General features: G+C 38.2%; 1 long non-coding RNA gene across 2 annotated transcripts; it reads left to right on the plus strand.

The window, feature by feature from the left end:
* The first annotated feature begins 11310 nt into the window (after window positions 1-11310).
* LOC129639089 (uncharacterized) lies at window positions 11311-121536 on the plus strand. Of its 2 annotated transcripts, XR_008708158.1 has the most exons (7): window positions 11311-11381; window positions 22403-22601; window positions 23272-23372; window positions 115819-115971; window positions 117805-117972; window positions 118073-118121; window positions 120937-121536. It is a non-coding gene; the product is annotated as an uncharacterized LOC129639089 (long non-coding RNA). The 2 variants fall into 2 exon arrangements; XR_008708157.1 differs by lacking the exons at window positions 11311-11381; window positions 22403-22601; window positions 23272-23372 and adding exons at window positions 29746-29880; window positions 50257-50431.
* Window positions 121537-121896: the final 360 nt, after the last annotated feature.

Raw genomic sequence — 121896 nt, forward strand, 5'->3', positions numbered from 1 at the left:
ACTCTGCAAATCTGTTGTTCTTTATTTTATTTTTTAAAGCCTTTAATTTCTAATATGTAATATAAAAGTTTTACAGGTTCACGTGGAAAATATACAAGATCACCACTGAGGGTGCAGAGAACCTAAACAGTTCACTCTCTTTTAGCTGGTATATAAACTGACACTCATTGACCGTGACAGCTGTTGTTATAGGATGTTTTACAGTTTTAGATATTTCAATTTTTTTGAAGTATAATTTTAAAATATGTAAAATATTTACATAGTTCCAAGTCAAACTAGGAAAAAGTCACTGAATTCTTGTTTCTTTTCCTGATCTATTAATCCTTCCCCCCTACTCTCTGCATAAGCAAAATTTTATTATTTTTTGTTGTATATTTACATGGCATGTATTTTGAAAATTTAATAAAATACATACATGTGTATATGTACATATACAACACCCTTTTTCTTATACACATAGTATCAGTCTATAAATAGTATTCAGTACTTTTTTCACTTAAAATGTATTCTAGAGTCATCTATCACGATATAGACATCTATCTCATTATTCTTTAAAGATGCATACTACTGCTTTGAGTGAGTGTATAATAGACTATTTAACTAGTTCCCTATTGATAGATCTTTAATGCCACAACTAATAGCCTTGCTTATAGTATATTTTGTATATTTGCCAGAATCTACAGATGTGATCCAAAAATCAAAGGCTAATATCAATATGTAGATAAATATTTTTAAATTATCCTACATAAGAATGCATCATTTTGAGTTACTGTAAATGAATGAGAGCATTTGTTTTCTAAGAACTGTCTCTATGGAGCATTTTCTCAATCTTTTAGATTTTTACCAGTTGTATGTTAAACATGGTATTTCACTACAGGTTGACAATGTCTGTTTTTTAATTGATTGTATTTATACCTTTCATATTTAAAGTCATTATTGATATAGTTGGGTTAATATCTATTGTGTAATTGCTTTTATTGATTTCCTCTTTTTTTTGGTTCATCTTTTTTTTCTGGTTTTAATTTATTATTTCATATGATTGTATTTTATCTCCACTCTTAACATACCAATTATACTTACTTGTTTAAATGTTAGCAGTTTTTCTAGAGTTTGCAATATATATTTTTAACTGATATAAACCCACCTTCAAATAACACTATAATGCTTCAGTTGTAGTGTAGGTACACTGTAACTGAGAATTCCCAATTCTTCCTTCACATCACCCCTTATGATATTGCTGTCATTCAGTTCACCTATCCAGTTACTAGTAGTAATTTATGCAGCATCATATTTTAGTTCCATAAAGAATTGAAAATTATAGCATTTTATTTTCCTTCATTTATTCCTTCTATGAAATATTTCCTTAATTTTGATCCAAGTTTCTAATTTACATAATTTCCCTTCTCCCTGAAGAACTTGTTAAAATATTTCTTGCAAGGCAAGTCAGCTGATGATGAATTCTCTCAATTACTGTTTGTATGAGAAAGTATTTCTCTTTCATTTTTGAAGGATAATTTTGCTGGATATAGAATTCTGGGTTGGTGTTTTATTCTTTCAGCGCTTTAGATATTTTTTTCTGCTCTTCTCTTATGTGCATGGTTTCTGATAAGATGCATACTGTAATTCTTATCCTTGTTTCTCTGTAGATAAAATATTTTTCCCCTGTGGTTTCTTTCAAATTTTCTTTGTCTTGGCTTTCTGCAGTTTAAATATAATATAAATAGATGTGGTATTTTGGGTATTCATTTGCTTGATGTTCTCTGAGCTTCCTGGATCTGTGGTTTGGTTTCTGTTGTCAATTTTTGATAATTCTTGGTTTTCTTACTTGACATGTTTATTCTGCTCTGTTCTCTCTTCTCCTTTTGGTTTTCTTATTACACGTATGTTATACTTTTTGAAATTGTCCCACAGTTTTTGGATATTCTGTTTTCACTAGGGAAGTGTCTATGGACCTGTCTTCAAGTTCATTGATTCTCTACTCAGCCTTGACAAAGACATTTAATTTCCATTAGAGTGCTTTAAAATTTTTTCTAGTATTTTTGTTCTTTCCAAGCATTTCTATCTCTCTGCTTACATTACCCATGTTCCTGCATGTTATCTACTCTTTTCATTAAACCTTTACAGTATCATAATTATTTTAAATTCCCTGTTTGATAGTTCCAACATTTATGTCATTTCTGAATGTAGTTCTGATACTTGCCTAGTCTTTTCAGAACATTTTCTTTTTTTGCCTTTTAGAATGGCTTTTTAATTTTTTTGTTGAAAGCAGGACATCATTTACCAAGTAATGGAAACTGAGGGAAATAGGCCTTTAGTATGATACTTTATGCTCATCTGTTTAGGAGTTGCACTGTGTTTAATGTTTCCTGCAGCAATAGAGGCCAGAAATTTCAAATTCCTCTTGTGTCCTTGTCTTTGTCTCTCCTCTAGACTTTACTTCCCTAAATACTCCTTCTCAGAATCTGTCTTATAGCTCATTTGGGTGACTCACTGCTGTTACACTGGATTCCTGTTTGGTGTGGTGATAGGGGTGGGGGAGGGAAAGCATGCTATAACCTTATGATTAAATCTCAGTCTTCTATTGGACCTGTGTCCCTAGGTTGTGATCTCCACAGGTGTTCCTTAGTTTGCCCTCCTTGGGTGAGACAGAAAGGCTAAAGATACCTTGAATGAGAGAATTTCTGTTCCTCTTGTGGGACAAGGCCTTTGTTATAGAGAACACGGTATATTTCAAAATGGTTGTATTTCTCCTCCCCCTGCCAGTGCATTGAAGGCATTTTTCTCGGCATTTAACACTGGTGATATTTTTGGAGGTAAATTCCATGAAAGTGCGGGAGGTCCCCAAAGACTCTAGGATTTACCTATGCTCAGGCTAGCCCATACTCAAGCTGAAGCACTTAATGAAGATTACCATGAGAGTGTTCCTACTAGTTAATGATCCAGTGGCTTCTGATCCAGGTGAGCAAATCTTGCCGGTGACTCTCTGCACTCACCGGTCCCCCCAGATTTTGGAATGGCAGTTTGCTGTGTGGCCTTGTTTTCTAATGCATCCTTTAAAAGTAATTGACTTTTAGTTTGCTCAGCTGAAAGGGTAAGAGTTATAAGGACAGAAATGACAGCTTCTAAGATCTTTACATCTGGGGCCCGAAACTGGAATTCCTTGCAGAGTTTTTCTGTAAAGGGCCATATAATAAATATTTTCAGCTTTGCAGGCCATATGGTCACTGTTGTAACTAATCACCTCTTTTGTTGCAGCTTCAAAGCAACCAGACAATATGTAAATGAATGAGTTTAGTGATAGCAGTGTTCCACAAAAACTTAATTTACCAAAACAAGAAATTGGATGGATTTGTCCTGCAGGCCATAGTTTGCTGACTCCTATTTAAAGAATACACGGGAAATCCTCAATGCTGGAATTAGTTGACTGTCTAATTTGTTGAGCAGATCAATAAGCGAATGATTCTGTCTGCATGTTAAAATGTCTTTAAGAGATTTGATGATGCCAATCATGTGCTTCTCTGTTAAAAGTGTCAATTAGCAGAATTTTAATAACGTATGCACTCCTGCTGTTGGAGCCTTAATCATTGGAGTTACTATGTATTAGTATCTGAAGTTCAGATGAAAAGGGGAAAAAGTCACTTAGTTTGCTCTTGAAATTTCTTTTATTCTCTGCTGCTGCTAAGTCGCTTCAGTCATGTCCGACTCTGTGCGACCCCATAGATGGCAGCCCACCAGGCTCCCCCGTCCCTGGGATTCTCCAGGCAAGAACACTGGAGTAGGTTGCCATTTCCTTCTCCAATGCATGAAAGTGAAAAGTGAAAGTGAAGTCACTCAGTTGTGTCCGACTCTTCGCGACCCCATGGACTGCAGCCCACCAGGCTCCTCTGTCCATGGGACTCTCCAGGCAAGAGTACTGGAGTGGGGTGCCATTGCCTTCTCCATTTTATTCTCTACCTGGCCAAAATAATAATAATAATAATATTTGAATCTAAATAATACATGGCAAACAATGAGCCATTTCCACTTAATTACCATTTGAAAATGATAATTTTCCAATCTCTTCAGTAAGAAATGTATTATAATAAAATCTAAAGCACCCAGGATTAAAGAAACTGTATTCCTCAAGAAATTATCATCTTAAAAAAAATAAGAGGTCTTCACAGGGTTAAAGAGTTAAAGGTTCACAGGATAAGAGAAAAACAGTACTACCTAGCCTCACAAATTTAAACTATTTGAAGAGGAAGAGTTATGTGAATGAAAAGCATATAAATTTTAGCAGAACAAAGTAATATAATAGGTTTAAAGAATGGGATTTAAATAATAGGTTTTAAAAAATAGGGTAATCCCAATTTAGGATTTTTATTACCTAAAATAAAATGCTCTAATAGCTATGGTAAAAATATAGTATTTTGGGAAATCATTCATAGAATAAATATTCTAAAAACCTGTAAGATGAAGATGCTTCCCTGTGAAAATATATAAACCATTATCCCCAAACATTTCCCTTTCTGAATCTACAAAATTTTCCTCATATTGCAAATCTGGAAAAGACAGAACCTCAGATGAGTAGTATTTAACTAAAATATTTTATGTATGCGATGAATTTGGTCTCTGCCAACTTCTTAGACATGGATGCCACTTTGATTTATCGTTCTCTGGCTTCTGGCAGCTAATCTATCTTTCTTGAAATGGCCTAAGTCCTCTCTTACTCATTCATTACCTGAACAATTAGTGTAAGTTGCTAACATATGTAAAGGCAGGTAAGGAGCGTAAGTCAGCAAATGAATATCCACTGTCTGTCTCATTGAAACTAGGTGGTTCACTTCAATGACTACTCTTACTTTTTGTCCAAGTTGGTATAAAAGAGAGAGGCTTAAAGGATGACAATAACTGAGTTTCAAAAGTCAACTTCTGGAAAGCCCAATTAATATATTTTGTTCAAGATCAATGGCTTCTCATTTAAATTTTCTTTTACTTTGGCTGTGTCAGATCTTAGGTGAGGCACGTGGGATCTTCCAGCTTTGTTGCAGCATGTGGGATCTTTAGTTTTGGCATGTGAACTCTTAGTTGAGGCATGTGGGAACTAGTTCCCTGACCAGGGATCAAACCCTGGTCCCCAGCATTGGAAGTTCAGCCTTTCCCACTGTACTACCAGGGAAGTCCCAGTTTTTCATTTAAATTTTAAAATGTTTAGTCTTGCGTATTCTTGTTAATTCCTGTATCCAGTAATTCCTGTACCAACTCAATAGACAAGAATTTGAGTAGACTCCAGGAGGTAGTGGAGGACAGAGGAGGCTGACACGCTGCAGTCCATGGGATCACAAAGAGTCAGACTTGATTTAGTGACTAAACAACAACATTCTTGTTAAGAATAATATATTTATTTAAATTGTCTTTTTATTATTTAAATGGGCTGGACTTTTCCATTACATGTTTTAATTATTCATTGCTGGTATGTAGGTAAGTCTTCTAATGTTTATTCAGAATTACCTTATCAGTATTAAACTTTTATGTTAATTATATTTGGTTTTCTCAATAGACAATCATTATCAGTATCAGCAGAGCAGGAACTGGATGCTGAAAGTGACAGGAGAAGAAGTAAGAGATGTTAGGTCCATAGCAGTCATGTTTTGATAAGTGATTCCATCACCCTGGCCACAGTTGACTGAACCATGTATAGGTACTTGTTCCAAGAGTCACTTACTCTCTTTTCCCTGGAATTTAGAATTAGGATTTACAAAAATGCAAAATATTCTCTGCAGGTGCATACAACTATAATATGTAAAGTAAAAAAAAGCTTTGAGGCAGTCATATAAAAAGAATATTGCGCATAGTAGAAACATCTATCCAGATCCTCAAAGAGAAGAAAGGACAAATAGAGAATTTGGGCTGCTTTCCAGATCCTTCCTCAAACTGGCTGCATTCCTGCCCTTGAGTTTCATGAGACAGCTCTGTATCCTTTGTAACACATGCCTCTCTTTTGCAAAAGCTAGTTTGATTTGCTTTCTGTTACTTGTGACCAAACAACCTAAGATAATGTGTCTTACCATTATCACAGCACCTTTACCAAATTCTACTGTAATTATTTACCTCCCCATTGAGATTCTCAAAGTAAGTGGCTAAAATGTGTTTTTTTTCATATCCCCAGCACTGAGTCAGCACTCAATAAATATCTGCAAAGTGATGAAAGAGAAAAGCTTGACTGGGTGGGAGACACAGCATGATGAAGCCTGCTATAACAGCTTTTCCTTCTCATATGGAAATGTCTCTTCATGGACTATTTTTTTAAACCCTTAGAAGAGCTTTTCACAAATTGCATTCAGTGGCTACCCACTGGCTCAAGATGGGAATAAGTGTTCAGTGCAGAATGATTCCACAGTAGTTATGTATGGAAAATACTGTGTTATGCAGAGTTAGCAACTTTCTTTACTGTAGTAATTCTCAGAGCCTTTAACATGATACAGGTTTACTGCAATCTTTCAGAAGGTGATAAAACAATCAGGGTTTCCATACTCTTTGACCATGAGGTCCTTTACCACAAAATTTCACAGATAACAGCAATAACAACAGAAAACCTGACTTAAAAACATACAAAGGGCTAGAATAAACATTTCTCCCAAGAGGACATTTAAAAAACCAACAAGCATATAAAAAGATGCTCAGCATCATTAATAATTAGTTGAATGCCAATTAAAACCACAAGGAAATACCACTTCACAACCATTGGGATGGTTACTATTTAAAAAAAGAGTAAATAACAAATACTGATAAGGATGTAGAGGAAGTGGTAGGATCATTGGTAGGAATGCAAAATGGTACAGTCATTATGGAAAACAGATGTGCAGTTTCTCAAAAAATTAAAAATAAAATTACAATATATCCAGAAATTCCACTTCTGAGTATATATCCAAAATAATTGAAAGCAGAGTTTCAAAAAGATATTTGTATAGTCCTGTTCATAGCAGTATTTATTATTCACAGTAGCCAAAAGGTGGGAGCAAGCCAACTGTCCATCTGTGAATGAATGTATAAACAAAATGTCGTATAAACATACAATAGACTATTATAAAGCCTTAACAAGGAAGGAAATTCTGACATATATTACAGCATGAATGAAACTTGATGACATTATGCTAAGTGAAATAAGAGTCACCAAAAAAAATACTGTATGAGTCTATTTACATGAGGTATCTAGAATAACCAAATTCATTGTCCTGGTTGTTTAGTTGCTCGGTCATGTCCAACGCTTTGTGATCCCATGGACTGTAGCCCACCAGGCTCCTCTGACCATGAGATTCTCCAGGCAAGAATACTGAAATGGGTTGCCATACCTTCCTCCAGGGGATCTTTCCAACCCAGGGATCGAACTCACGTCTCCTGCATAGGCAGGCAATTTTTTTTTTTTTTTTTTTTTATTGCTGAGCCAGCAAGGAAACTCAGTCAAAAAATAGCATGGTGGTTGTCAGGCCCTGGGAGGAGACAGGAATGGGAGGTTGTATTTTAATGAACATAGAGTTCCGGTTTTATAAGATGAGTTCTGGAGATTGGTTGCAGAGCAATGTAAATTTACCTGACACCAATGAACTGTTAAAATGGTTAACATAGTAAATTTTATGTGTATTTTACCACAGTGAAAAATTTTTAACTCCACAGAACAGTATTATCAGTAATTAGCCTCCAATTAAAATAAATAAATTTAAATTAAAAAAAATATTTTTAGAAACAATGCCAAAACAATTTCATGATATGTTGCTCCCAAAGGCACGTACATGGGAGCAAAGCCATTCTTATAGGAAGAAATGGTGATGGCTAACTTTCCTTTTCTGTGAAATTTCCAGCATAGTAATTCTTAAGATAATCAATGTAATGGAACACCCACTCATTTCCTCTTAATTGAGAGTGGGTGAAAATCACAGTTACATTTTGTTTCCTGATAGGTAACTCCTAATATATTATTATGTTGGTCTCTTCTCTCCATCTTTAAATATATGGTGTCAGGGAATGAAGACATGGAGAGAAGGTTCGGGGCTGATCAAGAGCAACCGTCTCCTCTACCTAACTGCTAATTTAGTAACCACAACGCAGTGCCCTGAGGAGGGGTCTAAGGGCCAGTGTAGATTTCTAAGGATCTAACCATACTGGGTAAAGTTCTAGCTACCAAAGTTTGAGGGTATCTATCTAACCTGAGCAAAATCTTCTGAATCTCCAAAACTTCTCTTTCACTTCTGACCACATATTCTAAGAGACAATAAACACTCAGTTATAATCATACTGCTGCCACTTGCAAGCTTCTAAACCATCACATAATCCCTCAGTGGCAGCTGTCATCTTCTCTGAAACCTGGGGCCAGTACCGGAACAACCTGCTTGCATCTACCCTGAAGAGTAATGAATAGAAATGAGTTATAAATATAAAATGATGTATAAATCTTTCAGCACCAGAGACTTGGGATGTTTTAAGTACACAAAGGACAGACTAATAAGACTATCAATCCTGTCTCCAATGTATAGACATTTGGAAACTGGGATCTCATCCACCCCTGGCTCTAAGAGTCTTCATTAAAAAAAATCTACCATTTCTATCAATGTAGAGAAATGTGCCCTTTTGCCTTTCTTTCTGGAGCTAATTTAATGAATTTTCCTGTAAATGCTAAGTCTATGTGAGATGAGGTTACGTTGTATCTGCTATTTAGCTAGACTCATTATGGACAGTTTTCTTAATACAGAGAGTGTTCGGTTCTACGGAGATACTGCTCTGCCAGCATCAGGCTATACTGCAGGCCTCAGATGAGTGAATATTAATGATAACATTGTTTTTATATTATATACTGAAAGAAAAACAACTCATATTGAAAAGGATCAAGAATGACAGTTTAAAACCTTAATGGGGTACTATTTTCAACCATGTTGAGTTTTAATACTGAAAAACTTGGTCTTCATTAAGGGCCCAATACTTGAAATTACATTTCTCTGTGAGTTCTGAAAGTATGATAAAAGTTGGTTATTGATTATTTATTTAAAAAGTGATTATTTTTCTGTTGTTCACATAGCGTGCAACTCTCAAATGTGCCAAATGGCAATTGTAAAACTTTTTCATAACAATCTGTAGGCTTGAAGTGAAAGTGAAAGTCGCTTAGTCGCATCTGACTCTTTGCAACCCCATGGACTATAAAATCCATGGAATTCTCCAGGCCAGAATACTGGAGTGGGGAGCCATTCCCTTCTCCAGGGGATCTTCCCAACCCAAGAATCAAATCCAGGTCTCCCACATTGCAGGTAGATTCTTTACCAGCTGAGCCACCAGGGAGGTCCTGGTGACTTCCCTACCCAAATACATACCCAAATTTTACTTATAAGAAGGAATCTATGTAAAAGAAGCATGTGTGCCTATGTGGGACTAACTTAAGGGTCCTTGCATAGAACCTTCTGGCATAGAACCTTCTGGCATAGAGGTAATAGAAAACCATTTAACTGGTTGTCCTGAAACTAAAAGTACCTGCCTAGTCTGTAAGAAGAAATATATATTGACCCAGTCAGCTGAATCATTACCATGCTGATAGAGTACACCAGAAATTTGTCTTTAACATCCAACACTCTATTTTTTGAGGATTAAAGGAGAGGAGATACACATCCCTGCAGGTCTAGCCCTGTAGTAAGGTTGCCGGTATCCCTTCCAAATACATCTTCCTCTCGAATTCACATTTGTATGCTGGTCTGGAATCCTAGAGAAAATGTTTCAGCTGTTGAGGAAAATGAGATAGAAATAGAGAGACACTTTTTCTTCTTTTTTCCTTTATGAGCCTGAGAAGCAATGTTCATATAGCCTTCTTAAGTGTAAAAGAAATAATGAAGTAGATTAGCCACTTTTTTTAAGCTATAAATCAGGGTTCAGCAGGAAAAAAAAAAAACTTTCTAGAAGAAAGCACTGAAATACTCCTCATTTCCATTTTTCTTTCTTCCTCCTTTTCAGGGTCTCCCTCTTCTTTCTGACTAGCTTATTCACCAGCAGATAGGTGTAAAGGTAAATAGTATAGACATAACCCTGGCTATAATTGAGGAAAGGACCTCAGAGAAGCCATCATTTTATAGATAAGCTCACTTTTTCTCAGTTACCTGGTGACTTCTCCAAGGCCAGGTTGAGCCACTTCAATTGAGTCAGATCCATGTTGGCATGTTCTCAGAAGCTGACTCAAATCAAAGCCACAACAAAAATTTCAGAATAAAACCCTTGTGAAATTTCACTGGACCACCAGAAGGACAGGTGTTTACTTTGTTGAACATTATCAGAGGCCATTTGGAATGAAATATATCTCCTGTTCTTGCCCCATTTCAGTATTACCATCCAGATAAACGAAGCCTACCTAATCCCCAATAAATCATCAGTGACTCTTCTTCTTTAAAAGGATGAGTCTTCTTATCATTTCAAATCAAAGAGCCTACTAAAAGTATGAGGTACTTTCCTAGGGAATACTAGCAGGTGAACTCTGACCTCAACTGAAAGAAGAGTTTCAGTGATGACTATAAAAATTATTTTCCATTACTTACTGAGAAGAAGCCCTCCATTTGTATTTGTGAGTCATCACTGTCACTTCTGGTTAAGATGTTCTTCTCTCTAGTGATCCTTGACTGGAAAGGGTCAATAGAAACACTTAGACACATACAGTCGCAAGAAACCTTACTTCTGAGCCCATATATATTCTAAAGACTTTTCTGGATAGTTGTGAAGACAAAAATATTATTTTTAAAAGGCAAGAATCATCTTCAAAAACCAATTTTCAGATTATAAAGGGTTAATTCCTTCTCTTCTGACCTGATTAAAACTATGGAGGCCCAGCTCCAGCAAGAGACTTACCATCTTCCATTTAGCATGGACCAGCCTTCTGTGAGTACAGCTTTAAAATGTTTTCTAGGCTTTATACACTTATCCAGGAAAGAGCAATTTGGGTAATAATAATAATGTATCATTCAAAAAAAACCTTTCACCTCCTACATTCAAATCTTTGTGGCTTCTCACAGAAATCTGGCTCTTTCCCACATTTTGTGGTCAGGGCAAAATCAGTGTCAACAGTAGCAACATAAACTTTATTTTTCAATGACCTGGGCATAGAGATGGTTCTCTCTAGTTTCAAGGAGGGAAGAATGCCAGGACCACAAGCACTCCCAAGTGAAAGGCTGTGCTTGACACACTTGTCAGGGGAGTTGGATGATATTTCAGGGCACAGATGCCAGGAGTTTTTCTCTTAATTTCATCATACTTTTAAAACCATCTTTCTTTCCACAGGTCCTTTTAATGCCTTTGAAAAGATGCATTGTCCTGAGTCATCCAAGAGGATGAACAGTGTGAGCTTGGAGCTAGACTGAAGACTCTCCGTCCTCTGCCTGGTAAGGGGAAGCGGTTTTCTAAGTGCCTTATATGTTCAACCTTCAGTTAATTCCACTCACCCTCTACCCGCACTGGTTATAAAGACAAATAGCACTGCAGTCTTCGGGTACAGCCTCCATGTTTACTTCTGGTTACAGACAAGGATCTACTGCTCAGACTCTGGAAACTATGAAAGTCATTTTGGAGAAGAAATTTTGGACTCTACCTCTTTCTTTTCGTCACAGAGGAGGAAAACCGTAGTAGTGGTTAAGAAAGCTGAAACAAGGAGGGGAAGGTACACACAATTCTGAATTCCCCCTTAATCTGACTTTGGCCATTCCATCATCCAGAGTGAATTGCAACTGTTACTCATCAAGTATGGCAGATCTGCCCATCACTGCCACCACGCTCATATCCGCTCAGCTCTTCCCATTTCAGTTCCCTGCCAACCGCCAGCATCTGCCTGTCTTTGGGCTTTCTCTGAACTTAAACTCCTCAGCACTTCTACTCTGCCATAGAAAAATGTGGCCAGAAATGCCAAGAAATAAATGCCTCCCTATAAGAATAACCTTTGACCAGCAACTAACTGAAGTTGGTGCATAAATATCTCAGTGCCCTTGTCCCTCAGATGGGATTATCTCTGAGGTGTTTCCTACTCTGGGTCCCAGAGTCCCCCAGTGAGGTTAAGTTCCAGTTGCCCACAGTCATAATAATACAACATTTTATTGTCTGGATTCCATTCTTTTCATTTCCCCGCTCCTCTACTGTGTCTCCTGAGATTATACCTTAAATAAACTACTTGCACTGGAATTTGTGTCTATGGGCTGGCTTCAAAGACATGGTTTTGGCATGTGGACTCTAAAAGCAGAAGATGAGCTGCTTTGTCACATAAGGTTCATATTCATTCAGTCCAATCTCTTTTATATACCTCCACCAATGGCTATTAGCATCTTATGTCAGCTTTTCCCCTTATGATTAAATTTTACTTGATTTCATTTGGATATAAATGGGGAACTGGCTCCTGTCTCATATGTCAGCATCTGCTTAGTCTCTGCCTTTTGCACAATCACGGATCTTCTTATAATGAACCCTAACCTACTCCTAGATTAACTTCTGTCAACTTCTGAGTCCTCATAGAGGTTTTCCAACACACATACACAGATTATTAGCATTTTTATGCTATAAAATCCTTGACATCCTGTGGACACATATCAGGATGTTTTTAAATTCATAGAATTAAGTATTGGGTTAGCCAAGAAGTTTGTTCACATTTTTCTGTACCATGTTATGGAAAAACCTGAATAAACTTTTTGGCCAACCCAGTATATTGGATTACAGATGAAAAGAAAGTTACAATGAAATATTATTTGTAACCTGGACTCTAGATAAGAATATATTCTTATGTACATCTAAGCCTAAGGAACTGTGGGCCTTATCATTTCTCTTCATTTCCCTCATAAAGCTTTGGGACTTATTAAACCATGGTTTCACACAGTTGCTGACTTTCAGGACTCTTCAGGCTCACCTGTGCCAAGATCGGAGGACTGTAAAGACTTTGTGCCTCCAGGAGAGAAGTTCTGCTTTACCCATGTTGCTCCTGATTAAATGTCTCACCTCTGCCTTTTTTTCCCACTTGTAGGCAGACCCACTTATTAGTCCCACCTTTGTGGATTGCTCATTCAACTGAGTAACTTTCTTCTCTTAAGTGTAATTGTTGCCTGCTTTAAATCCCTACTTGGTCCTTGTGGCTTCATATCTTTCAATATTTTGTCAGTATACTTCCTCATTATATCTCTAGCTTCCCTGACTTAGGCCCTCTTGGTTAGGAAAAGAGATACCATTTGCAATATCTGTAACTTTCTTTAAAATACTTCAACATAGACTGCTTGATACAAATGTATCACTTTTAATCTAGCCTTAGGAGCAATCAATGATCCTAATCAAGGATCTATATCCTAGGAAATATGAGGTAACAGTGACTATGAAAAGCCATTCCAGGGATGGCTAATACAAATGACTTTGCTGAAAGTTTTGCTGCTTAGCATAATCAATGGTAGAACTATATTTTCTTCAGTGAAATTTATAGCTTGCTTATTTGATTAAAGAATGTTAGAAATGGGTTATCATAGGTACAATTGGTGGTATTTGAGATGTATTTATTAGCTAAATACTTTAAAGACACAACCTGTCTTTGAGTAAATAGGTATGGAGTTTTGCAGGGGCTTCCCTGATGGTTCAGATAGTAAAGAATTTACCTGCCGTGCAGGAAACCCAGGTTCGATTCCTGGGTAAGGAAGATCTACTGGAGAAGGGAATGGCTACCCACTCCAGTATTCTTGCTTGGATAATTCCACGGACAGAAGAGCCTGGCAGGCTACAGTCCATGGGGTCACAAAACAAGCTTTTTACATTGATCATTAGTTTCGGCACATGCTTAACCCAAAACCCAGAACCTCGTTATTGTTCTGGACTGTTCCTGATCATCCTTTTAGAGTGGATGCTTATACCCACTGCTACAATAATATTCTATTTGTCTCAGGTGAACATTTTATGCATATTACTTATGGACCACCAGAAAGGAGAGAATCTAGGATTTCTTTAGTTTGGGAGTATATGGCTCTTTTTGCATGCTTGTTAATAAATGTCTGTGTGTGTACTAGGATTTGGTCTGAGTCTTTCTTTTATTACCAAGCTGTAGTAGAGACACCAGTCCTTACCTACCCTCTAAGATTTGGTGATTTCTGAGAATTTCCAAAATGAGTGTAAAATTGTGATGATTACCCCCTTACTCTACTCCTTAATCACAGAATAGGATAGATTTCCCAATAGTATAGACTTCCCATTAAGACCATCTTGTTGAATACCCTGCTGCCAACCATTTTCCACAGTGAGGATTGGGATTGTTTTACCCCATTGGGCTGTCCTCTTTGGTCCAACTCTGGGTTTGAGTGTCCTCCTTCATCTTCATCTTGTTCTGGATGTTAGGTTTCAGTCCTCTTATGTCTAAGTCCTTACCATTACTGGTGTCAGATTCATTCACTTATTCATTCAGCAACTATTAATTGAGCACCTTCCATTTACTATACAGTGTTCTAGACCCAAGGGATATTTCAGTCAATAAGACAGATAAGATCATGTGGTTAAAGATCAATAAAAAGTGAACACGTTGATAAAATAATTTCAGATAGCAATAAGTGCTGTACAAAAATAAAATTAAGCATATGGGATGTGACATTAGAGCAGGAGATTTTTTTTGCAAAGGATGATCAAAGAAAGCCCCTCTAAAGGTTAATGAGTACATTAAGCAGAGATCTAATAATTCTTTCCATCTGAACCATCCAGAATTATAATATTAGAAATTAGTGTGGTTTGCAATACACAGTGGCACTGTGAGCTCTAAAAGGTTCATTTTTAACCTTTTAGGGATAACCAGATCCTCCTCCATGCCTGCACATCCCTCTAGGTTTAACCAAAGTGTGAAGAATCCCTTAAAGAACCAAGATCCATTTAGCTTTCTTAGGGACAATATAATGCACAATTAGCAGTTTGACTTTTTTCATTGAACTGATCAGTTTGTATAAACTGATTGGTTTAGCATTTTGTGGTCCACAAATAGACAATGAAAATCAGTGGAAACCAAGCTTAACTTAATATTGATGGAGCCCTAAGAAATAAAATTTGAGATTTACAGGGCCTTTAGAAATCAGTGTACTCAGGAAGAAAATGAGTTCCAGAAAATTAACCCCAAAATGTTCAAATTGTACACCAAAAGCACTTGTGTTTATATGGCTACTTACACATAGACATTTTTCAAGATTATTGACATTTATATCTTACTTACTGTAAAACAATTTATCATGAACTGTTTCAAAATTTTTTAAACTGAAAACATTAAAGTTAAAAATAGGAGAATAAACTACCCATCAATCTACTGCTATTGGTTTTAGATTTATCAGTCACATTTGGTGCGTTCAAATATTCACATTATTTTAATCACAAAGTGCATAAAATTTAACATCATACTTTTAAACCCAGCATTATATGCCTTTTCCATATTGCTATATAGTATCTATGTTTTGTTTAATACCTATAAAATATTCCATTGAGCAGTTATACACTAATTTAATTAACAAGTCTCCTATTTTAGCTATTTGGGCTGTTTTTAATTTTCATTGTTATTTGAAAACTATATTAATGCAAGACTGTTCCAGAGTTTGGATTATTTCCTTAGGCTAAAGTCCCAGAAGGAAAATTGCTATATTAAAGGATTTGAGTAATTTTATAGTTCTTAAAAAGCTAAAGCTGTTACATTGAATAAAGTGTAGGCTAATATTCAGGGTAGGAGTAATATAGAAGGATATCAGATTTTAGTAATTAAGTAGGTGAAAATGTGACCTGCTTTTAATTGGACATTTATTTGTTGAATTTTCTCTTTTGTGAATTATCTGTTCACATGCTTTTCCTGTTTATTTGCTTGAACTTAGGGTTGATCCATTTTTTGGATCCTTTAGAGATGTTCACCCTCAGGTATTTCTTTTGCAAATATGTTTCCCAGATGCCATTATTTCTTTTATACAGAATATATGGACTTATTTGTCCATCTTTTACTTTGTGACTGTTTCTCTTGTATGCTTAGAAATTCAGCATACTCTGCAGTTCTTGATAAATGATCAGTACAATTCAATTTCTTTCCATTTTATGTTTGTTAGATTTTATTCCTTTATTTATATTAGAAGTTTATTTATATATAACTTTTTATTCATATTTAGTGTGAGGTATATTCATTTTATTGTCCATTTGATGAGTTATTCCAATTTTATATATTGCCTACCTTTGCCTAGCCTTCTTTTCCTGTTCTTAAAGATATGAAATGACTTTATATTTAAATATATATACAATATGTTCTATATATTTTAGTAGCTTTACTGAGGTATACTTACACATAATACATGTCGCATACATGAAATATACCACCATCATAATCAAAATAATGAATATTTTCATTACCCCCAGTTTTCTCTTGCCTTATTTTATGCTCTCCCTCTTTCCCCACCTGCCCTTCATAGTCTCTACCAACCTCAGGCAACTACCAGCCACTATAGATTAGATCTCATTTTTTAGAATTCTATATACATTGCACCATACGGAACCTACCCTTTTGTCCTGGCTCATTTCACTTAACGTAAATATTTTGAGATTCATCCATATTATAGTGTGTTTCAATAGTTCATTCAGTTTACTGCTGAGTAGCATTCCATTAGATGGATATACCCTAGATGGTTTATCCATTCTTCTGTTGATGTACATTGCAGCTGCTAAGTCGCTTCAGTTGTGTCCGACTCTGCGACCCCATTAGGTTCATTTCATTTTTTTTTCTATTAAAGATAAAACTGTTATGGTCATTGGTGTTCTAGTCTTTGTGTGGGCATATGCTTTCATTTCTCTCAGATAAATATTTAAGAGTGGAATGGCTGAATCATATTGTCAGTGTATGTCTAACTTTTTAAGAAACTGTCAAACCATTTTCCAAATCAGTTGTTTCATATTATATTCCCACCAGCCATGTATGAAACTTTCAGTTCTTTCATAGCTTCACTAATATGTGATATGATTAGTCTTTTTAATTTTAGTCATTATTAGTGGGTGTATAACAGTATCTCATTGTGGCTTTAATTTGCATTTCCCTAATAATTAATAATGTTGAGCATCCTTTCATGTGCTTATTTGCCATCTGTGTACAAAAGTTTAGAATAATAATGTTCTCTTGATGAATTGACCCTGTTCTTATTATTAAATAATCATCTCTTTCCTTTGTAATATTATTTCCTTTGAAATCTTTGATAGTAACATAGCCACTCAAGTTTTGAGTAGTGTTAGCATGGTATACTTTCTCATTCCCTTACTGTTAACATCTGTCTTTATATGTATAGTATATTTCTTATAGACTTTTGAATTTTTATCCACTGTAACAATCTCTAACTTTTATTTGGAACAATTAGAACTTTATATTTTACATAATTATTGATCCAGTTAGGTTGAAACCTTTTATCTTACTTCTTGTTTTCTATTTGTCAAAACTATTCTTTGTCCTCTTTTCCCTCATTTTCTTCTTTCTTTTGGATTAATTGAATATTTTTATTCTATTTTATCTCCTTTGTTATGTCCCCTGGTGGCTCAGATGGTAAGGAATCTACCTGAAATGCAGGAGACTCAGGTTCAATCCCTGGGTCAGGAGGATTCCTTGGAGAAGGAAATGGCTACCCACTCCTCTATTCTTGCTTGGGTAATCCCATGAACAGAGGAGCCTGATGGGCTATAGGCCATGGGGTTGCAGAGAGTCAGACATGATGACCGACTAACACTTTGTTAGATTATTAGCTTATAACTCTGTTTTCTTATTTTAGTAATTACTTTTTTTGTGGTTTTGGAGAAGACTCTTGAGAGTCCCTTGAACAGCAAAAGAGATCCAACCAGTGCATCCTAAAGGAAATCAACCCTGAATATTCATTGGAAAGACTGATGGTGAAGCTCCAATACTTTGGCCACCTGATGCAAAGAACTGACTCATTTGAAAAGACCAGGATGCTGGGAAAGATTGAAGGCAGGAAGAGAAGGGGATGACGGAGGGTGAGATGGTTGGATGGCATCACTGACTCAATGGACATCAGTTTGAGTAAACTCCGGGAGTTGGTGATGGACAGGGAGGCCTGGCATGCTGCAGTCCATGGGGTCGCAAAGAGTCGGATGTGACTGAGCGACTGAACTGAACTGAACTTAGAGTTTATAATATAGATCTTTAACTTACCTCTGTTAAATTTCAACTGTATACTACTTGTGTAACTGTGCAAAACCTCACACATAGAATATAAAAACCTTACCATACTATACTTACATTTTCCCCCTCCAGATCTGTGTGTGTTTCCATAATATGTTGTTATCTTTAAAACAATACTCTTTTTATTGTAGAAAATATGTGTAACATCAAATTAACTCCCTTAACCATTTTTTAAAATGTATTAATTTTGTATGTTTATTTTTGGCTGCACTGGATCTTTGTTGCCACGCAGACTTTCTCTACTTGTGCTGGGTAGGAGCTACTCTCTACTTGTGGACAGGCTTCTTATTGTGGTGGCTTCTCCTGTTGCAGAGCACAGGCTCTGGGATGCATGGGCTTCAGTAGTTGAGGCACAGGGGCTCTAGAGTGTGGGCTCAATAGTTGTAGAGCATGAGCTTTGTTGCCCCAAGGCATGTGGAATCTTCCCAGAGCAGCGATAGAACCCATATCCCTTGCATTGGCAGGCAAGTTCTTAACCCCTGGACCACCAGAGAAATCCTTTCTTAACCATTTTAAGTGCACATTTCAGTGGCATTAAGTGCATTCATATTGTTGTGCAATACTCACCACTATCCATATCCAGAGCTTTTTAAAATATCATCCCAAACTGAAACTCAATACCTGTTAAGTAATAACTTCCCATTCCTTAAATTCTCAGACCCTGGTAACCACTATTCTATTTTTTGTCTATGAATTTGACTACCCTAGAGTCCTCATGTAAATGCAATCATACAATACTTGTCCTTTTTGTGTCTGGCTTATGTCACTGACATTATCATACTCTTGTCAAGGTTCATCCACATTGTAGCATGTACCAGAATTTCCTTCCTTTCTAAGGCTGAGTAATATCCCACTGTTTGTATATATCAAATGGTGTTTACCCACTCACTTAACAATGGGCATTTGGGTTGTTTCTTTCAGCTATCATGAATAATGCTGCTCTGAACATTGGTATATAAATACCTGTTTGAGTTCCTGCTTTCAATATCTTTGGGTATATACCTAGAAGTAGAGTTGTTGGATTACATGGAAATTCTATGAAAAACAGTTAATCTTTTGAAAATATTTAAATAAAAATTTAAATTATGATTTAAATTTTAAAATCTTCTATATTCACCTATACAGTTAACATTTCTAGAGCTCTTTGTCCCTTTGTGAGGATTCCTATTTCCAAGTGTATATTTACAAATGTTAGCTATTTGTTCTCATGGTGGAACTATAGAATATAATTTTCAGCTCCCAGAAAAAAAATCATTTAAGATTAAAAATTGAATTCCAGGTCATCTAAAATGTAACTAGGAGAGAACAATGAGAAAGTACTCAGTCTTTCCATCTGATAATATGTTACAATTTGCCATTTTTCAGGTCCTCTTTTCAATGTACAAATAAAATTTTGCATTTTTATTTAGTCAACTTCGATACATTTTATGTTTATTTCTTCTGCTTTTAGGGCATTATATTTCTATAAATGGACCTTCTTAAAATTATGTTTTAGTTTTCTTTTTTATAAAGGTACAGAGTACTACTGACTTCTGAGTATGTATCAGATACTGTTACCCTGATTAAACATTCGTTAATACTAGAGATCATTATTTTTAGCTGAATGCCTTGGACTTCTAAGAATATAATCAAGTCAACTAAAAAATAATAATTTTATGTATTATTTTCTTTTACTCCAATTTCTTTGACACTACTTGCTGCATTGCTGAAATTTTCCAAAATGCTACTATATAAACAGTTAACATAGATGTTTGTTATCATTGTTCCTAAGTCTACAGGGACTTTCTCTAAGACTTCTGCTATTGACTATAATGATGACAAGTTTATGATAAGAACTATTAATTATATATATATTAGTGGAAAAACCTTCCATTCCTTTTTTGAAACTACCTTCAAGTGTTCAATTTTCATACATGCCTTCCTGCCACTATTGTATTATCAACATAATTATAGTAATGCATGTCCTTACATTTTATCATTCCTGCATTTGTGAGATAAGCCCTGCTTTACTGTAGTGAGTTATTCTCGTATTATATTATTGCAGTCCCTGTGTTCATATCATCTTTAAGGTGTTAGTTAATGTGTACTATTCATTTCAGGTATTCTCAGCAAAGAAGCATAGAGCCTCCCACTACTCCCAGGTATTCTCAGCAAAGAAGCATAGAGCTTCCCACTACTCCAGAGCTGGTGTTCAGTAGGGGGAAATCCATAAGAAAAAAAAATGTATGGTGACCTTATTAAACAGGAAAATACAAAGGGTTTTTTTGGCAGCATCTTTCTTACCATAGGCTTGTGTGCGTGCTTCAGTTCAGTTCAGTCGCTCAGCCGTGTCCGACTCTTTGCGACCCCATGAATCACAGCACGCCAGGCCTCCCTGTCCATCACCAACTCCCGGAGTTCACTCAGCCTCATGTCCATCGAGTCAGTGATGCCATCCTGCCATCTCATCCTCTGTCGTCCCCTTCTCCTCCTGCCCCCAATCCCTCCCAGCATCAGAGTCTTTTCCAATGACTCATGCAAAGCATCAGAGTCTTTTCCAATGACTCATGGTGACCAAAGTACTGGAGTTTCAGCTTTAGCATCATTCCTTCCAAAGAACACCCAGGACTGATTTCCTTTAGGATGGACTGGTTGGATCTCCTTGCAGTCCAAGGGACTCTCAAGAGTCTTCTCCAACACCACAGCTGAAAAGCATCAATTCTTCGGCACTCAGCTTTCTTCACAGTCCAACTCTCACATCCATACATGACCACTTGAAAAACCATAGCCTTGACTAGACGGACCTTTGTTGGCAAAGTAATGTCTCTGATTTTGAATATGCTATCTAGGTTGGTCATAACTTTCCTTCCAAGGAGTAAGGGTCTTTTAATTTCATGGCTGCACTCACCATCTGCAGTGATTTTGGAGCCCAGAAAAATAAAGTCTGACACTGTTTCCACTGTTTCCCCATCTATTTCCCATGAATTGATGGGACCAGATGCCATGATCTTAGTTTTCTAAATGTTGAGCTTTAAGCCAACTTTTTCACTCTCCTCTTTCACTTTCATCAAGAGGCTTTTTAGTTCCTCTTCACTTTCTGCCATAAGCATGGTGTCATCTGCATATCTGAGGTTATTGCCTGTCCTACTCTTTGTGACCCCCCCTGGTCTGTAGCCTGCCAGGCTCCTCTGTCCATGCGATTTCTCATGCAAGAACATTGGAACAGGATGCCATTTCCTACTCCAGGGGATTTTGCCAACCCAGGGATGAAACCTGCATTTCTTACTGGGAAGCCCACCATAGGTTTAAGAAGTTAAATTCCCTAAGTTTTTGGTGATTAACATAATTATGGTTGGAAAATAAAAAGTGTAGCTTAGAAAATAGGAAACAGGTAAAAATCATAGAAAATAGGTTTCTGCCTATCTTCTTGATGTCCTTACAGCCAAAACAAACAAACAAAAACCATTAAATCCATTTTTAGGCCAGTTACAGACTCCCCTGTGCAATACCAATATCAATCTATCCATACAATCTTGTGAGGTGGGAAGCAGTGGTAAGAAATTGTTTTAAAGTTTATTTTTTTTTTAATTTTATTTTATTTTTAAACCTCAAACACTGTATTAGTTAGAATACATGTGTTAAAATGACTCTATGTGACTCCATGGACTGTAGCCTGCCATGCTACTCTGTCCATGGAATTCTCCAGACAAGAATATTGAGGGAGTTGCCATACCCTCCTCCAAGAGATCTTGCAGACCCAGGAATTGAACCTGGGTTTCCTTCATTACAGGCAGATTCTTTACAATCTGAGCCACCAGGGAAGCCCACCTCAAAACTAAGGTTCATAAAAACAATGTTATTGAGAAATTTCCCTCAAAGTGAAAAGCTAAGCAATCCCATCTCTTAATTCACTGTTGTCTTCCATGCTGTCCTATTCTTGGTAGCAGTTTATTGGAAACAAGAATTGTAGTATTGAGTTTGTTTTTGTCTTCATATATGCAGAAGTGGTAGCTACTGAAAATCAACAAAATGGGAATTGAAACAGTATGGCAGCAAGTGAAGCAATGGAGAACAATCTTTCTTTGTCCTGTAAAATGAAATCAAGTGGGGAAAACATTATTTTTGTGCTGTACCTTTAACCAACTTTAACATTGAGTCAATGTTCATTTTCTTATACTGATAATTCAGGAATGTCTTTTGTGAGTTTTGTTTTCTTTCATTTTTTAGAATCCACATGCAGTCCCTTTGGCAATTGAAGTTACAAGGATAACATCTCTTTTGTTGACATAAAACATGGGAACTTCAGTGGCAGGATCTCATTATCTGATTACAGATGTGACTTTGAATTAATCTCTCTGAATGAGCATTTTTGGAAGAGTTGTTGCTCCCAGGCCAAGCCCAAGGTTGTGGAAGAGGATTTGCAAAGGTATTCCTTCTGGCTTTTTCCTGCTGTATTCCATTAGTGCTTCATCTAGTTTCTCATCAAGCCAGAAACTACAGTGAGATTGATTTTAGTTCTATACACAAAGGACACTTAGCTAATATTGCTTTACCAAGTGGTCAGTGGGAGAGCAGCAGCAGATTGTACTGTGCAAAGTTCCACAGGGATCACTGACACAGTGTGGCGCTCAAGCTTATGAAACCTCTTGAGAAGAATTTTCAAAATGACCTTGAGAAAATCGTCATGTTTCACCCACATCTTTGAAAATGTATAAGACTGGAATTGTACAAGACATGTAGCAGAATCATGCAATATGTGATCTTTTGTGTCTGGTTTCTTTCACTTAGCATAAAGTTTTCAAGGTTTATCCATGCTGTAGCATATTGTCAGTATTTCATTCCTTTTGATGGCTGAATAATATTCATTCATTTTGCTCACCCATTCATTAGTTTTCATTTGGATTGTTTCCATTTTTGCCTATAGTGAGTAATGTTATTATGAATATTTGTACAAATTTTTGTGTGGACATGTTTTCAGTTCTCTTGGGTATATACCTAGGAGTAGAATTAGTGAGTCATATGGTAACTTTATGATTAACTTTTAATGGCCAAACTGTTTTCAATGGTTGTGGCTGTACCATTTTACCTTCCCCCAGGGCATCAGAAAAGATGACTGAAAGGATTCTCCATTCCCAAGCAAGAGGGAACCCTGAGGGCCAGAAGGAACATAGGAACCACAGCGCATGGCACAGAATGGGTAAGAAAACTGAAACATCACCAGAGCACCACTGTAGCTAAAGGAAAGTGACCCACAGTACCTTTGGTCCCCTAGCAAGCAGGAAGACAGGTGGCCTGAGGACCACCAGAACCATAGCATTGAACAGGTAGGCGTTTAGAGGGTCCCTCCAGGCACCATCAGGAGGAAATGATGTAAACAAAAGGAGCTGCAGTTGCCCAGCATGAAGGATCCCAGGAGTCCCAGGGGGCAGGCAGGCTAGTGACCAGATGGCCCCCCAGGACCTCAGGGAAGGTGACCTAAAGTTCTCCTGGTTCTGCAGCAAAGGGGAAGGCCAGACCTGTAGCAGGTCCACAGGCTGATACAGGGAAGTCCTCCCCAAAGGCACCAGCGTGAAGACACAACTACAGGCAGAATGAACTAGTTTTACTGATGTTGCTTTAATATATCACATAGGCAGGCTTGTGACCAAAAGTATCCAGAAAACCCAGAGGGCAGGCAGGATAATGACGAGACGGGCACTCAGGACAGCTGTGCCCTGCGGGTAGTGAAAGTTGCTTATACAGTCCATGGAATTGTCCAGGCCAGAATACTGGAGTGGGTAGCCTTTCCCTTCTCCAGGGCATCTTCCCAACCCAGGGATTGAACCCAGGTCTCCCGCATTGCAGGCAGATTCTTTACCAGCTGAGCCACAAGGGAGGCAGCTGCAAATGATCTCTGTTTACCAGTGACCAGGAAGGCCGATGGCTAGAAGGACAACTGGGAACATGGCACAAGGGCAGGCTGGTAGTCCAGTGGTTCTCCAGAGAGACCAAGGCAAGGTAAGACTCTGCATGAAAGGAACCACAGTTCCCCTGTATGCAGACAGATCTGCAGCTCAAGAAATTCCAGGAGGGAAGACTAGTGACTAGATAACCCGTCCACACCAAGCATCACTGCACTGTAGGGCAGGTGGCCAAAAATCACACCCATTTCTCTAGCAAGGGAGAAGGCTGCTAAGTGTCAGAACTAAAGGTACCCTAGCACACCTGCAAACACTGGTTCTCTGGAGACACCAGTGTGAGGGCAGGCCAGTGGCTGATAGGAGTCGGGTTTTCCCAGTATGTAGGGAGGCTTGAGGTCATAGGGATTTCTGAAACCTCAGGTAGTAGGTAGGTGGATAATAGGATGTCCCTGCTCCCACCACCCCCACAGGAAATCAGCGCACTGCAGGGAAAGAAGCCCCAAATGATCTCAATTCTTCAGCAACAGGACAAGCTGGTGGCCTGAAAGACATAGGAACCATAGCACGTTTGCAGGCTGGTTCCCCAAGGTTCCCCCAGGGCACCATCGCCCCAAAAGGTGTAACCTTAGGTAATCACAGTTTCCCAGTAAACAGGCAGGCATATAGCCCAAAAGATCTCAGAAATCGCAGGGTATGGGCAGATTAGTAACCACAGAAGCCCTTGGAGAATCAGTGTGGTGTAGAGAAAGGGGCTGAATATTTGCCCCTTTCCCCAGCAAGGGCAAGGAAGATGAGCTTAAAAGCCATTAGGACCTAAGCACGAGGACAAAATGGTACCCGGATTGTTCTTCAGAAGCACCAGTAAGAGGATACTATGGTAGCCTACAGCAGCCATAGTCCCGCAACTCGCAGGCGAACTTGAGGCTTAAAGGGTCGCAGAAACCTCAAAGGGAAAGTAGGCTGGTAACTAAACAGGCACTCTGGGGAATCAGTGCACCACAAGGAAGGGGAATGAAAGTGCTCTAAGTTCCCCAGAAAAATCAGACTGCCAGACTAGTGTAGCCGGAACCTTAGTGTTAGGGTTAGTTTATACCAAGACAGTCACAGAAAGTACCAACATCAAGGTATTACGGTAAGTAAATAGAACCAAGTTTCTCCCAGAATACTATGGCCTAAAGTATCCTGAGAAACCCACTGTGTGGTTAGACACTGGGGAGAAAGTGGATAAAATTCTCCATTTCCCCAGCCAGCAGGGGCAGAGGGAAGGGAGCGGAGGAGTGAAGGGTAGAAGGACCATATGAACATCAGCATAAGTGCCCAGAAGGTACCATTTGTTAACCACCTTAGTTCAGTTCAGTCACTCAGTCGTGTATGACTCTTTGCGACCCCATGGACTGTAGCACCCCAGGCCTCCCTGTCCATCACAAACTCTTGGAGCTTGCTCAAACTCACATGCATTGAGTCAGTGATGCCATCCAACAATCTCATCCTTTGTCGTCCCCTTCTCTTTCTACCTTCAATCTTTCCCAGCATCAGATTCTTTTCTAATGAGTCAGTTCTTCACATCAGGTGGCCAAAGTATTGAAGCTTCACCATCAGTCCTTCCAATGAATATTCAGGGTTGATTTCCTTTAGGATTGACTGGTTGGATCTCCTTGCAGGCCAAGGGACTCTCAAGAGTCTTCTCCAACACCACAGTTCAAAAGCACCAATTCTTTGGTGCTCAGCTTTCTTTATAGTCCGACTCTCAAATCCATACATTACTATTGGAAAAGCCATAGCTTTACTAGATGGATGTTTGTCAGCAAAGTAATATCTCTGCTTTTTAATATGCTATCTAGGTTGGTCATAGCTTTTCTTCCAAGGAGCAAGTGTCTTTTAATTCCATGGCTGCAGTCACAATCTGCAGTGTTTTTGGAGCCCCCCAAAATAATGTCTGTCACTGTTTCCATTGTTTCCACATCAATTTGCAATGAAGTAATGGGGCCAGATGCCATGATCTTCGTTTTTTGAATGTTGAGTGTTAAGCCAGCTTTTTCACTCTCCCCTTTCACTTTCTTCAAGAGGCTCTTTAGTTCTTCTTTGCTTTCTGCCATAAAGGTGGTGTCATCTGCATATCTGAGGTTACTGATATTTCTCCCGCCAATCTTGATTCTAGCTTGTGCTTCATCCAGCCCAGCATTTCTGATAATGTACTCTGCATATAAGTTTAAAAAGCCAACTGAAAATATACAGCCTTGACATACTCCTTTCCCAATTTGGAACCAGTCTGTAGTTTCATGTCCAGTTCTAACTGTTGCTTCTTGACCTGCATACAGGTTTCTCAAGAGGCAGGTACAGTGATCTAGTATTCCCATCTCTTGAAGAATTTTCCATAGTTTATTGTGATCCACATAGTCAAAGGCTTTGGCATAGTCAATGATGCAGAAGTAGATGTTTTTCTGGAATTCTCTTGCTTTTCCGATGATCCAGTAGATGTTGGCAATGTGATCTCTGGTTCCTCTGCCTTTTCTAAATCCAGCTTGAAATCTGGAAGTTCTCAGTTCACGTACTGTTGAAGCCAGCTTGGAGAATTTTGAGCATTACTTTGCTAGTGTGTGAGATGAGCGCAATTGTGTGGTAGTTTGAACATTCTTTGTCATTGCCTTTCTTTGAAATTGGAATGAAAATTGACCTTTTCCAGTCCTGTAGTTACTGCTGAGTTTTCCAAATTCACTGGCATATTGAGAGCAGCACTTTCACAGCATCATCTTTTAGGATTTGAAATAGCTCAACTGGAACTCCATCACCTCCACAAGCTATGTTCATATAGTGATGCTTCCTAAAGCACCACCTGAAGGAAACTACAATGAGCAAAAATAGTTCCCTAGGATGAAGGCAAGCATATGGAGTGAAAAATCACAAAAAGGTAGGCAAGATAGTAACCGAATAAGCCTCTGGTGAGACAGTGCTCTGCATGGGAAGTTGCCTGACATACTTTCCATTCCACAGTGAACGGAAAGCCTGTGAAGGCCAGAAGAACAATTAAAACCACAGTATACATGTATATATAGTATAGATCCGGTGCCCAGATGCTTTCTCCAGGTGGACCAGGGAGATAACATGGTAAACAAAAAGAACCACTCTTCCCTAGCATGTGAGCATGTTTGTGGTCCATAGGATCCTAGGGGAAGGCAAGCTAGTGACTGATGGGTTCCTGAAGCACCAGTACCATTGAGTGTAGGTGGCTAAAAGTTCACTCTGTTATCATGCAAGCCAGAATGCTGGTGGCCCAAAGGAGTCTGGAACTCAGGTGCTATAGTAAATGGGTCCCTAGAAAGCACCCAGAGGAACCCTTGGGACACCGAGTACAAGGCACTGATGGTGACCAAACAGAATTGGGATTTCCTGGGCTCTCAGGCCCATACATGCAGATCCCCAAGTTGCCTTCGTGAGCATACAGGTAGAGTTCCACATGAGACCTTGTAGCTGAGGCAGGATGGTGGCAAAGACATCCAGGACCTTGAAAGGACAGATGGCATGTGGACAGAAGATTCCATGGGTCCACAGTGTGAGAGTCATATAGTGGCGAAAGGACTCTGGTTTCCCTAGGCTGGAGCCTATCTAATAATCTGGAGGAGTCCATAACCAAGTGTCAGTCAGTCAGTCAGTTCAGTCAGTCAGTCGTGTTTGACTCTTTGTGACATGGACAGCAGCACGCCAGGCTTCCCTGTCCATCACCAACACCTGGAGTTCACCCAGACTCACGTCCATAGAGTCAGTGATGCCATCCAACCATCTCATCCTCTGTTGTCCCCTTCTCCTGCCTTCAGTCTTTCCCAGCAGCAGGGTCTTTTCCAGTGAGTCAGTTCTTCACATCAGGTGGCCAAAGTATTGGAGTTTCAGCTTCAGCATCAGTCCTTCCAATGAATATTCAGGACTGATTTCCTTTAGGATTGCCTGTTTGGATCTCCTTGCAGTCCAAAGGACTCTCAAGAGTCTTCTCCAACACCACAGTTCAAAAACATCAATTTTTCAGCACTCAGCTTTCTTGAAAGCAGGAAGCTTTCAAGCCTTCTTGCTTGCTGGGGAACCCATGGCACTTTTGGTCATCCTCCCTTTCAATGTGGCCAAGCCCTGCGAACCCTTCAGGCCACTTACCTGTGTGCATGCTTTGTTATCTTTTTTTCTCTCTCTCTCAAACAAAGCTGAGTGCTGACTAAAGGAAAAAAAAAAAAAAGATAACCAAGCACACAGATAAGTGGCCTGAAGGGGTTCTCAGGGCTTGGCCACATTGAAAGGGAGGATGACCAGAAGTGCCATGGGTTCCCCAGCAAGCAGGAAGGCTTATATCCAGAAGGAGCCCCAGACAGATCGTTTAAGTACCTTCTATTCAACAAAGCATTATTTAACTATCCAAAAAAAAGCTTTTTCCTTCTCTCCAGGAGCCGGTATTATGAAATGATACAAACTATTAATTTTTTTTAAAGCCATGTGGTTGCTAACTAATGCTCTAGGAGTGTTTGTCATGCTTTAAAGTGCAGATGAATCAGCTGGACAGCTTGTTTGAAATTCTACTTTAGCAGGTCTGAGGCAGGTCCTGAGATTCAACATAGGTAATGACAAAAGCTGATCAGGTGATGCTAATGCTGATTGACCACTTGAATAGCAGAGACCTAGAGCTAGAGATCCATTCACCACATATGGCAAGTTAATATAATTATATTTAAATTTAAAATCTAGTTCTTCACTCTCACTAGGCACATTTCAAGTTCTTAGTAGACAGTTGTGGCTAGTGGCTACCATATTGGACAGCAAAGATATAGACTGCTTTCATCTTATGTGCATAGTTCTCCAAGGAATAAATGACCATATATTGCTGGGCAATTCAATGAAGTCTCTGCGAATTTTGTCTGGACCTGGAAATGTAAGTAGGATTGCAATGGAAGAAACAGTCAGTGTGGAAATAAAATACTAGAAGGCAACTTTGTACTTTGGAAATACAGGGGGCTCTGCATTGAAAGATGCTTGGCATTGAAACTTGCCTGTGACATTTACAAACTTTGTAATTCTGGGAGAGTTACCTTAACTTTCTCAGCCTTAGTTTGATCAGTGTAAAAATGTCTATGTTACAAAGTACACATGAGATATATGTGCAAAAAACATCTGTAGTGTCCATCCCAGAAGGTTCCCCAAACTTCCAGTCTGCCTTTACCTTCTCACAGCTGGGCTCGCTTGATCCCTACCTGTGATCTCATCCCTGCCCTTGATTCCTGAGGTCAGAGTTAATATTTACTAAACTTCCCTTTGTAGGCTTTTGAAATCCTGGAATTGATATGGAGGACCTTGAATGCCAAGGCTGACTGATAAATTTCCATTCGGTAGCCAGTAAGGAAATTTTAGCGTATTCCTGTGAAGGGTGAGCTGTCCTTTTGGAAGACTAACGTAGCATTCAGCATAAACAAGATGTGATTAACATCTCAAGAGAAGGCAGGGGGTGAGAATAGAGAAGTTGATGGGACCAATGCAGTGGAGAGCCTTGCCTATCTTGTTAAGGAGACTATACTTGAGCCCATTGGCCATGGGAACTTGCTGAGAAGTTCTAATCAAGGACATATTCATAGGCAGACCATCTGGTTGAAGTGGGAGGAGATATTTGAAGAGAATGTCTGTGAAGAAGTGAAAGGGGTGATGAAAGAGAACTCTCTAGTGAGAGATGATTATGGAGCCCTTCTGAGTGATGGCAAGAGTTGTGTGGCTGTCTGGGAACTAAAAAGGAATAAGATTAATTTAAATATAAGCCGAGACACCCCATTATTTGAGAAGGTGAGTGAAATGGCCATATTTCATTTCAGAAGTAGTCAAAGACTGTCGCCAAGGCAATTTCTTATATTAAGCTTGAACTGCATGAATTTCAAGCACTGGATTTTTCTGAAATTAACCAGTGACCCATCATTTGTTCTGTGTCCATGCTACCTAACCATTATTATGATGAAAATCTTTCTTAGAATTAAATTGTTCATAGTGATAGAAGATCACATTTCAGGGGAGGAGTTGCGGGAAGTACTCCATGAATGATACAGGAGCATATAGCAAAACAAGTTGACCTTTATTTTTGCATGGATTATCTGCCACTGAGGGAAATGACAGCAGATATCTAATTCCTGTTGATCATTTCCCTGCTCTCTGAGCTGTTTGGTTTTCTCCAGTATCACCCTCAAGTTTCCCCTCCTCCATGTACTTGAGTAGTCCTCCATGGTAATATGGGCTTCCCTGGTAACTCAGTTGGTAAAGAATCGCCTGCAATGCAGAAGACCCCCGTTGGATTCCTGGGTTGGGAAGATCCCCTGGAAAAGGGATAGGCTCCCCACTCCAGTATTCTTGGGCTTCCCTGAGGCTCAGTTAGTAAAGAATCTGCCTGCAATGCAGGAGACCTGGGTTTGATCCCTGGGTTGGGAAGATGCTTGGGAGAAGGGAACAGCTACCCACTCCAGTATTCTGGCAAGGAGAATTCCATGGGCTGTATAGTCCACGACATCACAGAGTCAGACACCAACCGACTTTCACTCTCACTTTCCATGGTAATATTGGCCTGAAAGAAGTACCACTGAAAAGAAGACATAAAACTGTAAACAGCCTGCATTGTACTTCCAGTCATTAGCTGGAATTATCTACCTCACCTCTCTGCTACTGTTGAAAACTGGCTGGGCATTTCTTTCTGGCCAACTTTGTCTTTTTTGTGATCCTTCCTTTCTCCCTTATTTCTGGGTGAAATCGTATCATATTGTAAGACACTAGACAGCTTAAAACAACAGGAAGAAATACAGTCCTCACTGTCAGGCAGGTTTTGGTTTTTTGGTTTTGTTTTGTTGTTAGTAATATAAAAACAAATGACTAATATTTTAGGGATTATTTGTTGTCTCAGCTTTAAAATAAAGAGCTACACTATTTCTCTATCTCAAGTTCTTATATTTGGGGCATATTCCAGTTTTATATCCAGGGCTATCATTTGGATTTGAGCAGAAAAATGGAGGCAGTAGAATTTGATTTTTTTTTATTTTATTGAAATATAGTTGATTTACAATGTTGTGTTAATTTCTGCTGTTGAGCAAAGTGATTCAGTTATGCACGTGTGTGTGTGTGTGTGTGTGTGTATATATATATATATATATATATATATATATATATATATTCTTTTTGCTATTCTTTTCCATTATGGCTTATCACAGTATATTGAATACAGTTCCCTGTGCTATGCAGTATGACCTTGTTGTTTATCCAGCAGTTCATCCTGAACTCCCAATCCTTCCCTTCCCACCCCTCTCCCTCTTGGCAACCGCAAGTCTGTTCTCTATGTCTGTGAGTCTGTTTCTGTTCATTTGTGTCATATTTTAGATTCTACATATAAGTGATATCATATTATGCTTGTCTTTTTCTGACTTCATTAAGTATGATAATCTCTGGGTCCATCCATGTTGCTGCATATGGTATTATTTCATTCTTTTTATGGCTGAGTAATATTCCATTTTCTATATGTACCACATCTTCTTTATCTATTCATCTGTTAATGGGCATTTATTAATAGGTTGTTTCCATGTCTTGGCTATTGTAACAATGCTGCTGTGAACATAAGAGTGCATGTATCTTTCCAAACTACAGTTTTATCTGGGTATATGAGTGGGATTGGTGGATCATATGGAAACTCTAATTTTACTCTTTTGAGGAGCATCCATACTGTTTTACATAGGGCTGCACCAACTTACATTCCTACCAGCTGTGTAAGAGGATTCCCTTTTCTCCACACTGTCTCTCACATTATTATTTGTAGACTTTTTAATGATGATCATTCTGACTGGTATAAGGTGGCACCTCATTGTAATTTTGATTTTCATTTCTCTAATAATTAGCAGTGATGAGTATCTTTTTATGTACATATTGGCCATCTGCATGTCCTCTTTGGAGAAATGTCTATTTAGGTGTTTTGCCAGTTTTTCATTTGGGTTTTTTATTGTTGTTATTATATGAGACATTTAGTTTATTTTAGAAATTAAGCCCTGTCGTTCCCATCACTTGCAAATATTTTCTCCCAGTTCACAGGTTTTTTGTTTTGTTTATGGTTTTCTTTGCTAAGCAAAAGCTTATGAGTTTAACTAGGTCCCATTTATTTATTTTTGTTTTTTATTTCTATTGCCTTGGGAGACTGACCTAAGAAAATATTGGTACAATTTATGTCAGAGAATGTTTTGCCTATGATTTCTTCTAGGAGTTTTATGGTGCTATGTTTTATATTTAAGTCTTTAAGCCATTTTGAGTTTATTTTTGTGTATGGTCCAAAGGTGTGTTCTAACTTCACTGATTTACACGCAGTTGTCCAACTTTGCCAACACCACTTGCTGAAGAGACTCATTGTATATTCTTGTCTCCTTTTCAAAGATTAATTGACTGTAGGTGTATGGGTTTTGGCTTAGTGGTAAAGGTGGTGGTACTAGTGGTAAAGAACCCACCTGCCAGTGCAGGAGACATAAGAGATGCAGGTTCAATCCCTGGGTTGGAAAGATCCCCTGGAGGAGGGCACTGCAACCCATTTCAGTAATCTTGCCTAGAGAATCCCATGAACAGAGGAACCTGGAGAGCTATAGTCCATGCAGTTGCAAAGAGTTGGACACAACTCAGCAATTAACACTACTACTGTGTGGGTTTATTCCTGGGTTCTCTATTCTGTTCCACTGATCCATATATCTGTTTTTGTGCTAATAGCATGCTGTTTTGATTACTATAGCTTTGTAGCATTGTCTGAAATCTGGAAGGATTATGGGAGGCATTAGAATTAAAAAAAAAAAAAAGATTTTGGACCCCAAGGTGAAACTATGTGCTGATTTATATGAATTTTTAAATGGCCAAGGAAATTTTTCAAAACTCTAGCTTCCAGCTTTTATACTTTCAAAGTTTATTTTCAGTCTCTCTCAAACATTAATGTGAGACATGCATTTCCATGAATATTGTTGTATTTCCTACATGGTGCTGAGGTTCCTAGTTCACTTGTGTTCCACTGTAAAGGAAGAAAAAAATGTAAAAACTGCCTTTCTTCTCTGTGTTTCCCATACAACAGTCACTGCTTTTTGGAGGTTACCATCTGTAAGCTAATTCTGAAGTTGTTAATGGCAAGAATCAGAGCAGTTGGCATGTGTTTTAAAATACACAGTTGAAGGTTTGAGATGATCTCTCCCACTCATTTGTGAGAGCTGTGTGACATAGCAGTGTGTTCTTTCTAGGGGGTGCCAGCAAAGTCTCGTATTTCAGTTGCTTTAACTGGATTTGGAACATTTTTAGAGTGTGTAGATTAACTCCCAAACACAAAGCAAATCTGTGCTACTTGATTTGTCATAAAATCATAACACATTTTCCATTGATTTCCAGACTAGCCACAAACATTCTTCACACTTCACCTCATTCCTGAGCTTGAAAAAACGAATAAAAAAACAGTTGTGATGCCCATCTTTTCCAGAAATTCTGATTCCAAGTACCCATGGAAGAAACGACAAGGAAAGAGTTTGTGTTTCTAGAATAATACACCTCTAGAAAAGGTACAGATATTCTCAAAGAATCCTGTACCGACTTTGCAACAATCTGTTAATTGGCAAATATTTCCCATAGCCTATAAAATATCCTGAAAGAACATTTATACCCTTAATCATGTCCCAAGTAAAACACGACAAATGACTGTGAAAAGCCAAGAACTAAAATATTATTGTATACCAAGGGTTTTCATTTCTTTTTTAAATTAAAATTTTACCTTTCTGTAATCCAAGTTCCTTAGTATTTATTCCTACTTTTGTTTCAAGCCCCAGATAATCTGTGCAATTTTTTTTTAGCTGTTTTGCAAAGGAAAAAAAAAATCTCACTAACACTGGGTAAATTAGTGGTAGCAGCACACACACACAAAAAAAAAACAGGTTATTTATTTTACTTCTTCAGTCTGTCTGCCCTCCTTAAAGCAGGTTGCAGGGATCTTAAGTAGGAGTGCTCCCAAGATGACATATCAGGATTTTTACACATCAGGATTTCAAAGAACAGAACAGGCAAACATTTAAAGCTAAAGATGCCACACGGAAAGAAGATGATGTGTTCCAACAGAGCTTTGTCATTGTTGAGTCCTAGATTTGACAGTCATTAATTTGCTATTAATAAATGTTATTGTAAGGTAGACTCACTTCACCTGCCTCAGAAAGTTTGTTCTTAGACACGCATTGCTTTAAGCAGCCTGTCAAACTGATTCCAGCATTCAAGGTAAGAAAGAGATGTCGTTAAATCTTTTCAATAGACTGGCTAGGCGTTCATCTGCTACCACTGATAGATACAGTTGGGGAATTGCTGTGGCTTCTCTCCCCTCTCCCTTAATACATTTTGTAATAATCTTTAACTCTTTAAATGCCCATCAGCCCATGGTAGAATTGGTGTTATTTGGAAATGAAAGACACTTCTCAGTTTAGATGAATAAAGAAAATTCATCTCAATAAACTAGCCCAAGAGTTTTTCCTAACACTAATAGTGTATGGCATATAGGACATATATAGGTTGGTATATATATTATTGCCTAACATTTGAGGTTGATATACAATGGAAATGGCAAAGACTAGATTATCTGTCAAAGTAAGTAACTATAGATTGTCTTCCCTTGACTTTTTGGTCAGGCATTGAAGATTAAGTGGAAATAGAAACTTCAGTTCAGATTTGGGGATAGTGGTAGGAACTCGCACAGTATGACACCAACTCAGTGCTCTGTCTCCAGCTCTGTGTTTAGATCCTCTACCTTCTGGACCCTACAGGGCTCACCTGTGTGCAAATGCCACCTCTTCTCACTAGCTCCCCTGTTTCTCTTTCTCTCAACACGTCCTCAGTTTCCTTTAGCTCTCTCATACATCCTTGACCTTCCCACCTCAGGGAAGACAGAATAAATTCCAGGACTGTGTGTCTTACTATAAATGTGTGGGAAAGGCTGGACTGAGCACAAGCAAAGGTCACCTTGCGGCTGCCCTGCTTGATCTGTGCCCTTTTGTGAAGAGTAATAGTAAATATATCAGCTCTTAGCCTTGAGGTAGCTCTAAATACCAGATTCATAGAGAAATCCAATGGGAAAACACTCTCTCTGTAAAGGGTTTCTCAGGCCTTGTCCTACTAAAATCAGCTCTTTTGCCTTGGGGAAAATGGCCTTTTCATTTACGTGTGAAAGTTGTTCTCCCATAAATGGAAAAGGGTTCTAAAATGCTGGCAGTGCCCCCATATGAAGGGTTCTCCATCAGCTCAGTTCTTCTGACTATCCTGTTGAGTTGCTTAGCCTCTGTGCTTCTAAAACATACTGTGAGATAGCTGCTGAAATGCAGCGTTTGTTGTGGAGAGCTGTCAGTGGTACAGTAAAGACTTACTCCAGCGTGCAGTACAAGGAGAACCCTGGCTTCTGACACTAGAATATACTGAGTAGTTACAGTGGTGTGCCTTTTGGGGGTGGGGAGCACCAAAAAAGGTAAAAACAAGTATCAAACTGTACTAGTGTCTTCCAGTCTGGCAGGAAGGCAAAATATATACAAATGGGAAAACAGCAAAGATTTGCAAAGCACCAAATAGAATACCATATGTAATAACCGTTGTATCAGTGAGCTAGTGATACTAACCACCACAGAATCTCAGTGACTTACAATTAAGAATTAATGTCTCAGTGATTCAGCTGCAGTTGGGTGGATGTAGGCTGAACTCAGCCAGCTGGCCTTGGTTCCAGGCCTTGAATTTGATTCAGACTTGGTCCACTTGTATGGCATACTTGTTCCAAAGGGCTAACTGGACGTGTTCTTTTTCAGATGGAGGACGCCAGACCTCCCAGAGAAGAGAGCAAAGCAAGCAGCACCTCTTAAGTCATACTCTTGAAGTAACACACAGTCAGATGTGCCAGCTTAACACTGGGTGAAGCAATGGTGGGACATGGAAGTGTACTTCTCTTATAAAGTAGGAAGAAAAGCGTGTGAATAATTACTGAAGAAATAACCCTAATCTAACACAACTATGGGTTTTTCAGTGCAGAAGTAACATGAAAGACTAGAGGAATCTATACAGTAGGTGCATTACAGCAGGCTTTTGAGAAATCTAGGAATTAAATATGACTTCTTGGCAGATATGGTAATAATCTGTGACTCATGGCCTATCTATAAACTGTCTATAAAATTTTTTCATGGTTCATTCAGCTAGAAGATAACTTACAGTTTTCTAATCTTAAATGAAAAGAGGGGAAATGCACTGAGTTCTCTAAACCAGAACATATTAGAAAAAGAAAACTTATTCTTCCATCATAAAATTAGTGCTTATTTTTTCAGTGGTATTTTTATGGAGACTTCTGCTGACATTTCAAGCTACTCATGAACACCTCCTTCAGAAGAGGTTGATAATTGTTGAAACCAGCCCGCAAATTGCACTTCTCTTAGATTAAAATTTGTGTCGTGGCTCACCACCACTCAGACCCTCTAAGTTGGTCCTCTCTGAAGTTTATTTTCAGTTGACACAGTCCTAATAGCATATCCAGGGATGATTACATAGGGGAACATTTCTGTTATTGTCACATGTTTAGCTTGTCTCCACTTACACCTTTCAGGGGTATATGCCTTATGAGTCCAAAGCATTTGTAATTCACAGTAAGCATGCATGAAAGAAGGTTGTGGAACATAGCTTTCACTCTTCTCTTTAAATTGCTGTAATAGGACTAATTCATCTGATAACAGTTAAAATGCATTACTTAGAAGAGAACATTTGAATATACAATTGGAACACCAGTATGTGAAATTTTATAGTAAAGAATTATATCTCTAATGAGCTATGCGAACTTCAGAAAGCCACATTCTCTAGGGTACAATTTTCTCCCAGTTTTTTGGTGTGCGTGAAAAAAGGATTGGAATAGATGGGCTTTAGAATTTTAGTGCTGGTTCTTTCAAGCTGGAGCAGTAACAAGTCTTAAATTCTATGATCAGGTTAATGTAAAATAAATATAGGGAGAAAAATAATTATAGGAAGCATAGCATCTAAGTTGACATAGGAGGGAAAAAAAAGGAACATAATTAGGAGTCTACCATTGAGAAGAGAAGTACAAGACCCAGAGTAAGGGAGTTCAAGATGCAGAGTCAGACATACAGAACCAAAGTTTCAAGGTGAGCCACTTGGCCCACCCTGACCGCCAGCCTGGGCATCACTGGTCTGCTGCTAGAGCTCTAGGTTGCTCCTAGAAGGGCATTTACCTTCAAGCACCATGGACAAGAAGATGTTGAAAAGTAGGGCTTTGTAGATGATGAAGTTATGTACCTCACAAATTGGTAGTTCAGAGATGATGTTTTAAGTCCCTGGCTGTACATATCATAGACAATGTTCTTTTTTATCTGTTAGAACAGCTTTTCTTTCTCATCGTAAAATTTGACTAGTTTCTATCTTGGAGTCTCCCCAGAGTTATGATTTCTAAAAGAAAGAAGACATCAGTTCCATTGAATCCTTTGAAGTACGTTGTGAAGTATTTCCCACTGGGGACTCCTTACTTTGATTTTCAGTATAAACCACAGCATTTGGGTTCCTTTAATGATTATAATGACTACATTTTTAAAAAGAAAAGTCTTAAGAATATTCTGAAGTTGCTACTGTTTTCCTGCAGGGAAATCCAGGTTATATGATAGACGGAATGGTATCAGTTTTGCAAACTGTATGATGTTAATGAATCACTATTAATTTTGATACTGTACAGTTGTGAGGGTAATGTTCAAGGTAGTTTATAGGACCTTTATCCATTACCTCACAAATTCTAGGATGTTTTATGCAGTGTTAGGAAAAAAGTAATGACCAAAGACTTATGAAACATAGGTACTTAGTAGATTCTCTGAATGGAATTCTCTCTTTTTTTTTCATTTGAAACATGTCTTTAAGACACCCTTCATGTTAAGGTCAGTGACCATTAATTTAGAAAATGTGGGTGTTAATTAAAGGCATGGTTTCAGAAGAAACCTTTTAAACATTTGGCTCATGCTGGTTAATTAGAAGGACAAAAATTACTCCATTGTGTAAATATAGGGAGAGTTTCTTCTTCCCAGTAATGTGCATACTTGTTTGTTTGTGTTGTATGAAAAGAGAGGAAATCATTGCTGCTGCTGCTGCTAAGTCACTTCAGTCGTGTCCGACTCTGTGTGACCCCAGAGACGGAAGCCCACCAGGCTCCCCCGTCCCTGGGATTCTCCAGGCAAGAACACTGGAGTGGGTTGCCATTTCCTTCTCCAATGCATGAAAGTGAAAAGTGAAAGTGAAGTTGCTCAGTCGTGTCCGACCCTCAGCGACCCCATGGACTGCAGCCTTCCAGGCTCCTCCGTCCATGGGATTTTCCAGGCAAGAGTACTGGAGTGGGGTGCCATTGCCTTCTCCGAGGAAATCATTAGGCAAGTGAAATAGGTAAGGTGACACTGATTTTGAGGTTTTAAATTATTTCCAGCATTAGGCTTTATCGAGCTATACCAGTATACAATAGAGGATCAGATGGTTGGATGGCATCACCAACTCGATGGACATGAGTTTGACCAAGCTCCAAGAGTTGGTAATGGACAGGGAAGCCTGGCATGCTGCAGTCCATGGAGTCACAAAAGAGTTGGAACCAACTGAGCGACTGAACTGAACTGAACTGAGCAGTATACCTGGTCCTTAGCGACAGAGACGACAGCTAAATTTACAAAGCTATAAAAAAGGTAGAACTATATACCATGGTTTTTTATTTGTAAGTAAATGTGGACCCAGTGAAAAAAATATTTGAGGATTTCTCCTGCTATAACTTTTGATCTGACTAATCAATGATGTACTTTGTAGAACACCACAGCTGGTCATGTCTTGAAAGTGTCTATTACTCAAATGAAGCTATTTATTTTTATTGTTGGTTTGACCAAACTTATAATTAGTTTTTCTAAACTACTCTGGCTTCCCTTTCATATACCCTAGAATGTGAGACATCTATGGAGAGCTAGGATTTTGTGTAAAATCTTCAAACCTTCTGCAAATCTTTGTCACGAGGTAGAGGCAACCTAAGGAAAAGGCAATGGCACCCCACTCCAGTACTCTTGCCTGGAAAATCCCATGGACGGAGGAGCCTGGTAGGCTGCAGTCCATGGGGTCGAGAAGAGTTGGACACTACTGAGCGACTTCACTTTCACTTTTCACTTTCATGCATTGGAGAAGGAAATGGCAACCCACTCCAGTGTTCTTGCCTGGAGAATCCCAGGGACAGGGGAGCCTGGTGGGCTTCCGTCTCTGGGGTCACACAGAGTCGGACACGACTGAAGCGACTTAGCAACAGCAGCAGCAGAGGCAACCTAAGTAACCAAGGGAAACTGTATCAGGTTGAGAAATTTGCAACATGCTAAATTACTGCTGTGTGTATGTGTGTGTTCATGCAAAGTGAATTACACTCATAGGATTCATTACACTCACCTGTGAGACCCCTGGGGCCCTTCCTAGGAAAGCATAACATATCACAGTGATTCAGTGTGTTCCCTGCTCACCACTCCATCCTAAAGAGGTAAAAATCTGTTCAAATTAGCACTGAGGGCAATAGTGACAAGGATAAGGCTGAAGCAATCATGGCTATAGCGCTCCGGTAATGACTATCAGGGTGTGGTTGTGAACTGATGAATCGTACTGTCTTACAGTGGTGCCTACTTCTTTTCTGTTCTCATCTGTACACCCCCTATCCTGAGTCCTCAGGACACTCTGAATGCCTGGTTTCCAAAGGAAACCCTGTTAAAATTATCTGACTGTCCCAATTTGTCATGATTTAGAGATAATGACTAAAAACCAATTTCCCTTCTAGCCTGTGTTTTTTGTTTTACTTCACAACTATCTTTAATATATGGAGAAGGCAATGGCACCCCACTCCAGTACTCTTGCCTGGAAAATCCCATGGATGGAGAAGCCTGGAAGGCTTCAGTCCATGGGGTCGCTGGGAGTTGGACACGACTGAGCGACTTCACTTTCACTTTTCACTTTCATGCATTGGAGAAGGAAATGGCAACCCACTCCAGTGTTCTTGCCTGGAGAATCCCAGGGACGGGGGAGCCTGGTGGGCTGCCGTCTCTGGGGTCGCACGGAGTCGGACACAACTGAAGCGACTTAGCAGCATCTTTAATATATACAACCACTGAGTAGAAGTTATATAGCCTACCCATTTTTATTTGGAATATCTCGTTCTGATAAGTTGAGCATGAAATCTCAGTCTCATGATTTTTGAGTGAATTATATTTAAGTCTATATACTGACTGTTTAAAGTTTTAACAAATTTTTTGTAATACACATTATGTATTTTAGAGGATATATTGCAAAAACTAAAATATACTTTAAAACTGTATTTTAAAGCATACCCATTAAATCATATATATTTTTGTGTGTATTTTAAAAACTCACCAGATCCTAGAAAAAAATTCCATATATTTTTTTCCTTCAGTAATATCATTAAAAATGGTTGTGCTATGAGAAGGGAAAAATTTAAAAATTAAGCTTTTTTTTTTTCATTGTGATTCTCATCCTCTATAATTCTATTAATATTTGACAGGAATTAAGATGAACTTGGTCTGGAGGAGGGCATGGCAACCCACTCCAGTATTCTTGCCTGGAGATCCCTTAGAGAGAGGAGCCTGGCAGGCTATAGTCCACAGAGCGGCAAAGAGTCATGCATGACTCAGCAAGTAAGCCACCACCACCAGATGAATTTGATGTTGGTAATAATTGAATTGTTATTTGTATAAATTCATATAATGAATCAACTCAGTTTTGTTCATAATTCAGCTAGAAAATGATTATTATGGAAATATAACAAAATATGTACAAATTTTAAAGAATGGACTAAATTTCTTAATCATTTTGATAAAAGAGTAGAGTTTGTTGGTTGTGTTCTGATATGGAACCAAATGTTTTTTTTCCTGTTGAGTTCTGTTATGTAGGGTCCCAGGCTAAATACATCATGGTGGGTTGTGAGTTAAGGGGAGTCTTCCCATCCTATGAGTCAGATGTGGAAGCACCAGGGTAGTCCTTGGTTAATTAAGAGGTTCTAATATTATACCCTTGAGACCATTCTGCATTCATGCATAGTCATCTGCATATCTAAATTATTTTTTGACATGTAAACAGTGCTATATGTAATGTTTTTGTGTTTATTTATTTATTTTTGACTGCACTGGGTTTTCCTTGCTGCATGCACGCTTTCTCTAGTTGCAAGAGTGGGGTCTACTCTCTAGTTGCAGTGAGTGGGTTTCTCATTGCTGTGGCTTCCCTTGTTAAGGAGCATGGGCTATGGAGCATGGGCTCATAGTTCTGGTGTCCAGGCCCAGCTTCTCCACGGCATGTGGAATGCTCCCAAACCAGGGGTCGAACTTGTGTCCCCTGCATTGGCAGGCAGATTCTTATCCACTGCACCACCAGGGAATTTACCTAGATTATTTTTAATGAATCATCCAGGTAAGCAATTTGAGGTGCAATGGGGGGTAATGGGCTGTAGAAAAGGAGCATTTCAGTGAATATACTGAAAGCTTGCGCTTTCACAATATTTATTTCATAATATTAATGCATCATAAAAAGATTCTAAGAACATATGTGAATTCATAAAACTTGTCAGGGGAGATGTATGCTCATAAAAAAGCAGTTGCAATTATTGCTGAGTGTTTGTGGTATTTCATGAGTAATGGAAAGATAACTACAAATATTAATGTGGCCAAATGTAACTCAATTTGAGCAGAGCAAGAAACCATGGCAACTCATCTTTTTCACCCTGAAATCACAGAAAGATTGTTTCCCGACAATGGTCTCAAAACAACATATTCTTGCTCAAGTATTATTTGATTTTTTTTATCATATATGCTCAGTAGAATCCTTCAATCACAGTCTATATTTTCTAAATGTTTCTCTTCTTGGAATTTTATGGAAAAAAGGAAAGATCCGTGGTTTATTTTTATTACTTTTGATAGGAAAGCACATATTTTAGTATTAATACTTTTCCCCCCAGGAATGCCAAAATTTCTATGTAATGAAAAATTGGAAAAAGACAATTTTATATAAGACACCAGGAAATAAAGGTCCTCTCCAAAAGCTAAGTCATATCTGACTCTTTGAGACCCCATGGACTGTAGCCTGCCAGGCTCCTCTGTTCATAGGATTTCCCAGGCAAGAAAACTGGAGTGGATTGCCATTTCCTCCTCCAGGGGATTTTCCTAACCCAGGGATCAAACACACATCTCCTGCTTTGGCAGGCAGATTCTTTATCACTGAGCCACCAGAGAAGCCCAGGAAATAAAGATGGCAAGACATAATTTGGGGCTTTTAAAACCCACATGGAGAAGTCAATATAGATTCTCAAGTTATGTCAGAAAGGGATAGTATTTAATATAATCCACAGAGCCTGTTACAAATGCTTATTTAGCTCATATAAACACCCCAAACTTCACATTTTCCCTTGCAAATATATCTCCGAGAGCAAGCTTGTGCTGCCTTTGGGCCAGGAAAATGGTCCTGATTACCAGGGCAAGGATTGTCCTCTTCATTGGCACAGCATTCCCTATTGGTCTTTCGGGCAGTTTCTTCTCCCACCACTTCCTCAATTAAAACAGCTCAGAATCTTCGTACAACCTTTCCTAGTCAATTCTGCTTTAAATAAAGCATTCTAACCAAAAATATGTGAAACTTATGAACCAATTAATGGCTAGCAGCTCATTCCTTTCTTTCCCCCAGAACTCCTTCTTTGAAAGTACTAATAGATATATTTTTATGAAACATTATATAAAGGCACCCTTTCATTTACTTTAATTTCAGGGTTGAAGTATAAATATTTTCAGAGGAAAATTGGAATATAAATTAAAATCTGAAGGGCTAGAGATATTTTTATTACCTCAAATATAAGTTAGCTTAGAAAAGCTGATTTACTCCTTTCTGCATGATGGGTATATATGGGTTGGGGAGGTAATTTGTCTCTTCAGCCTTCCTATATATTCATATAAATATTTCAAGACCAAGTATAGCATGACTATAAAAAAGTAGGTTCTGGTTATATTATACATAGAAATGAAGCGTTAATATGCCATATGCTCTATAACTTTAAATTATAATTATTGCTTAGTTTTTTTTCTAATTTGGATTATTTTGGCAGTGTCATTTTTTTCAGCTGAGTCACGTTTTAGTGTTTGTTTTCTTTTTTTTATATTTTTATTGGAATGTGATGCTTTACAATATGGTATTAGTTTCTGCTGGACAACGTCATGAGCTCTATAACTTTTAATAAGATTTATACTTTTCAAATGCTTGCCCTATTCTGTTAAGAAAATGGCATTCAGTGTGGAGAGAATGACAAAAGACACAAATGGTAAGAAAGCATAAAACTTGAGTGTTCATGAGTATGCTTGTGTGTCGAGGGCAGAGGATTTGCATGAGGAAACAGTAAGCTAGTAGACTGGAAAGAGAGTTGAGAGACAACATGTGAAATCAGTGTCTTTCTACATTAGAAAAATCTGAAAGATCATTTATTTATACCTTTTCTCGGATGCACAAACTCCCTCTCCAGCAGCACTAATATGCAATCATCCAGTCAGTTATATTCCCATGTCAGCAAACGCCTGACTTCAAAGCCTTCATTGTTTGACAGCTGCAGTGACTAAAACTTCTTCCTTGTGTCAGAACTGAAACTTCTACCATTGGTCTTAGTTTTGCCTCTGGAATGCAAAAGAATCCTTTTTCTAAGTCAATTCTTTTGAAGGTTTAAAGTCTTTAAAAGGAATACTCCAGTACACTTCCTTTGTGATTTATAGCAGTCATATTTCATAACCTATGACAATTTGCTCTTCACCCAGAAGACAAGTATACAAGCTTAATATTAACACTAACAAATGCATATTTCTTATTATGTGTTGCTGCTGCTGCTGCTGCTAAGTTGCTTCAGTCATGTCTGACTCTGTGCGACCCCATAGACAGCAGCCCACCAGGCTCCCCCGTCCCTGGGATACTCCAGGCAAGAACACTGGAGTGGGTTGCTATTTCCTTCTCTAGTGGGTTGCCATTTCACGACCCGTGCATTGAATCTGGGTCTCCTGCATTGCAGGCGGGTTCTTTACTAACTGAGCCAGCAGGGACCATGAAGCAGTAACAAACTAGAATTGGTGAATAAACACCTTCTTTGCTGCTCAGGCAGGGTGATGCTGAGGCATGTTCTATACTGTCTCCCAGAGGTCCTCAGTAAGATTGAACCCCCAGTTTCCCATAGTGGTTGTCACTCATGAACACATCCTGTATTGGCTGCTTTCAATTTTCTTTCCCACTCCTCTACTTGCTGCTGGTAATCACCTCCTAAATGTGTGCTAAAACCTTTGTCTGAGGGTCTTAAGTTAATGGGGAATCCAGACATATATTATTTTCACACATGGAAGCTCTATATAGGTAAAGATGTCTAGAGAGAGAGACCAACCCCCTTGAACACAATGCAGTCTCAGCTTTTCTTGCTGGCACTTGGCATCTGTATTTGTGACTATGAGTATTATCTTTATAGATGAATCTTCTCTCTTGCCATCATTTGTCATTATCATCCAAATTTTGCTTTGTTTCCTTATTTTTTTTAAATCTTCTTCTATTGTATGACAAATCACAAGAACACTTTGCTTGGCAGACCTCGATTCTGGACATAATTAGTATGTCAGATAGGCATTAACCCTTGTTCTCTTTATCTTTCCTATTACAGTCAACTCAGCCCCTAAAACTGGCCCTTCCCTCATCACTTTTACAGTTAAATTATATCAGTTAAGCCACACAAGTATATCCTAAACAATTCAATCTCCTGCACTCACATACTCCCAACTTTAGACTTCATCATTCCTGGAAAACCTCAGTGCCGACGCCAGCCCTTCAAATCTCCCTGTGCCCTCACTTTCTCCATTTTGGTCCATCATCTACCCTGCCAGAGTATTTTTATATATTGTAAATTTGTGTTACATTTTTGTCCTAGAACCCTTCAGTGGTTCCATATTACCTCGATAACTACCCTTACTCTTTAGCATGGAACCCAGCATTCTTCAGTATCAGGCTCCCAATCACCTCTGCAGACATGCCGCTGCCCACACTTAGCATCCACTCTGCTATCCAGGCATGGTCAGCCATTGGAAGTTCCCTGAACACATGGTGACCTTTCCAAGGGCCTTCCAAGAATGCCCGAGTCTAAAGTCTGTTCTGTTTGCCCCATACCATGATGCTTTCCATGCACTATTTCCCAAATGCACCTTTAAGCAAAAATTTCCTGGGATTGAGAATGAGAAGGAAGGGAATATTATTTCAAACCCTTTACAAAATAACTGTAGGTACTTCATTTGGGAATTTCTAAGTGCAACAGAAATCTGGGTGAGTAGGTAAAATAGCTACATAAATAAAATGAACCCCTTTTAGGTCACATCAGGAGATTACCTTGAGGTTTAAATGGCTGAGATCATCTTCACATTCCTCACAACTAGCCATCTATAATTAAACAGCGGCACCAGTCGGCACACATTCATCATCTCCAAAGAAAAGGAAAGTCACCTCCATAAATCTCAAAAATGAGATATTAGAATTTTGTTTTTATAATAGCTGACACACAGTAATTTGTGCTAACATCTGCTTAACCTGAATCCATGTCCCAAGATTCAGGATTTACTCATGTAAGAAAGAAAACCTGCTAGTTTTTTCTTTGCTTAAAGCAAAGAAAAATAAACTCTAATAATTTAAATGATTTTTTTTAATTTAAGTTTGGAATTTGATTGGCATTACGAAATTTACTTTGTATTATAAAAGGTACCAGTCAGCTTATGACAAACATTTCTCAATGTGCCATCCCAGTTCATATCTTGCTATTGTAGTTCAGTCACTAAGTCGTGTCTCTGAGTCTTTGTGACCCCATGAACTTCAGCATGCCAGGCTTCCCTGTCCTCCACTGTCTTACCAGAGTTTACCCCATACCTTTACCTCATGCAGTTCTACCTCTCATTCCCTTAATTGATTGTAGAATAACTCTACTAAATATAATTCACCTTCTGAAGTTTCTGTCGTTCAGTTGCCAAGTTGTGTCCAACCCTTTGCAATTCCATGACTGCAGCATTCCAAGCTCCTCTGTCCTTCACCATCTCCCAGAGTTTACTCAAAGTCATGTCCATTGAGTGGTGATGCCATACAACCATCTCATCCTCTGTCGCCCTCTTATCCTTCTGCCTTCAATCTTTCCCAGCATCGGGGTCTTTTCCAATGAGTCAGCTCTTTGCATCAGATGGCCAAAGTATTGGAGTTTCACCTTCAGCATCAGTCCTTCCAATGAATATTCAGAATTGATTTCCTTTAGGATGGACTGGTTTGATCTCCTTGCTGTCCAAGGGACTCTCAAGAGTCTTCTCCAGCACCACAGTTCAAAAGGATCGATTCTTTGGCCTTTCTGAAGGGCTCCGTGTAATTTTGCCAGATTCTCTTACAGTTCCCTCTTTATACTTCCTGTTATTTGGTTGGCCAAAATGTTCATTCAGGTTTTTATGTAATATATTATGTAAAAACTTGAATAAACATTCGGGCCAAACCAATTCCTTAAGTACCTAAAAAAAAACCCTCTTTCTCTCTGAAATAGTAACAGCTCGTGAAGTGTCAGATCCATAGAAAGAAACAGGACAGCCCACTCTCCATTGCTTGTTCCTTAATTACTTTTCAGGGAATGACACTATCTGTGATTACTCAGGTCTGGAGTTGGCAAACTTCTGTAAAAGGCCAGATAGTAAATATTTTAGGCTTTGAAGGCCATACAGTCTTCTGTTAAAACTGCCCAGCTCTATCATTGTAGTAGAAAACCAGGCATAGATAACACATAAAAGACTGTGTGTTCCAATAAAACTTTATTAACAAACAGGTGCCAAGCATTTTTGGCCCATAGGTCATAGCTTGCTAATCTCTGATCAACCCCTTAAATCCTCTCTGACATCCTCTAGCAAAGGATGATATGAAGGGGGATATGTTAGTTCACTCAATTTGGAAGAGTAGAACAAGTATGAGATCAGATCCCAAGGCTGGATTCTTTACGTTATCAATGGCCACCAGAGTTTGAATAAGTTATAATATCTCTCAGACATCTATGTTTTTATCTCTAAAATTCAGATAATACTTACCCTGATATCTTTCTCAAGGCTGTTGAAAAATTGTACATGTGAAAACCCTCTGCAGGAAGTAATTTTAAGGTATGAGTGTTCACTTTAAAAACTCAAAGTGTGGAGGAATCTATAGATCTGATGATTCTTTTGAAGAATTTTCTTTGACTCCAATATGCTGTGGAAGCCCCTTGATCATTTTAGTTGCCACTCTTGAACTCCTCCAACTTTTTTTTTTAAGTATTCCTCTAGGAACAGTGCACAGAACTCAAACATAATACAAACAGAATTTTCTTTCAAAATAGAAGGATCTTTTAGGAATTACCAGCTTTTAAAGGTGTGCCCAAAGTCAATTTGCAATCATTCTTGCTAAATAAGAAGAAAGGGATGGGGTTACTTTAAAGCTACTGCCAAGACAGCTGTTTCTGCACGAAGGAATAAGAGAGGGGAAAGACTATGAAATCATCCTCGCTGTCTTCATCCACTGTCATTTTAAACCTTGTTAGCCAAAACTAATTTATTTAGCTGTAGAAAGGTCAGTTTCTGCTACGTAATGGTTGTTTAAAAGAAAGTTACATGAAGGTCTGAAGGTACAGATGATACCTGATCATTGAATATCTATGCTAAGATTAGTTGACAAACAAGGCCAGAGTGTAAAATCGTATCTTGGAGAGCTGGGGCAAGAAGGAAAACTAGACAGCAGTGTTTTGCCTCAACTTCTTGTCAAGCACATTTGGCCACACCAGACCCCACAGGTTTTGGCCAGTGCTTTCATCTGACACAGACAAGATCTGTGACTCAACCAAACTAGACAGTGAAGATGGTGAAGCCAGGGCTTGAACCAAGCTAGGTTGACTGAAATCCTGATTAATTCAGCCATTCATTCATGCCTCACAACATGTACCATGGTAAAACCTGAAGTAAATATTTCAGCAAATTAGTCTATTTTTTTAAAATCCTGAGTGCCTCTGTTCATTACACAGTCTGAGTAATTATCTCGGCATATCATTAAAGACATCACATTTAAGGGTCTCTTGAAATTTTTTTTTGATTCACCTAATTTCTGGTTCACTCACACCTGCAACCAATTCTGAGCTTCCATGTTCCTCATGTGAAGAAATCTTTTAAAAAGGAAGAAAAAAAACAAACAAACATTTTGTTGTTGTTGTTGAGTTTTTCTCTCACCAGTGATACTTGAACAAGTGGAGAAATTTCATTTAATAATTCCTCAGCTCAAAATAGGATTCTGTTGTCACACTCTTACACCTATAAGTAGACAGTCTCTTTTATTATAAGATGCAGAACTAAAATATAAAATGAAGGGAGATGGTGTCCTAGAAATGCTTCAGTATGGCCCTGCTACTGCTAAGTCACGTCAGTCGTGTCCGACTCTGTGAGACCCCATAGACAGCAGCCCACCAGGCTCCCCCGTCCCTGGGATTCTCCAGGCAAGAACACTGGAGTCGGTTGCCATTTCATTCTCCAATGTATTAAAGTGGAAAGTGAAAGGGAAGTCGCTCAGTCATGTCCAACTCCTAGAGACCCCATGGACTGCAGCCTACCAGGCTCCTCCGTCCATGGGATGTTCCAGGCAAGAGTACTGGAGTGGGGTGCCATTGCCTGCTCTGCAGTATGGCCCTAGGGTCATCTATATCTAGAAAAGGCAAGTTCAGTAAATAATAATGGAAGACTACTAAGGTTCCTTTAATAAAACACTGTTTAGACTTATATGAATTATTTCTCCCTCTTGTTTAACCATGTACATTAGTAGCATATGTAAAAAAGTGCTAGGCAATCTTGACTCTGGCATGTGATAAACAGATCAAAATAGAACACGCATGAACCTAGAGAGCCTCGTATTGAGTGAAGTCAGTCAGAGAAAGACATATGATATTGCTTATATGTATAATCCAAAAAAGGGCTATAAATGAAAACTGAAATAGAGTTATAGATGTAGAAAATAAACTTATGGCTACTGACGGATAAGGATGGTAGGGATAAATTGGGAGATTGGGATTGACATGTATACACTACCATATATAAAATAGATAACTAATAAGGACCTACTGTATAGCACAGGAAACTCTACTCAATACTCTGTATGTCCTACATGGGAAAAAAATCTAAAAAAGAGTGGATTTATGTATTTGTATTACAGATTTGGTTTCCTGCACACCTTAAACTAACACTTTGTATATCAATTGTACCCCAATAAATTTTTTTAAAAAATAAAAACAAATTAAAATAGAAATACTTTACATTTGCCTATCCTCATGTTATATTAAAAGGCAAATCCATCTTAAATTCTATTTAATGGGTTTAACAACTGAAGTACCAAAATGACATAACTACCAACAATACCATGTATGAAGCTGTAGTTTGAGATCTAAAGAAAGAGATATCCTGAATTCCAGTATCTTATAGTCAGTATAAAGAAAGCCATAAAGCAAGCTGAGCACCGAAGAATTGATGCTTTTGAACTATGGTGTTGAAGAAGACTCTTGAGAGTCCCTTGGACTGCAAGGAGATCCAACCAGTCCATCCTAAAGGAAATCAATTCTGAATATTCATTGGAAGGACTGATGCTGAAGCTCCAATACTTTGGCCAAACTAATGCAAAGAACTGACTCATTGGAAAAGACACTGATGCTGGGAAAGATTGAAGGCAGAAGGAGAAGGAGACGACAGATGATGAGATAGTTGGGTGGCATCACCAACTTGATGGACATGAATTTGAGCAACCTCTGGGAGTTGGTGATGGACAGGGAAGCCTGGGCTGCTGTAGTCCATGGGGTCGCAAAGAGTCTACACGACTGAGTGGCTGAACTGACAGATAGTTATGTTGGGATTTTCTGTCTTTGGCATTTCACTGTATATCTACTGTTTTGTCTTATTAAGTTGAGGATTCTCCTTATTGCTCTTAAAAAAATGTGCCCCAACCTTCTCTTCATTCTGTTGGGAGCTCAGTGACCAACAGTTTAGAAGAGCATTCTTTTCACAAATGTTCACTATACTGTCCTTGTAGGATACACTTGGGAGATTGTCTTGTAAACTGAGTGAAAGAGCTGCCAGACACCATCTCCTGGAAATGCCTAGAAGAGACAGGAAGCTAAGAGGAAAACAGCAAACCGTGGAAGAGAGATCTGCCAGTCTGCATCGTATCACCCACCTCCCCAACCTGGGCTCCTCATACTGACTCAGTAAGTTCAGTCTACTGGCAAATCATACACCATAATTAACTGTCCTTAATTCTGACGAACATTTTATGGGCCCACTGGGTCTGAAGGGAAAATCATTAGTTTCACTGACTAATTTTCGGTTAATCAGCAACAGTTCATTCAACAGAGCACTAATAAGGCAGCCTTGATTAGAAGTATAGGGATATGATATTAATTGGCTTCTTCTAACAGGGATGAGGATTCTAAACGGCAAAGGCCATCTGTACTTCTGGTAGGGAAACACTTGAAAAATACTTTTTGAAGGTGAATGATACAACAGGAATATTTTTTAATTTTTCAATTCAATCTATAAAATAATTTCTGTTCCTTTTGTCATTATTTCTTTGATTCTTCCCTTCAGAGACAAAACTTCTTTGAAAAATATAATTTCAAGTAACATATACAAATGGTGAAGCTATGAAGTCTTCAACCAAATATTTGAGACTTTGACTTGAGGATATAGTTTAGGAATATTGAATATACATAGAGATAAAAATTATATACATGTGTATATTTGTGTATATTTACATCCTAGCAGAACATCAAATAAATAGAATTTCTTAGGCAAAATTACTTGATAAAAAGATGAGTGAAGGCACTTTTCATGTGGTGTTTGTTCATTAGATGAGTCTGATAAAATTTTTAAATAGGAATTAAGTAGTATTTATTTATAGCTGTGAACTAGAATACAGGAAAAATCTCTTACTCAGTAAAAATGCCATCTGAATTCTATGATGACAGATGACAGAGGATGAGATGGTTGAATGGCATCACTGACTCAATGGACATGAGTTTGAGTAAACGCTGGGAGTTGGTGATGGACAGGGAGGCCTGGTATGCTGCAGTCCATGGGGTCGCAAAGAGTCAGACACGACTGAGCGACTGAACTGACTGAAAGTTTATGATTCTTTTAAATTAATAACAAGTTGTTTTTTGTTTTTGTTGTTATTGTTCCCAAGGAAAATGTTTGTGTCAACATCCATATTAAAATAAGGGAAAGAGCCAGGGTTTGCATCTGTTGTTCATTTGAGGGAGCAATAATTCAGCCCATAGCAGTTAACATATAACTAGAAATCTCATCATCTCTAAGATCCTTTCTCACTGTAACAATCAAGGTTCAGGATCAAATGCTAAGTTCTACCTATTTACCTAATAGAATTCATGATTTCTATGGGCTTAATAAGGTTTTCATTTCTGTAGTTCTTGAAGGAACAAATGATCTATTTCAGCTTCAGTACTGTGACATTGAGCTAATAGCCCCCTTCTCTTAAATAAGAACATACAGAAAATCTTAATAGAATATGAAGTAAAATCGACCACCATATCAGGATATTTAACAGGACTCTAAGAAACTGATACCTGAAGATAATAAAAATGAATCCGCACATAAAGTATTTGAATCAAAATGTAAAGCTTGATCTAAAATATGCATCGAGAACCCTCCATGGACCCAGATAAATATTTTGACCAAGTTTTAAACATTATTATAAATTATTTCCAAAGCATGCTGAATATTTAAAGCCAAAAGAAGTCTTGAGCATTTCACCCCAACATTATATAAAACAAGCAAAAAAACCTCTCTGATCATTAAGTCACTTAACTTCAAATTAACAATAAGAATAGTCACAAAAAGACTCACATACTTAGAAACTAAAATATGCAGTTTTTAATTTTATTTTTAAATTGGAGTATAACTGCTTTACAATGTTGTGTTAGTTTCTGCTGTACAGCACTGAAAATCAGCTATAAGTATACATATATCCTCTCCCTCTTGAGGCCCCATCCCACCCTTCTAGACCATCACAGAGCACTGAGCTGAGCTCCCTGTGCTGTATAGCAGCTTCCCATTAACTATTTATTTTACACATGGTAGTGTACATATGTCAGTGATACTCACTCATTTCATCCCCCCCTCTCCTTCCCTGATCCCCATGTCCACAAGTCTGTTAACTACATCTGCCTCTCTATTCTTCCCCTGCAAAGAGGTTCATCAGTGCCATTTTTCTAGATTCCATATCTATATGCATTAATATATGATGTTTTTCTCTTTCAAACTTCACTCTGTATGACAGACTCTAGGTTCATCCACATCACTATGAATGACCCACTTTCATTCCTTTTTATGCTAAGATTCCTTTGTATATATGTACCCCATCTTCTTTATCCAGTTATCTGTTGATGGGCATTTAAGTTGCTTCCATGTCCTAGCTGCTGTAAATAGTGCTGCAGTGAACACTGAGGTACATGGTGCTTTTGAATTATGATTTTCTCAGGGTATATGTCTGGTAGTGGGATTGCTGGGACATATGGTAAATATGGGACTTCCCTGGTGGCTTAGATGGTAAAGAATCTGCCTGCCATGTGGGAGACCCAGGTTCAATCCCTGGGTTCAGAGCATCCCTTGGAGAAGGGAATGGCTACCCACTCCAGTATTCTTGCCTGGAGAATTCCATGGACAGAGGAACCTGGTGGGCTACACCCTGTGGGGTCGCAAAGAGTTGGACATAACTGAGCGACTAACACACAAGTGGGAGTTTTATTAATGGTTTCTTAAGGAACCACCATACTATTCTCCATAGTGGCTGTATCAGTTTACATTCCCACCAACAGTGGAAGAGGGCTCCCTTTTCTTCATATCCTTTCCAGGATTCATAGTTTCTGTTAATAGATTTTTTTTTTCCATGATAGCTATTCTGACTGGTGTGACGTGACACCTCACTGTAGTTTTGATTTGCATTTCTCTAATAATGAGGAATGTTGAGCATTTTTTCATTTGTTTGTTGGCCATCTGTATGCCTTCTTTGGAGAAATGTCTGTTTAGATCTTCTGCTCATTTTTGATTGGGTGCTTGGTTTCTTTCCCTTTTTTTCCCTGATACTGAGCTGTTTATAAATTTTGGAGATTAATCCTTTGTCAGTTGCATTGTTTGCAAATATTTCTCCCATTCTGTAGGTTTTTTCATCTTGTTTATGGTTTCTCTGTGCAAAAACGTTTGAGTTTACTTAGGTCCCATTTGTTTATTTTTTATTTTATTTCCATCACTCTAGGAGATGGCTTGGAAAAGATATTGCTGCAATTTATGTCAAAGAATGTTCTGCCTATGTTATCCTCTTAAGAGCTTTATAGTATCTGGCCTTACATTTAGGTCTTTAATTCATTTTGAGTTTATTTCTGTGTATGGTGTTAAAGAATATTCTAATTTAATTTTTACATGTTTTCCCAGTGCTATTTACTCCTTTGTCATAAATTAATTGGCCATATATGTGTGGGTTTATTTCTATGCTTTCTTATTTATCTATATTTCTGTTTTTGTGCCAATATCATACTCTTGATGACTGTAACCTTGTAGAATAGTCTGAAGTCAGGGAGGCTGATTCCTCTAGCTCCATTTTTCTTTCTCAAGATTGCTTTGGCTATTTGGGGGGTCTTTTGTGTCTCCATACAAATTTTAAGATTTTTTGCTCTAATTCTATGAAAAATGGCACTGGTAATTTGATAGTGTTTGCATTTTATCTACAGATTACTTTGGGTAATACAGTCATTTTCAGAATATTGCTTCTTCCAATACAAAAACATGGTATATCTTTCCATCTGTTTATGTTATCTTCAGTATTTTTAATCAGCATCTTAGTTTTCAGAGTACAGGTCTTTTGTCCCTATAGATAGGTTTATTCCTAGATACTGTATTATTTTTGATGTGAAGTTAAATGGGATTATTCCCTTAATTTCTCTTTTTGATCTTTCAATGTTAGTATATCAGTTCAGTTCAGTCATTCAGTCGTGTCCGACTCTTTGTGACCCCATGAATTGCAGCACACCAGGCCTCCCTGTCCACCACCAACTCCCAGATTTTACTCAAACTCATGTCCATAGGGTCGGCAATGCCATCCAGCCATCCCATCCTCTGTCGTCCCCTTCTCCTCCTGCCCCCAATCCCTCCCAGCATCAGGGTCTTTTCCAATGAGTCAACTCTTCACATGAGGTGGCCAAAGTACTGGAGTTTCAGCTTTAGCATCATTCCTTCCAAAGGACACCCAGGGCTGATCTCCTTTAGGATGGACTGGTTGGATCTCCTTGCAGTCCAAGGGACTCTCAAGAGTCTTCTCCAACACCACAGTTTAAACGCATCAATTCTTCGGCGCTCGGCTTTCTTCACAATCCAACTCTCACATCCATACATGATCACTGGAAAAACCATAGCCTTGACTAGACAGACCTTTGTGGGCAAAGTGATGTCTCTACTTTTTAATATGCTATCTAGGTTGGTCATAACTTTCCTTCCAAGGTGTAAGTGTCTTTTAATTTCATGGCTGCAGTCACCATCTGCAGTGATTTTGGAGCCCCCCAAAATAAAGTCTGTCACTGCTTCCATTGTTTCCCCATGTATCTGCCATGAAATGATGGGACCAGATGCCATGATCTTAGTTTTCTGAATGTTGAGCTTTAAGCCAACATTTTCACTCTCCTCTTTCACTTTCATCAAGAGGCTTTTTAGTTCCTCTTCACTTTCTGCCATAAGGGTGGTGTCATCTGCATATCTGAGGTTATTGATATTTCTCCCGGCAATCTTGATTCCAGCTTCTGCTTCTTCCAGCCCAGCATTTCTCATGATGTACTCTGCATATAAGTTAAATAAGCAGGGTGACAATATATAGCCTTGACATATTCCTTTTCCTATTTGGAACCAGTCTGTTGTTCCATGTCCAGTTCTAACTGTTGCTTCCTGACCTGCATATAGGTTTCTTAAGAGGCAGGTCGGGTGGTCTGGTATTCCCATCTCTTTCAGAATTTTCCACAGTTTCTTGTGATCCACACAGTCAAAGGCTTTGGCATAGTCAATAAAGCAGAAATAGATGTTTTTCTAGAACTCTCTTGCTTTTTCGATGATCCAACGGATGTTGGCAATTTGATCTCTGGCTCCTCTGCCTTTTCTAAAACCAGCTTGAACATCTGAAAGTTCACGGTTCACATATTGCTGAAGACTGGCTTGGAGAATTTTGAGCATTACTTTACTAGCCAGAAATGCAACAGATTTCGTCTTAATAGTTTTGTATCATACAACTTTACCTAATTCATTGATGAGCTCTAGTAGGTAGTATCTTTAGGATTTTCTATCTATATCTATAGTATCATATCATCTGCAAACACTATCAGTTTTACTTCTTTACAATTTGAGTTCCTTTTATTTCTTTTTCTTCTATGATTCCCAGAGCTAGAACTTCCAAAACTATGTTGAATAAAAGTGGTGAGAGTGGATATCCTTGTCTTGTTCTTCATTTTAGAGGAAATACTTTCAGCTTTTCACAATTGAAAATAATGTTAGCTGTAGATTTGTCAGACATGGCCTTTATTATGTTGAGGAGGTGCCTCTGGGCTTCTCTGGTGGTAAACAGCCTGCCTGCACTGCAGGAGCCACAGGAGCCATGGGTTCAATCCCTGGGTTGAGAAGATCCCTTGGAGAAGAGCATGGGAACCCACTCCAGTATTCTTGCCTTGAGAATTGCATGGACAGAGGATCCTGGGGGGCTACATACAGTCCATAGGGTCACAAAGAGTCGGACATAACTGAAGCAACTTAGCATGTACACAGGTTCCCAGTATGTCCACTTTCTGGAGAATTTTTTTAAATTATAAATCGGTGTTCAGTTCAGTCACTCAGTCATGTCCGACTTTGTGACCCCATGGACTGCAGCATGCCAAGCTTCCCTGTCCATCACCAGCTCTTGGAGCTTGCTCAAACTCATGTCCATTGAATCGGTGATGCCACCCAACCATCTCATCTTGTTGTCCCCTTCTCCTCCTGCCTCCAATCTTTCCCAGCATCAGGGTCTTTTCAAATGAGTCAGCTCTTCGCATCAGGTGGCCAAAGTATTGGAGCCTCAGCATCAGTCCTTCCAATGAACACCCAGGACTGATTTCCTTTAGGATGGACTGGTTGAATCTCCTTGAAATCCAAGGGACTCTCAATAGTCTTCTCCAACACCACAGTTCAAAAGCAACGATTCTTCGGTGCTAAGCTTTCTTTATAGTCCAACTCTCACATCCATCTAGCTTTGACTAGATGGACCTTTTTTGACAAAGTAATGTGTCTGTTTTTTAATATGCTGTTTAGGTTTGTCATAGCTTTTTTCCCCCAAGGAACAAGCATCTTTTAATTTCATGGCTGCAGTCACCATCTGCAGTGATTTTGGAGCCCCCCAAAATAAAGTCTGTCACTGCTTCCATTGTTTCCCCATGTATCTGCCATGAAATGATGGGACCAGATACCATGAAATTAGTTTTCTGAATGTTGAGCTTGAAGCCAACTTTTTCACTCTCCTCTTTCACTTTCATCAAGAGGCTCTTTAGTTCTTCTTCATTTTCTGCCATAAGGGTGGTGTCATCTGCGTATCTGAGGTTATTGATATTTCTCCCAGAAATCTTGATTCCAGCTTGTGCTTCATCCAGGCTGGCATTTTTCATGATATATTCTGCATATAAGTTAAAAAAGCAGGGTGACAAGATACAGCCTTGATGTACTCAAAAGTGTTTTTTGCATCTATTGAGATGATCATATGGTTTTTATTCTTCACTTTGTTGATGTATCACACTGATTAATTTGAGGATATTGAAAAATCCTTGCATCCCCAGAATAAATCTTACTTGATCATGGTGTATGATCCTTTTGGTCTACTGTTAGATTTGTATTGCTAGCATTTTGTTGAGGATTTTTACATCAATATTCATCAGTGGCATTGGCCTGAAATTTTTTGTGTGTGGTACCTTTGGCTGATTTTGATATCAGGGTGATGGTGACCTCATAGAATGAGTTTGTGAGTATTCTTACCTGTGCATTGGAATAGTTTCAAAAAGATAAGTGTTAACTCTTCTCTAAATGTTTGATAGAATTTTCCTGTGAAGCCATCTGGTCCTGGATGTTTGCTTGTTGAGAGTTTTTAATCACAGTTTCAATTTTATTACTTGTGATTGGTTTGTTCATTTTTTTTCTGTTTCTTTTTGGTTCAGTCTTGGGAAATTGTCCCTTTCTAAGAATTTGATCATTTCTTCCAGGTTGTCCATTTTATTGGCATATAGTTGCTTGTAATAGTCTCTTTATGATCCTTTGTATTTCTGTGGTATTCATTGTAACTTCTTTTTAATTTCTAATTTTACTGTTTTGAGCCCTCTTTTTTTATGATGAAGCTGGCTAATGGGTTATCAATTTTTTATTTTCAAAGAACCAGCTTTTAGTTTCATCGATCTTTTATATTGTTTTCTTCGCTTATATTGCATTTATTTCTTCTCTGATCTGTATGATTTCTTTCCATCTACTAACTTCGGGTTATGTTTGTTGCTCTTTCTCTGGTTGTTTTAGGTATATGGTTAGGTTATTTTTTGTGATTTTTTTTTTCTTGTTTCCTGAGGTAATATTGTATTGCTATAAACTTCCCTCTTAGACCTGCTTTTGGTGTGTCCTATAGGTTTTGGATTGCCATGTTTTCATTTTCATTTGTCTCCAAGTATTTTTTTATTTTCTCTTTGGTTTCTTCAGTGATCCATTGGTTGTTTAATAGTATATTGTTTATCCTCAACGTGTTTGTGTTTTTTATAGTTTTTTTCTTTGTAGCTGATTTTTAATCTCATAGCATTATGATCAGAAAAGTTGCTTGATATGATTTCAATTTTCTTAAATTTACCAAGGCTCACCTTGTGGCCCAGCATGTGATCAGTCCTGGAGAATGTTCCATGTGCACTTGAAAAGAGTGTGTATTCATGTGCTATTGGATAGTCTTTTCTTTTTTTTTTAATATAAATTTGTTTATTTTAATTGGAGGCTAATTACTTTACAGTATTGTATTGGTTTTGCCATACATCAACATGAATCTGCCACGGGTGTACACGTGTTCCCCATCCTGAACCCCCCTCCCACCTCCCTCCCCGTGTGCAGCCCCAAAAATGAATAAATACGATTTATTCATTTTTGGGGGGCTGCACTGGGTCTACATTGCTGTGCACAGGCTTTCTCTAGTTTCAGAGAACAGGGGATACTCTTCATTGCAGTATGTACGCTTTACACTGTGGTAGCTTCTCTTGTTGTGAAGCACCAGATCTAGGTGCACGGGCTTCAGTAGCTTCGGTGTTTGGGGTTAGTAGTTGTGGTTCATGGACTCTAGAAAGCAGGCTCAGTAGTTGTGGCACACAGGCTCAGTTGCTTTGAGACATGTGGGATTCTCCAAGACCAGGGATCAAACCTGTGTCCCCTGCGTCAGCAGGTGGATTCTTAACCACTGGACCAGGGAAGTCCTGGATGGACTGTTACATAAATATCAATTAAGTACATCAGGTCTAATGTGTCACTTAAGACCTATGTTTCCTTATTGATCTTCTGTCTGGGTGATTTATCCATTGACGTGGAGTGTTAAAGTCCCCCACAGTTATTGTGCTACTGTTGATTTCTCCTTTTATGCCTGTTAATATTTGCCTTACATTTTGGGGTGCTCCTATCTTGTGTGTATGTATATTTGGAATTATTACATCTTCTTCCTGAATTGATCTCTTGATCATTATGTAGTTTCCTTCTTTGTCTCTTGTAACAGGTTTTAAAGCCTATTTTGTCTGATAGGAGTATTACCACTCCAGCTTTCTTTTGATTTCCCTTTGCATGGAATATCTTTTTCCATCCTCTAATTTTCAGCCTCTCTGTATCCCTAGATCTAAAGTGGATCTCTTGTAACAACATATATACAAGTATCATTTTTGCATTTATTCAGCTTGTCTACATCTTTTTGTTAAAATATTTAATCCATTTATATTTAAGATAATCATTGATATGTGTGTTCCTAGTTCCATTTTTTTATTTTGGATTTGTTTTTGGAGGTCTTTTTTCTTCTCTTCCTCTTTTTTTTCTCTTCTGATTTGATGACTAACTTTTGTGTTGTGTTTGAATTCCTTTTTGGTTTTTGTTTGTGTGTCTGCTGATTTTCGGTTTGTGGTCACCATGATGTTTTGATATAGCAGTGTGTATATAAACAAGATTGTTTAAAGTTGCTGGTCTTTTCATTTCAAATGTTTTCCCAATATTCTGCATATGTGCTCTTCTCACAGTTCTTGGTTTCGATACCATTATTTGTGTGCCAATGATTTCCTACCTTTACTTTATGTTTGCCTTTACTGGTGAGCTTTTCCATGCATAATTTTCTTGTTTCTAGTACTGACCTGTTCTTTTTAACTTAGAGAAGTTCCTCTAGACTTTGTTGCAAAGCTGGTCTGGTGGTGCTTAATTCTCTCAGCTTTTGCTTGTCTGTAAAGCTTTTGATTTCTCTGTTGAATCAATGAGAGCCTTGCTGGGTATAATTCTTTAAGTGTTTGGTATAATTCCTCAGTGAAATGATAAATTATGTAAATATTTTCCACCAAATGTTATGTCCACACTATCCTGCATGTTTGAAGTTAAAATGGTAAGACCGACTCTTACTGGAAAACAGTTTGACAACAAGAGAATCTCTTTACATACAAAAGAATGAAAGCTCAACAAGAAAGTTCATAAATTAAGACAGATGTTAGACTCTAGTATAGTCAAATCTTACTTGAAACATTTGCTTCATCTAAGTAGTTACCTATTCAAAGCTATTTTTTAGTTCACTAGGTTATAAATTCACCTTTTTTTAACATGATAGTCAGTTACTTGCAGATCCCATCTCAATAACTGATATTCTGTAAGTCAAAGTGATTAGTTTTGTTTTGTTCTAATTAAAATTGATTCTCAGTAAGGAGAGATTTGTTTTCATTTTCATGTTTTTTTCTCTAAAGGAGAATTTTCACACACCCACCCGGATTTCTTTTAAGTGCCATCTTTCTTTAGCTTTGAGTCTACAGTGTATCTGTAGATTTCATACTATGGATACTTTGTGTACTCCTTTAAATGTATGCATAAATGTTTTTCAATTTAAGAAACTTCTTCTCTTTTAGAGTCCTTATTATTAAGAGCATATCCCCAATATTTAGAGTTATTTGGATAATGAATACTAAATAGAAAAAGGTATATAATTTTAATGTTAGTTAACCTTTCTTTGTGGAGAAGGCAATGGCACCCCACTCCAGTACTTCTGCCTGGAAAATCCCATGGGCGGAGGAGCCTGGTAGGCTGCAGTCCATGGGGTTGCTAAGAGTGGGACATGACTGAGTGACTTCACTTTCACTTTTCACTTTCATGCATTGGAAAAGGAAATGGCAACCCACTCCAGTGCTCTTGCCTGGAGAATCCCAGAGACGGGGGAGCCTGGTGGGCTGCCGTCTATGGGGTCACACAGAGTCGGACATGACTGAAGTGACTTAGCAGCAGCAGCAGCAGCAACCTTTCTTTGACATTTACGTACAACCTGAAATGAAAAATCAATATAGCAAGCTGTGATTTTTTTAAGGCTTAATTACATCAGTGGTTGTTATTTCATCTCTATCAACAAAAGATTCTTAACTTGTAGTCTACATTTTAAAATAGTAACACTTGATTTTATTTTGACATGGTTTAGGTCAAATATTATTTGTGTTATCAATTTCCTCCAGCCAGAGACCATCAGGAACACTCCCATAGTTGAACAAAGTTGGGCTTATTGGTTGTTGTATTGAGGAAGACAGTGCATCATGAGAATCTAGTGACAGAAGACGGAAACTAGGAGGCATCTCAGTGAGAGTATCAGGATCGGAGTTACAGGATATAAGCTTCTGTTTGGTGGTTTTGGGGGTAGGTTGAAGGAAGTATGGTTTTCCTATGGATTGGTTGCCCTCAGAAGGCAAGGAAAATTCTATGTTTATGATCTTAATAATTTTTGCCTATGAGATAGGCATTCTAAATGATAAATTTGGGGCTAGTAGAAAATACTGGAAAATAAATGCAGATTTATTTTTATAACTAGAACATGATACATGAAACTAAGAGCAAGGAGCTCTTTGTGAGTGTGGCAGGCATCTCACAGGGGAAACAAAGATTTAGGACTAGATAGAGAGTATGAAACTTTGTCATTGGGTCAGCGGTTGGAAGGATGTGATATGGCTCCATACAGCACAATTGAAGTGATGTTCTTTCTGCTGGACCTTGAATTGTATCTAATCTCCAGGATGTAGCCCAATAGCATCTATTCTTGCAGCCATGAATTGGATACCTTGCCACAAGCCATTAATATTTGTGATGATGTATAAAATATCATCTAATTTGTGAATATTTTCCAAGTAGATGGCTGCTGCATTGCAGCAGAAAATCTTTAGTGCTTACTTTTGAATACTAATTTCTCTGTTGATTATATGTTTCATGCTCAGGAGCACTGCTGACTATAATTATTGTTTTTCATACTCCAGTGCCACAATTTGGCCACTGGAACCCCTTTAGGTTGGCTCACTTTACTACAACCCCAGAACTTTTAAAAGCATCCTTGCTTTCTCTTAATTCAAACCCAACTTTATTTGCTCTAACATATTACTAGAGTTTACTAAACATTTTCATTCAAACTTTACTAATAAATCTAACTGGTACATATGATACTAAGTATATATGTAATTGGAAGGCCACCAAATTCCAGAAAGGGCAGTTTGTAATCAGTGAGTTTATCACAGTGTTGTCTTCATTTGATTGTGGTTTAAATTATTCTAATGCTTGAATTTCAATTATAAATACTGTCAATTTAGCTTCATCATTATTAATTTGGCTTTGGGAATGGTTGTTTGTTTACCTTATAATGATAAGGGATACATATTTGCATCAACAATATTTTTATGTATAATTTTGCAATAACTAGATATCTTTAGATGTGTATATATTGAAGTTCAAACATGAATTTGTCAATCCCTCATTTATTGAGCAGCTGGACTCCTAAACTTCAAAAATATACAGGGACTCTAAAATTGCGTTTAAAAACTCATAGTTTTTGGAATGTTAATAAGTGATTCATATTTTGCCAGCAACAGTTTTACTGAAAATTGTTTATTTTCCCTATAATTATTTATTATGATGGTTATCATTTTGGAATCATTATCATTTTTCCTTTAAAAAGTGGGAACAAGTAATAAAGATGAGTCATAGACTAAAAATAACATTTAAATTGGTTTTAGTGAAGTCTCCCTCAACTGAAAAATCATATTTGAAATGCCAGAATATATTGAGTGATTTTATCTTACAAAATATCCATATCACTTCCCCACTAGCAATGATATAGGGTAGGCACATGTGTTACAAAAACTTTCTGCCTGTATTGCTCTTTCCCACCTCACCTGTCTTTCCTACCTACCCAATCTTGACAATCACCACTGTTCTTGGTCTCTAGTCCCTAAAGGTTATGAATGTTTGTTGCTTAGTGGGAGCAAAACTCAGCAATATGTGACATCTTTACAAGGAAGAGAAAGCCCATTGGCCATTTCTGCACCTTCAGGCCTTAGGATTTTCAGAATTATATACCTGGTGTCATAGATCAAGCTAAAGACTGTGAAGGTCTCTTTGATTGCTTTCTCTGATTCAGTGTCCTTCCTGTTAGATACTACACTATGGATCAGTCACCATGGCAGAAAGAAATATCCCTGTGGCTGAGTGCTACTCAGAATTGTGTGACTAGAAGAAATAAGTAATAGGGTGTTTTTTTTTTTTCCTCCTATTAGTTAGTTTGTAGAAGTATTGGTCTTCAAAACATGTAGACTGCCCTTTGTGGAATTTTATGTGTCCATATATTCAAGGTTACAATGGTATTGTCTCCCTTTTGTCCTGTAATATGAGCTCTTGGGCATAGAAACAATCATAACATCTCAGTGCTCTACACAAAAGTAGCATTTGATTCATTTTTTATCTATTGACCCCAGCTAGGCTTCCTCACATATCACTCATCTGTTTTTGGATTGGGTGGCTTGCTGAACTCAAGTGGATGTTGTCATGTGTCTAAAGATCAACAGGTCAGCTGGAGTTTGACTGATTAAGGATATGGTGTCTATGGTAACTCCACTTCCCACTGTACATCTGTGAATTGGTTATATGTGTCTCTCATCTGTCTCCTCAGAACATTGAGGGTATAGCCCCTTTATTACAATGGCAGAGGCACAAAAGGCTTTTTAAGGCCTAGGATTAGAACTAACAGAACATGACTTGATTCTCTTTCTTTTGGACAAAGCAAATCATATGACCAAAGTCAAAGGGAGAGGAAATAAAATGCGCCTCTTTAGAGGGAGGAGCTACCAAGTCATATATCAAAGGGCATGAATACAGGAAGAAGAGACAGTGAAGAACTGGGACAATTAATGACATCTACCACATACCTCTTGCATGTTCTGAGCGTGATATATGTAATACAAAAAGGCCCATAACTCATAATTTCTACCCTGAGTTGGAAGCCAGGATCTCAATGAGAAAGGAAAGACACCCTAATAATTAAAATCCCAGGGTTTTCTAGCAGCCAGACCAGAACTAGTACATCTGCTTTTTGTGTTAGTCACTTAGTTGTGTCCGAGTCTCTCTGACCCCATGGACTGTAGCCCACCAGGCTCCTCTGTCCATGGGATTTCCCAGGCAAGAATACTGAAGTGGGTAGCCATTCCCTTCTCCAGGGGCTCTTCCTGACCCAGGGATCAAACCTGGGTCTCCTGCATTGCAGGTGGATTCCTTACCATCTGAGCCACCAGGGAAGCCCTTATCTGTTTTATTACTTGCTAATCAGGTAACTTTGAGCAAGTTAATTTCTCTGAGGAATAGTTTTCCCAACTAAACAACAACAAATGTAATAACATGTAACTCTAATATTTCTTTTAAGATCAAATGAGATAATACTGGAAAGTTGTCTTTCCAAGCACAACTACATACACTTAGTAAGAGTTCAAAGTACCATATCTATAATTTTTTTTCTCTTTCTCTCTTTATTTATTCATCTTTTCCTCTTCTCATTTTCTTCTCCTCTCCCACTCTCATTTTTCCCCTTTTCCAACTCTTTCATTAGCATTTATTTCCTGGCTATTATGTCCATTCTTTGACCAGCTCATTTTAGATAAAATATATTCATCAAGATCTCATTAAGCCTTTTCCCCCAATTTTATTTTTATATAACTGACATACCTCATTGTATAAGTTTAAGGTGTATCGCATAATGGTTTGGCTTACATATATTGTGAAATGATTACTGCAATTTAAAAACTTGCCTTACAGTTGAACCATCCTTGCATCCCAAGGATAAATCACACTTGACCATGGAGAATGATCCTTTAATGTGTTTCTGAGTTCAATTTGCTAATATTTTACTGAGAGTTTTGGTATCTGTTTCATCAGGGATATGGTCTGTAATTATTTTTACTGGTAGCATCTTTTTCTGGCTGACGTATCAGGATAATGTTGGCTTTGTAAATGTTTGAAAGTGTTCCTTCCTCTTTTATATATGGCAAGAGTTTGAGAAGAATTGCTGTTAATTCTTCTTTAAATGTTTAGTAATATTCCCCCTGTCAAGCCATCTGGTCCTGAGTTTTTCTTCATTAAGTCAGTAGTCAGAAATCTTCCAAGCCTCTTACAAGTGACTTGTTTATTCAGACTTTATATTTCTTCTTGGTTCAGTCTTTGTAGGTTGCATATTTGTAAGAATTTTTCAATTTCTCTAGGTTGTCCAGTTTGTTAATGTATATTTGTTCATAGCAGCTTCTTAGAATTCTTTTTAGTTCTGTGGTATCAGTTGTAATGTCTCCTTTTTAATGTATTTTATTGACTCAGGTCTCCCTCTTTTTCCTTTGGTTAGCCTAGCCAAACTTTTCTCAATTTTGTTCATTTTTTTTTTCAAACAATCAGCTTTTAGCTTGGTAATCTTTTCTGTTGTTTTTATGTGCTCTATTTATTTATGTTGCAATCTTTATTGTTTCCTTCCTTCTGCTAACTTTGGGCTCAGTTTTTTTCTTCTTTCTGGTTCCTTAAGTTGACAAGTTAAAGGGTTTATTTAGAATCTTTTTTGCTTCTTAATGTAGGTGCTTGTTGTTATGAACTTACCACTTAGGACTGTGAAATAAATAGCTGTGAAAAGAAGAGATGTGAAAAGCAAAGGAGAAAAGGAAAGATATAAGCATCTAAATGCAGAGTTCCAAAGAATAGCAAGGAGAGATAAGAAAGCCTTCCTCAGCGATCAATGCAAAGAAATAGAGGAAAACAACAGAATGGGAAAGACTAGAGACCTCTTCAAGAAAATTAGAGATACCAAGGGAATATTTCATGCAAAGATGGGCTCAATAAAGGACAGAAATGGTATGGACCTAACAGAAGCAGAAGATATTAAGAAGAGATGGAAAGAATACACAGAAGAACTGTACAAAAAAGATCTTCACGACCCAGATAATCACGATGGTGTGATCACTGACCTAAAGCCAGACATCCTGGAATGTGAAGTCAAGTGGGCCTTAGGAAGCATCACTACGAACAAAGCTAGTGGAGGTGATGGAATTCCAGTGGAGCTATTTCAAATCCTGAAAGATGATGCTGTTAAAGTGTTGCTCTCAATATGCCAGCAAATTTGGAAAACTCAACAATGGCCACAGGACTGGAAAAGGTCAGTTTTCATTCCAGTCCCAAAGAAAGGCAATGCCAAAGAATGCTCAGACTACCACACAATTGCACTTATCTCACACACTAGTAAAGTAATGCTCAAAATTCTCAAGCCAGGCTTCAACAATCCATGAACCATGAACTTCCAGGTGTGCAAGCTGGTTTTAGATAAGGCAGAGGAACCAGAGATCAAATTGCCAACATCCGTTGGATCATAGAAAAAGCAAAAGAGTTCCAGAAAGACATCTATTTCTGCTTTATTGACTATGCCAAAGCCTTTGACTGTGTGGATCACAAGAAACTGTGGAAAATTCTGAAAGAGATGGGAATACCAGACCACCTGACCTGCCTCTTGAGAAACCTGTATGCAGTTTAGGAAGCAACAGTTAGAACTGGACATGGAACAACAGACTGGTTCCAGATAGGAAAAGGAGTACGTCAAGGCTGTATATTGTCACCCTGCTTATTTAACTTATATACAGAGTACATCATGAGAAATGCTGGGCTGGAAGAAGCACAAGCTGGAATCAAGATTGCTGGGAGAAATATCAATAACCTCAGATATGCAGATGACACCACCCTTATGGCAGAAAGTGAAGAGGAACTAAAAATCCTCTTGATGAAAGTGAAAGAGGAGAGTAAAAAAGTTGGCTTAAAGCTCAACACTCAGAAAATTAAGATCATGGCATCTAGTCCCATCACTTCATGGGAAATAGATGGGGAAACAGTGGAAACAGTGTCAGACTTTATTCTTTTTGGCTCCAAAATCACTGCAGATGGTGATTGCAGCCATGAAATTAAAAGACGCTTACTCCTTGGAAGGAAAGTTATGACCAACCTAGATAGCATATTAAAAAGCAGAGACATCACTTTGCCCACAAAGGACCGTCTAGTCAAGGCTATGGTTTTTCCAGTGTTCCAGCTCTCACATCCATACATGAAGAAGGCTGAGTGCCGAAGAATTGATGCTTTTGAACTGTGGTGTTGGAGAAGACTCTTGAGAGTCCCTTGGACTGCAAGGAGATCCAGCCAGTCCATCCTAAATGAGATCAGTCCTGGGTGTTCATTGGAAAGACTGATGCTAAAGCTGAAACTCCAATACTTTGGCCACCTCATGCGAAGAGTTGACTGATAGGAAAAGACTCTGATGCTGGGAGGGATTGGGGGCAGGAGGAGAAGGGGACGCCAGAGGATGAGATGGCTGTATGGCATCACTGACTCGATGGTCGTGAGTCTGAGTGAACTCCGGGAGTTGGTGATGGACAGGGAGGCCTGGTGTGCTGCGATTCACGGGGTCCCAAAGAGTCGGACATGACTGAGCGACTGAATTGAACTGAACTTAGGACTGATTTTGCTGTATCTTGTAAGTTTTGGTATGTTGTTTTTCCGTTTTTATTTGTCCCAAGATATTTCCTCCTCTCTGTTCTCCTTCTGGAACATAAAAGTAATGCAAATATTGTTTTCTGTTTGTGTGCCCCATAATTCCCATAGACTTTCTTATTTTGTTTTCATTCTTCTTTTCTTCTTTCTTCCATAACTTGGTAATTTCAAATGTTCTCTTTTAGGTCACTGATTCTTTCTTCTTAGTGGTCAAGTCTACTTTTGAAGCTCTCTATTAAATTTTTTAGTTCACTTATTGCATTTTTCAGCTCTAGGATTTCTGGGGTTATTTTTTTCATCATTTCTGTTTCTTTATTGAACTTCAGTCTATGAATTGTTTTTTTAATTTCATTTAATTTTCTATATGTGTGTTCTTGTAGTTTCTTTCTTAGGGTGATTATTCTGAATTCTTTCTCTGACAGTTCATAGATCTCCATTTCTTTAATGTCAGTGATTAGAGCTTTATTAGTTTCCTTTGGTATCATCATAGTTACCTGATTTTTCATGATCCTTCATTCTTTATATTAGTGTCTGCACCTTGGGATAAGTAGCCTCCTCCTTCAGGCTTCACAGGTTTGTCTTGACAGAGATAATTCTTCACCAGCTGGCTCAGTTTGAGCTTCTGGACATGGCTGCTGGTAATGCCCTTGGGTGGGTGGGGCCAGCTATTAGGGTCTATTTTAGGAAGAGGCCCCTTTTCAAGCTTTGTGGTGGAGTGGGGGGGTTGCCACTGATTGAGAACAGCTAAGTAGGACTGAGAGTTCCCTAAGTAAGGCTTTAAGATGGGCTGCACTGATGCCTGGATTCTCTAGTTAGGCTTACTAGACATTCAGGATTAAGTATTACACTCAGCGAAAGGTGTGACTATGAATTAGCTTCCCTCCCCTGGCAAGGCAGCAGGCTAGGACTTGCTTAGAGAAGCAGCTCCAAAGCCACTATGGTTCTTTGTTTGTGGTCTTGACGCTTAGCTGATTCATGCCCCGATTTCCTTGACCGAACAGGGCCACTGACTTTGCTCTCAAAGTTATCAGCTCTACCGCCTCCTCTCAGCTTGGGTATTGCTGGATTATTCAGTCTATAACCCTTCTTGTTAGGCCTTCATGTCAGATGGGGGTGAGGGGCCATGCTCCACAGCAGGTCAGGCTATGACTCATCTCTTCTGCCTGGGAGTGAGCAGACCATGCTCCAGGGCTGGCAAAACTCCTCCTTTGAGAGCCCAAATCAGGTAGACCTGTGCCACGCTAAGTTCCTGGATCAGACTGCACAAATTTGGTTCTGAAGATGAGTAAAGTCATTGGTTGGGACTACTAATTGGGCTCTGTAAACTGCTCCCCCATTCTGTGTCATCATGAGATTCCCAATAGTTGAGTCCCTCAGATTTCCCTATGATCCCTCTTCATCAAAATCTGAGTTCTGGGGCTCCCATGAAGTGACCCACAATGCTTGGAGGCTAGATATCACCTGTGGCCTCTTTCCCACTGGAGGAACAGCAGCTCAGGGGAGACCTCTCCAAGTAGTGCTGTGCTGGCCTGGGGGAGGTGCAGAGTGGCCAGTGTGTAGCCACCCATCTTACCTTTCTCACATACTCTGCCTTGGTCTCTGCGGTACAGAAGGTACTTCAGCCTCACTCTCGCATTCTACGATTCTCTCACTGGTATCTGTGAGTTACTGTTCTTCTTGTAAGGAGGAGCTAAGTCAGGAACGACTTGGCACTATCTTGGTGATATCACGTTCCAAATTATTTTTCTTAAAAAGACACTTTTCAAAAGAGAACTAAAAAATAATTTCCTAACTTTGGCCCCTGAGTCTGAAAAATACCTCTCACACAAAACTAAATATAAAGCAGTTCTCTCAAAGCTATGAAAAAAAAAAACAAAAAGTCACGAGGTCTCTAAGTTCAACATAGCTTACATTTTGCTGTGAAAGAAATATTGATTTTCTGTATTCCCAACCACGACCTTGCATTTGTGGTAACCATGGCAACTGCCTACATTGTAAGGCCTAGGAAAGCCAACATGGCAGATTCATATTAACTTAGCTGGAGAAAATGACAAGGGTGGGGTGTAACCAGCATAACTATTTCTGTCCCTTGACTATCTAGTTTTTAATAATCTCTAAGGCCTTCCTTGACATCTTCCTCTGATCCAGAGGTTCTCAAGCTTGGCTGCACATTAGAATCTCCTGGGTAACTTTTAAAAACTCCAAGGGCCCATTTACAGAGATACTGATTTAATGTTCATGGAATGTAGACATCCGTATTTTTAAAAATCCCCCAGACAGTTCTAATGTGCAGCTGGGTGTGGAGAACCACTGTTATAAACTAATATATATCTCCTCATTTGTGATATAAGTAGAGATAAACTTCCCAAAGTTAATCATAACAGTCCCCTCAACTGGCTAAGCAGTATAACTGCATCAAAGAACCTAAGAATATTTGAAATAGATAATAGGGAAAGCCAGAGGGGCATTAGGAGGAATAGGACTAGTAGGAAACATATCAAACTAAAAGTAGGTTGAACCCGTACCTTGGAAACACACCAGTGGAGGCAGTTTGCTGTTCTAGAAGGAGGATTATATACAGGGACTCAGACCCTTGACTCTGGCCTTAACGCAAGCAGAAATACTTGCATAAGCCAGTCACTCCCCTTCTCTGGACCTCATTTACCTAGTGTACAAATTAAGAGGACTTAGTGCATTGATTTCTAATTTCCCTCTTCTTCTCAAGTCCCGTGGTTTCTAAAATATAGAAAGATTAAAGCATGCTATGCCAGGGCCCCTTGTCAAACCAGCTAAATCAGAACTTCCAGGAGTGGAGTGTGGATTTTTTTTAAATGCTTCCAAATACTAATATTCAGCTAGAGTTACTAACAGTTAGACTTAAAGAGCCTGCTCTGGTACAGTTTTATGTGGGATGGAAAAAAAAAAGTGAGAATAAATCTTTCAAGAAAAAAAAGGGATAAAATTCAGTAACACTTTTATAGGTTAATTAAAAACTCATATTACCTTTTCCATCTCTTTTTGATTTTTTTCATTTTTACCATAGTCTTAGATCATGCTTCAGCATCTGCTTTCCCTCTTCTCTTTTAAACCTGCCTTACTCAGACATTTCATTACCAATGAATATTTCATTTGGAGAATTGGGAAAGTGATCAAAAGCAGTATTACTTGGGAAATGGAACTTACAAGATCTACTGCCAAGAGGGATGTCACCAAAACAGTAATAGAATATATTTTATTTTCATTTTTGCAGCTGTGAGAATGTGTGCTTTCAGTAAGTATATGTTAAAGGTAATTCACTGTAAAAATGTCAGCATCTGTAAAAATAAAAAAGAATACAGGAAAACAGACTAAATGTAGTCATAGAGAGGCTAAAGCCATCAATTTTATTATAGAAAGTGGTTCAGAGCATGGTAGCTTAGCCCCGCCCCCTCCAAAAAAAAAAAAAACTGGGCAAAAGGGCAGTTATTGCTGTTGTTCAGTCGCTCAGTCATGTCCTACTCTTTGTGACCCCATGGACTGCAGCACGCCAGGCTTCCCTGTCTTTCACTGTCTCCTGGAGTTTGCTCAAACTCATGTCCATCAAGTCGACGATGCCATCCAACCATCTCATCCTCTGTCGCCCTCTTCTCCTTCTGCTCTCAATCTTTCCCAGCATCAAGGTCTTTTCCAATGAGTCAGCTCTTTACATCAGGTGGCCAAAGTATTGGAGCTTCAGCTTCAGCATCAGTCCTTCCAATGAATATTCAGGGTTCATTTCCTTTATGATTGACTAGTTTGATCTCCTTGCTGTCCAAGGGACTGTGAAGAGTCTTCTCCAACACCACAGTTCAAAAGCATCAATTCTTCAGTGCTCAGCCTTCTTTATGGTCCAGCTCTCACATCCATACATGACTACTGGAAAAATCATAGCTTTGACTAATTGGACCTTTGTCAGCAAAGTGTTCCTGCCTGGAGAATCTCAGGGACGGGGGAGCCTGGTGGGCTGCCATCTATGGGGTCGCACAGAGTTGGACATGATTGAAGTGACTTAGCAGCAGCAAAGTGATGTAATAAGTTGTCTAGGTTTGTCATAGCTTTTCTTCCAAGGAGCAAGCATCTTTTAATTTCATGACTGCAGTCACCATCTGCAGTGATTTTGGAGCCCCCCAAAATAAATTCTTTCCCTGTTGCCCCATCTATTTGCCATGAAGTGATGGAACCAGATGCCATGATCTTAGTTTTTTGGATGTTGAGCTTTAAGCCAGCTTTTTTCACTCTCCTCTTTCACATTTATCAAGAGGCTCTTTAGTTCCTCTTCACTTTCTGCCATTTAGGGTGGCATTATCTGTATATCTGAGGTTATTGATATTTCTCCCAGCAATCTTGATTCCAGCTTGAGCTTCCTCCAGCCCAGCATTTCACATGTTGTACTCTGCATATAAGTTAAATAAGCAGGGTGACAGTATACAGCCTTCACATACTCCTTTCCTGATTTGGAATCAGTCTGTTGTTCCATGTCCAGTTCAAACTGTCGCTTCTTTACCTGCATACAGATTTCTCAGGAGGCAGGTAAGGTGGTTGGTATTCCCATCTCTTTAAGAATTTTCCGCAGTTTGTTGTGATCCATACAATCAAAGGCTTTAGTGTAGTCAATTAAGCAGAAGTAGATGTTTTAGTGGAATTCCCGTCAGTGTCTGATGGGGGAAAAAAAAGAATCTTTTCACCCCCAACATCTTCCAGAAGTCTTCAGCATTTCCCCTCCTTTTTTTAGAAGCAGTTGGAAGAGTTTACTCCCAGAAATTGCATCTCTCAGAAGTCCTATCTAGATCTCTGAATATCCCAAACAATAGCTGCTAACTACATGCGCCTATAAAAATTTAAATTAAATAAAATTTGAAATTTAGTTCTTCTGTCACATTAGCTACATTTCACATGCTTAATAACTACATGTGGGTATTGGCTACCATATTGGATTGTGAAGAATATTTTCATCATCACAGCAAGTGATGTTGGACAGGGCTTCACTGGCGTCTTAGAAGTACAAAAGTTAAACTTACTTGCTAAGTAAAGGTAATTTCCTGTTCTTTTGCTAGCCCTATGAACATAGAGATTAGTTCTGAGTCTCAGTTTTCTCCTCTTATAAATGGATATAAAAATAATGTTTGACTCCAAATAAAAGGGTTATAGAATTGTTTAAGTGTCCTATGGAGCATTATTCTAAATAAAAACATCTTACACATAAAAAACAGCTGTGTTATAACTCATAATATGGGAGTGAAGAACAGAGCCTAAGGTGTAATATTCAGGATTACCAGTGTTTCTCAGTATATACTCTGTGAACCATTTAGTTTGGACTCCCCCCCACCACTACCCACCTCTCCCATTGCTTGGTAAAGATACAGATTTCTGTGCCTTATTCCAGAATTACTGAATCAGAATTTTTGGAGTAGAATCCATAACTGAGCATTTTAACAAACCCCTGGTGATGCTTATGCATGCAATTTGACAAAATGCCTTTTTGAAAAAAAATAATTTCTTATCCTCCCTAGCACCCCCACTTTGTCTTTACATTTTAACTTGACTGGTTTAACTTATCACTCCTTTGGCCATTAGGTTATTTGCAAACCCGTTTGCAAAGTCAATGGTCTCTCCAACAGTGAGATTACACCTATGATCCTGCAGAGTGAAATTGCAGTGTATTCCATACTCACTTTTCCTTTGACTGGGCAGTACCATTGAGTTTTAGTAATTTTATTTAGCATATCTTGCATAAATTGCTCATTTGGGGCTAGCCAAATGATTACCTACGAAATATTTCGCACCGTTTCTGAAAGAAGCCGTTTCAATTGCAAACAGCAGGAAAACACAGCCATTAAAAGAGAAAGAATGCCTATGTTTTTACAGCAAAATAATTAGAAGCCATTACTGGCGCCATTTAGATTTCAGTACACCATCTATCTTACTTTCAATGAGAAACAGTGTGCCCAAATAGGAACAGTCTGGTTAAAAGTGAGTGCATTTGACTGCACTGTTTTAACCCCATTGATAACATAGTCTATGCAGTTTTCTTTTAAGTACAGCTTTGTTGACTGATACTAGTTTTTGAGGTAAAAGGCTGGGTACCAATTTTATGAATTTATATCCATTTTTATCTATCCTGATAGTAGAATCTCAAAGATGAATTTTTAGCTTTAATCCCCAAACTTCTACACGATATTCAGATCACTGCACAGCTTTCCTAGTGAGTGGCTGTCCATCTTTCCATTCCTTTGCTTTCCCCACTCTGGGACAGCACTTACTCATACAAACTTCGTGCATCTTTTATCATCTTGGTCTAGTTCTGCCCTCTTGGACCACAAGGAATAGACCTAATTCTTCTTTATGTGACAAGTTTTCCAAGAGTGGAAAATTACTAGAGTTTCCCCTTGTCATCTCCATTGCATATTCAGAAATATTTTCTTTTAACTTACATATTCTGGCTTTTAGCTAATGGTGATGAAAAGAGAATACATCATTAACAATTTCTTCTACTTCACAACAATTCCCCATATTATACTTCTTAATTTAGACAATGAAGGGTTGACAATTTGTAGTTGCCAATTCCCAGAGACATAACCTAAACTGCAACAGAGATTATCTTGACTAAAATAGATTATTAAGAAAATATATCCATTTCATTTAAACTTCAATGTTGTATCTATTGAATCTCTTCTGTTAAAAGCTCAAAGTTTACTCGCTGAATCAGCTTATTTATTAAATGCCCACCTGCTACTGTAGGGGCACAATCATGAGTTAGAAGCTTAAGATCTAGAATAACATTTAGACTCCTATTAGAATAAAAACCTTAAGCATTATCCTTTCACGAGTCATCATTGGAAAGGGGGGCCACAGGCAATGGCAGGTGAGGGTTTGGGGGTGGAAGCAGCAGAAAGCACACTAACCTAGTTTTGAGAGATGGAAAATCCACCAATCCAGCTCTGCCTAGGAAACATCATTTAGCCTGATTCTGCTGTATTTTGTATGTTCTACCTGCCTTGTCAATTTGCATATATTATGTTTTGCTTTAATTGGTTGAGATACTTGTCAAATGACTTTCTGCTAAAGAGAATGAGGTACAGCTTACTAAACACAAACACAATAATCTGTTTTCACTATATGCTTAGTTTACAAAGTGCTCCTCAAAAATTATATCCTTAAATATTTTCAAAGATTTGTGAACTCTTACTTGATTTGTGAAGGAAAGAAACTATGACTGGGATGAGATAAGCATTCAATGTAGAAATTATTACAGTGAACTTTATCATTATCTACCATGTAGCCATTTCCAAGTTGTTAATGTCTGAAGAAATTTTTTTACCAAAAGTTAAATCTGCTATCTACTTTGTAGATTCTAAAGCTAATTTGATAGATTATATCTCCTTCTCTTTAACAGCCTTAAATTTTTTCACGATAGATAAGCTTTTGCCAATTTCCAATCTTTGCCAAACTGATCAAGTAACTGATTTTATGACTTGCCTCATGGAGCTCGTTTCCAATTTGACATTTTTCCTCCTACTATTTTAAGTTTTTTTTCATTGTTACTTCATTGATTTATGCATTCCCATCCTTCTGCTTTCCTGTTATCTTAGTATTTTAAGCATAGATTGGAATTATTAATAATAAAGTAATTAATAGAATGATAAAATAGCAAAATGTTATAATACACAGAGAAAGATCCCCAAAGGTTGCTTAGATACTAGAAGGTAGCTTTGATCTCTAAAAAGATCAAATAGATCCATATGATAATTGCTAAATAGAATGACAGATTTTAGATAGAAAGGAAAATTTTTTGTTTGTTTTTGGAACTATTTTAATGAAGAATAAAAGTCATTGAAATATCAATCCCTAGAAATAATTAAAAGTCCTCTATAGCAACTCAGAAACTAAATTTCCTAATACTGTTTTAAAAGTAGCTGCTGAAACATGAATATCAGAAGGAAAATAAAAAGATCTCTTGAATCAGTAGCTTGATCCCCTTCTGTGCTAGTTCCCTTTTCCCAGAAATACACTTTGTACTGTTTTGTAGTTGAGTTTTAAGTGTCTCAAGAGGTGGTGGTTCTGGCACTTCCTTGGCAGCATATTTCACAGTCTAATAATCTTAATAGCTTTAATACTCTAGAATGTGTTTAATTCAGTCTTATTTGTTTGTATAGGCTAAAATTTTCCAAGGGCCTCTCATCACCCTAGCAATAGGAATTTTTAAATAGTTTCATCACTTTTTAATTGCTTAAACTTTTACTTTTTATTTTCAGTGTTTAAAATAAAAGGTTTGGAATGAGCATTTTAGTTTGTTCTGCAAAGGCCTTGAATGGTTATAACCAGGATCACTTTCAACATGCTTTCTCAGCTTAATCCTACAGCTCTCTCCTTTTGTCCCTTCTCATCAACTTAAGTGAGTTCTGAGTCTTTATTTAGGTGCATGTGTGCTAGATCGCTTCAGTTATGTCCAACTTTTTGTGACCCCATGAACTGTAGCCTGCCAGGCTTCCCTGTCCATGGGATCTTCCAGGCAGGAATACTGGAGTAGGTTGCTATACCCTCCTCCAAGCGATCCTCCTGACCCAGGGTTCAAACCTGCATCACTTATGTCTCCTGCATTGGTAGGTGGGTTCTTTACCACTTATACCACCTGGGAAGCCCCTCTTATTTAGGTAGCAATCATTTAAATAGTACCTATAATTTACTCCATGTTTACTGCATGATGGGCTGTGCACTTTACCAAAGTTTCTCGATCTTGGCACTATTGACATTTGGGGTCGGATAATTCCTGGTTATAGGGGACTATCCACTGTAAGATGTTGAATAGCATCCCTAGGTCCTACCAACTAGATGCCAGTAGTATCCCCAAGTAACAACCAACAGTGTCCCCAGTGTTCCCTAAGGAGCAAAACTGCTCCTGAGAACCATTGACTTACATGGTCTCATTTAACCCCTACAAAACCCTTGTAAAACAAATGGTATTATAATTTTATAAAGAAAATAAGGCTAAAGGAGGATAAATAATTTATCTAGAGTCACACAGCTAGCAAGTGGAGAAGTCAGGATTTGAACTCCACTTCTGATTTCAGAGCTAATGATTTTCCTCCTGTCAATACAAACTTACCTCAATAATATATTCACAGTGTTAGTTTTGCTCTAATATTTTTATCACATTTGAGTTGAGTGGCATTTCTTTTTCTTCACATTTCCTCACACTTTTTCATCACATTTATTTCATTTGAACTGTTAAATCTCCTTCCTTAGAGGAAAATAACTCCCTCAACTTCTGTGTAAAGATCTTTTTTTGTATTATTATCAATCTGTCCTTTATCATTGTCTTTTTTGAAGCCAGGATATCTTATATGATTTATCAAGAGCTCATTTTGTTTTAATCTCAACTTCTAAAGAATATGGGATCACTCTACACTTGCCTAATCCACACATTTCATTATTCTTTCCACTATTATATCAATAAAATATTTGCTATTTTAGATGGCATACTCCCTTACATGTCTCTTCCCAAAATACATTTCTTTCTATTTGGATTTTTGCCAGTTTATAATGCACTGATTCCATCTATAATTCATAGTATTCTGACTATCCAGAAAGATAAGATCAGGTGTTGAGGAGAAGCAGAGGCAAAGGATAATGAACAGGTAAGCAGTGTGTTAGAAGCAGTTAGTTAGAAGCAGCAGCATCCAAAGAAAGAGCCTATTCCTTCCTAGCATATCTCCTAGAGGCATATGCTTTAGGAAAAGCATCAAAACACCACAGAATGCAGCTTGAACTCAACCTTAGTCAACATAAATGAAGAGTATGAAATACAGCTGACCCTTGCACAACACAGAGTTTAGGAGTGCCAACCCCCTACACAGTCACAAATCTTTGTATTGCTATCTCTGCTTCAAAAAGAAAGGAATTAACTGATAAATGACTCACCAAGGACAGGAAGCTAAAACAGTTTGGACAGCATCAGGACTCAAACCATAGTTCTTTTGATTCCATATATTGTGATCTCTAATCGAACACAAAATTTTCCCTGAACTTAAAGATCTGTAAAATGGAAATGTTTTATTGAAAAAACATACATATAAGTGGAGCCTCACAGTTCAAACCTGTGTTATTCAAGGGTCAACTGTATATGGTTTAAACTTAGCCTTGAGATCCTTGTTTATACTTATTAGCTGCAATGAAAACCCTGATTTACATTTTAAGAGTTTAGAAATGGTTTCAGAGGAAAAGGAGGACATCTTTTTAAATGTAACATTCTAGGCCCTACAGAAAAAGCTAAGCTGACCAAAAAAATACTCTTTTTTTTTTTTTCCCTTTGGTGACTCTAATCACATTTTCTTGAGATCAGCACTCCAGATATAACAGAATGAGATTCAGAGGTTGTGGAGAATGTCAAATAAGCCAAAGAACAAAGCTACAACTGTGGACCATGAAGTTCTGAGAGACATATACTGAATATATTTCTTAAGGGTGACCAAAGTAATGAGTTTGTAAGACATTTGGCTAAGTTGAATGTGAAACCCAACTCTCATATGGAACAGAGTTCATTCAAACAGTGGTGGTATGTATCTGTGGCAGAGGTTTCATGAATACTTTTCTCTGACCAGCTGCAAGCTATGAAATAACTGAATTACAGATCAGATATTTTGTAAACAACCTGTGAGGTAATTGAATTCAGTCTGTTTCCTTTTCCTAGTTTGCATGCGTAAGCACATGAAAGTAACTTGAACAAATGAATGGTATGTGCTAAAATGACATATTTCCTTGTGGAATCTAGATACTTAGGAGAAAATTAGGGAGTGGGAAAGGTAGGTTGAGTTTGGACCCTTAAAATTTCCTGTTTACAGCTTTACTGTGCTTTACTATGCTTATCAACAGAACATACGTTTTTTTAAAATATATAATTTTATTTATTTTTGGCTGTGTTGGGTCTTTGTCACTGTGCAGGCTTTTTCTCTTGTTGTGGAGAGCACAGGCTCCTCTCTAGTTGTGGTTTTAAACTCAAGTTTTGCACATATTTATTTTTTTTAATTTTATTTTATTTTTAAACTTTACATAATTGTATTAGTTTTGCCAAATATCAAAATGAATCCGCCACAGGTATACATGTGTTCCCCATCCTGAACCCTCCTCCCTCCTCCCTCCCCATACCATCCCTCTGGGTCGTCCCAGTGCACCAGCCCCAAGCATCCAGTATCGTGCATCAAACCTGGACTGGCAACTCGTTTCATACATGATATTTTACATGTTTCAATGCCATTCTCCCAAATCTTCCCACCCTCTCCCTCTCCCACAGAGTCCATAAGACTGTTCTATACATCAGTGTCTCTTTTGCTGTCTCGTACACAGGGTTATTGTTACCATCTTTCTAAATTCCATATATATGCGTTAGTATACTGTATTGGTGTTTTTCTTTCTGGCTTATTTTGCTGAAAGATGTCAGGGAGATACTGACTTTAGCTCCGCTAAATATCCAATGAACAAATCATGTTTCCAAAATAGTAGGTATGTCACATAACTTCCAGAAATCCCTGTGACTGCATCAAAATATCCTGAGTAAGATGAGATGCTTGCAAGTGAGTTCTTTTAAAATTCAGATGCTTTCACAGTTTTCACAAACATTGATGAATATTAAACATCAGAGATGTGATCATTCTATGAGTTGTTTAATTACCAGAATTCTCATATTCAAGGGGGCTCCTTTTTGGATTATGACTGAAGAAGGTAAGGACAGAAATAAAATCAGGTGACTTACTTGGATCAATACAAATTGGAAACTCTCTGTACCTCTGTCTTAGCAAACGGCGCTTGTCTTAGGTTGTGTTCTCCCAACAGCAAACCCAGAGCAGGGATTTAAATGCACATAGTTTATTTGGGAGGTAGTTCCAGCAATTATGGAGCAGGAAAGAAAGACATAGGATAGACAAGGGAAAGAAGCCAGTATGGACAGCACTGTGATCGGGTTCCCACTGAGGGCAACTGGGCCACAATCCCACTGAGAAATTACAGGAGACAGTGGAGAAGACGCCTCTGAGCTGATCCACCCAAGAGCCAAGGGGACTCATGGTATATTTCTTCCACTTCTGATTGTTAGTTATGGACGGACAACTGTTCCCAAGGGCAAAAGTCCCCAGAGTGGGCCTGCCCTGTGCATAGCTTGAGCAAGCTTCTGGGGCTGGAGACTGCCCTCTGGTAGAGAGACACAGAAGCTTGTAGTAAGATGTCCTTGACTCTTGAGTGGGACACTGATTGCATCTGTGATGGCACTGTTATTGCTTAAAATATCAACCTGAAGTCCCCTAAACAAAAAATTCAAATAGGTCGGAGTCTGGGATCAGACCTGTGAAATCCAAGTTCTAATAACTGCCTTAAAAAAAAATATAAGGAAACCAATATTTTCCTGATATTTCTCAAAACTGTTGCTCACCCAAGAAAATCTATGGAACCCTTGTAAATAGGTTCCCTCCCCATTTTTCCAGCCAAGGCTGTTGTATGCTAGCTCAGTTTAAACAGAAAACCTCATTGGTTCTGACTTGCTTTTGTCAATTTGCTGATGGCCTGGGGTGCTTCTTTTACACACACTTTATAACTGAAAGAGTGGTCCTTGGAGATGAATCTTGACAATCATTTTAATTAGCAGCAAGTTGAAGACTATCTTTTCTTTCTTCCCCCAGTTACCTTAATGAACCAAGAGATAAGCTTAAAAAGTTTTGCCCCAAAGGTTTCTCAGCTGGCAACTGATCAAAATGTGCAGAGGCAAAAATATTAGACAACTATTTCCTATTCAGGCAGATTTTTAAACTGTTAGTTATAGTCCAGCTAAGAGGTGAAGGAAGGTCCAAGATTACTAGAATCGTTTATAAGTTGTTGTCAGCACTCTTTGTTCTACTTTGAAACTACAAAGACTCCAGGAAAAAAAAATTCATGTGCATCCCAAAGATAAACTTTTAAAAAAATGTTCTTTACTCCCTGAAGAGCTTATCTCTTCCCAACTATCCTTAATAACTACGCTTAATCTTTTCTAGTCTCACAGTTGAGGAAATCCTTAAATATGCAGTTAAAACTGAACAAAACCAGAACCATAAAGCACAAGAGAGTAAGACAAAATATTCACTCACATCTGTACACTTTTGCTATATTTTCCTTTTAGATGAAGTTTATAAGGTCCATTTCCATTTTGATCAGACCCTATTTTGATATTTTTTTAGGATGATGGTTTGGATTTTTTTTTTAGGATAACGGTTTTCTCTTTTGCTTTCTTTCACTTTCTTTGAGCCAGTCTTAGGCCAATTGTTAGAACAGGTTCAGATGCTTCAAGAAAATGCTTCATTATATGTCAGTACATTCTCATTCTTCTTTAAACTTACCTAAACACCTGTACCCTGAGTGAGGCAATACTGGGAAGAGATAGTAAGGGGAAGACCTCAGATGAAGAAGAGAGCTCTACCAACTGAGCCCTTTGTTGCAGAACAGCGCTTTCTGGTGAGCATTTTGTAATCATTCTTGTTTTCCAGAAACAAGTTCTCTGCTGTTATATTTTCAGTAACTAGTGTCATTTTAGAGATGCTCTTTTTATGTGCAAGTCAGATGGCACATTTTAAATCATCTCCTTTTGTAAAATGCCATGATAGAGAGCATTATATAAATTCAAGGCATGTACAGTACTATGCACAATTCTTGCTGAATAGAAGTAGATCTTAGCATCATCTAGTTAGTCTCCATACAATCCTTTAATGACCCATGCCATATGAAACACTCAGGTGGTTAGTCAGGTTGTTTCAGCTTCATTAAACCAAGCATCTAGTGTACATATAAATTGTTTAGGTGCTTGATCACATTGTTTTCATGTCTAATCTGCTGACTTGGCTTTGTGGCAGTAAAGCCCTGGAATCCCACTGATTCTCTGAAAATGTTGTGTTTATTTCTGATGAATAATGCTATATTTAAGTTACTTTTCCAACATTTCCATAGTGATTGGCATAGGCCCTGACTTTTTTACATGTCTCCATTAATTGATCATAATAAAAACAATACCAGGCTCACTTAAAGATGAAATGTATAAAACAGAACATTGTTAGTATTCTGAATTGAGACTGAACAATGCAAAGTACTGCTAGACTTGGGTTTTCTGGAAATATAGTCTTTGCTGTTTTCAGAAAATAACTTGAAGTATTCTTTTGTACTGTCTAATGAGATGAATTACCAGATTTATTGCCTTTTATAAACTTGAAGGGGTTGAATGGTTGTTCTTTTTCTTGTCTGAGCCAGTTCTCTTTAAGTGTTTCAAGCCAGCATTGGCATCTCAGCATGTGGCTTTTCCAGGACTGTCTGGTGGTACTGCTGTGAAATGTGATTAGGGAATTTGAGAGAGAAGGAAGTTGGCTGAAGGTCATTACCAATTAGATGAAAACTAAAGGCTACTGAGCTACTCAAATGCAGTAATGAATAATTATCCAAACTTTCTGAAAGACATTTAGAATGTAATATCATTGTGGATTTTCATTAACTTGAAAAATAGCAGAATCAAGTCCATCCAGACACCCAAATACACGTATCTCCATGGCAGGGCAATTTCCTGTAATCAGAGAGAAGTGGGGAATGGGCTGAGGTTGGAGCAGGATTACAGTATAGCTTAAGCCATCATTAGTAGGTACCTAAATAGGTAAGACAAGCTTAAGCCAAAGTATGGCCCTTTAATTACCAATCCTAGTAGCCTCACAGGTCTCTGAATGATAACAGGAAGTTCTGCCATAGTTTCTTGGTTATTAGAGAAAAAAATAAGGTAGCCATCTCCTGAGACCAGCATTTGCCTCACCTAATGGAGGGGGATTAGGTTCTTTGCTTGTTTCTCTAATAGGCTGATATAAAATACTAATTTTCCCCAGTTTAAAATTATATTGCAAATATTCCCTGTGAGCATATAAGTGTATAACAACAACTTAATTGTTTTGAAAGGTAAAATGCAGAATAAACAACTATCCATAAAATTGGATCCTTTTTTCATGTATTACTTTAATTACAGTCATTTCAATAGCATCACCAATTACATCTCCTATTTTTCTCAAAAGCAATATAATTATAGATAAATAACTCAAGCAAAGATATGGCCATGCAGGCCCAGAAACATGTGACTGATTCTAGTGAGCCCAGAATGAATAATAATTTAATATTTATCATTGAACTCTATAAGCAAAAGGAAACCATAATATTGTAAGTCAAGCATTAAAAATAAAAAGATATAGCAATCCCAGCAGAAGAAACTGTTTTACCTACAATAGACAACAAAGAGTGGGAAAATAAAAGTCAAAGAACCATCATAAAATCCTCCATTAGAGGTCAGAAAATTTGGGGAAATTAGAAATCAAAATTTCAGACAGTGTTCAGTGATTTGGCCCAAATTACAAACAATAAGAGTCTATGATGAAGGTGGATATTATAGATCAGTTTTTTTTTTCATTTCTCAGTTAGAGAATGCTTTGTAAAATTAGGCTGTGTTATGTCTCAGAAATGCATTGAATTGTCCAAACATATCTGAGTCAGAACTTCTAAAGAAGATAAAGCAGTCAAATGCATCCATAGAAAATAGAAAAACTAAATTACATATCTATTCTGTGAAAGGAACTCTTCGGCAGCTATGAATCATAAGATGAAAATTAGTTCTCTGTTTAACTGTAGGAAAACTAAATCCAAATTAAACTAATTTAGTGCTGTCATTTATATACATTAAACAAATATTATTAAGGAAACAATCAACAGAGTGAAAAGGAAAACTACAGACTGGAAAAAATACTTGTAGATCATATCTGATATAGGTTAACATCCAAAATACAAGGTCCTCTTCAAACTCAATAGCAAAAATAAATACAGCTTAATTAAAAATGGGTAAAGGAACTAAATAAACATTTCTCCAAAGAAGACATACAAATAGCAAGCAGGTATATGAAAAAGTGCTTAACCTCAGTAATCACTGAAGTGAAGTGAAATGAAAATCGCTTAGTTGTGTCCGACTCTTTGCGACCCCTTGGACTATACAGTCCATGGAATTCTCCAGGCCAGAATACTGGAGTGGGTAGCCTTTCCCTTCTCCAGGAGATCTTCCCAACCCAGGGATCGAACCCAATAATCATTAGAGAAATGTAAGTAAAATGACTGCAATATCACATCACACCTGTTAAGATGGCCATGATCAAAAATTAACAAGTGTTGGAAAGGATGTAGAGAAACTGGAAACCTGGTGCAGTGTTGGTGGGAATGTGACATTGTATAGCTGATATGAAAAACAGTATGGAGGATCCTCAAAAAATTAAAAATAAAACTACCATATGATCCAGAAACCCCACTCTGGGTACTTATCCAAAGACTTGAAATCACGATCCTAAAGAAATATTTGGACTCCCATGTTCACTGCAGCATTATTCATGATAGCCAAGATGTAGAATCAACCTAAATGTCCATTGAGAGATGAATGGATAAATAAAATGCGGTATGTGTGTACATGTGTGTGTATACAATGTGATATTATTCAGCATTAAAAACTAAGGAAATCCTATCATATAGCAAAAACATGGATGAATCTTGAAGACATTTTGTTGTTCAGTCATTAAGTCATGTCTGACATTTTGTGACCCCATGGTCGGCAGCATGCCAGGCATCCCAGTACTTCACCATCTCCCGAAGTTTGCTCACACTCATGGACGTTGAGTCAGTGATGCCATCCAACCATCTCATTCTCGGTTGCCTCCTTCTCCCCTCATTCTTTCCCAGCATCAGGGTCTTTTCCAGTGAGAAGACTCTTCGCATTAGGTGACCAAAGTATTGGAGCTTCAGCTTCAGCATCAGTCCTTCCAATGAATATTCATGATTGATTTCCTTTAGGATCGACTGGTTGGCTGTCCATGCTGTCCAGAGGACTCTCAAGAGTCTTCTCCAGCACCACAGTTCAAAAGCATCAATTCTTCAGTGCTCAGCCTTCTTTATGGCCCAATTCTGACATTCGTACATGACTACTGGAAAAAACATAACTTTGACTACACAGACCTTTGTTGGCAAAGTGATGTCTCTGCTTTTTAATATGCTGTCTAGGTTTGTCATAGCTTTTCTTCCAAGGAGCAAGCATCTTTTAATTTCATGGCTGCAATCATCATCTGCAGTGATTTTGGAGCCCAAGAAAATAAAATCTGTCACTGTTTCCACTTTCCCCATCTATTTACAATGAAGTAATGGGACCAGATGCCATGATCTTAGTTTTTTGAATGTTGAGTTTTAATCCAGCTTTTCACTCTCCTCTTTCACCTTCATCAAGAGGTCCTTTAGTTCCTCTTTGCTTTTTGGCATTATAGTGGTATCATCTGCATATCTGAAGTTGTTGATATTTCTCCCAGCAATCTTGAATCCAGCTTGTGCTTCATCCAGCATGGCATTTCACATGATGTACTCTCCATAGAAGTTAAATAAGCAGGGTGACCATATACAGCCTTGATGTAGTCCTTTCCCAATTTTGAACCAGTCTATTGTTCCATGTCCAGTTCTAACTGCAGCTCTTCTTGACCTGCATACATGTTTCTCAGAAGGCAGGTAAGGTAGTCTGGCATTCCCATCTCTTTAAGTATTTTCCACAGTTTGTTGTGATCCACACAGTGAAAGGCTTTAGCATAGTCAATGAAGCAGAAATAGATGTTTTCCTGGAATTCTCTTGCTTTTTCTATGATCCAATGAATGTTGCCAATTTGAACTCTGGTTCCTCTTCCTTTTCTAAAGCCAGCTTATACATCTGGAAGTTCTCAGTTCACGGACTGTTGAAGCCTAGCTTGAAGGATTTTGAGCATTACCTTTCTAGTGTGTGAAATGAGTGCAATTGTGCAGTAGTTTGAACATTCTTCGGCAGTGCCCTTCTTTGGGATTGGAATGAAAATTGACCTTTTCCAGTCCTGTGGCCACTGCTGAATTTTCCAAATTTGCTGGCATATTGAGTGCAGCAATTCACAGCATCACCTTTTAGGATTTGAAATAGCTCAGCTGGAATTCTGTCACTTTGACTAGCTTTGTTTGGAGTAATGCTTCCTAAGACCCACTTGACTTCACACTTCAGGATATCTGGCTCTAGGTGAGTGACCACACCATCGTGGTTATCCAGGTCATTAAGACCTTTTATCTGTACCGTTCTTCTGTTTATTTTTGCCACCTCTTCTTAATCTCTTCTGCTTCTGTTAAGTCCTTACCATTTCTGTCCTTTATATGTTAAGTGAAATAAGCCAGTCACAGAAGGATAAATACTGAATGATTCTACTTATATGAGGTATCTAAAATAGCAAAACTCATAGAATAAGAACAATTGTGGTGGCTTCCAGGAGCTAGGGGAAATGGAGTGTTGCTGTTCAATGAATATACAGATTCAGTTATGCAAGATATTCACATGTTCTAGAGCTCTGCTATACACCATGGTGCCTATAGTAAACATTACTGTGCTATACATTCAAATATTTATTAATAGGGTAAATCTCATGTGTGTGTTTTTACTATAATAAAAAATACCATTTTTACATGTAATCATTTCAACCTGTTTTCAGATGCTTAGTCACTAAGACATATCAATTATTGACACATAAATATAAAAAAAAACAAACATGAATATCACTGTGGTTGCCAAAAAGGAAAGCATGATAAAATACAGATGATTATTTACTTCTTCATTTTATAATAAACTATTTTTTTAAAACTTTTTTAGAAGTATATCACATATCCCAAATCAGAAATATATAGCTCAGTTATTTATTACAAAATTGAACACACGAAGCAACCATCACTCTTAGCAAGACAGCAAATTATCAGCCTCCAAAAAGCCACACCATCTTGCCTCCTCTCAGTCAGGATCCATTTATCTCCCAAATGTTACCACTATCCTGAATTCCAAGAACACACATTAGTTTTGCTTCTTCTTGAATTTTATGAAAAAATAATCATACAGTATCTATTCTTTAGTGCCTAACTTCTTTCAGGCAATAATAATATTTACCTAGTCTATACTTGATGTAAATTTAATGGTATTTTCCCCCCTATTTCCTAGTCGTTTCAAATAAAGCTGCTGTAAACACTCCTGAACAGGTCTGGTACAAATATGTGTACATTTCTATTGGTGACATGCCTCCGAGTGGAATTTTGGCGTCTTGGGATATGCGTGTGTTCAGTTTTGGTAAACACTGACAAAGTTTTAATTGAATCAGTTAAACCTCCCACTAGTAGTATACACATTTCTCCTTGATCCACATTCTTGCCTACATTAGATAAGTTTAGAGTTTTGGGTTTGTTTTTTTTGTTTTGTTTTTTTTTAATTTTAGCCATTTTGGTAAGTCTTTAGATGTTTAATTTCCCTCTTTAAAGTTAGTTTAGCATTTGAATATCATATTTTATGAAATGCCTATTTAAGTCTCTTGCCTATTTTTGTGTTCCTTTGTCTTTTCATTTAAGCAAACAAACAAACAAAATAACAGTTGGCCCATTTCTCCTACCTACCTCCTCTGGCAACCACCAGTCAATTCTCTGTATTTATCAGTTATGAGCTTGGGTTTAGTTTTTGCTGCTGTTGTTTCTTTTTTCAGATTCCACATATAAGTGAAATCACATGGTATTTGTCTTTCTCTGTTTGACTTTAATCAGCATAATGCCTTCAAGGTTCATCCATGTCACAAATGGCAAGATCCCATTCTTTTTTATGGTTGAATAATGTTCCATTGTATGTATATGTGCATGCATGTGTGTGTGTATGTGTGTATCACTTTTCTTTATCCATTCTTTATCGAGTCATGCACTGATGGATACTCCGGTCATTTCTATCTTGGCTATTGTAAATACTGCTGCCATGAACACATGAATATGAGGGTGCAGATTATTTTTTAAATTAGTGTTTTCATTTTTTTCAGATAAATACCCAGAAGTGGAATTGCTAAGTCATATAGTGGTTCTATTTTTAATTTTTTGAGGAAACTCTATACTGTTTTCCATAGTGGCTGTACCAGTTTACATTCCCATCAGTGGTCCACAGACACTTGTTACTTCTTGTCCGTTTGATAATAACCATTCTGACAGGTGTGAGGTGATATCTCATCATGGTTTTGATTTGCATTTCCCTGATGGATGGTTATGTTGAACATTTTTTCATGTACAGGTTGGATATCTATTGGGTTGGCCAAAAGGTTCATTTGGGTTTTTCTGTACCATTTTACGAAAAAAAAATCTGAATAAACTTTTTGGCCAATCTAGTGTATGTCTTCTTTGGAAAAATGTCTATTCATATCCAATCCCCTATTTATCAGATTTTTTTTTTGCTATTGAGCTATATGAATTCTTTATACAGTTTGGATATTAACCTCTTGTCAAATATAAGACTTGCAAATATTTTCTTCTATTCAATAGGTTGCCTTTTCATTTTGTTGATGACTTCTTTTGCTGTGTAGATGTTTTTTAGTTTGGTGAGTACCAGTTGTTATTTTTGCTTTTGTTGCCTTTGTTTTTGGAGTCATATCTGAAAAATCATCACTAAGATCAATGTCAAGGAGCTTACCACCTATGTTTTCTTCTAAGACTTGTATGGTTTCAAGACTTACATTCAAGTCTTCAGTCCATTTTGACTTAATTTTTGTGTATGGTGCAAGAAAGTGGTCAAGTTTCATTCTTTTGCATGCGTGTGGCTGTCCAATTTTCCCAACATCATTTATTGAAGAAACTGTCCTTTCCCCATTGTATATTCTTGGCTCCTTTGCTGTAAATTAATTGATCTATATGCATGGTTTTATTTCTGGGCTATTTTTTCTGTTCCAATGATCTTTGTGTCTGTTTTTATACCAGTAATATACTGTTTTCACTATTATAGTTTTATGATATAATTTGAAATCAGGAAACATGATGCCTCCAGCTTTGTTCTTATTTCTCAAGACTGTTTAGGCTATTCAGGGTCCTTTGTAGCTCCCGACATACTTTAGGACTGTTTGTTCTATTTCTGTGAAAAATGCCATTGGAATTTTGATAAGGAGGGCACTTAATCTGTAGATTTCTTTTGGTGATATGGACATTTAAACAATATTAATTCTTCCAATCCATGAGCATGGAATATCTCTCCATTTATTTGTATGTTCTTCAGTTTCTTCCATCTGTGTCTTACAGTTTTCATGTACAGGTCTTTGACCTCCTTGGATAAATTTATTTCTAGGCATTTTATTCTCTTTTTTAAAAAATTTATTAATTTTGTCATTGAAGGATAATTATAATATTGTGCTGGTTTCTGCCATATATCAACATGAAACAGCCATAGGTATACGTATGTCCCCTCACTCTTGAAACCCCTCCCACCTCTACCCCTTCCCACCCTCTAGGTTGTTCAGTTCAGTCGCTCAGTCGTGTCCGACTATTTGCGACCCCATGAATCTCAGCACGCCAGGCCTCCCTGCCCATCACCAACTCCCAGAGTTCACTCAGACTCATGTCCATCGAATCAGTGATGCCATCCAGCCATCTCATCCTCTGTCGTCCCCTTCTCCTCCTGCCCCCAATCCCTCCCAGCATCAGTCTTTTCCAATGAGTCAACTCTTCGCATGAGGTGGCCAAAGTACTGGAGTTTCAGCTTTAGCATCATTCCTTCCAAAGAAATCCCAGGGCTGATCCTTCAGAATGGACTGGTTGGATCTCCTTGCAATCCAAGGGACTCTCAGAGTCTTCTCCAACACCACAGTTCAAAAGCATCAATTCTTCGGCACTCAGCCTTCTTCACAGTCCAACTCTCACATCCATACATGACCACAGGAAAAACCATAGCCTTGACTAGACGAACCTTTGTTGGCAAAGTAATGTCTCTGCTTTTGAATATGCTATCTAGGTTGGTCATAACTTTCCTTCCAAGGAGTAAGCATTTTTTAATTTCATGGCTGCAGTCACCATCTGCAGTGATTTTGGAGCCCAGAAAAATAAAGTCTGACACTGTTTCCACTGTTTCCCCATCTATTTCCCATGAAGTGATGGGACCAGATGCCATGATCTTTGTTTTCTGAATGTTGAGCTTTAAGCCAACTTTTTCACTCTCCACTTTCACTTTCATCAAGAGGCTCTTTAGTTCTTCTTCACTTTTTGCCATAAGGGTGGTGTAATCTGCATATCTGAGGTTATTGATATTTCTCCCAGCAATCTTGATTCCAGCTTGTGCTTCTTCCAGTCCAGCGTTTCTCATGATGTACTCTGTATATAAGTTAAATAAACAGGGTGACAATATACAGCCTTGACATACTCCTTTTCCTATTTGGAACCAGTCTGTTGTTCCATGTCCAGTTCTAACTGTTGCTTCCTGACCTGCATACAGATTTCTCATGGAGCCTCAGTTTGAGTTACCTGAGTCATACAGCAAATTCCCATTTGCTATTTATTTTACATATGGCAGTGTATATGTTTCCATGCTACTCTCTCAATTCTTCCAACCCTCTCCTTCCTCCCCCCGCCCATGTCCATAAGTCTGTTCTCTATGTCTGTGTTTCTATTGCTGCCGTCCAAATAGGTTCATAAGTACCATCTTTCTAGATTCCATATATATGCATTAATATACAATATTTTTCTGTTTCTGACTTAACTTCACTCTGTGTAATAGCCTCTAGGTTAGAGCCTATTAGAATTCTAACCTAGAGCCTCATTAGAGATGACTTAAATGGGCTCCTTTTTATGGCTTCATAATATTCCATTATATATATGTGTGTGTGTGTGTGTGTGTACCACAGCTTCTTTATTCATTCATCTGTCAATGGACATTTAGGTTGTTCCCGTGTCCTAGTTATTGTAAATAGTGCTACAGTAAACACTGGAGTACATGTGTCTTTTTCCATTTTGGTTTCCTCAGGGTATATGCCTAGTAATGGGATTGCTGGGTCATATGATAGGTTTATTCCTATGTTTTTAAGGAATCTCCATACTGTCTTTCCGGAGAAGGCAATGGCACCCCACTCCAGTACTCTTGCCTGGAAAATCCCATGGACGGAGAAGCCTGGTAGGCTGCAGTCCATGGGGTCACAAAGAGTCGGACACAACTGAGCGACTTCACTTTGACTTTTCACTTTCATGCATTGGAGAAGGAAATGGCAACCCACTCCAGTGTTCTTGCCTGGAGAATCCCAGGGATGGCGGAGCCTGGTGGGCTGCCGTCTATAGGGTCGCGCAGAGTCGGACACGACTGAAGTGACTTAGCAGCAGCAGTAGCATACTGTCTTTCATAGTGGCTATATCAATTTACATTCCCACCAATGGTGTAAGAAGGTTCCCTTTCTAACACACCCTCTCCAGCATTTATTGTTTTTGGATTTTTTGATGATGCCCATTCTGACTGGTGTGAAGTGATATGTCATTGTAGTTTTGATATGTGTTCATTTAATAATGAGTGATTTTGAGCATTTTTTCATGTGTTTATTAACCATCTATATGTCTTCTTTGGAGAAATGTCTGTTTAGGTCTTTTGCCCACTTTTTGATTGCATTGTTTGTTTTTCTGGTATTAAGTTGTACAACCTGCTTGAATATTTTGGAAATTAACCCTTTGTCAGTTATTTCATTTGCTATTATTTTCTCCCATTCTGAGAGTTATCTTTTCACCTTGTTTATAGTTTCCTTTGCTGTGCAAAAGCTTTTAAGTTTAATTAGGCCCCACTTGTTTATTTTGTTTTTATTTCTGTTACTCTGGTAGGTAGGTCATAGAGGATTGTGCCATGAGTTATGGCAAATGGTGTTCTGCCTATGTTTTCCTCTAAGAGTTTTATAGTTTCTGGTTTCACATTTAGGTCTTTAATCCATTTTGAGTTTATATTTGTGTATGGTGTTAGGAAGCGTTCTAATTTCATACTTTTACATGCAGCTGTCCAGTTTTCCCAGCACCACTTATTGAAGAAACTGTCTTTTCCCCACTGTATATACTTGCCTCCTTTGTCAAAGATAAGATGCTGATAGGTGTGTGGGTTTATCTCTGGGCTTTCTATATTGTTTCATTGGTTTGTATTTCTGTTTTTGTGCCAGTACCATACTGTCTTGATGACTATAGCTTTCTAGTTTAGTCTGAAGTCAGAAAGGTTGACTCCTCCAGCTCCATTCTTCTTTCTCTCTAGATTGCTTTGACTATTTGAGGTCTTTTATGTTTCCATACAAATGGTGAAATTTTTTGTTCTAGTTCTGTGAGAAATGATTAGGCATTTTATTCTCTTTGATGCAGTTATAAATGGGATTGTTTTGTTAATTTTACTTTCTGATAGTTACTTATTAGTGTATAGAAACACAATGGATTTTTTTTGTATATTTATTTTGTATCCTGAAATTTTACTGAATTTTTTTGTTAGTTCTAACATGTTTTTGGTGGAGTCTTTAGTTTTCAATATATAAAATTATGTTGTCCACAAATAATGAGAGTTTTACTCCCTCCTTTACAGTTTGTGTGCCTTTTCTTTCTTTTCCTTGCCTAACTCTTGTGGCTAGGACTTCCAATACTATGTTAAATACAAATGGTGAGAGTAGGCATCTTTGGCCTGCTCCTGATTTCAGAAGAAAAGCTTTCAGCTTTTCAACACTGAATATGATGTTAGCTGGGCTTGACATATATAGTCTTTGTTACATTGAGGTACATTCACTTGATACCTACTTTGTTGTGAGTTGTTATCATAAATGGATGTTGAATTTTGTTGAATGTTTTCTTTGCATCTGTTGAAATGATCATGTGATGTTTATGTATTGTGCAATGTGTTGTATCACTTTGTTTAGCGGACATTGAACCATCCTGCATCACTGGGATGAATCCCATTTGATGATGGTGTATAATCCGTTTAATATATTATTAAATTGGGCTTACAGATATTTTATTGAAGATATTTGCATCTATGTTCATCAGGGATATTGGCTTGCAATTTTCTTTCTTGTGGTGTCTTTGGTATGGGTATCAGAGTAATGTTGGCCTCATAAAATGAGTTTGGAAGCGTTTCTTTTTTGCTGTTTTTTGGAAGAGTTTGATAAGGACTGGTATTAATTCTTTGAATGTAGAATTCACCAGTGAATCCATCTAGTTCTGGATTTTTGTTTGTTGGGAGATTTTTGATTACTGATACAGACTCTTTAGTAGTGATTGGTCTGTTCTCTATTTATTCATGATTCATTCTTTCAGTTGTATATTTATAGTTTATTAATTTCTTCTAATTTTTCCAGTTTGCTGGCATGTAAGTGTGCTTGCTAAGTTGCTTCAGTCGTGTCCGACTCTGTGCGACCCCATAGACGGCAGCCCACCAGGCTCCCCCGTCCCTGGGATTCTCCAGGCAAGAACACTGGAGTGGGTTGCCATTTCCTTCTCCAATGCATGAAAGTGAAAAGTCAAAGTGAAGTCGCTCAGTCGTGTCTGACTCTTCGTGACCCCATGGACTGCAGCCTACCAGGCTTCTCCGTCCATGGGATTTTCCAGGCAAGAGTGCTGGAGTGGGGTGCCATTGCCTTCTCCGGTAAGTATGCTTAGTAGTCTCTTAATGATGTTCTTTATGCCTGTGGTATCATGTTTCATTTCTGATCTTAATTATTTGAGCCCTCTTTTTTGTTTATCTTTTTTCAGAACCAGCTCTTGGTTTTATTGATCTTTTCTTTTTAGATTCTATTCATTTAATTTTCTTATCTTTGTTATATCCTTCCATCTACCAACTCTGGGCTTCATTTGTTCTTTTCTAGTTCCTTGAGGTGTAAAGTTAAGTTGTTTATTTCAGATCCTTCTTGTTTCTTTAGGCAGACATTTATCACTATGAACTTCCCTCTTAGAACTGCTTTTGCTGCATGCCATAAGTTTTGGTGTACTATATTTCCATTGTTATTTGTCTCAAGGCCTTTTTGAATGTCTCTTTTGAGTTCTTTGTTTACCCTTGGGTTGTTCAGTAGCATATTGTTTAATCTTCATATATTTGTGAATTTTCCAGCTTTCTTCTTGTAATTGATTTCTGGTTTCATACAGACTTGTTTTGTGGCCTAACATAGCTATCTTGGGGAATGTTCAGTGTGCACTTAAGAAGAATGTGTATTCTGTTGCCTTTGGATGGAATGTTCTGTATATATATATCTGTTAAGTTTGTCTTGTATAACATGTCATTTAAGGCTGATGTTTCTTTATTGATTTTCTGTTTGGATGATCTGCCCATTGATGTGAGTGGGGTAGTAAAGTCTGTACTATTTTCATGTTGCTGTCTAGTTCTCCCTTTAGATCTGATAATATTTGCTTTATATATTTAGTTGCTTTTAGGGTTCCAACAGTAAACCTGGAGTATATATTAGGATTCCTCCTTCTTGGGGTCTTTAACTTGAATTTTCAGCCCAGGATGCCTCTGAGTCTATTGAAAGCTCTGCCCCACTTATTTGCCTGTCGGCAACTGCTTTTGGAATTGTCCAACACCTTGGAGTACAAAGCAATGCCAACTTCCAGGCTCACTTCTCTGATTTTTCTTCTCCATAGGATCCTAGGGCCACTAATCTAATCCTTGTACCTTGATATATTTTCTATGCCTTCAAATAGAGGGTTTTTAAAAAATAATACTTTGTTCATATTTTCTCTTGGTTCTCAGTTAGAGACATATTACATTGCCAAACGCTGAACTCCCTCTCAGTCTATGCACAATAGACATAGGCTTACACAAAATCTCTTGAGTGCCGCCTAAATACTGGGTGCTAAACAAAAGGCTTATACTTGGTTATCTAATAATCCTCATAGTAACTCTGGGTTCAAGAATTTCCATTTTATAGACAAAGGTAAAGATATTGTCTGAGACTGTATACTTTGTAATTTCCAGGTGTGGAATTTCATAGATTTAGTTGTATCTTTGTCTTCACATCTTATGCTAGATATCTGTAGTTATTTTAATATTAAATGAGACAAATTTGGAGTTTTGTTTTTCCTTCACATACTAGAAAATGCATCTCTCATCACAGTTGTAGGAGTTGAAACTTTCCTCAATGTCCAGCATTATTGTTGTGTAATAGTTCACCTGCTTCATTATTTACTTCAACCCATTTCTTCTTTTTTCTAATTTTTATTGAAAAGGTTTCCAAATGCACTAAGGAATAGAAAATAGAATGAATCTTAATGAATTTATCACGTAGTTTCAGTCACCATAAATATTTTGGCATTTAAAAAACCTATTCCCCTTTACCTTCTCCTTTGCTATAGCCTTTTAAGCAACACCTCAGAATTTATCCCTTAAATACTTAAGTTTACATCTACAAAAGTAAAAATGCTTTTGCTTCATACTTTTAAAAGATCCTACTGAATGTATCTTGCTCATATCAAACTGGAGCTCAACTTTATAAAAAAAGCATCATCATTCCAGAAGTTCTATTCTAGGTATTTACTCAAGAATCAAATATATATGTTCACCAAAATTCATGCACAAGAATGTTCATAGCAGCTATACTCACAATATTTAAAAAAGTTAAGAACTACCTAATAACCAACAGAAGACTATATAAATTATAGTATATATTCATACAATAGAACAAACTACTGACACATGCATCAACATGAGTGAATTTCATGTACAGAATGTTGCGTAAAAATAAATAGATGAAAAATATATATTACCTTATTTATATACATTTCAAAAATAGGCAGAATTAATTCATGGTAATAGTCTTTAGAAAAAAAATGAGTAACTTTGAGAGGGAATGTTAACTAGGAGAGAGCCTTTCTATGATGCTGGAAATCTTTTTTTTTTTATTATTTTTCTGTGTGATGGTCACCCAAGTGAATCCCTATGTGAAAGATCAGATGTCATACTCTTTATTCAAGTGTTACATTATGATTCAGCAAAAAAGTAATTTTCTAAAGGAGTAACAGCCATATTCTAGATCAGGAGTTGAAAATTTTTTTCTCAAGGAACCAGAAAGCAAAAGATTTTGGCCTTGTGGGTCATAAGATCTCTGTCACAGCTCCCTACCTATGTTACAGTGCAAAAGCAGCCATAGATGACTGTGTTATGATAAAATTTTATGGATATCAACATTTAAACTTCATATAATTTTTATCATGAAATATGCTTCTTTGTACTTTTTTCCAACCATCTAGAAATGTAGAAACAAGTCTTAGCTCATGAGACATACAAAAATGCAAAGTGGGCATTTTGGACTACACAGGGACAGAGGCTGTAGTTTGCAACCCCTGTTCTAGATATGCTTGTGTATAAACATATTAGAAATGTAGGGATGGATATGGGCCTGAGAACTTTAGCAGCTCTGGAAAAGCTGGAGGCCAAACAGCCTGGACATCCATGTGTGGAAGAGTTATTCAGGTTTTCTACAATTGTAGGGAAGATGAAAAGAGCCAGTGTTCCCTGCTGGTTGGTGACAATGGTCAGTAATGGGAATGTTATTCTCATGCTGTTATTTACCATGAAAGTAAACAATGCTCTCAGATTGGTGTCATTAGACCACGGTATAAGCGTTTAACTTTTTCTTCCCTCTGTGCTTTTTACCTGAAACTTTTACTGCACACAGTGGTGACAATGGTAATTTGGAATTTCAGGGAGATGGCACTAAATGCAGGCAGTTTGTACGTGGAATATCTCAAATGAGCTTTCTTTACCAGCCCATCTTCAAAGCAGACTTCTGTTATGGACATGTTTTGTGTGTGCGTGTGTGTGGCTTGGAGGTGTTCATGGCAGTAATGATAATAATAAGACTTGGCATTTGTATGGTGTTGTCTCCTTTCAAAGTGTTTCTCTCTAAAAAGAACCTAAAGGGTACATTTTTAAGTCCATCTTCTCTTCACACCAGTAGAAGCTACAGTTTTTACTAACTCCAGAGAATCACTATGGCCTTTTTGAAAATATATACCTAGTTTGCTACCAGACAACTCTGGCTATGACCAGCATTTTTCCTTCAAAAACTGTGCATTTTGCCCTTTTAATTCTGTTTTTTCTTTCTGCTCTTCTATTATACAAATTGCAGCTAATCATATAAATGAAAGTTAACTCACCTAACCCAATAGTCTCTTTGTATGACAAGTTACTTTGAATCATTACACTAACAAAAATATTGTTTATCTACAGAATCTGGATAATTAGTTTTCCATGCTGCCAAAATTTATTTAGTTCCTATATAATAAGCACTACAGGAGTAAGGAGTAGTTAAATAAAGGCTTCCTGAGGGAGCTCACAATCTGTGGGAGAGACAGTCTTGGAGGCTAGGTCCCATCGCATCTCTATCTTTTATAGCTGGCTCCTTCTTCAGATACTCCTACAGGCATAAAGGTGCAGCTTGGATAATACTGCCTGTGCCAAGAATTGCCTGGGACAATTCCATGCTTTCTTGAAGTGAATCTCTCTTCTCCCTATCACCAAATCCCTGCTACTATCTGCTTCTGGCCTTGTAACTTTAACCATCTGCTTTGATTTGACTTTTATGGCTTATAGAGTCAAACTTCCTATTCAACTAAGCTATGCATCCTGCTTGCTTTCGGCCATGCTTAAGCTTTGAGGAAAAGAATTCCTCCATTAGTCCTGTACTCAGAGGACTATGATAGCCTATCTGACCTCTGGCCTGGGGAGAAGTTTCTGGGCATATGCCACAAATAGGCATAATATAACTGAGTTGAACAAGTGCAACAGGAGCACAGAGGAACGCACCAAACTTCCCTGTGTGGATGTTGGTAATTATCTGCCTCAATTTAAAATCTTCCTCAGAGAATACAACAACCTCATCCAAAAAGAGAAAATGCAGGCAATAATCCTGATTTTTAGCCTCTGTTGTGAGATTCAAACATACAAGAAATGATTTTTTTCCTATATATACATAAAGCAAGCAGAGTTCAAAATCTTGCAGTCTGTAGTTTGCTGTTCCATTGATAATTTCATCAATTGCTACATTAAACTTATGGAATATGGTTCCTTTAATCCATGTAGATGCCTGTTCTCATGCTTCAAGCTCAAGAAGTTTCCCATTTCTGAAAAGCTGTCCTTTCTTCCACAGACACAACCTACTTTTGGTTAAGCTGAGTGGAATGGCCAAGCCAGCAAATAGAACATCGAAAAGGATAATAACAGTGAGGTGTTCTCTTTGTGAGGCTACATCAATTCAAGCAGGAAAATCGATGCACCTGGGGGGAGAGTACAATGCTATTCCAGCATTATTAATGCTCAGGAGGCAACAAAAATCACAGGGAGAAAAATTCACTCAACTTTGGCCACGCAGAGAAACAACAGGAGAGGTGGCTAAGCTTGTCCATTTGAGAGGTATTGCCAGGTTTATTTTCAGCCATCTAGATACTTGTAAAAAAGCCACATATTTAGAGTACTGTGGGCTTTTAAAAGTCTTGGCCACCTTTTGTTTTTATCACACTTAGTTCAGAAGGAAGACTAGGTAGTGATATTGCCCTTGCTTTCCTGATAACAAAGCTTGAAAGATGGTGAGTTCATGAAGGAGAAATTTGCGTCATTGAAGCTAGAAATAGACCTTGTTAAAGTGAAGGATTCCACTCAGCTGCCTTGCTCACTGAGCCATGCAATTTCTGTTACACAAATCCTTAGACTTCAAAGGTCTCCCTATTCTTAAAACTACTAACAGAAACTGCATTGAAAGTAAATAATTCCTGTCTGGTCTCCCTGACATTAAAAGTAAAATCCAGAGGAAGCTTGGAAAAACAATGGAGGCTGATATACACGGTGCTCCAAAAAAGGAGAAATCCTTCTTGCATTTCTCCTTGTATGAGTCAGTGGTGCTTCAATAATGGTGAGTAACAAATTAACTCAAAATTCTGTGTCTTAAAACAGACCTACAGATTGGCAATAACTTTAGCTGGGCTAGGATGGACTTCAGGCTCAAGTGTCAGCCTCTAGATTGGATTCATTTCATTACCACATGTCTCCACACTCTCCTTGGACCAGTGGACACAGGATAGGCTGTTCTCATGGCAATCACAGGAATGTAAGAGGCTAAACCCAACTATGCAAGTAAGTTTATAGCCTGTGCTTGTGTCAGAATTGTTAACACATTCTTGGCTAAAACAAGTCACATGGCTAAGCCCAAAATCAAGAGTTGAGGAAGTAGACTCAGTTCACCAGGAATCCAGGGCAAGTATGTGGATATATAAGGAGAAAAATGAAGCACTATAAGCAGTGTGCCACTTTACCACCTAAGCAAATTTTCTCTGGTAGTAGGGAATGTTTTCTCTTCTGCTCATTTAGGAAAAAAAATTCCTGGCTTTGAAAATAGAGGAAAAGGGACATGAGTCATGGCATGGAGGCACCCTCTAGAAGCAAGAAAGTGCAAGGAAATAGATACTTTGGTAAAGAATCTACCTGCAATGCAGGAGACCCAGGCTCGATCCCTGGGTCAGGAAGATCCCCTGGAGGAGGGAATGGCTACCCACTCTGGTATTCTTGCTTGGGAAATCCCATGGACAGAGGAGCCTGGTGTGCTACAGTCCATGGGGTCGCAAAGAGTCAGACACAGTTGAGCAACTAACACACAATGGAGCCTCCAGAAGGATGCAGCCCTCTGGATCCAGGCTTCTGGCCTGCAAACTGAAAGATAAGTTGGTGTTGCTTTAAGCCAGTAAGTTTGTGGTAACTTGTTATGACAGCAGTAGGAAACGAATACACTTAGCATGTAAGATCTATGTAAGGCCTATTACCATGTGTCTCATCCACTACTTTATCTGCAGCACCAAGCATTCTTAACTATTTGAGAAATAATGAGTTTATAGATAAAAGGCTAACATAAGCTCCCAGAGTATACCTCCCACAGTCATGTGCCACTATGTCCACAGTGTCTACCACAGGAGATCATCGCTTTTGCAGAGGAGGGCATACTGAATGATCCGCCACAAAAATTAATTTATCAGTTAAGCAAAGATCTAAGCAGAACAAAAAATAGTTAAGATTTAAAAAAACGACAAAGTGGGAGGGAGAGACATGGAGAGAAAGGAAGACCAAATGCTTTATAATAGGCACATAAATAACAATTAGCAGGTGCCTTGCACTTTGAAGCTACAATTCACCTTCATAAATTTTATCTCATTTAAACTTCAACCAGTCATTGTAAGGAAGCAAGAAAATATTAATCCCATCAGCTCACAGAAACTGAGGCTCAGAGATGTTAACTGTCATAACCACTGCACTGCAACTAGAGAGTGCCTCGTATTCAAATCTCATAGCTTGAAACCTAGTTTTCTTTCTGCTACACTTGAAATGACATCATGTGCAAAAGTATTGGGAAAGCACTGGAAAAATCCAACATTCCAGTTTCAAATTCAATTTAGCAATGTTCTGCTCAGTTTGAGTCAAGGTATCTGACAGCTTTTAAGTCAAAGAAGACAACTGCAAAGACAACCAGTTTAGCCACTGAAATGGCTAAAATCACAACCCACACAGCCCTTGTCTACAGAATCAAATGCACTCACATTTCACAACTAGAAACACAGCCTCCACTGAAGAGCAGCCTGCCTTTAGCAGGATATTTGGAAGCAAAAATGCAAAATATAAAGCATGCTGCTGCTGCTGCTGCTAAGTCGCTTCAGTCGTGTCCGACTCTATGCGACCCCACAAACGGCAGCCCATCAGGCTTCCCCGTCCCTGTGATTCTCCAGGCAAGAACACTGGAGTGGGTTGTCATTTCCTTCTCCAATGCATGAAAGTGAAAAGTGAAAGTGAAGTCGCTCAGTCGTGTCTGACTCTTAGCGACCCCATGGACTGCAGCCTACCAGGCTCCTCCGTCCATGGGATTTTCCAGGCAAAAGTGCTGGAGTGGGGTGCCATTGCCTTCTCTGAATATAAAGCATAACACATACTATTTAGGCAGTAAAAGTAAAGGATTGTATCTTAAATGGTAAATGTAAGCTGCTACATCATAGCCTTGATTTTGCTTCTTGGCCTGAGAAGCCTATTTACTATCTCACCCTTTAAGTAAAAATTTGCCAATTTCTTCTTTAGATGAAAAGTCAATCACAGATATTAACAGAGAAATGATTTTCCCTTAGCCCTACCAGAGAAATAAGGATTGAAGGCCTATATCAGTACCTCTTTTCAGATTTTTGGTCTACTCTGTGATTCAATTCCTCCTTCTTTCATACAGAGAAAGTTTTTGATTACCTCTCTTTGTGGAGTGACAAAAAGCTAAATGAGTGTTTGGATATTTTTGTGGATGCATAATGTCACTACAAACTTAGCTTCATAAAACAATAATCATTGTGGGAATTCCACAGTGTCCAGTGGTTAGCATTCCAAGCTTCTACTGCAGGGGGCCCAGGTTCAATCTCTGGTTAGGGAAGTAAAATATTGTAAGCCATGCAGTGCAGCCAAACAAACAAATCCCAAAAAAAAAAAAAAAAAAAAAAATTATCGGTGTATCATTATCATCTAATAGTTATGGAGGCTGATAAGGCCAAGCTAGATGGTACTTACGAGGAATCTCTCAGTCCCATGGTTCAGTTCAGTTCAGTTCAGTTACTCATTCGTGTCTGACTCTTTGCAACCCCATGAATCACAGCACGCCAGGCCTCCCTGTCCATCACCAACTCCCGGAGTTCACTCAAAATCATGTCCATTGAGTCGGTGATGCCATTCAGCCATCTCATCCTCTGTCAACCACTTCTCCTCCTGCCCCCAATCCCTCCCAGCACCAGAGTCTTTTCCAATGAGTCAACTCTTCGCATGAGGTGGCCAAAGTATTGGAGTTTCAGCTTTAGCATCAGTCCTTCCAATGAACACCCAGGACTGGTCTCCTTTAGGATGGACTGGTTGGATCTCCTTGCAGTCCAAGGCTCTCTCAAGAGTCTTCTCCAACACCACAGTTCAAAAGCATCAATTCTTTGGCGCTCAGCTTTCTTCACAGTCCAACTCTCACATCCATACATGACCACTGGAAAAACCATAGCCTTGACTAGACAGACCTTTGTTGGCAAAGTAATGTCTCTGCTTTTGAATATGCTGTCTAGGTTGGTCATAACTTTCCTTCCAAGGAGTAAGCGTTTTTTAATTTCATGGCTGCAATCACCATCCGCAGTGATTTTGGAGCCCAAAAACATAAAGTCTGACACTGTTTCCACTGTTTCCCCATCTATTTCCAATGAAGTGATGGGACCAGATGCCATGATCTTAGTTTTCTGAATGTTGAGCTTTAAGCCAACTTTTTCACTCTCCTCTTTCGCTTTCATCAAGAGGCTCTTTAGTTCTTCTTCACTTTCTGCCATAACGGTGGTGTCATCTGCATATCTGAGGTTATTGATATTTCTCCCGGCAATCTTGATTCCAGCTTCTGCTTCTTCCAGCCCAGCTTTTCTCATGATGTACTCTGCATACAAGTTAAATAAACAGGGCAACAATATACAGCCTTGATGTACTCCTTTTCCTATTTGGAACCAGTCTGTTGTTCCATGTCCAGTTCTGACTGTTGCTTCCTGACCTGCGTATAGGTTTCTCAAAAGGCAGGTCAGGTTGTCTGGTATTCCCATCTCTTTAAGAATTTCCTACATTTTATTGTGCTCCACACAGTCAAAGGCTTTGGCATAGTCAATAAAGCAGGAATAAATGTTTTGCTGGAACTCTCTTGCTTTTTCCATGATCCAGCAGATGTTGGCCATTTGATCTCTGGTTCCTCTGCCTTTTCTCAAACCAGCTTGAACATCTGGAAGTTCACGGTTCACGTATTGTTGAAGCCTGGCTTGGTTAATTTTGAGCATTACTTTACTAGTGTGTGAGATGAGTGCAATTGTGGGGTAATTTGAGCATTCTTTGGCATTGCCTTGCAACCCACTCCAGTATTCTTGCCTGGAGAATCCCATGGACAGAGGAGCATGGCGGGCTACAGTCCACGGGGTCACAAAGAGTCGGACACAACCGAGTGACTTTGCTTTACTTCCTTGGGATGGGAATGAAAACTGACCTTTTCCAGTCCTGTGGCCACTGCTGAGTTTTCCAAATTTGCTGGCATATTGAGTGTAGGACTTTCACAGAATCATCTTTCAGGATTTGAAATAGCTCCACTGGAATTCTATCACCTCCACTAGCTTTGTTCGTAGTGATGCTTTCTAAGGCCCACTTGACTTCACATTTCAGGGTGTCTGGCTCTAGGTGAGTGATCACACCATCATGATTATCTGGGTCGTGAAGATCTTTTTTGTACAGTTTTTCTGTGTATTCTTGCCACCTCTTTTTAATATCTTCTGCTTCTGTTAGGTCCATACCATTTCTGTCCTTTATCGAGCCCATCTTTGCATGAAATGTTCCCTTGGTATCTCTAATTTTCTTGAAGAGGTCTCTAGTCTTTCCCATTCTGTTGTTTTCCTCTGTTTGCACTGATCTCTAAGGAAGTCTTTCTTGTCTCTCCATACTATTCTTTGGAACTCTACATTCAGATGCTTATATCTTTCCTTTTCTCCTTTGCTTTTCACTTCTCTTCTTTTCACAGCTATTTTTAAGGCCTCCTCAGACAGCCATTTTGCTTTTTTGCATTTCTTTTCCATGGAGATGGTCTTGATCCCTGTCTCCTGTACAATGTCACGAACCTCCATCCATAGTTCATCAGGCACTCTGTCTATCAGATCTAGTCCCTTAAATCTATTTCTCACTTCCTTTGTATAATCATAAGGGATTTGATTTAGGTCATACCTGAATGGTCTAGTGGTTTTCCCTAGTTTCTTCAATTTAAGTCTGAATTTGGCAATAAGCAGTTCATGATCTGAGCCACAGTCAGCTCCTGGTCTTGTTTTTGCAGACTGTATAGAGCTTCTGCATCTTTGGCTGCAAAGAATATAATCAATCTGATTTCGGTGTTGACCATCTGGTGATGTCCATGTGTGTAGAGTCTTCTCTTGTGTTGTTGGAAGAGGGTGTTTGCTATGACCGGTGCGTTCTCTTGGAAAAACTCTATTAGCCTTTGCCCTGCTTCATTCTGTAATCCAAGGCCAAATTTGCCTGTTACTCCAGGTGTTTCTTGACTTCCTACTTTTGCATTCCAGTCCCCTATAATGAAAAGGACATCTTTTGGGGGTGTTAGTTCTAAAAGGTCTTGTAGGTCTTCATAGAACTGTTCAACTTCAGCTTCTTCAGCATTACTGGTTGGGGCATAGGCTTGGATTACTGTGATATTGAATAGTTTGCCTTGGAAACAGAGATCATTCTTTAGTTTTTGAGATTGCATCCAAGTACTGCATTTCAGACTCTTTTGTTGACCATGATGGCTACTGCTACTCCATTTCTTCTAAGGGATTTTTGCCCACAGTAGTAGACATAATGGTCATCTGAGTTGAATTCACCCATTCCAGTCCATTTTAGTTCGCTGATCCCTAGAATGTCGACGTTCACTCTTGCCATCTCCTGTTTGACCACTTCCAATTCGCCTTGTTTCATGGACCTGACATTCCAGGTTCCTATGCAATATTTCTCTTTACAGCATCGGACCTTGCTTCTATCACCTGTCACATCCACAACCGGGTATTGTTTTTGCTTTGGCTTCATCCCTTAATTCTTTCTGGAGTTATTTCTCCACTGATCTCCAGTAGCATATTGGGCACTTACCGACCCGGGGAGTTTGTCTTTCAGTCCCATAGTAGCTGAGTCTAAATCATTATCAAAAGCATCCTCTGAGATGCCTGTCACCTAAAACTGGAAGACTCAAACAGCTTAGGCAAAGAACAGATCAGACATCTCTATGTCTATGTGGTCTCTCCAGCATGGTGGCTTCAGATCAGCCATGCTTCTTACGTGGTTGCTAAGAGTTCCAAAGGTACGGGCCCAGAGAAAAACATGCCAGGTTGAAACTGTACTTCCTTTCTGGTTTTTACAACCTAGCCTCGATAGTCTTGTAGTATTACTGTGTTCATTATTTGTAGTACTACTTGTGTAGTATAGTTTGTAGTATTACTGTTTCTACTGCCACCATATCATATTATCACAAATTTAGTGACTTAAAGAACACAAAGTTATTATTTCACAGTTTTCTAGGTCAGATGTCCAGGTATGCATGGCTGGTTCCTCTGTTCCTGGTTCCACCAGCAATGCATGAGAGTTCCAGTTTCTCCAAATCCTCACCAGCACATGTATTTTCTGTTATTTATTATTATTATTTTATTGACGTATAGTTGATTTATAATATTGTTAGTTTCAAGTATACAGCAAAGTGTTTTATATATGTGTGTGTGTGTGTGTGTGTGTGTGTGTGTGTGTATATATTCTTTTTCAGACTCTCTTCCATTATTATTACTATTATTATCCATCATTATTATTGCTCTCCTAATATGTGTGAGTTGGCATCCCATTGTAGTCTTGATTTGCAGTTCAATTCATGGGGTCTTAAAGAGTCGGACACGACTGAGCAACTGAACTGAACTGAACTGAACTGAATGATTAATTAGGCTTCCCTGATGACTCAGACAGTAAAGAATCTGCCTGCAATGCGGGAGACCTGGGTTCAATCTCTGGGTTGGGAAGATCCCCTGGAGAAGGTAAAGACTACTCACTCCAGTATTCTTGCCTGGAGAATTCCATGGACAGAGGAGCCTAGAAGGCTACAGTCTATGGGGTTGCATAGAGTCAGACATGACTGAGCAACTTTCACTTCACACTTCAATGATTTGATTTGCCATCTGTGTATCTTCTTTAGAAAAACGTGTATTCAAGTCCTCTGCCATTTTTAATTGGGTTATCTTTTTTTTATTTTCAGTTATAAGAGTTCTTTTTATATTCTGGATTCTAGACACTTAACAGATAAATAACTTGCAAATATTTCTCTCACTGTATGGGTTGTCTTTTCACTTTATTTTCTAAGTTAATTGAAATCTATTTGACAGAGAACATTGTGTGAGTTTATAGTATAAAATATGATGATTTGACATCCATATATACTGTGAAATTAATAACACAAAAAGGTTAGTTAACATACCTATCACCTCACATAATTAGTTGCCATTTCTCTGTGTGTGGTAAGAATTTTTAAGATATACTCTTAACAACCTTCAAGTATACCATACAGTAATGTTAATTAACATCATTCGGTAGATTAGATCCCCAGAACTCATTCATTTTATAACTGGAAGTTTGGGCTATTGGATCACCTTCACCATTTCCTTTACCCATTCGCCTGTTGATGGACATTTAGGTTATTTTCATGTCTTGGCTAGTAAATAAGACTGCAGTGAACATACTGACACAGGAACACGGTGATTCTGTTTCCTTCTGATGTACACCTAGAAGTTATATTGCTGTATAATATGGGAGTTCTATTTTTAATTCTTTGAAGAATCTCCATACTATCTTCCATAGTGGCATACCTATTTACACTCACACCAGCAGTGCACAAGTTCTCTTTTCTCACATACCTGTCAGCATTTGTTATCTCTGATCTTTTTGATAGTTACCATTATAACAGGCGTGAGGTGATAGCTCGTTGTAGTTTTGATTTGTATTCTCCTGATAGTGACGTTGAGCACTTCTTTGTGGAGCTGCTGGCCATTTAATCATTTATTTGGAAAAACACCTATCCAGGTCCTTGGCATATTTTAATTAGATTATTTGTATTTCTCCTACTGAATTGTATGAGTTATATATTTAGATATTAACTCCTTATCAGGAAGATGGTTTACAAGTTGTTTTCTCCCACTTTGTAGGTTGCCTTTCCATCCTATTGGAGGTTTCTTTTAATGTGCAGAAGCTTTTTAGTTTGATATAGTAGTCTCACTTGTTTTTCCTTTTGTTGCCTGTGCTTTAGGTGTCATATCCAGAAGATTGTTGTCAAGATCCATGTGTTTTCCTGTGTTTTCTTCTAGGAGGTATATGGTTTCAGGCCTTATATTTAAGCCTTTAATCCACTTATAGTTAATTTTTGTGCATGGTGTAATACAGGGCGTCCAGTTTCATTCTTTTGCATGTGGGTATACAGTTTTCCTGGTGCCATTTATTGAAGAGACTATCTTTTCGCCATTGAGTATTCTTGGTTCCCTTGTCAGATATTAGTTGGCCATATACACGTGGGTTTACTTATGGGCTCTCAATGCTGTTTCATTGGTCTTTGTGTCTGGTTTATACCAGTACCATACTGTTGTGATTACTATAGATTTGTAGTATGATTTGAAATTAGGAAATAGGATGATGCCTCCAGCTTTGTTCTTCTTTCTAAGGATCACTTTGGTCATTCATGGTCTTTTGTGGTTCCACATAAAATTTAGGGGGTTTTTTTCAGTTGTACTTTTTCTATTTCTATAAAATATGCCATTGTAATTTTGATAGAGATTGAATTGAATCTATAGATGGTTTAGGTAATATGGAAATTTTAGTAGTAACTTTATGATCCATTAACACAGGATATCTTAACATTTATTTGTGTCTTCAATTTATTTAATCAATGTTTCACAGTTTTCAGTGTACATATCTTTTGCCTCCTTGATTCAGTTTATTCCAAAGTATTGTATTATTTTTGATGCTATTGGTCTCTTCACTTTTGATGCTTTCCTTTAAATCAGAAAAGTTTTTAATTTTATTAAAGTCTAATTTGTCTATTTTTCCTTTGGTTCCTTGGGTTTTGATGTCATATATAAGAAATGGGTGCCTAACCCAAGGTTATAAAGATTGTTTTCTTCTAAGATGTTTCATGGTTTAGCACTTACATTTAAGTCTTTGAACCATTTGAGTTCATTTTTATATGTGATGTGAAGTACAGAATCCAAACTCATTCTTTTGTCTGTGGATATTCAGTTATTCTATAAAAGATATTGATATTCTATCTATACTGATTATATTTTATTAATGAAAAGACTATTCTTTTCCCCATTGAATGGTCTTGGTGCCCTTGGCAAAAATCAATTGACCATAGATGTGTGGGTTTATTTCTGGGTTTCACTGATCTATGTCTGTCTTTATGCCAGAACTACAACTGTCTTTTTTTTAATGAGAGAAAAAGAAGTTTATTAACACAAGAACTTCAAAAACATGAGCTTATATGGCATCTTTACAAAAGAACAAAACATTTTTAGAGAAGGGACAAGAGAAAAGAGAAGCACTTTGAGCTTCTAGGGTGGCAAACTGTAGGAAGGTGAATATATGGGGAAACTAGTGGACATAAGGGCTAGTTTGGAAAGTTTGTTATGTAGTGCCTTCTGGTCCCATCTCCAGGGTGACAAGGGTCTTGAGCTGTCTCCTGTGATTAACTTCTGTCCTTCCTCATAGAGGGGATGGGGGACACCGTACAAATTTATCTCTGGCTTTTAGGCAAAGGGTGGACGACAGAAAGCTTTTCCTCATATACACCTCTTCTCAATGATATTCAGGACAAAATTAATCTTATGCCAGAGTGGCATATTTTGTGGTAGCATTCTGCTACTCTTATTAGCGCTGCTGCTGCTGCTGCTAAGTCACTTCAGTCATGTCCAACTCTGTGCAACCCCATAGATGGCAGCCCACCAGGCTCCTCCGCCCATGGGATTTTCCAGGCAAGAGTACTGGAGTGGGTTGCCATTGCCTTCTCCCTTATTAGCTCTAGTTCAAGGTTAATAGGCTAGTTTTAGTAACTGTACTGTCATGATGACCTCCTTGGTTTTAGGAAACAAACATTGATCTCTTTTAGTGTGACTTACATGACTTACGCTCAAAATTCTCCAAGCCAGGCTTCAACAGTACATGAACCATGAACTTCCAGATGTTCAAGCTGGATTTAGAAAAGGTGGAGGAACCAGAGATAAATTGCCAACATCCACTGGATCATCAAAAAAGCAAGAGAGTTCTAGAAAAGCATCTACTTCTGCTTTATTGACCATGCCAAAGCCTTTGACTGTGTGGATCACAACAAACTGTAGAAAATTCTTAAAGAGATGGGAATACTAGACCACCTGACCTACCTCCTGAGAAATCTGTATGCAGGTCAAGAAGCAGGAGTTAGAACTGGACATGGAACAACAGACTGGTTCCAAATCAGGAAAGGAGTACGTCAAGGTGGTATAGAGTCACCCTGCTTATTTAATTTATATGCTGAGTACATCATGAGAAATGCTGGACTGGATGAAGCATAAGCTGGAGTCAAGATTGCTGGGAGAAATATCAATAACCTCAGATATGCAGATGACAGCACCCTTATGGCAGAAAGTGAAGAGGAACTAAAAAGCCTCTTGATGAAAGTGAAAGTGGAGAGTGAAAAAGTTGGCTTAAAACTCAACATTCAGAAAACTAAGATCATGGCATCTGGTCCCATCACTTCATGGCAAATAGATGGGGAAACAGTGACAGACTTTATTTTGGGGGGCTCCAAAATCACTGCAGATAGTCACTGCAGCCATGAAATTAAAAGATTCTTGCTCCTTGGAAGAAAAGCTATGACCAACCTATACATCATATTAAAAAGCAGAGATATTACTTTCCCAACAAAGGTCCATCTAGTCAAAGCTATGGTTTTTCCAGTAGTCATGTATGGATGTGAGAATCGGACTGCAAAGAAAGCTGAGCACCGAAGAATTGATGCTTTTGAACTGTGGTGTTGGAAAGGACTCTTGAGAGTCCCTTGGACAGCAAGGAGATCCAACCAGTCCATCCTAAAGGAAATCAATCATTCATTGGAAGGACTGATGCTGAAGCTGAAACTCCAATACTTTGGCCACCTGATGGGAAGAACTGACTCATTTGAAAAGAGCCTGATTCTGGGGAAGATTGAGGGCAGGAGGAGAAGGGGATAATAGAGGATGAGATGGCTGGATGGCATCACTGACTCAATGGACATGAGTTTGAGTAAACTCTGGGAGTTAGTGATGGACAGGGAGGCCTGGAATGCTGCAGTCCATGGGGTCGCAAAGAGTCAGACATGGCTGCGTGACTGAACTGAACTGAATTGAACATGACTTATTCTCAAACAGTACAGAAAATAATTATAGATTGGGATCTGGATGGAGGTTATGGGAATTCTTTTAAAATTGATCACAGTGTTATTGATATAATTGTGATAAAACACTGAGTTTAAAGTGTATAACATATTGATTTTATATGTTTCCATATAACAAATTGACTACCACCATAACATTATATGACAACTCCATCATATCACATGATTACTGTTTAATTTTTTGTGTGGTGAGAACATTATTTATACTCTTCAGCAAGTTGAATAATGTAATAGTGTATTATTAGCTATAATCATCACACTATATAATACGTCTCCCAATGTGTTAATCTAACTGGAAGTTTGTATCCTTGGACCATGATCTCCCATTTCTCCCACTCCCCAGTAATCACAACTCTACCGTTTTTCTGTGGTCAGCTTTTTTAGTTTCCACATATAAGTGATGTCATAGACTATTTCTCTCTCTGACTTATTTCACTTAGTTAGTGCCCTCAAAGTCAACCTAAGTTGTTGCAAACAGGAGGCCTTCTTTATCATTTTTGAATGATAATCTATCATGTGTGTGTGCCTGCCATATCTTATTTAATACCCATTTATTCATTGATTGACACGAAGGTCTTTTTCCATATCTTAGGTATATCTGAATAATGCTTTGGTGAGCATGGATGTATGTGCAGATATCTTTTTAAGATCCTGATTTCAATCCCTTTGCATATATATCCAGAGATACGATTGCTAGTTCATGTGGTAGTTCTATTTTTAATCAAGGGAGAAACTCTCATACTATTTTCTATAGTGTCTGTGCCAATTTACATTCACACCTACAGTCACTATCCAGACTTTTGCCAACAATTTGTTGTTTATCATTTGTTGTTGTTGTTGAGTCACTCAGCAGCACACAAGGCTTCCCTGTCCTTCACTATCTCTCAGAGTTCACTGAAACTCATGTCCATGGAGTCGATGATGCCATCCAACCATCTCATTCTCTGCTGCCTCTTTCTCCTCCTGCCTACAATCTTTCCCAGCATCAGGGTCTTTTCTAATGAGTCAGCTCTGTGCATCAGGTGGCCAAAGTATTGGAGCTTCAGCAGCAGTCCTTCTAGTGAATATTCAGGATTGATTTCCTTTAGGATTGACTGATTTGATCTCTTTGCTGTCCTAGGGACTCTCAAGAGTCTTCTCCACCATCACAGTTCGAAAGCATCAATTCTTTGTTGCTAGGCCTTCTTTACAGTCCAACTCTCACATCTGTACATGACTACTGGACAAACCATAGCTTTGACTAATTGGACCTCTGTCAGCAAAGTGACATCTCTTCTTTTTAATATGCTGTCTAGATATGTTATAGCTTTTCTTCCAAGGAGCAAGTGTCTTTTAATTTCATGGTTGCACTCACCATCCACAGTGATTTTTGAGCCAAAGAAAATAAGTCTGTCACAGTTTTTTCCCCATCTATTTGTCATGAAGATATGGGAGTTATGCCATGATTTTAGTTTTTTGAATGTTGAGTTTTAAGCCAGCATTTTTACTCTCCTCTTTAACCCTCATCAAGAGGCTCTTTAGTTCCTCTTCACTTTCTGCCATTAGTGTGCTATCATCTGTATGTCTGTGGTTATTTATATTTCTCCTGGCAACCTAGATTCCAGTTTGTGAGTAATCCAGCCTGGTATTTTGCATGATGTACTCTCCATAGAAGTTAAATAAGTAGGTTGATAATATATAGCCTTGACGTACTCCTTTTGCAATTTTGAACTAGTCTGTTGTTCCATGTCCAGTTCTAACTGTTGCTTCTTGATCTGCGTACAGATTTCTCAGGAGGCAGGTAAGATGGTCTGGTATTCCCATCTCTTTAAGAATTTTCCATAGTTTCTTGTGATCAACACAAAGGCTTTAACACAAAGTCAGTGAAGCAGAAGTAGATGTCTTCCTGGAATTCTCTTGTTTTTTCTATGATACAACGGATGTTGGCAATTTGATCTCTGGTTCCTCTGCCTTTTCTAAAACCAGCTTGAACATCTGAAAGTTCATGGTTCACGTACTGTTGAAGCCTGGCTGGGAGAATTTTAAGCATTACTTTACTAGCATGTGAGATGAGTGCAATTGTGTGGTAGTTGGAGCATTCTTTGGCATTGCCCTTCTTTAGGATTGGAATGCAAACTGACCTTTTCCAGTCCTGCAGCCACTGCAGATTTTTCCAAATTTCCTGGCATATTGAGTGCAGCACTTTCACAGCATCATGTTTTAGGATTTGAAATAGCTCAGCTGGAATTCTATCACCTCCACTAGCTTTGTTTCTGGTAATGCTTCCCAAGGCCCACTTGACTTTGCACTCCAAGCTGTCTGGCTCCAGGTGAGTGACACAATATTGAGGTTATCTGAGTCATGAAGATCTTTTTAGTATAGTTCTTCTGTGTATTCTTGCCACCTCTTCTTAATAATCTTGTTTCTGTTAGGTCCATACCATTTCTGTCCTTTATTGTGCCCATCTTTGCATGAAATGTTCCCTTGATATCTCCAATTTTCTTGGAGCGATCTCTAGTCTTTCCCATTCTATTGTCCTCCTGAATTTTTTTTTTTCCATTTTTCACTTAAGAAGGCTTTCTTATCTCTCCCTGCTATTCTCTGAAACTCTGCATTCAGTTGGGTATATCTTTCTGTTTCTCCTTTGCCTTTCACTTCTCTTCTTTTGTCAGGTATTTGTAAGGCCTCCTCAGACAACCACTTTGCCTTCTTGCATTTCTTCTTCTTGCAGATAGTTTTGGTCACTGCCTCCTGTACAATGTTATGAACCTCCGTCCATAGTTCTTCAGGCACTGTGTCTAACAGAACTAATCCCCTGAATCTATTTTTCACTTCCACTATATAATCAGAAAGGATTTGATTTAGGTCATATCTGAATGAGCTAGTGGTTTTCCCTACTTTCTTCAATTTAAGTCTGAATTTTGCAATAAGAAGCTGATGGTCTGAGCCACAGTCGGTGCCAAGTCTTGTTTTTGCTGACTGCTTAGAGTTTCTCCATCTTTGGCTGCAAAGAACATAATCAATCTGATTTTGGTATTGACTATGTGATGATGTCCATGTGTAGAGTCTTCTCTTGTGTTGTTGGAAGAGGGTGTTTGCTATGACCAGTGTGTTCTCATGGCAAAACTCTGTTAGCCTTTGTCCTGCTTCATTTTGTACTCCAAGGCCAAACTTGCCTGTTACTCCAGGTATCTCTTTGACTTCCTACTTTTGTATTCCAATCCCCTATTATGAAAAGGATATGTTTTTTGGTGTTAGTTCTCCAAGGTCTTGTAGGTCTTCATAGAACTGTTTGACTTCATCTTCTTCAGCATCCGTGGTTGGGACACAGACTTGGATTACTGTGATGTTGAATGGTTTGCTTTTGAAACGAACCAAGATCATTCTTTTGTTAATGAAATTGCACCCTGGTGGCTCAGAGGTTAAAGTGTCTGCCTGGAATGCAGGAGACCTGGGTTTGATCCCTGGGTTGGGAAGATCCCCTGGAGAAGGAAAATGGCAACCCACTCCAGTACTCTTGCCTGGAGAATCCCATGGAGGGAGGAGCCTGGTAGGCTACAGTCCATGGGGTCGCAAAGAGTCGGACACGCCTGAGCGACTTCACTTTCTTTATTGCATTTTTAACTCTTTTGTGGACTAAGAGAGCTACTGCATTTCTTCTAAGGGATTCTTGCCCACAGTAGTAGATATAATGGTCATCTGAATTAAATTCACCCATTCCCATCCATTTTAGTTCACTGATTCCTAGAATGTTGACGTTCACTCTTGCCATCTCCTGTTTGACCACTTTCAATTTACCTTGACTCATGGACCTAACATGCCAGGCTCCTATGCAATATCGTTCTTTATAGCATTGGACTTTACTTTCACACCAGACACATCCATCACTGGATGTTGTTTCTGCTTTGACTCAGCCTCTTCATTGTTTCTGGAGCTATTTCTGGGCTCTTCCCTAGTAGCATTTTGGACACCTACCAACCTGGGGGGTCTCATCTTCTGGTGTCATGTCTTTTTGCCTTTTCATACTGTTCATGGGTTTTTCAAGGCAAGAATACTGAAGTTGTTTGTCACTCCCTTCTTCAGTGGACCACATTTTATTGGAACTATCCACTGTGATCCATCTGTTTTGGGTGACCCTGAATCCTGCATGGCTCATAACTTCATTGAGTTACACAAGGTCAAGTAGAAGGATGTGCACTCATCTTCTCCTGTGAATGTTTGGGAGTTGCTGGCAGAGCTGTGGGTCTACACTGGCCTGCTACAGTGCCAGGGGCACTGGCAGCAGCAGTCCTGGGAGGAATGGTGTGTTGGCATAAGTCTTCTTGGAGAAGGTCGCCCTTGACATAGAGACTGCAGACTCCAGGACTGGGCCACCCTAGGCCAAATCTCTGAAGTGCTGGGCCCTGGGTGGTGCTGTCCAGGACCAAGGCTCTGGGTTGGGCATTGGGTCAGGCTGTCCTTGAAGCTCAAGGGGGTACGCCGGGGCTCTCAGAAACCAAGGTGATGTCCTTGCATCCCACCACTCACCCCTGTGTTCCCTCCTCAGAGAGCTCAATATGGAAGCGGTCCTGGACATCATAGTGACTGGGATTGGGAGCCACTTGGCAAATCACAATGTCAGTGCAGGACTAAGGTTTCACGTATTCTTCCATGTCACTGTATTTTGGCAGGTGCTGTGTGTAGCCCTCTGAAGTGAAGCACTGCCCCCATAGGGTTATAGAGGGTCAACAGATACCAGGGTCCACTCCATTGGTCCACCCTGAATACTAGATGAGGAGGAAAAAGTATTTTTAATGATAGCCATTTTAACAGATGTGAGGTGATATCTCACTATAGTTTTGATTTGCATTTTCCTAATTAGTGATGTTGAGCACCATTCTATAGAAACCTCTCTATTCAGTTCCTGTGCCCAATTTTGAATTTTTTATTTTTAGCTATTGGGTGAGTTCTTTATATATTTTGGATATTAACCCTAATCAGATATATGAAAATACAGGTATTTTCTCCCATTCTTTAGGTTACTATTTCATTTTGAGGATAGTTTCTTTTACTGTGCAGAAGCTTTTTAGATTGATACAATCCCACTGAGTATTTCTGCTCCTGTTGCCTATTTTTTTTTTTTTTTTTTTTGGTGTCATATCCAGGAAATTGCTGTGAAGATCAGTGTCAAGGAGCTTTTCTCTTATGTTTTCTCCTAGGAGTTTTTCATGGCTTCCATTTAAATCTTTATCCAAAATACAGACTCACAATAAAGGTCCAGTTTCATTCTTCTGTATTTACTTAGTTTTGTCAACATCATTTATTGTAGAGACTATCATTTCCTTACCAAATATTCTTGGCTCCTTTGTCAAGTATTAGTTGACCACATATGCAAGGGTTTATTTGTGACCTATCATTCTGTTCCATTGGTTTATGTATGCATTTTAATGCCAGTACCATACTGTTTCCATTACTAGAGCTCTGTATAGTAGTATAGTTTGAAATCAGGAAGTGGGATGCCTGTAGCTTTCTTCTTCCTCAGTATTATTTTGGCTATTAATGGTCTTGTGGAAATTGCTATTGAAATTTTGATAAGGATTTGATAAGAATTCAATGCAGAATTCTATAGATGGCTTTGGGTAATATAGACAGTTAAATAATATTCTTCCAATCTATAAACAGGGGACATTTTTCCTTTTGTGTCTTCAGTTTATTTCATCAGTCTTATAATTTTCATTTTGCAGGTCTTTCACCTCCTTTGTTAGATTTATTCATACAAAGCATATATATATATGGGCTTCCCAGTAGCTCCGTTGGTAAAGAATCTGCCTGTAATGCAGGAGACCCCAGTTTGATTCCTGGGTTGAGAAGTTCCCCTGGAGAAGGAATAAGATACCCACTCCGGTATTCTTGGGCTTCCCTAGTGGCTCAGATGGTAAATAATCCACCTGTAGTGCGGGAGACCTGGGCTCGATCCCTGGGTTGGGAAGATCCCCTGGAGAAGGGCATGGCAACTAACTCTAGTATTCATGCCTGGAGAATTCCATGGACAGAGGAGCCTGGCAAGCTACAGTCTATGGAGTTGCAAAGAGTTGGACATGACTGAGCGAAACATATATATAATAAATATAAATATATTTTACAAATGTAATAGAAAATATTTTATAAATATAATTTATAAATATAATATATATATATTTTTAATTCCCTGTGCCCCATGAATTGTATTTTTAATGCTATTATAAATGAGCTGTTTATTTCTCCTTCATATGTTTTCTTGTTAGTGTATAGAAACAAAACTCTTTTCCGTATGTTGATTGTGTATCCTGCAACTTTCCTGAATTTGTTGATTCTAGTAGAGTCTTTTGTTGTTGTTGTTGTTCAATTGCCATGTAGTGTCTGACTCTGCGACCCCCATGGATTGCCGCATGCCAGGCTTCCCTGTCCTTCACCATCTCCCAGAATTAGTGCTCAAACTCATGTCCATTGGGTTAGTGATGCCATCCAACCAGCTCATCCTCTGTCACCCCCTTTTCTTCCTGCCCTCAATCATGTTATATAGAAACAAAGATAGTTTTATTTATTTCTTTCCTGTTTTAATGATTTTTATTTCTTCTTCCTGACAGATTTTTCTGGTTAGTAATTCCAGTACCATGTTGAAAAGTGGCAAGAGTGAACATCCCTGTCTTGTTCCTGGTCTTAGAAGAAAATTTTGAAACTTTCATCATTGAGTATAATGTTGGTGTGGATTTGCCACATATGGCCTTTATTTTGTAGAGGTATGTTGCTTCTAAACCCAATTTGTTAAGTGTTTTAATAATGAGTCAATACTGAATTATCAATAATGAGTCAATACTGAATATCATCTAATACTTCTTCTGCATCTACTCATAATGATCATGTAATTTTTAAACTTTCATTTTCTTAATACATGTCTCTTGGTTTGTATATGTTGAACTCTCTTTGCATCCCAGGGATGAATCCTAGTTGATCATGGTATAGAATCAATTTAATGTGCTGCTCATTTTGGTTTGTTAATATTTGGTGAGAAATTTTGAGATATAGAGAATATATCTCTATATTCATCAGGCATATTGGCCTGTAATTTTATTTTCTTGTGTCTTTGACTGGCTTTGGTATCAGGGTAATGCTGACCTTATAAAATGAGTTGGAGAATGTTCCCTGCTCTTCATTTTTTTTTTTTGAAGGGTTAGGGAAGGATTGGTATTAATTCTTTCAATGTTTGGTAGAGCTCACAAGAGAAGCAGTCTGATCCTAGCTTTTGTTTGTTGGGAAGTTGTTGACTGCTGATTCAATCTCCTTACTTGTCATTGATATGTTTGGATTTTCTGTTTTGCTTCAGTCTTGGTAGGTTGTATGGTTTTAGGAATTTATACATTTCTTAAAGACACTGGCCTGTTCTTATGTCATATTGAAAAACTGAACGATAAGAAAGGTGTATGTTGCTAAAAATTATGAAATGTATTCACAAATTTGCCAATCTAAAGAAGCCTGGTGTAACAGTTCGAAATTGTTTACTTCTTAGTTCTCACAAGAAATTAAGATCTCTAAGAATTCTAATTTGTAATGAAAATTTCTAGAAATAATAGGGGAAACAGTTTTCTATACAAGGAAAATAGAGTTGTTTTGGGCTAACAAAAAGTACAAGGCATGAAAATGTATTTTTGTTAAGGGAAATGAAAGTAAATTTGTTTTCAAGTAAAGCTGGTTGTTTCAGAATGGGAAAGAGGAGAATAAAGGAGCAACTAAATGGACATGGGCACTCGTGAGGAAAGAATTTTACCTTGTGTAATCAAGATGGATAAAATTGAATTGTAAGGCTTTTTAAATAAGTTTTAATATCAATAGTATACTTACATAAAACTAAAACTTAATTTTCTTTCATCTACTAAATGGAAAAAGTTTACTTAGACTTTTGGTCTGCTCTTGGTAAAGAGATTATGAGGGTCTGCTCTGCCTAGAAAGCAAAAATTTTGTGTCTTACCAAAATTATTTCCTGTGCTTCATGTTGTTTTAATTAGGTCTTTGATTATATAAGAAAACTGAAACTTCTTAATATTAAATGAGCTAAGTTTTGCCTACAACTATGTAACTTATATTTGCCTTTAAAATATTTTGTCACTTTATTTTTGCATAATGATCTGTGATCCTGTTAGTCAAGTGTCCAGAACTTTTGGAACGTTGACAGACTTTCAAAAGTAAAATCTAAATTAAATCTTTTTGAGCTGGAAGTAACCTTGGGACTCTCCAGAGGGCCTTTGGAATATCTCAAAAGATTTGTTCTCTCTTGTTATGAAAGAGAGATAATAAACTAATTAGTCTTAATTGAGGTGTTAAATTACATGGGCTGCATTGTCAAATAATAAGTGATACTAAGCCTTCTTTATGTTTGTATAGGTACACATTATAAGTGGTCCAGAATTTGTATGATATTCTTGAAGTCTGAGTAAATAACTAGAATTACAAGAAATATGTATTGCTTAATTACAATTAAAATGTCATGGAACTAACCAGATTTCCTTGTCAATGACAATCTCTCATTATATCTTTAAATTAACCATGGCCATTTAAAAATCTTTTGTCATTTACAGAAAACTATTGTTTTACTCTGATGCTTTTGCAAAAGTGTTTCATCTTCAAGAGATCCATGGAAATGACTGACAAGTCAAGAGTTAATTACATGGAAATGAATGAACTGATGAGGAAGATATATAATTTTATGTCTTTTTCTTTAGAACATTGTTTATATTCTCTTGAAGGTAAGTGTTGGTTTTTATTTGTGGGGACTATTTTGCATGGTACAGGTATGACTATGTTTAAGTAAAACATTTTTATTTTTTAATGTTTTGTTTTTTCCAGATTAAAGGAAGTCTTTTCTCTTAAGCCGTCTATGACTTACAGCAATTTGGTAAAGTATACTTTTGTGAACAAAGATGAAACCATTGCATTTTCTCCCTACCTGATTCCTTCAGAATTTAGAAATTGTTAATGAATATTTTTATTTTCATGGCAATACTGTTATTTGCATAAGTTCAACATGGTTATATTACCAAAGCTTTGACTGACAAATAATAATTGAGAATGATGTACATAAAGTCAGATGTGACCCTGCAGCTTTAAGGAGCAAACAAGGTACACTTTATGGAGTCCATAAGTTCAGTTCAGTTCAGTTGCTCAGTCGTGTCCGACTCTTTGTGACCCTATGGACTGCAGCACGCCAGGCCTCCCTGTCCATTACCAACTCCCAGAGCTTACTCAAATTCATGTCCATTGAGTTGGTAATGCCATCCAATTATCTCATCCTCCGTCATCCCCTTCTCCTCCCGCCTTCAATCATTCCCAGCATCAGGGTCTTTTCAAATGAGTCAGTTCTTCGCATCAGGTGGCAAAAGTGTTGGAGTTTCAGCTTCAGCATCAGTCCTTCCAATAAATATTCAGGATTGATTTCCTTTAGGATGGACTGGTTGCATCTCCTTGCTGTCCAAGGGACTCTCAAGAGTCCTCTCCAACACCACAGTTCAAAAGCATCAATTCTTCGGCGCTCAGCTTTCTTTATAGTCCAACTCTCACATCCATACCTGACTACTGGAAAAACCATAGCTTTGACCAGACGGACCTTTGTTGGCAAAGTAATGTCTCTGCTTTTTAATGAGCTGCCTAGGTTGGTCATACCTTTTCTTCCAAGGAGCAAGTGTCTTTTAATTTCATGGCTGCAGTCACCATCTGCAGTGATTTTGGAGCCCCCCAAAATAAAGTCTGTCACTGTTTCCACTGTTTCCCCATCTATTTGCCATGAAGTGATCATGAGAAATATCAATAACCTCAGATATGCAGATGACACCACCCTTATGGCAGAAAGCGAAGAAGAACTAAAGAGCCTCTTAATGCAAGTAAAAGAGAAGAGTGAAAAAGTTGGCTTAAAACTCAACATTAGTTTTTCCAATGGGTCAACTCTTCGCATGAGGTGGCCAAAGTATTGGAGTTTCAGCGTCAGCATCAGTCCTTCCAATGAATACCCAGGACTGATCTCCTTTAGAATGGACTGGTTGGATCTCCTTGCAGTCCCAAGGGACTCTCAAGAGTCTTCTCCAACACCGCAGTTCAAAAGCATCAATTCTTCAGCACTCAGCTTTCTTCACAGTCCAACTCTCACATCCATACATGACCACTGGAAAAACCACAGCCTTGACTAGACGGACCTTTGTTGGCAAAGTAATGTCTCTGCTTTTGAATATGCTGTCTAGGTTGGTCATAACTTTCCTTCCAAGGAGTAAGCATCTTTTAATTTCATGGATGCAATCACCATCTGCAGTGAATTTGGAGCCCCAAAAAATAAAGTCTGACACTGTTTCCCCATCTATTTGCCATGAAGTGATGGGAGCAGATGCCATGATCTTAGTTTTCTGAATGTTGAGCTTTAACCCAACTGTTTTCATTCTCCTCTTTCGCTTTCATCAAGAGGCTTTTTAGTTTCTCTTCACTTTCTGCCATAAGGGTGGTGTCATCTGCATATCTGAGGTTATTGATATTTCTCCCGGCAATCTTGATTCCAGCTTGTGCTTCTTCCAGCCCAGCGTTTCTCATGATGCCCTCTGCATATAAGTTAAATAAGCAGGGTGACAATATACAGCCTTGATGTACTCCTTTTCCTATTTGGAACCAGTCTGTTGTTCCATGTCCAGTTCTAACTGTTGCTTCCTGACCTGCATATAGGTTTCTCAAGAGGCAGGTCAGGTGGTCTGGTATGCCCATCTCTTTCAGAATTTTCCACAGTTTATTGTGATCCACCCAGTCAAAGGCTTTGGCATAGTCAATAAAACAGAAATAGATGTTTTTCTGGAACTCTCTTGCTTTTTTGATGATCCAGTGGATGTTGGCCATTTGATCTCTGGTTCCTCTGCCTTTTCTAAAACGGAGGATTCAGCCCTTACCATATCCTTCACAAATGCTGCAAGGTCTTCACTACACATCCATTTAAGCAATCTAGAAACATTTATTGCATACCCACTAAGAGCTAAACCTGTTTTACCAAATTCTGTACTCTAAATCCTTGTATTTTCTACCTTTCCAAGTGTGGGTTATTTGTATCAGTACTATATTGGCAGATAATGCAGATTCTCTATTTTAAGAAATGAGTTCCAGTCCCAAATGCACAAATAACATACTATTATAATAATAGCACATTCATGAAAAGCAAATTACTTATCTCAGCATTTAACATCCTTGTAACAGCTCCTGTACTTTTAATGTCAACAGGAAAAAAGTAACATCTAAGTCTGATTCAGTAAATTAATGTTAATAACAGTTTTGACACTAATAGCGAGTTTTAAAAAGAAAAACCTCCAGGATCTTAGCTGGGTTTTATTTCTTAAAAATCACCTCATTCACTGTCAGCAAGTTCCCCTAGAACAATTCCAGCTACTATTCCACCTACACTGGGAGCACAGAACGACTCATGTGTGTCAACTTGCTATGACATGATACCCTTTCCCTGCCTTTGCTCACTCCCAGTGGGAAAAAACAGCCTCCCACTTGAGGTATGTACACCGCCCACACTTCTCAGCAGAGACATTTCTGAACCCCTGTAAACAAATTAATGCCTACCTGGTTTTTCATTTTAAAAAAACCACTAGTTCTTTCCTCAGAGCCTGAAAATTAGTTATGAAAAATGTTAACTATTAAAGTACACACTAGATTAATGAGAAATTTCAAACTTGTTACAGAGACTATGGAATCCCAGAGAATGTGATCCGAGCTGTGAAACCCAGGGTAAATGAAAAGGAACCCGACCCTTGGCTCCTCTGCTCTTGCAAACTCTCTCTAAAAGTCATCAAAAGCTTAAGTTGACCCTTGCAAGCCCTCCAACCCCTCTCAGCTTCAGCCAACAAGACACAGTTGGCCTATGACCGGCACCTCTGTAATCACTTAGAGGCTGCTAGGCTTTTAGCAAAGCATCTCTTCTAACTTCTCAAGTGTTGTTCTTTTACTTGTTTTACTTTTAGACAATCTTATGAACCAGCTCCAGTGAGCAGAGAGGCAGCAGGGACAACCCATCAATAAAATAATTCAGCCAAAGTCAATTTTGTTAGAGACTTCTCATGTTGTACTAGGAAATCTAGGCTACTAAAAATCAGGGAAATCAAATGGAATCATTTATTTTGGTTCTAAAAGGAAAGCTAGTTTTAAAACTATCTCTTTCAGATATCCCATGCTCTTGGATTGAAAGAATTAGTATTGTTAAAATGACCAAACTACCCAAAGCAATCTACAGATTTAATGTAATCCCTATCAAATTACCCATGACATTTTTCATAGAATACTCTTAAAATTTATGTGGAACCACAAAAGCGTCAGATTTCCCAAAGCAGCCCTACAGAAAAAGAACAAAGCAGCATGCAGCACCCTCCCAGACTTCAGATGATACTATAAAGCTACAGTAATCAAAACAGAGTGATATTGGTACAAAAACAGACATATGGATCAACGGCACAGAATATAGAAAGCCCAGAAATAAATCCACATACATACAATCAATAGTGTATTCTTGCCTCCTTAGTTGAAAATCAGTGGGGAAAAGACAGTCTCTTCAGCAAGTGGTGCTGGGAATGTTGGAAAACCACATGCAAATCAATGAAGTTGGAACAATCACACCCTCTCACCATACACAAGAATAAACTCAAAAT

Source organism: Bubalus kerabau, chromosome X (genome assembly GCF_029407905.1).
Source record: "Bubalus kerabau isolate K-KA32 ecotype Philippines breed swamp buffalo chromosome X, PCC_UOA_SB_1v2, whole genome shotgun sequence".
In the NCBI taxonomy this organism is placed as follows: domain Eukaryota; kingdom Metazoa; phylum Chordata; class Mammalia; order Artiodactyla; family Bovidae; genus Bubalus; species Bubalus kerabau.